This window comes from Anabas testudineus, chromosome 1 (genome assembly GCF_900324465.2).
Source record: "Anabas testudineus chromosome 1, fAnaTes1.2, whole genome shotgun sequence".
Classification (NCBI taxonomy): domain Eukaryota; kingdom Metazoa; phylum Chordata; class Actinopteri; order Anabantiformes; family Anabantidae; genus Anabas; species Anabas testudineus.
In genome coordinates, this window is record NC_046610.1 from 3330385 (window position 1) to 3454624 (window position 124240).

General features: G+C 41.3%; 2 protein-coding genes across 2 annotated transcripts; both read left to right on the plus strand.

The window, feature by feature from the left end:
* The first annotated feature begins 21194 nt into the window (after window positions 1–21194).
* Window positions 21195–21955, plus strand: LOC113161785 (voltage-dependent P/Q-type calcium channel subunit alpha-1A-like). The gene is made up of 2 exons (XM_033326794.1): window positions 21195–21527; window positions 21839–21955. The coding sequence occupies exons 1-2, from the start codon at window positions 21195–21197 to the stop codon at window positions 21953–21955; spliced, it is 450 nt and encodes a 149-aa protein (XP_033182685.1).
* Window positions 21956–44234: 22279 nt separating this feature from the next.
* Window positions 44235–119854, plus strand: cacna1ab (calcium channel, voltage-dependent, P/Q type, alpha 1A subunit, b). The gene is made up of 46 exons (XM_026360441.1): window positions 44235–44324; window positions 44523–44662; window positions 56242–56333; window positions 56836–56988; window positions 57314–57501; window positions 59866–59969; window positions 60109–60224; window positions 60349–60393; window positions 60845–60937; window positions 61178–61375; window positions 62492–62604; window positions 63096–63208; window positions 63801–63932; window positions 64052–64124; window positions 65043–65163; window positions 65428–65495; window positions 65614–65720; window positions 67803–67956; window positions 69345–69952; window positions 70313–70620; window positions 71146–71278; window positions 71405–71534; window positions 72304–72363; window positions 72636–72742; window positions 77921–77932; window positions 80293–80392; window positions 80564–80724; window positions 81384–81521; window positions 81755–81956; window positions 82041–82205; window positions 82534–82644; window positions 83000–83083; window positions 86765–86881; window positions 86978–87043; window positions 87423–87520; window positions 88079–88229; window positions 88511–88638; window positions 89298–89394; window positions 97153–97258; window positions 97598–97705; window positions 99899–100002; window positions 102828–102943; window positions 103178–103313; window positions 111985–112186; window positions 113376–113614; window positions 114258–119854. Exons 2-46 carry the CDS (start codon window positions 44637–44639, stop codon window positions 114984–114986), a joined length of 6612 nt encoding a protein of 2203 aa, XP_026216226.1. The 5' UTR covers window positions 44235–44324; window positions 44523–44636; the 3' UTR covers window positions 114987–119854.
* Window positions 119855–124240: the final 4386 nt, after the last annotated feature.

Genomic DNA, 124240 nt, shown 5'->3' on the forward strand with positions numbered 1-124240 from the left:
ACCTTAATAACTTTAAGTTAATTTTACCTTGAAACAACAATAATAGGTATTAGAAATGCTTTTTTTAAAGATAAATTAAGACTTTAATGGTTTTCCTCCAAAAAGGTCTTTAACTAGGTGTTTGTTGATCCAGTTCGTCTATGTCAAAGGTCAAAGGAAGGAGATCTGAACAAGTTGGCACATTTGTGAAGGGATCTCTACATCTCATCCATATGGTGTTAGAGCCGCTGGTGGAAAAGTGATTCAAACAACTAAGAAAATCAATAGCTGTGTGTCTTCATTGATCAAATGCCAGTAGCACAAACTGGAAAGACACCTCTCTTGAAAAAGTTCATTTGTAAAGGACAGCTGAAGAGAACATTTACTTTACCAACACAACTTATGTGTAGATTTGTTGCCAAATTGGCAGAAGAAGCAATAATGCAGCATTTTAGAAAAACGGCCTTTCTCAGCCATTTTATTTAGACTGAAATACTGAAGCACATTACTTCATATCTACTTTTTAAATAACAGTGAAATCAGCGCTTGTCAAGGATTGAACTGTTGTGATGTCCTTTATTCAAAGTAGGACTGTTAATACCACTAATTTACCATCCAGTGTTCTTTATGATCCAGGTGACATAAAAAAAAAACTGTAACTTAACTTATTGCTGGCACATAATTTTATTTCTTCTTATAGATGAAATGAGACTTGGCGCTGTAGCTTTCAGCAGTGAGTCACAGACTGTGCTGATTTTCTTGCAATCAAATGCTGGGAGATTGTTTCATGACTAACACATGTACAGAGAAGAGCAAGTAATCAGTGGAATGAAAGCGAATTCAGCTGCACCGACAACATGGAGCCCACTCACGAACGAGACGTGTGGTCGAGAATGTTACCAGAGCTGTTCCCGTTGGAAAGTGCCGTGTCCTTTTGTAACCGAGTTGGTGGGTGCTGACAGGAAGATATTGCTCTGTTATTTTGACAAACAAGCAGACAGGCAGGCAGACAGACAGACAGCTGCTGACCCAGTTGCACGTCGGACCAGGTGTGTCAGCGAAGCCTTGGAGGGGCAAGAGCTGATTTTTATTAGACGTGACAGGTTAAAACCCCACTTACCCTGTCATGCAGTAGATCCAGGGATGGAAAGACTGGCGATGGGTTAGATAGATTTTATTACCCTCCGGTCCTGTGTCTGTTTACGTCTCCCTCTTGCTGTCACTCCCACTCTTTTAGTGCCCCGTCGTCTACATGCAGAGTAGGTGATCACACCCAAACGGCTTCTACTACAACAGGACCAATGACTGCAGCAGCTCATCTGTCCTCTGCCATTATTCCCCCCTAATTATGATTGAAAGCATGTTTACTGCTTCTGCTGTATCACCTCTGCTGTCTCGCGGTCTCTGGCACCAGCTCATTTCTGAGATCTTCTTGTTTTTGTTTTTTGGCAAAACAGGTTCCATAAGTTGGCGAAATGATAAAAATCAATCAAATAGCACTAATAAGAACATATTGGTTAAAAGAGTCTTCCAAGAGGATAATTTCTATTACAATAGCAAAAACAGACAAAACAAGATGAGATTATATGAAATGATAATGAACAGAGTGAAATACTAGTAGAGTATTAGAAATGCTGCAGTTTGTGTGCATTGATGCGAACTTGTTATGAAGGGTGAAATACAACATTAAATCTATCAGAGCAGGTACAAATAAAAAGTGCCCTCAGCACAGCATTCACTATTTACAGCTTTGGAGAAGTGTGTTTAACTTAAGATGACGGCTGGAAGACTGAAGGTTGGATCCTCATCCAGAGAGGAGGAATATGTGGAAAAAGTAAAGTATTGGTTTCTTGTTGTAAAGTTTAAAATGACGTATTTGTGTCACAGACTCTTGTTGATGTCACAGCAGTGACTGTCCACTCTCTGTCTCCAAGGAAAAAGCGATTCAGTGTTTTTACAGCAGCCATACTAGCAGCCTGGTGGCTCTGGGGACGGCACAGTCACTCAGTCGTTCTGTTGGTTTGTCCACCTCTGGTCCACGTTGTCACATTTTAGTTCCCATCAGGATTAACTATAATCAGTTTGTTAACTTTTTATCCAGCTCCAAATTAGTATTGGTACATTTAGGTATCCTTCCACCTTCTTTCTGTGGTTCAGCACACATCACATCACTGTTAATATCTTCTATTTTACTCAAACTCATGAGATACACACACTGTTTCACTGTAATATAGTTTAGACTTTAGTTTGTGCCTCTGAATGACGTTTTCAATCCAGCAATAGAATAAGACCAGGCTCACGCTGCCAATGCGAATGTCCTGATGTCTGGTACTTGGCTAAACCTTATCTCATCTCTTGATGCTATTTTATTACATCTACATTCAGTCATTTGGCAGACACCTGTATCAAAGTGATTCACAGCTGCAGTTAAATACGCGGCTGCCATGAAAGCCGAACCAGACACTTTCCTAGTTGTGCTCCTGTTTCTTTGACCTCAGCTCAGTGACTGGAGCTGCTTCACACTGCTGCAAGTCGAGAACGCAAAGGGCAAAGACAGGGTTGGAGGGAAAAGTTGACGTCTGTGCATATTGACCCGCTGAGCACAGAACCATGCTAAAGCAAATGAGTTGTTATCTTTTAAATGGCAATGAGTGATCTGGAAGGAAGAGGACCACATCAACTCATGTTCTAATACATTCGCTGTATTGATCTCCCATTGTTTTAGGAGACCTGACATTTAAAAAAGCTAAAACCTGCTCATCCTCCAAAGAATTTTAACTATTGGGTTATTTTTTAACATGAGAAATCAGTTTCTTTGGTTTTGAACATCATTAAAATGTCCTTATCAGTGTCGTCATATTCAATCAACAGCAATAATAATTAACCAGTCATTTTACAGCACTGCATGTTTTTCAAGTGATGGTACAACATATAAAAAAATACCAAACAAATATTTAGTTATTGGCAAAGCTGCAGCTATAGCTGACATTAATCATAGGTTATTAAATTCACTAGTCTCATGTCCTGTGGAAATAATCAGTCCACCTACTGCTGTTGTGGTTCCTTTGGTGAGGTGGAAAGAATCCACTCTCTCTCAGAGGGAAACTGATCACAAGCCAGATGATATATGAAGACATAGCAAACCAAATAAGTTGAGATTATTAGTTTTTAATAATCAGTTCAATCACGCTCAGATTAGACTGAATACACTGAACACTAAGGGCATAAATCATTTAGTACAGTTTGATGTAGGTTCTGTGGAGTTTGTGAGGTTGAAAATGAAATTTAGAAAAGTCAAAAATAAACTAAAAAGAAATATGTAACTCCCACATCCCAACACTTCACGTCAAAGAGCAGTAACACAATTCACCCAAGACGGTATGACTTTCATAAAATGACTGTGACTAATGGTAAATTCATTTTTGGAGGTTTACATTTTGGTAAACGAACAGAAATCCTCCAATGCAGACTAATTAAAGACATTAAGGATTCTATTTGGATATAATGTGGATGTTTCCAAAATGTTGGTGAATAACACGTACGGTAGTTAAACTCCTGGTTCCTCCTGGTCATAACACACTGGGACTTTTACCAGCTTTTGATTGGATCAGAAACACGGCACAGTTTATGGAACTAAGTTATAGTTTTGTCAGGATTTCACATTATAATTAATTACAGCTACCTCCTCATCAGCTGTTAGTGATGTTACATGCTCAGACGTTTTCTCACAGGTCTCCCTGATTTCTTGGTGTACACTCGTGTAGTGTTCAAGAGCTACTGTGACCAATATAAGAGAACCTCAATAACACGACCAGCTTCGAGAAGCCTGAACTATTCCTTTATTCATCTCTCTCCCATCTGTTTTTGTCTCTTCCTCCTCAGAGGAGTGCACATTGGCAGTGTCCTCACGCCACAGTTGCTTCCTCCTTCCAAAATCTCTCTCTCATACACATTTATAAATTTGTTTGTGTGTCTTCATGGCAGAATAAGACGAAAAAGTCGACATTACAAAACATGCAGAGTGCAGAAGAATTTCACAACACGTTAGTTACAACACTGTTAAATGTTTTTGAAGACGGGACTGTGCGAGTGCCAGGTATCAGACATGTTTTAATGAATGAGGGATGAAGTAAAACGTTCCTCCTCCATCTCTGTTTCTCTGTCCATACGTTGTGTTGTTGGCGCCAGCATCCGTCCGTGGTTTCACTGGCTCGGCGATGCCGCTGACTGGAGAGTGCTCATCATTCATTTTAATATTTACTTTCGTTCTCCCTCTCTCCTTGTACTTCTCCTTCCCACTCATCCATCACCCTTTCTTCTCTGCTCCTTTCATCCCGTTTGTTTCTCTCCACTGTTTCTTTTTACCACTGGTCTTCATTTATCCCTTATCACATTCTTTCTCCCTTTTACATCCTTCCTTTTCTCTTTGCCACTTGTTTCCACACACATCACTCTCTCTTGTCCCTCCTGTCTCTTTCTCTTTTTTCAATCGGAGCATTAGTATTCTCATTAGCAGCAGCTCTTCGTTACTGTGATAAATTATTGTCACTGTATGTCTCCAAGTACATTGGTAACTTTTTATTTTTTTTATTTTTATCGCATCCAAGGTTGTTTGACTTCATGAGAAGTGATTTACGTAGCAGAGCTCAGCGACCACTTCTAATTAAAGCATGATGCGATTGTTTGTGGATCAATCGCATCATGTTTATGATCCACTGATGGCCTGTTTTAACGCAAGTTAAAATTAAGTTTATTCAGTTCAAGTTCAAAGGTAAACTCATTTCTAGATCAGTAAGAGGTCTTTCATGGTCAATGCATTTGCAACCTTATGACCGAGAAGTGCCTTCTAATAGTTAACGGGAAGTAAATTAACCTGAATTGTGTTTTATCAGTATATTAATGAAACTTGTCCAAAAGAGGTTTTGTCTTGGTTTAACAAAGCTACAAAGCTTTGCCACTCAGACGGGGCAGTTTCAGTAGTCCAGAGGTTGGTTGTGAGGAAGATGTTTAACATATAAAGAAAGATGTCGTGTCTCTGAGAACAGTCTAGTTTTTAAAAGCCATCCCCTCACTCCCCTCTTTGTGCTTCTCTTCAGCCAGCATCCAAACCTTCAGTGACTCACCCCCACTTCCTTTCCTTTATTCCTCGCCACCCCCCACTGGCCACCTGCCTGTGTTCAAACACACACTCGCCACACCCCACTGGTCAGTGAGTCGGATCAAAGGTCTGATGGTTCTTCAACTGACAGCCGCTCTCAGAGATGACTGCTGCCCTCTTGTGTTGATAATGAAGAAGAGACTTAATTGTTGTTTCATATTATGTTCAAAATAAGTGTGTGTGTGTGCGATATAAACCATGTGCGTCATACTGACACACACTGTGACGCAGGTGAGCTCTGTGCCCACACTGATTTGAGACGCATTGATTCAGTGATTTTATAAAAAATGAAAAAAGAAACCGTTGGGGTTTTGAAGCTTCATCACTGTGCTGTGAATACGGTGGCTGAGGTTCGGCTTATTCATCAAGTATTGATGACAGAATGGGGGAAAGTTGGAAACCTGTTATTCAGTTTTTACATTTCATTAATCCAACATGTTCATACTCACTGTCTTCACACCATTTTAATAGCATAAAATATCTAAAAATAGATATAAATGATGTTTACGTCCTGTGAAATTAACTCAATTCATTGATGATATAGATTTTTCTAAAGAAATAAGTCCAAGTGTCGTTGCAGCAATGTTGCCACTGCTTTGTTAACACTAACAGCTATAGTACAGTAGCAGTCAGAAATCCTGATATTTTTTCCAACTAGGAGGCTGATGTAAAACTCTTTTCTGTCTTGACTTCTTGTATTTATGGCAAAGCTGAAATGTCTTTTATCAGATTTCATTCTCTATTAGCTTTTGCACTTTTACATCTCCTAAACTATACATTTATTATGTTAAGAAGTGTTGATGCTGCAGCTGCATGTGTTGCAAACATTTAAATGTCATGTTACATTTTGCATTCACTGTAATTTGCTTCACAAACATGAACATACAGGTAAAATCTATTGTTTTTCTACTGCAAAAATGTCAGTTACTTTTCATTGGAGGCTAATGGCTATCTTTTTGATTGAAGGTAAAGAGGTGTCAAGAAAGGGCAAGTTGAAGTGGAAGATGTGTAAAAGAATAAGTAAAAAAAGAAAAAGAAATAAAAGACCAGAATCTATGATTTCAGAAAAAAAAAAAAACATTCTGTAAAAGCAATCAGCGCTTCAGAGTATCTGCAAAAGGATTAGTATTAGCACACTGTTGACTTGTTTCTGATGATCTGCACATGTAAAAAAAAAAAATAATAATAATTTTAGGTGGCAACAGATAACTGAATCACTGCAGTAGTTCATATGGCCACTTGGTGCCAGCAGACACCAGTACATTTATAGTGCGTGAACTGAAAAGCAGCAGAAAGTAGAAGACTAAATGAGGAAGGGGCTAATTTGTTCATTCAGTGTATTAAACATTACCAGAGCTTTTACTTTAGTCAATACAATAGTGACATTTTTACACGCGACAAATAAAATAAATTTATTAGATACATGAATTTTAATCACTTTATATATGTAGTAGAGGTAAAAGTAGTATATTTGCCTCTGAATTACTCTGGAGTAGAACTATAAATATGTGGAAAAAGGAAATACTCATCATGTAAACTACAACTACCTCTAAACCTGTGAGCAATGAGACAGCATTTTTCTGTAGGACCTCGTGTGACCACAGAGTGGCAGCAGAGTACTGCTCAGCTCAGTCAGTTCACCATCATCTTAATATGATGCTATAAATGGGTACTGGGTGAAACAGGAACACTTTCAGACTCCTTACATGTTGGACCTTGTTTAAAGCCAACAACATGCCATGATTCCCATGTGGTCTTCTAGTAATTTCTGAGACATTACTCCTCAACCAACATTTAATAAACGGTGCATTTGCTTCACAACTAAAACACCAAGAAACCTTCCTGTTCCTTGAATAGTTTTTGCTCTCAATTGGAGATAAACAAATTTAAATCCAAAAATCAGATTTAAAGTCGCCTATAATGAGATTTCAATTGTAAATATGCATAAGGCTGTACATGCACAGCAGACGGTATAAGGCTCGTCTGCAGAAAAAAGCATGAGTGCTCAGCAAATTCCTTTTCTGGGTAAATAGAAGGTTTAGAATCATTGATTCGTCCTTTATTTTAATGAGTAGAAATCCAGTGGGAGCATGTTTGTTTTCTCTGAGGAGTGAACTGTGCACAAAGCAGCAGTTTAAACAAATATCCTCTTGCAAGCCTCGCACAGGGAAATGTGTGTACCTCACACTGTTGTACTGTATTCAAGCACATGACAGCACCTGCCACAAACACACAGAACAGTGTGAACAGTTTGAGCCCTGCAGATACTAACATTCTGGTTGTTGTCCGTCGCCTACGTTTTTACTCATCTGCTATGAGTCCAGTGCTACGAAACAAATTTACATTTCCACTTTCTGTACTATCACAGTGGAAGGGCTGTAAATCAAGGCGCAGGCTTGAGGGGTTTGGGTTCCAGCCCAGCAGACGCTGGTGGGAGGAGGGTTTATTTGGCTGCTTCGTCAACATTTCCATTAGATCCCATTCACGTTGTTACTTGTAAGGGCAGGTTTGCATTTTCAGCAATTTTGGTCGTCTGTGCCGGTGGTTTGGAGCTACTCTCAAAATTAAAGCAACAGATAAATGTTAAAAAATTATTTTCTTTTTAGTCTTAGATTTAAAAAAAAGTTTTATTTGTCAAAGGAAAACTTCACCAACGGGATGTGTTTTGTCGTGTCAGCCTGAACGATCTGCCGCAACAGTAGCCAACACAGTCAGCCTTTCAATTAGCTAATTGTCTTAGTCACAGCTATCTTCCTGTAATGACACAGCCATTTTTCCGCTTGGAAAGGAGGCCGTGTTGGATGGTGGTGTGTTTGGATTGGGGCTGCGAGCAGACAATAATGGCAGTGGTGGAGATTTGGAAAGCATCTTCTTCTTTTTTTTAACATGTTAATCTATTGCTGCTTCGAGATGCTGGACTTCTCCAGCAGCATCATTTCACAGTGGCTGAGACGGAAAAGACAAATGATGAATCTTGAACTGTGGCAGGAAGCAGGCTCTGCTCTTCCACACTGGGGGAAATAAGTGCTCTGAAATCATCCTGCTATGCAGCTTAGTGCACAATATTTATGACCAACTGCTGTCTGAATTGTGCTAAAAATTGACACTCCTAATTGAGCTCTGGTGCATCCTGTTTCCACTGATCATCCTTGAGCTGTTTCTACAACTGTGGGGAATTCAGTTGATTGGACATGAATTGGAAAGGCATAACCCTGCCTATGTGAGGTCCCACAGTTGACAGTGCATGTCAGAGCACAAACCAAGACATGAAGTCCAAGGAATTGGCTGTAGACTACAGCACAGTGGCCTCATCATCTGTAAATGGAAGAAGTGCTTGTCTTAAAGCAGGCCGCAAGGCCAAACTGAGCAATTGAGAGAGAAGGGCTTAGTCAGGGAGGTGACCTCTGACAGAGCTCCAGCGTTTCTCTGTGGCGAGAAGAGAACGACTCTCCCCATCCAATCGAATGGCGCGTGAGGAGTACCACAGAGAAGACTGGGAGAAACGGCCCGAACATTGACTTGAGGCTGTAATTGATGCTGAAGGTGCTTCAACAAAGTACTGAGCACCACCTGTGAATAATTATGTACATTTCAATGATTTCAATTTTTTTCACTTCACCATTTTGGGCTATTTTTTGTGGATTTTTTATGGAAATCATGAATTTAATCAATTTTGGAAAAAGGCTGTAACAACTACCAATGTGTGAAGCTTTTCTGTAATGCACTTACGTGCACCACAAAATGAGTGTAGTAATAATAATAATATAATATGTAATGTGTTTTTGCCAAAGTTTAGGTCACTTGTCTTGACAAACAAATTTTAACCTTTTTACAGGAACAAACTACTGATGCTGTATTTTTTTTTCTGTGGACAATTTAAAAATGAATTGGTTCATGATAAATGGGGAAAATTACCACAACAACTGCGAAGTGAAGATGAAGAGTCCAAATCTCAGTTGACTGCACCGTAAAGAATAAACTGGGTGTTTTATGACGGGAGTAATGAATGAATGAATGAACAGAGGACAACTCCGTCCTGATTGGCCCATGGGTGACTGCATCACTTGTGGTAAATGACATTCTGTTTTACTTTAGAGCTCCCCTCTCTCCCTCCCCTTCTCCCCTCTCTCCCTCCCCTTCTCCCCCCTGTTGTCAGTCAGGGTCGCTCCGTCTTTATTATTGGCCGCCTGCCAGCCACTCCCATTTAGTGAGGGCACCGCCTTACCCTTCAGCCTCAGCTTTTCTCAATGAAACCTTTACTCTGGGGACATTAATGGCACACAAACCCATTATACGTTTTATATTTGTGTGATATATTGACTTAGTAAATTAGTTTAAACTTCCAATGGCTTTTAAACACATTAAAGCTGCACTCAGCAAGATTTTTATGTAAAAACCCACCTCTCTTCTTACTACTTATAAATCCAAACTTACAGTATGAGCAAAATCAAACGCTTTCCCAGATACTGAGCATCACAAGCGATGACTCACCCTTTTCGATATTCAGCTTTACTGGTGCTCCAATGAACACTTCCTGGACCGAAACAGAGGCCATCATCTGTTATTTGGTTTATTTGACAGGATTTTTCCTGTTTCGTCAGCATAATGCCCAAAACTTTAGTTTTTCTTTTCCCTGATATTTGTAGGCAATCTAAACAATGATTGTTCTCTTTTAGAAACAAAGTAGATGTAATTCAGAACCTCTAAGTGAAGCGATTTGGTAGAAAGGTTGAACATTCAGAGCCTGTAGACAACAGATACTGCCCAATCCAGTATGGGAATTAAACTATGAAGTCTTTTCACTATGATATTTTGATTAACTAATTTTAGACTTTAAAGTGACTATATAATTAATTTAGGGTTTATATTTCATTCCGGAGCTCTAATGACAGAAGATTAAATGACTTACATGTTATAATCCCTCTTTAGGGAACGTCACCTCTGCCCGTCTGTGTCTTTAAGGCTGCCTCCCCCATCTTGCTCTGTTCTGATTGGCCAGCTGGTGGAAGGTTTTCTGTGGGCTCAACAACGCCCTAAACAGTGGCTGTTGGCACCACCTTTATCTCTTGCCGGCTCTGGATGCTTTCTCGATAAACTATGGTAGTACTGTATTGTTGTACAGTTAATAAACATCTACTTTTGTCTGCTATATAATACAAGACATGATCTCAGATTGACACATTTTAATTCCTGATTTTTACACCTGATCAGTTACAGCTGTGTAACAGTATCAGTTGGAGATTTATGTTTTCTTAAACCATGCAGAGAAATATTCCTGGATGTGCAGTTTGCATTAAGTGACGTGAATATTGTGGTATAGATAGTGTTGTTGTTTTTTTTTTTTGTTCCATCTTGTTTTAAACTTCATCTTGTGTCTGTATTTAAATCTGTGATTTGCACAGCTTCTTACAGTTAGGGATATCACTGTGTGACATCAAATTGTGAATCTGAGACGACGGGTTGAAAAGTAGAAGAGTAACAAAGGAAAAGGGGGCACGGAGGCATGAGTAGTGAAAAGGAAAGAATGAGTGAAGGAGAAATGAGGGAGGAAGCAGTGAAACCAGGATGTAAGAAGTGAGGAGTGAAAAAAGGGAACAGAATTACCCAGTCACTTCATCACTGCCTGGTTTACCTCTGTGTCCTGATCTACTTACGTCCACATACTCACACGCAGATGTCTTTCTATAACTTTGAGGACACGTATTTACATTATGCATTCCCTGTTTATCTCCCAAACTTAATTCTAACAGCCTTTTAGAGGTATGATGGACCAGATCATATCTTCCTAATGTAGAAATGTCCTCACAATGATGGTATGAAATGCAAGTTTTGCAAAAGATCAGAGAAAGCCGGCTCCTTCCCTCCCTCCTTCCTCTCTGGGTCCTGTCACTGTCTCCCTCTCTGTTCGCGTTCTCCTCTTTTTCACCTTCCTCCATCTCCTTATCTCACCCTTTCGATCGCTCGCTCCTCTCCTTGTCTCCTTTTTGTCACATCACTATCTCTTCTCTTCTCTTCTCTTCTCTTCTCTTGTGACCTTATTTCCTGCCTCCTCCTTTTCTTCACCTTCCTGTTAACTGCTTCTCATCTCATTTTAGCTCATCACCTTTTGTTTTTGCCCTCCTTTGGTCAGTTTTCTCCTTGCCTTCCCTACATCTCTCATCTCTCCTCTCTCTTCTTCCTTTCATACTTATTTTTGCTTCTGTCCTCTGTTTGCTCTTCTACTTACTTCCTCTGATCTGGTTTTCATTTCTCTTTCTAATTCCACACTTACTTTCATTCTTATCTTACTTGTGTCTTTACTACAGAACAGTTAGTGGAAAATAGGGGAACCACCTGGAGAGATCAGGGTTCGGTCCAACACACAGCACTAAAAATAGACATCCACTCACAATAATCCTCCTAGTCCACCTGGTCAAGCTTTATTTGAACAGGCTGAAAATTTAACCTCCGTCCACCTTCCTGGTCCATGTTACTGTTATTGTTCTTTAACTGAGATAAAAGTAATGTGTAGGAGACCATTGCAAATCAGAGTAGTTCAAGTAGGTTTTGAGTGATGATCATCAGTCGTCTGAGCAAGTCTCGGTAAATTTGTGGAAAACCTTTGCCCCCAAGTGACAAAGCCGTTATATTGGGAGCATGGGAGGAATTTACCTAAACCTAACCAAGTCGCATTTTTGCAGAAAGCTAACCAAACATTTACTGTAGCTTTGTCACACCATTAAGTGCACAGACAATGTTAACTTGTGGGTAGGGTTCCAGTCAGAAAATGTATCAGTAGCTCTGATTCTAGATCTCAAAAAGGCCAAAAACAAAAACAAAACCTTTGTAATATGTTCTTTCATTTGAAGGACATTTTTACATAACTAGACTAAATTATTCTTTAAGCTTCCTATTCTACTGTTCCTCTACACTGCAAAGCAACTTCCTGGTGAACGGGGGTTTGTGGCAATATCCAGTCCAGATTGTTGAGTTGCATTCAGATGCATTTAGTTTGAATCCAGCCCCCTGCATTACAACAATGAAGGGGGCTGGTGCCAGGAATTATTGATGGTGTGTGGTTTCAGGTAGAGGAACGGAGTGTGTGTTTCAAAAGCTTAATAGATTCCAAGACACACAGTGTAATACCCCGTAATAGGCAGGACTGTACAACTCTGGCAAGGTATCCCGGCAGCAGTACACCAGGAATGTGCAGAGGTACGTACAGTATGTTACTGACCAATGCAGCACCTTGTTCCACGCCGTTGTTCTGCAGTTTCATATATAGATTTATTTTCTATATTTTAGGTATTGTTGATAAGTTAGACAGACTCTCATTTACTGGATATCAAGATAATTCACCACTTTGGAGAGAAGCTGGAGACGAGAAGTATTAAAACCTCAATCTAAATGTTGGGGTTTAATAACATTTACCTGCTGTCTCTCTCTTTTGGTTGTTGCATCTTTGGTTTCCTGTTAATGGGCCAGAGCTTAACAGACCCTGCTCTGACAGCATCTTCATAAATGTGCACAGACGACACTTCTGTTCTGGGCAAATTGGGATTCACACAGAGCTGTGGGTACACTTTTATGTCAAGAAAAGAAAAATTGCACAAAATACTACTGGGATCATCATTGCTTTGTCCTACTTTAAAGCAGGTGGAATGCTGAGTCTCTGGCCGGGGATATGCTGTTAATTGTTTAATTTGTTCAAATGAATTTATACAGATTTATAATCCACAGTTACTCAGTGAAATCACATCAGCAGGGCATCAAATGAATTGCATGTATGATTAACATGTAACTGGAGTAAGCTAGCTGTGGGTGACTGCCAGCTTCAGGTTAAAGCTTCTTATCTTCACGGTAACCTCACATAAACAGGAACAGAAAGAACTTGGATGTCATTTTTCGCTCTCCATATGTAAGACTTTGATTCCTTTATGGCATTTTAACATGGTGATGACTTTGTTTTTCTCTGTAGACAGGAACTGTATCATTTGGCCCTCCTTCGTTAAGCTCTCTTGCAGTAAAGTAGAACCTCTTTCTGTCCATCTCAACTGTATCAACATGTCTGATTAGTCTGTGTTAAGATGCTTAATTCAAGATGGACGCTGAGCTGACCCACTTAAGTTATCTAACTTCATCCATCTACCTTTTCATCATGTTTCTTCCTCCCCTCTCTTGCCCTGCCACATTGTGTTCTCAATTACAGAATGCTGTATCTCTATCATGGTGGTTCATTCACATTCATTCTCACCTTTTCTTTGCAGCCAAGCACCTTTTTTTATTTATTTATTTATTTTTTATTTACCTCCTACACATTTCTCGCCTCTACTGCCCTTGGTAATGAAATACTAAAAACTATTAAACTCTCTAACTCATCTTAAGGACAGAGCTTGTTTTAAATTAGGAAAATTGGAGCTTTTATCAGCGTGTTTGGAGTCATGATTCACTCACTCACATTGAGGAGTCAGTCAGTTACCACACTGCAGCCTCTTTGCATTCACTAATCATGTTTCCTCATCTAAAGTAACTGAGTAACTGTAATAACCATGTGAGAGATTCTAGGAAGACTCACTTACATTATAGCTGATGTAGGCGTGGTGGTTGTTTTAAGCATTGTTGAGTCATTTTAATCTTTAATTTACAAATGATTATTTTAAGATAAGGTCTCAGTGAAAAGGTTAACTAAACAAACCATATGGTATTTACCACTCTTATTTGGTTTGATTCTACAGAAGATAATAATAATAATTATTCAACTAGTTGGCTCTAACAGCCTCGTGAGTATTAGACCTGGAACATATGGGCTTGCCGTGCTTGAATTGCTTTTACGTTAGCCGTCCTAAGACTCTGGCAGGTTGCCACATAATGTGGTGCACTGATATGAGCATTGTGTTTTCTTTCCTGGAAGCTCTTGTGGGCTTTCTGTTAAGGGTTTTATATTCTATTTATTAGTGATTTAAGGCAACAATACTTTACAGGTGTGTTGCTTTGTGGTTGAATAAATGGAGTCTCTCTGCGTCTAAGAGACTTATTTCACTGGAATATATGAATCTGTGTGATTCTGGTTATTAGACTGCTGCAAGCAACAAGCAATTGCAATTATTTTGTCACAACATGTTTAGATGCCTCTGTTGTCACTTGCATGATGTGACTTGAGATCGACAGCAGAGACGTCTTCCTACCACTCTTTCTATCTCTTAAGCAGAAGGGTGAAATAAGGGCCGACAACTCTGAAACTGAGCTTTGAATTGTCACTTACTGCACCAGCTGAATTACTCACAGAAGCATCCATGTGATCCTTGTGCTTATGATAAAGAATAACGGACAGTGCACACTCACGCACACTGACATGGTGCTTACTGTTCATGTTCACATTTTAAACAGCTCTTCAGGTGACATGTCTCACCTGTTGAAATGTTGCTGCAATGTAATATGTATTATAAAATCTAAGTGTAATTCAACTGGATCTGTCAGGTTGATAAAACTCTTTGATAACACACCACCTACTTAGACCACAACATGGTCTAAGTAGTCGAACGACAACAATGATTGACCAGTACTGAGTACTGATGATCATTCGTGTTGCTGTAGGTGCTTCTGAACTATTAGTGGTGTGTGAATGTCTATGTTGGTGGATTTCGGTATAAATTCGAGAGGAATTTAGTTTTTTTTTTACGCTGTTCAATGTCATGATTCAGTTCATTATAAAATATGAACATTCTCCTTCTCGTACACCGTCGGTTCTTGCGTCTCTGATCTCTGTATTCCTTTTCTTCCGCTGCTTACCCTCCCTCCCCTGCTCTTTTTTTCTTTCTATCCATTTTATAGTGCTGATTCTTTGACTAGACTGCTTACTCCACACACCAGAGCCGGGCCCATTAGCTGAGACCAGCACACTCCATCCTCCTCCTCCTCATTCCTCTTCTCCACTTCCATTAACCAGCCAATCAATTAATACAGGTTGAGTCGGCGTGAGAACGAGCCAAAAAACGAGCAATTCTCTAATTAGCTTAGATGCTACATCAGCTTGCTATATCTCTGCCTGTCTGCATAACCACCGTAGCAGCACCAGCAGACAGACACTTCACATAATGAGCACTGAAAGCAGAGTTTCCTGAATACACTCACACACACACAGGCTCTTAATGTCAAAGAAACATGTGACCAAATGTTACATAAATGTTCCTTTCTCTCAATCGACGCACAAAGTCCAGCTCGTTAGCAGTATGAGTTGAGGCCTGTGGGTTTTTGTGTGCACGTCTTACTGTTGTGTCTAAGCAAAATTAAATTAGTTGTGTTCTCACAGGTGGATTTCCAGGAAGACACCATCCCAATGATCATTAGTCATATGACCAGAATTCGACAGTTGCTCTGTGCTGCTCACTAATTTCATCACTATCTTTTTTAATTTCATTTGTTTGGTTGTAATTAAAGCAACTAGTTCTGAAATTGTAATGAATATACTTTGATGATTTCCTGCATTGTCACATTTGGCAGTAGTTTGTTTAGGATTGGTACACATTGCATGGGCAATCAATACAGCTCCATCTACAGCAGGCTCCACCGCACAGTATGTGCTGGAACATGTCAATCCTGGCCAGCGTTACATTTTTTCAATGCTGACCTTTGTGAACCACAACATGAAAACCACCAGGTGGATTTCAGTGTAGAGAGGGGTCCCGTTTCAACAAGATAAAATTCAAAATCTAGACGTTCAGAGAGGAAATAGACTTGAACTGGACGTTAAAGTGAAATAAAGAAAAGTGGAAGAGTCAGAGCTGTCGTTTTGTTCTTCAGCGTGGAAACTTCATATTACTATAATCACATCATCAGTAGTGGTGTTAGCAGTAGTAGTAACTGGTCATTCAAATTAGCTTTGGTCAATTATTTCCATTTTTCTTATTCTCCACACTCGGTGTTTCAGGTTTTATTTACATCTTTCCACATGAAAACAGGTCATTCTCCTATTGATGAGCGCATGTGGAGGGCTGATGATCAAACTAGCTGCAGAAATGCGAAGATTAAACCATATACTATTTCAATTTCTGCTCTGTCCATTGTTTATAACAAACAGCAACAGCTACAAAACATTCAGCTTGTTTAGATGTATCACTTTGTCCCAGAAAAGCAGAAGATTGGGAATCTCATTGCTTTTAATAGTGAAATTCTACGCTGCTCAACTGTCACAAGCTGTTTGGGTAAAATAACTCTGTACATCACACTACATACCTGCTACACCAACCCCTTAGGTTACTTGGATTAACTAAGCTTAATGTAAGCACAGTCTAAGAAGCCCTTCATTTTTCAAGTCTTTTTGTATGTAGGGCAAAGATTTGCTGATCATGCAGACTGCTCACCAGCCCTCCTTTACACCTGGAAGTTTCCAGCCACAACCACTACATTCTGCTGCTTTATAAAGCTTTCGGATTAATGTTTTATCCATCAGGTTGTAGGGTCGGGGCTGAAATACATTATAGGAATTGTATTAGTGTGTTTCACTCATTTTACTCTCACAGTTGCTAACACTTTTACTCAAATAAGCCTAATTTTGGAATGAAACTCTCAGAAATCACATTGCCTGTCCGGAGTGAAATAATGTCTGTTTTCATTCTTTGAGTTTAATGTAAATTCGCTCCGACTCCGGCTCTGTTGTCTTTCTCTGTCCTCTCATTCTCTACCTCTCAGACTATCTACCGCTCTGTAGCTTTCGCCTGCTGAGTGAGATCAGAGAACAGAAAGGAAGGGGGTGGAGGAGGAGAGGAGGGGGCAGCAGGGGGGTGGGGGCAGTGAGGGGGCGTCGTTTCGATGGGAGGCGGGGGTGGGGGGGTGCAGGGCTTCCTGCGGGGGTTGCCTGTGTGAACGCTCCCTGAATGACAATGCTGAGCATCAGGGCCTCAGCACGACTCCCTCAAAAGCACACACACAGAGGGAGAGAGAGCCTGGGAAAGCTGCATGGGCATGCAGCTGCAGCTGCAGCAGCAGCAGCAGCAGCAGCAGTGATACCAGAGGCAGTGGGCAAAAACAGGGAGAGACCAAACCGTCTCCAGCCGTTCTTCCTTATTATCAATAAGTGATGGGGGCAACATATGATCGCTGGCATCTCTCAACCACCGCGTGGTTTCCGTGATCGCACAAATCACAGGCAGCCTTATTCACCAGCACCAGCAGCATCCCCACCCCATCGGCTCTCCACCACCCACCTCTTACCGACACTCACTTTCACTCTCTTTCCCGTGCTGTCAGCGGGAACTGGCTTTTATCATGACTGTTAGTAGCCACTAGTCTACGGGAATCAGATGACGAGCAAATCCAGTGATGCACAGAGATTATAACGTTGAAAAGGCATTTTGTAAATAATAGCTTAGCTCTGAAACTACTACAGTGGGTGGTTATACACACAGGGTGACCTGAGGGTAACTGGAGCCCAGACGGGGTTTTATGAGAAAGTTGCTCATAGTGAATATTTAGAAAATATATTTAGTAACATTTGAGACAACAACATGGATTTCACAGTGTCGATGGGATTTATTTGAATCATTTTAAAAATCACTGAGATCTGTTTTATCAGTGTGCTCCCAGAGGACATACATATTAACTTTTCTTTTAAACAGCCCGACACAATACAGAATCAGCTGAAAACCCCTTTTTTTCTATTTTACATGCACTTCAATAATAACAAACATATTACACATAGGAAGGAAAATAATCTGCACTGTATGCGAAAAATCCCAATTCTTGAATGAATTACAGGCACAGCGTTGCTGTGACTTTACACTTTCTTTGCTATTTCATTAAGTTATTTTGAGACTTTGCTGACTTCTTCAAAGTCTCATAGTTTGCATTCAGATCCATCCCAGAAATCCACCATATGGCCCCCTTTGAGTATTCCACGGATTCATTTTTAGAACAGAATCAGACCTCCAAATGATGGGTTGTTACCTGCCAAACAAGAGACAAGTGGTAAAGAGAACTCGCAAACACTTTACAGCTTTTAACAGATGGCTGGAAGTGGTACACCTAACCTACCCTGATGCACAGTGAAGGTAGTTTCTTCCAAATGCATGCAGGTGGTGAACAGTGCTTTAAACTCTTGTTTCAGCACGTTGGACAGCGCCAAAAGGCCTTGGAAACGTGTCAGTAGTTGTTTCAGTACCAAGGACAGCGTCAAAGTGCTAAATTGGCTAAAGTCGGTGTTTTTATTTTAACTCAATTGCCGTTCTTATTTTCCTGATATAACTATGAACAAATAGATCTCAGAGAATCTGTTTGAAAGAGATTCTCTGGCCTGTGTGTTTCTGTGAGTTTCTCTACCCCCACCCCTCCTTCCCATCTCCTCCACCACCTTCATTTTCCTGTTCTGGAGAGGTGACAGCTTGGTCGGTTTAGCCCAAGCAAACAGCTTGCTGAACTGCATCAAAGACGATTCAGATGCCAGAGCCAGGCTGACAGACGGCTTGGACGGGAAAGAGGGAGTGGAGGGAGATAAAAACCTTTTTTTTTTTTATTCTTCAACTTGAACTTAAAATAACATGTACATCTTAAGAAACACACATGCACAGAATCCAAGCTGTCCCAGCTGTCCCTTCAGACTCACAGATGAAAAACTGGTCCAACTTAGTTTATTGGCCTCATCTTTTTCAAACATTTATCAGTTGAGAATATTCTACACAAAAACAATGTCTTAGAAAACTTTCGAACATCACATGATCAAACTATGCTTTATGTCCCAAGGAATCCCATTTGATTTGGATTTCAAGGTTAGATTTGGCTCGGTACAGTGTTACATAACTGCATATACTGTCAGATGCAGGATGAAAGTAGGAACACTGGAAATATTCATCAAAAATAATCATTCGCCAACAGATACTGAAAGAGTCCAGCTCTCAGTTCCCAGGGAGGATTCCCTGAAATATTCGAGAGGCCAGAAGTGGCCTTGAACCCCGTTTTGGGGATTCGGTTCTTCTCCAGACACTACTGGACTTTCTTGGATGTACCCCTCACTCCCTCTGCTCATGGCAAAGCCTCCTGTTAGCTGACTGGTTTTGAGTTAACCATGGACGGGGAGAATTGGATTGTGCTACTGGTGCTACGTGAGCTTCTCAAACCTACCTCCTCTCACTGAAAGCACAATACGTCCAGCATCCTTGGCGACCAGTAAGCTGCTGGTAAATGGCATAGATGAACCCAGAAGACCAAAGAATCAGCTCACAGAAATCTATGTCCAATCACATTTATCATTTCTGTTTTAATCCTGTTGCATTTGGGTTTAGAACATTAGATTTAGATTCCCCAGGGGCTAAAGGTAAGGCGATTTGCTGTACCTTGCCTTACCCCACTCACGCCCATACATCTCTGTCGTGCGCTATGGGGAGTGGGTTGGAGTGGGGGAGGCTCTGGGGAGGTGCCGTGCGTCGTGCGCTGCAATGCTTGGCCACGGATCTGCGCGCGGCGCTCGGTTCCCTTCAGACTGATCAGACGCTCAGTGCGCGGCTCAACGCCGAGGTTTGACTGAACGCAAGAGAGCTCGTCGGGTTTCTTCCGTTTGCAAGTCTGATCTCCACGGGAATACAGTCTCCGGACCGTCTGCGGGTTGGCTCGAGTCCCCCCGGGGGGTCGAGGGAGGAAAGAAAAAAAAATAGAGAGGGGGGGATAGGGAGAGAGCGCTAGAGAGAGAGAGAGAGAGGAGACGCTGGACTTGCTGTGGCTCTGCGGGTCTGGCCGCCTCTCACTGGTTCAGGGAGCCCCGGGGGCGATGCTGCTGGGCGGGGATGGTGCACGGTTTCTGCCCGGTGGCGGAGGAGAAGATGCGAGCCACTGCTACAACACACCCGCACCGCCGCCGTCGTATTTTTCGACCAAGAATTGATGATGGTGATGATGCTGCCTCCCCCAGTGGTCTTTTTCTGCTCCTCCGGATCCTACTCGTGCGGGATTCTTGTTCTCCAAACCTTGGATTATAGATGATTGTTGTGGACATTATTTTTGTTTTCATTTTTATCGATTCACTTTTTCCACGGGGGAATTAGGGGAAGATATAAATTGGTAGATTGAGGACCGGTGTATTTTCGTCTCCAAGTGCGCGCAATCACGCCCAAAATCAGTGACCGACGCCTTGGTGAGGAGGAGGGGGAGGAGGGGGATGCCGCACCGTCCATCACCAAATATCAACAAATGTCACCAGGCTCGGATTTTGGGGAAGCCCCCCTCAGTTGGCGTTTGCGTGTAACCCGTGTAGCGTGGTGGCAGTAAGAGGTGGCAGCGGGGATATCTGCCGTGCCACAACAGACATTGCGGATAAATGGCACAAGAATAAATTTCACTCTTAGATATTTCTATTTTTATCTTGCAGAAAAAAGGGGGGACCTGGGGAGGGGAAAAGACAACTGCAGATCCTGTCAAGATGCACTAGGCTGTTGAGAGGGGGGTGAAAAAAGACGCAGTCTCCAGATGTGGTAGCCTATTTAGTGGAAATGGTTGCAATATTCATTTCAACATTCAGCTATGCATCCTGATTGCATGTGTTCAAGGTGATCGATTAGTGAGCTTATTGAAATGCAAGAACCGGCTCACTCTTGGAGAGGTTTTTCCCGGCCCCAAAAATAAAAAACAGAATGCCTTCCTCTTCGACGGGAAGAAAAAGGGTGATGCAGTGACAAGATAGACATTTTCCAGTCGCGTTTCCACTGTAAGAGAACTGATCTGCCAGAAATTACATAAACACAAAGCTCTTTTTCACATTCATATTCCAAACACTCGATCAGAGACACTGTGCGCTTTCCCTCTCATCTCCTCTCCCCCCTCTCTCCACCTCCTCCTCCTCCTTCTCCCCCTCCCTCCCTCCCTCCCTCCCTCTCCACACACAAATGGAGGTATCTTCTCAGCGCTGAAGATCTAGGAAGGAGACACAGCTAGACAGGGGAAAGACTCGGAGAGATAAGCCAGAGAAAGAGCCAACGCCAGCTCCATTCTGCATGTGTGTTTGTAGCCGAGGCTGATGGGGTGGTGGCATGTGGAGGTGTCACTCTGAGGTTCGCCCCCGGCTCCTTCCTAACCTCTGGCGTTTGGTGTCTGCAGAATGGCGCGTTTTGGAGACGAGCTACCCAACAGGTATGGAGGAGGAGGAGGAGGTGGTGGCGGTGGTGGCGGGGGTGCCGGCGGACAAGGGGGGCCCGGCCGCGGCGGCAGCAGGCAAGGGGGGCCCCCCGGAGCGCAGCGGATGTACAAGCAGTCGATGGCCCAGAGAGCCCGGACCATGGCCCTGTACAACCCCATACCCGTCCGGCAGAGCTGCCTAACGGTCAACCGCTCCCTCTTCCTCTTCAGCGAAGACAACGTGGTGAGGAAGTACGCCAAGAAGATCACCGAATGGCCATATCCTTTGAAAAGCACTGCCGAGCAGCTTGGGAAGGTAAAGTGGCTGTGGTGAGGTGTGGCCTAGTGCGAGGTGGAGTGGTTGGGTGTTGAATCAGCCAACACCTGCAGGGTGGAGGTTGGGCTTGGTGTGCTGGTTTGCACTGTGGTGGGAATCTCTGTTGTTTTTTACATTTGTTTCTGTTTTTCGTGATTTTATTTTCTCTAATATACATGAGATCTGTGTGTGTGTGTGTGTGTGTGTGTGTGTGTGTGTGTGTGTGTGTCAGTCATGTCTTTCTTGTTGTGTGCTGCTGTTTGAAACGTGTATATATATAATATATGATCACACTGCTGTGTCCATCCCAGCCGGCCTCAGGCTCACCTGGTAACGGTGCCATTGATGGAATGAAAGAGGATGTTGACGATTGTGCCGGTTGTCATGACACCCGCAGTCACAATCACGGTGATGCTGCAAGTGATTGAAATGCATCTTACATAGAGCATTTAACTTGAACCTGTTAGTGACCTGTGTGTGTGTGTGTGTGTGTGTGTGTGTGTGTGTGTGTGTGTGTGTGTGTGTGTGTGTGTGTGTGTGTGTGTGTGTGTGTGTGTGTGTGTGTGTGTGTGTGTGTGTTAGGGCTGTAGGCTGGTTGTAGTCATTGCTGAGTGCTGATGTCAGCATTATGAAGGCTTAAGCACCATGCAACCAGAAGGGAGAGGAAATGACTCTCCCTGCTCTCTCTCTAATTACCACTGACCATATATGGGTGGCCCGTGGCTGTTCTACAGGACAGCAGTGGAAAAATCTGTAGATTTCAGGACAGGCCGGTCCATTGCCGGCTTGGCTTTAAGTCTTGATATGATGGGAATAAGAATCAAATGTACGGGGCAGCTCTTTGTAGCTTGGTGATGCTTTTCAAGTCATTTGTGGGTTATTTTACACGTCAAATGCTGTTTTATTCATCAACTGTTTGACACAATAAGGTACTTCTGTCAAGACGTTATGTCCCACTTTAATGTATCTTGGTTAGACTGACCATGGTCACCAAATGGCAGTGGGTGAAACTCACCTGTCAACTGAGGCTATGGGGGGGGGGGGGCGCCTGAGACAGTCGCTCACTTTGTTTAATAGTTCAGTTTTATACGTTCTCCTATTCTGCATCAATGATCAATCACAACAGAAGAAATCTTTTCATTTTTCTACAACGCTTTAGCCTGGAGACATGTGGCATTTAAAACAAACTGGTGTAACGCTGTTTTCTTAATTTGAAAAGCTCTTTGATTCTATCAGTGCTGATTTCATTCACTGCTTTCTCGACATGTACCACAAAATGGGACAACTTTACATCTGTCCCCCGGTGACAGTTGCCAGGCATTCTGGGAAATGTAGGAAGCCACCATGCAGAGTGTGCATGGAGATAAAGGACTGGAGAGAAGAATAAAGGTTTTGATTGGAGCTGAAAGGATGAGTTGATTAGACGAGCGTCAGAAAAATACTAAGCAACTATTTTCATATTTTTTTTAGTTGTGAAAATATTAAAGTCTGTTTCTTTGGGTTTGGAAATAAACACAAAGAAATATGACCTCACCATAGGCTTTTTTTTTTAATAATCAGAATTTTTAAGTATTTTCTAAAATGTTCTTAAAATAAAAAATACATTCAATAATTTTAAATGAACTAATATTAGACGACACACTCGGATTTTACAAATGTTGTGGGTTTAAAACCAGAAGAGACTTCATTTTGTTCTCTCTCACTCATTATAAATTTACTGAGAGACCACAAACACCTCCATCGTCCGCTGAGCTCCCACACCTGGACTTTACTCCCTCAGGAAGCCTGATACTGTTTATTAGTAGGGATTAAGCCATGTAATGCCTTAAATCATGTGAGAGTCAGCATGGTCACACGATAAGTGTACGTGTCTGGATCAGACGCTGCATTTGTGGTGAAAGCGGCGTCTGTGAGAGAGTGATTGCTGTTACGCTGTAAAATATCTGATTGCTGATATTCAGCCACAGAAATGTTCGTCATTAGATCTTTTTATTTGTAGAATTAACCAAACCACAAACGTATTTGCATCACTTCAGTCGTCTCTCCAGTCTTTTTCCTGTCATGATTTTTGTACATGGCAGGTACCAGCTACAGTTGAGCCTTCTACACTGTGTGTTTGCATTTTAATATCACAGTAAAGATGTGTGTGCTGAAAATAAAACGATCTACAGTTCAGTCTTCACATTTAGGCATTTTATTTTGAAATGTGATATAAGAATTGCAAATGTCACCTGATAGCCACACCTGAGTCGAAACACTTTCAGAGAACAGTGTGCGTTTGGAATAGGAAATTCATTAGCTTAGATAAACGGCCAAGTGGAATCTGTTTCCGGCAGTTCTTTTCTGCTTTGTTAACATTGGTTTGAAAAGGAAAATGCTTCAGTTTTGACCTCGCACTTTAAATCTCATAGCTGGTGTAGGGGTTTTTATATTTTTACATTCACTGTCCATCTTGTGTGACTGAAGCTGTGAATCAGAATGTCATCTTTTGAAAGGCTGGATGTAATAACTCCTGTTATCAAAATGAAAACATTTACAACTTGAACCTGCAGCTACCTACTGTAGGTGGACGTGTCGTCCTTGTCCCTTGGTTTCTTTTCCCTTCTTACTTTGCTGAAACATTATTTCTGTCTGGATTATGATCATAGCCAGTTTAAATTTTTCCAATCCAGACTGTGTGATGTTCTTATACCTCGTTAAGGTGTTTGATTCTTGAATTACAAGAGCTCAAAATTTTGATGGTGGCTACAAGTGTTTGACTTCTGCTGTTTTCCAGCCTAAACTCAAACAAGGACTTTAGTTTGCTAGAACACACATGCCCTGACAGGTACATACGTACACATGGAACAGGTAACCGCCTACAAATCTCTGACGCTTGTTTGAGGATCCGTCAAGTTGTAGACGTGCAGCAGCAACATGAAGAGTTTTCATTGCAAAATATTTCAGATTTAAAGAACATGCACTTCCTGATTTGAAAGTGAACTGAGCCTTTCCCAGCAGGCCGTTGTCTGTACACAGCCGGGCTGCGCTGGCTGGCAGGAACAGTGGCTTCTTCCACCAGAGACCCAGAGGACTTCATTATACCCCCCTCCCCTCCCTCTGCCTGCACTTCCCCATTCCCTCTCTCCCTCACCCTCTCCACTCCTTTCATCTCCTCTTCTCCACTGCATTCCTCCTCCCTACAATCCTGCTTTAAATCTTCTGTCCTCCATCTTATCTTTTCCTCTCTCTTCTCTTTTCAATTTAGTTTTTACTCATCTGTCACTCTCAATTTAATTTAATTTGGATACTGTTCAAAAAAAAAAAAGAAGCCTGACGCACACTGGCGACAAAACGAGGGAAAGAACATCATTTGTAATACGCCAAGTCTCCATCCAGCAGTTGTTTCTCCTCTTCCTGATTCAGATTCTTTCTTTGTATCTAAATCTTTCTGCTGCTTTCACCATCTCTACTTTGCTCACTTTATCCTTTATTTCAAACCTGATTTAAAAAATAAGGAAATTGTCAAGGCTTCATAGTATCAAGCACGGTGATGATATCTCTTATCCTCGTTCTCTCTCTCTCTCTCTCTCTGTGACCATCTGTCCTGGGCGTTCGTTGTCTGTGTGGGTTTCACACTTTCCCAGCTGGGTGCTGGCCGCACTGCCTGGTATCATATGAGAGAAAGACAAGTGGAGAGAGGTAGACGGTGTGGGGCAGAGCGGGAGACAAAGAGATTAAAGACACCCCCTGCCCCTCCTCTTTGGGCCAATCAGATGGGAGAATGTCACCTTGTCTTAATCTGTAACCTGTACTGGACGAGTAAAATGCATCAGTTTAGCGATTTTAAAACTGCCAACCAGTCGTCCAACCTTTACCGCTAACAGGCCATTTGTCCCAACCTGTTTATACAAACCACAGTGCACCGGGCACGTCTTTTGGCAGGGTGTAATAAAAAAATTTAAATACTTAACCAAGATTTGTTGGGTTATTGTGATTCATATTCTCAATGAGACATTGAATTCTGCCAGTAGAGACGAGTTCAAGCTGTCCACAGATTCCGGTGCAAGTGGAGGCTGTTGGCAGATGGTGTTGGATGTTTTAAAAACTCAATGATTGACTCGGTTGGGAAACAAGCGTTTGACCTCGAAGGTCACAAGTCCAATCCCTGGACTGGCAGAAATAAATCTGGGTGATCTCCCACTATGGTGCCCTTGAGCAAGGCTCTTAACTCTGCATGCTCCAGTGGAGCTGTGGCTTTCAGCTATGAATGTAAGTAATTGTGTGAATAACTGTCTTCCTGAAAATTTACACTAAGTGCTTCTGTGTTACTGTAGAGGAGGAAGGGTGATTATGATTTCCTGCTAATCAGATAAGGTACTGGAAGGACTGGAGTGGGATGCACTCGTGCACTCGTGCACACAGACTCTGTCATTGACGGATCAGCTGGTGACTTGGCTTCATCCGTCTGGCATGGAACAAGCAGATCCGCTCAGATCAGTCACGGCTGACAGAGGCCCTCATAGCTGTGTGTGTGTGCGGGGGGGTGGGGGCAGGTGATACTGTAACACCTGTTCAGCAGGATCACCTACCTCAGGGGGCTGTGCTGCATCCCGGCACACGCTCACATAGCCAGTGCAGCCCAGTGGTTGGCAGGAGAAAAGCACCATTTGGGACATTCACGCTTCAGTGTGCAATCTCTGGCCTCTCTCTATTTCATGTGCCATACTACATTCCGATGACATATTGTCTGATAATGCTGACGCCGTGACATTACACCGTGACAAGATCAGTAACTGAAATGAGACAGTCAAAACACTGAAACACATTATCTCCATTATTATTTCCAAAATGTACTGATCACTTTCCCGTCTGCCATAATAAATAATGTACTATACCATGTATATTTAAAATACATTCTGTAATACAATTACTGTATAATTACAAAAATACCAGAGGCAGGTAAAGTACTGATGCATATCTGATAAAATAAGATTATGTCTTGGCCAGTTATTAGCAAGTAATTCTGTACAGATAACAAGCTGTGAACTATTCAACACACCAGATCTTAGTCATGTTTTATTTACTCAAAAACGTGTACTTGTACGAGGTGGGTTCTAATAGTAATAAACACACATGCACAAAATACAGAACCAATAGAATCCTACCAAAATTTAGATTTTAATTGTTTAAGGTATTTTTGTGAGCTTGTTTAAATTTGTGAACTAAAAATCATGCAATAAACTCCATTTTGATTCCTTATTTAATTTCTTTTAGAAATTACAGCATTTTTCCAGGTGAAGACTATTATATATGTACTTTACACAGCACGCACATACGTACTAACACACACCAGTCTTACACTCTGGCTTTCATCCGTCCATCCATACATACATATGCATACACTGTCCCCCCTTTATTGATGAATCATCCTGACAGACAAGCACAATAAGAACGGTTGTTTTGACAGAACTTTACTCCAGATATGTGATCCTCAGTCAATTCCCTCAGTGCGAGTGTGTGTGCGCATGTTTGTCTGGATCTCACTGTGGTGAAATGTGATGCCCCTGCTGTCCTCTCCTCAACTCTGTGTGTAGGCTGTCACCACTGTGGGTCTGTTGCATAGTATTTGATGCAGAGCAAATGATTCAACAATTTAACAGACGAGACAAATGTTGCTGTTTAAAAGTTTGACTTTTGGATATTTGTTTCCCTCAATCTCAAAGAGCTTTTGTGGAAGAAGCAAGCATACGGAGTAGAAACTAAAAATACTCACACATCACATCTGCTCACATCAGAATAAATGTGAAATCCACATTATTTCATCAACAACTCCAATGAATTTTCTTAAAATGGGAGTTTGAGCATAAAAAAACACAAGCAAACACAAACAAACATGTGATAAGTCCAAGTTCTAAGATTATTTGGGGGAAGCCGGTGCTCATTATTACAGACAGCAGCATTATTTACGAAGACAGCACCGATGTTAGTATTAGTAAATCTGACTGTCTACAGTTCACATTACCTTATTTACAGTGCCACAATACCGTATACTGCAATATATCAAACCTCTGTTTTATGTATTTTAATTAGCAACAGCTGATGTAATTTGCTACCAGCAAAGTCATTATAACCAGGAAAATTAATGATCAACAATAGCTGGAAAAGACATAACAGAGAAACTCGAGTACGATTCATTAAGATATAAGTTAGCTGTGCTGATTATATCACTGTGAGAGTGGATTCAAAACAGAACTGGTTACTGTCGGCTAACTCAGGAGCACAGGGTGAGGGAAGACAGATAATAAGAGTAGAAAGAAACAGGAGAAAAATAGAGAAATGATAGAGGCAGAAGAATAAAACGGAAGCAGAAGGTAAAAGAAGGCAGGAAGCAAAATAAAGACAGGTTGGAGAAAAAGCAAGAAGAGAGAGAGCAAGGAACAGAACAGGAAGAGCCGAGAGAGATGGGAGGAAACAGAAGTGTGGAGAAAAGAGGAGAATTAGAGAGCGATAGATGTGGAAAGCAGTAATGTTTTCCCCCATGTTGAGTCACATCTACATTCAATCTGCACTATGTGAATTATTGATTGGCCTTTAGCCAGCGTGTGTGTGTGTGTGTGTGTGTGTTAGTGCTGAGATGCTTTTGCTGAAAAGCACAGTGGTGGCGTTTTCTTTTTTCTCTTTTATTCTATTGATGGAGAGGTAGACGAGGGAGAATGGGACAGATTGATGCACACACACATGCTCACATGCACACAGTTTTGAATGCACACCAACACATGCAGCCTTGCAGGCGTCACTGAAACACACATATATGCATATTCTGCATTCATTCAGCCTAAAGCACATTTACATTTTTCCAACATAGAGCACTCACATGGACACACACACACACACAAAAGAAACCAACCTTTGAGGCAGTACTGATATCTAAATACCAGTGGGGAGGGCTTTAGCGCTCAAATGGGAAACTGAGCCTCTAAACCAACCCTGAGTCGCATCATTCACGACTCTCCCTTTTTTAAATGTTAAAGTGCTGCTCAGTTTGTGCATTTTTGGCGTTTTTCTGAATGCTTGGATTCAGCATTTCTTCAGTGCACCTGCGCATTGTCTGAACTTGCACAGCAGAAAATAGATGTATTAGTAGGCAGTGTGTTTCTTTATGTGGGTGGGTTTCTATATTTGTAGAGCGTCTCATCTCCTGCTCTCTAGTCTGCATCTCAAGTGTCCAAAAAACATCTTAGTCATCTGCAGAAAATGCATTAGTCATTTCATGTATATGCTCAAAACTACGCTAAAAGAGTGGGAAGTTAATGGTTTAGGGTTAGCCAGCACTGTGCTCTGCTTTGCTCCGACAACTTGGTGGACCGTGGCTCACAAAGTTAAATGTTTTATTTATATGCTGGATTTTTGTAGTGGAAAGAGACACGGTTTGACAAGATGGAGAAAAAAAGCATCTTAAAGCCGTAGACCCCCAAATATAACACTGAGTAATTAAAGTATATTTCTATGATTCTAAACCTCAGTCAGAGACAGCTGATGCTCGACGCTCTATTACTGTTAATGCTTATGTCTATTACTGTTAGTGCTTATTTTAAATCTATAAAGTGCTCTTCTGCGTCTCTCTCAAGCGATCATTTGCCGCTACTCCAGCTGCTTACTGTATCCTATGTTACAACTCATTGTAACAATATGAATACTTCTGAACCAATTCTTTAGTAATACTTCAGTATGTATGCTGCCTAAACCTATAAGACAGCCCTGACCAGATAAATGTCAATAAATCCATTACTAAAGTAATCATTAGAAGCAACCATACAGCTACAACGCTGGGTGGATGTAAGGGTGATGAATATCTGGTCATCCTCCGCTCCATCCCCACCAGCCTGCTTCTAATAGTTATTTTGCCAAAGTAATGAATGGTGGTGTCGAGAAATGATCACCTTAATGATCGTAATTATTGTAATTGAGCGGCAATAGAATATTATGCAAGGTTTCAGATAGATAAGGAGAGGAGCGGTGTGTGGTTGGACGAGAAGATGAAGAGAGTGAGAACGTTACAAAAATTAATCTCTGTGCTCTCAGCTCCTCGTCGTCCTCTCGCTTCATCTCCTCTTCTCTCCAGCTCTTCCTGCCTGAGCTGTTCTCCCCCTCCCTCCTCCGTGCCTTCTTCCTCTTACACCCCTCTCAGCTCTCTTCTGTTTTTGCACTCTTCACACCCTCCTCCAACCCACCCGCACACCACCACCCCCTCCTCTCCATTTTACTCTCTGGTTGCTGCCGACTGCAGTGTGGAAAGCAGATCGAGACACAGAGAGAGGCAGAGAGAAAGTGAGGAGTGTGCAGGGGAGGAGGAGGAATGAAGGAGTAGTGACAGGCTTAGTGTGTGTTTGATCTGAGCTGGTTTCCTCCCCCCACCCCCCATACAGCCTTGGGTGCATCTCCCCAGAAACAGACCCCAGTGCAGGCATCTGTGTGTGTGTGTGTGTGTGTGTGTGTGTGTGTGTGTGTGTGTGTGTCTTCACCACAGTCCACGTGGGCAAGTGTGTGTAGGTGTGATTGCGCCTGTCGTGCACTCTTGGAATTCTTGTGTTTGTGCGTGAGCTCGGTGAGATGGTGTCTATCAGGAGCTAATTTGATGGTTTTGTTTTGCAGTGCAGTCCTCCAGCTGCTATAGGCTATTCTTTCCATTACCCATCATTCTTTGCTGTAGCGGAGTGTCTGTTGGTCTCTTTGCTACGCCTTTCACCGTCTCTATCTCTCTGTCCATCTGCGTTGGCTGTATACTGATGGTGCAGGTGTTGCAGTGAAACATTAAATGCAAACGCTGCAGTGCATGTAGTATTTGCTGTAAGCAGCTTCCATGCAGCATCATGTTTTCTTTATGCAATAAAATGTTCGTGCCGCTTTTTGAGTGGGTGTCAGCTCATGGACATTTAGGACATATTAGGTCTGACTAGAGAATTTTGCAGTAATGATGTGAATCCACCTGTTGGTGTACTGGAAGTCCATGTTATAACAAACTAGAACTACCACTTATATTACGGCAGAAACAATTTAAAATGTCTGTTTTTTTAAAACTAAAACATATCAACCATAAATAGATCCTGAAGAATCCAGGCTCTGATCAGGTTTGTTTCAATGCTCGGCAGGTCAAAGGTCGGTTATTGAACAGCTGGTAGGGATTCAATTTCTCAAGGACATAGAAGAAGGATGGATGCTCTTTGGATCAGATGAGACAGAACCAGCATTCTGTGTCTGAAGGACATGTCTTGGTCATAACTAGAGAAAACGTATTAAAGAGATGGGTTTCGATGCACATTTTGGTTTCTGCTCCAAGTTGATCAAATGCTGCAGTAAGAGTCGTTAATTTCCACAGCAGAATATTTTATCAAATATTTTAGGTAAGTTCCGTAGTTTCTCGTCCTCTCTTTTTGAGGTGTCCTCAAAGACGTATACAAATGTTTTATATTTATATGTTGGTCACTGTAGACAGAAATGAAATGAGGTGTGAACTGGGGTCCATGGAGGTTTTAGATCTGTGATCCTGATATGACAAATGTGGGAATGTGACTGTAACTGTAACTGTAGGTTCACTTTTAAAAAGAGGAAACTGTAGCCAAACACTTTTCCTACCTTCCTACTAACTGGAGTTAATATCTTGCATCATCACATGAATGAGGTTTTACACTTGTTGTGGTGATGAGTCTCACATCAGGCTCATCACCATCATTACATCAACTGATTAGTGGACAGCAGAAGAAACTTCTGTCTTCTGTAGAAACTTCTATAATGTGTCTGAGGTCTTGCAAATAAGCAGTTAGGGTTTAAATATTGTATAACCTCAGCAGTAAGGTAACAGGACGCGGCCCTAATGTCCTACTGCTGAGAAAAAGGCCCTTCTCTCATTAACCTTTAATCCTGAGAACATGGACGAAAGACAATGTTTTTTTTTTTCCATTTGGATTTGAGCGTGCAGGCGTTTGGTCATCACTGTGCAAACTGAACCGAGCGCTGGCTGGGACACTGCAGCATCAGCAGCCTGACAATCAGCCTGACAACCAGTCTGCTGCTGTTAGTGTGTCACTCGGCCAAGTCGGGGGATTGCTCCCGTCACTCAGAGGGGGTGGGCCCTGGGGTCAGCATGACTGTCAATCAACAAGCCCTGAGGCAAAGGTGCAGAGGAGGATGAGGGTTAACTGAGAGGAGGACGGAGTGTGATGGAGGGAGGACGGGGCACTTTAATTAGGCAAAGTCTAGTGAGGGGTTTCAGGGTGGATTTTATGGAGTGTGATGGAGATAGACCAAAATAACAGTTAGCCAATACAGTGGGCTTTTAGTTAAATACTGGCAGTGTTGTTTCTCCTCAACCACAGATGTAACACCTTTATAAAACTGTGTTTCAGTAACAACACAGTACTCACTTAATTTGGGCTGAATTAACAAAAGACAATAGTTATTTGTCAGCTGCATCAGTATTATATAAAGAACATTGATTTCATTTATTGTACAATAATGCTCTGATTGATAAGTGTCGCTTTAAACATCCACATAATCATCCTTTATTACACTGTCTTCTAAAATGTGATTATTTATTTATTATTTTTACTTTTCACTAACAGTTGACATAGAGAAATATGTCGACAGTGAAGAACTGAGAGTAATTTGCTATTTGTCTGTTCAGATGTGGGAGGGAGTCTGAAAGAGAAAGGGAGGAGGGAAGAAGGATGAGAAGGGGGTGTGTGTTTATTAGCCACTCCCCGACCTCAGCTGGGGGTTGTTCAAGAAGAGACAGAGGTTAAGGACAGGTCAAACTAATGTCCGTCTGACCTCCTCCGTATTCAGCCACAGCACAAGGTTAAATTTCAGCTTGACACCGTGACATCAACAATACTACAGCGTGTTTGTCAACTAATACACAGTATTTGATAGGTTGTAGTACTACTAGTAGTAATAAATACAACAGTTTGTTCCTCTTCTGATTATCTCAGTTTCAAAGCACTGACAAATACTCAGGCTTTATTGTTTTAATATTTTCAATTAATTCAAACTGATTTTCCTGGAATTGTCTCTCAAACCTACAGTTCAGATTGCAAGTGGGACATGCCCATCAAATTAAATACAAAATACATGATATACCAAATTCAAAGGTCTAACCATAACCCTAGGTGACAGTTTTACGTCACTCCAGAGGACGCATCCATCACGGTGTCCCAGCATGAAGAAATGATGTGTGACAATTTTGTTACTGAGTCCTAATCGAAGTCCGCTGCATCGCTCTGGTGGACTGGATTGTCTCAGCAGTGTCTGCACATGCAGACTCTTATCTCAGTCTATCAGCAGGCCTGCTACATTATCTGGGGTCGCAACACGTCAATAGCAGTCTCAGATCTCAGGGTCAAAAGTCGACTGTTTGAACCCTGGAGGGCGAGACGTCGATGCCACTGGGCGTTCCAGCTCTCCTCTAGTCACACGGCTTTTGTTGCAGACATTTGTTGCTTCTGATATTTTCTCAGATTTCTTTTTTAAAAAGATAGTTTATAACACAACTGAGCAACAACAACAGTTTAGATTGCAATGAAGATTTGGATAAACTGGACCAGGAACACTGTTACTATGACAACTGTACCATATTCCTAGTGGACAATACCTTATAGAAAGCTATTTCAGAGCTTCCTCTAAACACATGGACACAACAATAAACCAGCTTTGTGCGGAACGAGAGAAACGTTTGCGAGAGCAACTCGTACAGTTTGACAGAGAGTCAGTAAATATAATAAGGATAAGGATTCTGATAACCTTGAACTTAGATTATATAGATTATATATTTCATGAAACATAAGAGAACATAATGAACAGTGGTATTGTAACTATTTAGAAATCGGCCTGAACAGTTGGAAGAAAACCAGCACTGATTTTGAACATGGTGGTCCTGAGTGGGGAGATGTGTGTGTGAATGTGCAGTAGGTGTGAAGAACAATTCTGTGTGTATGTAAAAATACCAAGAGAGGACGTGTTAGGAGAAGGTGGGGGGGGGGAGAGACAGAGAGGACAGGACATAATTATAATTACAGTCTTTAATCCTCTGGACACACACACACACACACACTCATATGCACATGCTGGGCGAGCTTTTAATTAACTATTTGGCGACAGGGGACTCTGGTATTGGGCTAATTATTTGAACCACACATCCCTGCACTCCTGTCTTTGTCTGAAACGCTTCCAGAGAGGCAGACAGGTATTCCTCACTTTGAGCTCACCTGGTAATTGAAAGGTTTTGCATGGAGATCAGTACGCTCCAAAATCCCTTGAAGCTGAAGTCAAAATCATCGGGGACAACGAGCGAGCTAAAGTTAGGCTTCTTTTCTGCTGAAGACTTATCCTCTGTGTAATACGGATTTAGTGTTAAAGGAGGACAGAGAGGTAGAAGAACTGGCTGTCGTCTCCTTATTAAAGGTTTTTAAGGCGCTCTGAATTTATCTCCGGGCACGAGTCGGCTCAGTTCTAACATGGTCCAATCTGAAAAGGGATTTTGTTTGCAGAAAGGGTTTAGAATTGAAGCACAATGAGAAAACACAGTAGAACACAATGCACCCTGTAACACTAGATAAAAAGGCAATCTACATGAAAACAGTTCAAGATAGAAATACACAACACCATAATATTTAATCAATTAATAGACTGATAGTACACAGCAGATTTTGGTGTCAGCTTAGTGTGTCATGGCCCTAAGGATGGGCAAGGTGGCAGCTTTGGCAGATTTATACATACCATTAAAAGATTCAAAGGATCCAGTGAAATCTCCAAATATAACATTGGCCAAACACCAACATTCAGTAGCCGTGATCTGTGACTTCTCAGATGGCACTGCGTTAAAAATCGATATGATTCTCTAGTGAAAAACTGAATGGGCTCAGGAACAATGAAAGTTAAAACTCTTCTATGCAAAGATAAAAAGAATTTGTGAAATGTCACCACATTTTCTCGGTCCAAACCTTTTTAAGATGGACTGAGGCGTTGTGTTAAACTGTCCTGTCGCCCGGCTGGTGTTCGGAAACCAGTATCTGTGATGGAACGATGGTGCATCAGTGCATGGCACATGCTTAGTTCATCAAGACAATGCCAAACCACATTCTCCACATATTACAGCAGCATGAGTACAGGGTAGAGGTGATGCAACACAGTGATAAACATGGCTCTGTCTCGGTTTTTTGTCCCGGTTATTTTAATATCCTGTAACTGTATGATAGATTGGCGTTTCTACATTTCCAATGAAAAACATTTCTACACCTTTAAAGCTAGTTTGATGCTGCACATTGGCTGCAGAACAACAGTGATTTCACTCTAGTACATAACAAATATTAGTCTTAATCAGTGTGGATAAGTGTCTGTGGGTGTTTTTTTTATTTTACACGTCTGATTGTAAGTGTGTGCATGTGTCCGTGTAGGTGTGTGTATATCTGAGTGTGTGTGTGTGTGTGTGGAAGCAGCAGTCAGGTGGATGCAGTCTGTTTCTAAATCAGATCTCTGTGTGATTCACTGGGTTGATGAGTCACCACAGCAGCACGAGCACAACCGGCTTTGTCTTCCAACATCCCCCAAATCGCACACATAAATATTTAGTCTCCATTAGCCATGGCTCCTCGTATCCGTTTCCAACTGTACATGCATGTTATAGTTTGGTCTGCTTTCATACATTTGCACTTGTGCATGTGTGTGTATGTGCTAAATAATGGGATCATGCTGCATTCTGCAGATGTGATTTGGTGACTAATGTAGAAGCTGCTGATGTCATGTGTTTGCTGCTCCTCGCTGCAGAACTCCTCATTTCCTGGACATTCATCATTTATCAGCCAATCACCTTACACACACACACACACACACACACACACACACACACACACACACACAGAGAGCTCTGTGTGTACACTCATTATCTATACACCAGGTCAAAGATGCAGCCAGTACAATATAACGGATATAAGCTATTGACATAATGTGACAAGTAGCTTTAATTTGCAAAAAAATGATGAAAGGCAGAAAGATGTACGGGACAAAAGAAGCAAGCGAAGAAGAAAGAAATGAAATGTGTGATTCAAGCAAGCAGCATACAAGGAAGTGACGGAGAAAGTGTGAAATCGAACTAGTAACAGTAGTACCACTGCTAACATGCATCCGCATTGTGTAACCTCCATCTGCATCAGGCAGCTGAGTGAAGCTGGATCCCAACCATCAGCTAAATGGATCTCTTCAACAACCCAAACTGAGCGTTCAGACCTGCGAACAACCCACGGTGTTTTTGTTATTTTCAGTTTATCCTTCTCATCCCTGCGATGTCTTGATTTACTAAATGCATCGTGATGTGTCTGCGTAACTTTTCACATCACAGTACTGCTGTTGACTCATACAGCCAGCTATCATGTAATAACTCAGTGTCCATAAAGTAGACATTTTACACACCATGCAGCCCAACCACACTGATATTATCCTTTAGCTTGTGTGGATATCACTACACTACCAGACGTGTGTGTGTGTCCCTGATTTGAGAGTTTTATGCACACAGTCGTGTGTTTGTTGTAACATCAGCTTCCGCAGCCTTTGTTTGAAATGTGTGAGTGCATATTTGTGTGTCTACATGTGCTGCACAAGTAACAGGAGAAGTGGGGGATGCTTGGGGATTTGTGTCTAAGGTGAACTGTGTGTGTGTGTGTGTGAGTGTGTGTGTGTGTGTGTGTGTGTGTGTGTGTGTGTGTGTGTGAGAGAGAGAAAGAGAAGACAGACTAGTCGGTCATTAGTTTTCTTGACAGTTTTACGGCTGCTGAGCTAGGAGGGATGTTAGCCCACCTCTTCACACATTAGACCTGTGAGTGTGTGTGTGCATAAGTACTGTATGTGCATGTGTGCATGCATGTGTACTGTAAGTGCATGTTTGTGTGTATGTGTGTATGTGTATGTGTGTGATCTCACCGACTGGTTGAACTGTAGGTTTAACACATACACAGCATATGTACTATGTTTAGTGTATCTCTATGTATTTCACATCTTCAGATGAACCTATTGTGAATTTGGTCAGGTGCTAATGTCTCCGTTGGGTCATACCTTTATATGTAGGATTAGTGGAAGAATATATATTTTTTTTTTTTATAAAGCACAAAAAGAAAGACGTAACGATAACAAGTGTTCGTACCTATTGGTTATAAATTGAAACGTTGGTATATATCCACATTTTTAAACCTTGTTTATAAATTACAAACTGTAAATGGGGATATTCAACACTGAATGTACCTTGAGTTCAATAATGATGCTAGTACTGATCCATTGTCTTTGGTTGGTGCATCATCAGAACCCTTTGAGGGCAGATGTGTTCTGCTCCTTTAGTTTTGCGTGCTGCAGGAACCACTCCTGCCATTTACCCAGTCTACTTGGTATTTCCAAGCTGGAACCAACAGTTTAGCTGGTGGCTCGCAGAGCATGCTCCAGGCGCTCCCGCACACAAATATATGCACATATGCCGCAGCTGGTTCAGCAGTAATAAAATGGAGCGTGTACTTATAGCTGTGTGTGTGTCTGCCGACAGTAACCCACTTTTATGTAGCCCGCTCACTCAGAATGATAAAAATACTGCAATTCTCCCACCTCTTCATCCTTTTCTCAGTCTATCTTCACTTCCATCTCGCCCTCCCTTTATTCTCCCCTTTCCACCCCACTACCTTCATCTCTTCCTCTCTGAATCTCCATTTTTCCCCTCACGTCTCTTCCTGCACCTGAGATCCTCCCCTAAATCCATCACTTCCACATTATCTGTCCAGTTACCTCCTTTTCTCCTTTCCTCTCTCTATTCTCCATCACCTTCTTGAAGTGCTCCATCTTTACTTACCAATCTCTTCTTTTGTCAGTTTTTTTTTTACTTTACACTTTCTCAGATTATTTCCTCCGTCTTCATCTTGCCTCCTCTTCTTTCCTCCTCCCTTCACTCTTCTACTTCTTTTCTCTCTCTTGTTTTATTTTTCCTGCTTTATTTCTCTTAATCCGGCTGGAAAAGAGAAACAGAGTTAGAATTATTTTTAAACTAAATCTTTGAGAGAAGGATTGATGTGATATTTAGTTCTGTACAATAATATAATAAATATAATAATTATATACTATAAAAGTTAATCAATTATTCAGACGAAAAATAATTATCTAAAACCCAGACAAATGGAGGTAGAAGTCATATCTTCCCACCTTTACAACTATACTAATTGCTTATTCATAACACTGCAACTTCGCCTTGTGATTCTAGTGAAACGACTTAAATGTCCCAAAGCGACCTTGCGTTGGAAACCCAGTGTGACCTACTGGAGAGAAATAAAAAAGTCGACTGAAAAAGTAAAACCGAGAAACTACAATCTTTCTGTCCTCTGCAGCGGGTAAATTTTACCGGCCACCACATTTAATAATTCAGATGATGACTAGATTGTTAATCGAACATAAATCCAGATGATGGTTGACCTACAAAAGAAGCTGCTCGAGTAGAGTTACCTGTCAGAGTTAAAATCAGTAGCACAGCATGTGTAAGTTGGAACGGGAGATTAGCTTTGATCACTGTAAGTGTCTGTTGACTTTAATATATTGTTAATTTCCTTATTTTTCATTCATTCATTTTTTAAATTCATGTTATAATTAAAATTTTCACTTGTTTTTTTTTTCTTCATCTTTTACAATATCCTCTACATTTCTTTGCTGTCCAAATAAATAAATTCCTGTGACAATAATTAAAACCAATTCTACTCTAATCGAATGTAACATAATGTAATTTCCTGTCCTGTCGTTAGAAACGGGCGAGAACTGATTCAGACTGACTTCAGTGTTTGTCCACTGGACTGAGAGGAAATGTCAGTTAATGCTGTTGTGGTATTTTGTCATTTTGAAGTGGGCGGTTTGAACCAGAAGTCAGAGCGGGTTCAGCAACACAAAGTGTGTGTGTGTGTGTGTGTGTGTGTGTGTGTGTGTGTGTGTGTGTGTGTGTGTGTGTGTGTGTGTGTGTGTGTGTGTGTGTGTGTGTGTGTGTGTGTGTGTGTGTGTGTGTGTACAAAGCTGTCACACCCCAGAGTTGAGACTCTTTCCTTGAGTTGCATCATAGAAGATGCTGCGAGTGTTACTATGTGTGTGTGTGTGTGTGTGTTTTCCATTTGGTTTGAAAATGGTGGAAGCAATGGTCAGCTCAGTAAGAAAGGAGAGAGTGGAGTGTGTGTATTTGTGTGTGTGTGCAAGCAATTCTCGTTACCAGTCTGCACAAAGGCGCAGCAAATATTCGGCAAAGAAAACAAGCTTCTTCCACAAATCAAAAAGAGCTGGGGTCAGGGGGAAACGGAGCTACAGAGAGACGAACCCTTTTATCTTTCACAAGTCTATAAATAGCGAATCATGGAGGAGAAGAGTGGAGCAGGGTGGGAGGTAGAGGAGGAGAAGATGGAGCAGGCAAGATGGCTGAATAAGAACGGAAGAAAGAAATATGGAAGAGGGGAGGGGATCAAGAAGAGAGGGAGAGAAATGGAAAAAAGGAGACAATGAAACTTTAAAGCATGTAGAGAAAACAGGGTTGTTGTCAAAGCTGCTAATGTTGCAGGATACAGAATGAAAATGTGAGATGAAGTGGCTGTTTCACAGCTGTGTGAGAAGTAACTTCAAATCATATTAATGCATTCTAACTTTGTCTCTTTACTCTGCTAATGCTCAGGCCGGAGCTGTTTGCCTCAGCCTCCTCCCACTGTGGCATTTCAGAGCCATGACTTAAGTTAGATTTGCATTCTTGCATATTTAAGGTTGATTTTGGCCTCAGAGCGTTGGCTAAGTAAAGTTATAAGCTTGATACATGCTGCAAACCAAACTTTTTATTATTGTGTTATAGAAGAAGAAGATATACCAATGACTCTAAGATGATTTAAAGTATTACAAGCATTAAATTGACTAAATAGCAGCAGAGAGTTTCCCAAAGTCTGTATCGTGAATCAGAAATAACACTGTACAGCATCAACCTATTGTGACTGTCATCACTATCATCTGGTGAGTTCTGAAGCTTGCAGTCAGTCTGTTTAGCATCCTTCAGTACAGAGGCAGCAGTTCACTGTGTATGGGACGTTTCGAGGTTTGCACCAACCCAGCTGAGTGGCACTAAAAGGAGTGAACACAGCTGCAGAGTGAAACCTTGATTCCAGCAGTAAATGTACTTCAAGCCAAACACAGATGTCAAGATAGTCTTTTTACACTATATAATGTTGTAATTAGCTCATTCATGTGGCTGACAAACAAGTGAGAAACTTCAATATGTGTACTAGTTATAGTAAGAACCAGTGTAAATATAATTCATATTGAACTTGCAGAAGTAATTATTCTGTCATTCATTTTGAACCTGCACTACGACAAAACAGAAAACACAGGAGACAGAAAACCCGTCCAAGCACGACACATATTCATTCATTTTTTCATGTTTACATTTTTCTTAAAAAAAAGATTTGACCCAAAAGGGACCAAAGTGTTATTAGACCAATTAGACTGTAATTAAACTAGAGAATGGAATTTGAACCAAGTCCAACTCAGATCCCAGGATGGGTCTTAAATATCAGGAACTGACTGAACCTGTGAAGTTATTCTAGTTGTTATCATTCAGCCATGTGACGTCCACATGTTCTGCTTCACACAGAGTAAGAGGAAGCTCAGGATGAATGTAGCCCCTTTGATATCTTTTCCTACAACATTACTGTGTGTTGTAAACGTTGATCAAGCAGCGACTGACCATGATTATGTACAACAGACATTTGCGAGGTTTACTCGCCCGGGGTCACATAGTATGACAAGCCTCTGCTATGACGCTGTGGGTGTGTTGAACCCCACATCACTGACTGTTTTCAGGTGTGAAGTCTTGTACTTGTGACCACATCCAGCTGTTACATAGCTCTGCACTAAGACACAATGTGTGATGTGTTGTAGAACACATGATCTTACTGAGCACTCAGCAGTTGGTACAAACTAGGCATGTTGTAGTTATTGTCATTGTCCTTGTTAACTCACACAACTGTGTCTCCCCTACACTGACCACTCATTTTCACTTTGCACTCAGATTGTGATTAAATTTGACTGTATGTACGTGTTTCCTAATACTTCTCACCTCTGCATGCTTGTGAGGGATGAGAAGGTAGTGAGAGAGAGAGAGAGTGAGGGAGGTAGAGGTAGAGAGAGAGAGAGAGAGAGAGAGAGAGATTGCTCACGTCACTCCCATAAAGGAACCGACTCTTGCTGAGTCGAGTGCTACACAGTTTCATTTATTTGATAAAGCTTCATTTGGTGTGATTTAAAATCTCCCCCTCATCAGGCTCGGCTCCCCTAAAGCACAGCCTCAGCGCCACGCCGAAATGCCTCATCAGCTGAAAACACACACAAACACACTTGGGTGAACACACACGCAGAGCCTGCAAGCCTGCATATATATATATATATATATATATATATATATATATATATATATATATATATATATATATATATATATATATATATATATATATATATATATATATATATATATACAGTATATATATATACTGTATATACACAATGAACACGCACAAGCAAACTTGTACATGAGGACATTTTTCACAGGATGACTTGGACTGAAGTAGGATCAAATAGGTTTGGATAGTTTTGTGTGCGTTGGGCTTTTAAACAGGACGCCAGTGAGGAAATCAAGGTTAAGCTGGAAACACTGGAGCAGATGTTTTGTGGGTGTAGGGATACTTGTGTACTCACACAAAACCAATCTTCTACACCAGAGCCCAGACATGCAGAGTTTTTCACTGGCTTTATTAGTTGGCCTAATACAACTTTAAAAGTAATGTGATGTTGTTTAACTTCATTTTCTGATTGTGTGGTGTATCTTTTCAAACTCACAACTTGGAAGCAGCAGATCTTCTCTCTGCACACTTAATTTTTATTATCATGGCATTATACTAAGAGTGTTAACCGTTTTTTTTTTTGTCTATATAGGTTCAGCCGTGGTGTTGAAGTATTGTATGTACAGTAGCTTGGGCTATCTGTGGTGCATTCATCAATGTGATGCTGGTGTGCATTGACACAGACGATTTTTCTGCTGTGCAGGAAGAGAAATGTGCAGCACAGCCATCCAGTGGAAGGACATTTTGATTATGTCATTGTTGAAAGTGTTTCCTCTTCTCTTCCGACAATATAGAGTTTATTTTTCATTCCATTTTAGTGTTTTTATTTTCTGGTCACTCTTATTGTGTAGAGATGTAGTCGTGGTTGTTGTGTCATGAAACGTGTGTGTGTGTGTGTGTTTGTGTACTAAAGCATTACCTGTGCATACAGTCTGAATATGTGTGAGTGTTTGCATACATGTTTCCATGAGTAACCACCTGCAGTGAGAAGAAGAGATAAAGAGCAAGAGGTGGAGGAGGCAAAGTGTCTGTGTGTGTGTGTGTGTGGTCAGTGTATTTGGCAGGGTTTGTTTGTGATCATCAGAAAGCCATTTTAATTAAGGAAAGAGGAACACACACACACACACATTTTGCAGTGCTCATCAATAATATTGTTGCCAAAAAATTCTGCTCTCTAATTGCTACCAATCCTTTTCCTAAAGAAGGAGTAGGATGAAATGGGAAATAAGAGAGGGATCAAATTTAGAGAAGAATTTAGAGGAGTCGGAAGGTTAATGAAGCAAAGTAAACAAGAAGGATGGTTAAAATAAGAAAATGCAACGAGAAAGAAACATCTCAGTAGATAAAGGGGCTGCAGAGATGTGAAGAGATGGAAGGAAACAGATGAGAAACACACACACAGGGAGTGTTACCTCCTGCTTTTAGCAGGTTGTTAGACCAGCAGAGTGTGTGTCTGCTGAATAATAGATGGTGCAGCAGGCTAGCATGTAGTCACACACACTGCTTCTGTGGGCTGTATAATATCACTGTAAATTGATTTGCAACAAAACCCAGCAAGTTGCTCATATTGTCATGACTTATATTGATTTGACTAAAAACAAACTAGAAAAAGTGAAAATTGAAAGTAAATATTTAAATTACTTTCAAGTGGTCATATTGTGCTCACTTCAGGGTTCATATTTTATTCTGGGGCTCCACTGTTATGATTTTCAAGTTAAAGAGTGTAAGTACATGTTCAGCTTCTCTCTTCTGGCCTTGCATTTAAAAAGGCTCATTTTAGCCCCGTTCTCCTTCAGGGCCCCCCTCCCCCATCCCACTCTGTCCTGATTGGCCAGTTTGTGGAGGTCTTCCTGTGGGCTGAACTACACCCAGCTGGAACAGTGCAGTCCTCTGTGAAGTGCTGTGAACACATTGCTCAAAGTCAAACCCTATGTAAATAAACCTGGTAGAGCAGTAAAATAAGTCAGTGTCAGCAACTTCCTGTAAAAACAGACACCAATAACACAAGTGGTCCAACATTTAAATTTAAATTTTAAATGTACTTTTGTTTCCAGCCCTGCATCGTGCTCAGATAGGCCTGTGTGCTGTCTGCCAGTCACCATGTGCAGTGTAGTTCAGCGTCGTCTTGTTAGTGTCTACTCCTCAGACCGACCTGTCTGATCCTCTCAAATCAACCAGCAGCCTCTTATCCACACACACACACACACACACACACACACACACACACAGAGGCCATCCTCAGGCCATAGTGTCAATGTCAACGTTGCATCTGGTAAACACGACAATAGACACGTACTCCCACCCGACACACACACAGACGGACACACACATACAGGCTAACAGGATAATGACTGGCCAATTAGGCACAGGCTTGATCTGTCTGGATGTGTCCAGTCATCTTAGCCCCTCCAGCAGCCATTACTCAGGCATGGACACACACACACCACAACACATACTGTACACACACACACACACACACACACACACTTGACTAGATGGAGCGCTGTGAAAAGCTGGCTGCTCCACCAGGCGACCTCTGTGAGTCACCCTACTCGTGTGGAGGAATTTTATCCTCATGTGCAGCTGCAATAAACTCATTGTATAATTTCACTTTAAATGTATTGGACGACAGGAGTCACTGCTGCACATCTGTCTGCTTCAGATTTTTTTTCAGCTGCAGCAGAAACATAAATTACGACATGTTTACGTCCTGCAGTTGACCAAATCTTAAATATATATTAGGAAGTTCAAATGAATATAAAGTTCAAGTGGAGTCAAGTGTATTTTGAGTCTAAAACAAACAGATGAGTCACAATGTGCTTTGCAGGAAACTGGAGATAAAAAATTAACAAACACCTGTTTTCTTTTCTGTGTGTCTCTAGAAAAAGGAACGGTTCTTTCTCTATTCAGATTCATTTTGATTTTTTCATCATTGTGTTTTGAACTTTACCACAAAAGAATCCAATGGACTTAGAGAATGTCAGAAAAGATTATTTCATTCAACTCTAAAAATGTCATCAAAGTTTTTTTTTTGTGCAGTTTTACCTTTATTAGACAATTTGACATTAGAGAACACTGGACGTGAAGGCAGAGAGACAGAGAGAAATGTCACGAGGGTCCGCAGCCCGACCTGTACAGGACACAGAGGACATGCTGATGAGGGAACATTCATTTCATAACTATGTAGAATTTAAAACAGAAGTTGATCAGCAGTGAGTGGCTGCTATGTGAGTGTGTGAGGTGTCTGTGTCCTGATGTTGGCCTTAACTCCAGCTGTACTCCGTTTGAATGGATGATCCTCACCACCATCATCGCAAACTGCATCGTCCTTGCTCTGGAACAGCATCTTCCCGATGGAGACAAGACGCCTCTGTCTGAACGACTGGTAACAACACACACACACACAGAATTACAGTGTATATACACCAACATGCATACATACCATACCATCACAGGACAAACAAATAATTAACACAAGTGAATCTATAGCATGCTTCTATGAGCAGAAATGTTCCATTTAAAGTATCTTCATGTGAAAGTCGCCATTGTTCATCCCTTCTCCTCTCCACTCTCCTCTTCGCAGGAGGACACAGAGCCCTACTTCATAGCCATCTTCTGTTTCGAGTCGGGGATAAAGATCCTCGCTCTGGGTTTTGCGTTACACAAGGGCTCCTACCTGAGGAACGGCTGGAACGTCATGGACTTTGTGGTCGTGCTCACTGGGTGAGTCTGAAATAATGTTTTGTACCACTTCACTGCTAATTTTAGGATCATTTAGTTCAGTTATTTAGTTTGTTTTCCTACTTTTTCTGTTTGAGATGATGAATACTCATGTACTGCTTAATTTATAGTGTTAGTGTGGATATGTGTATGTGTGCAGACAGATGGTAAGAGGGGTCCTGTAATTGTGTGTGTGTGTTGTGTGATCTAAAAATGTCTGCATGTGCATGAGAGGAGGATGAGTGGACGACATACAGTGTTTCTCAGATATAGATAGACAGATATACGGTCTCATCCATGAATATTAGACATTTTAAGATGAAATGAGGAATTTAATTTGATGGTATTTGAACTGAGATGACACCACATGACTTAAATTGTAGTCTTCAGTGTGTTTTATTAGCATCGATGCTAATAGCGATATTACAGAAGCGTAAAGGTAACAGTTCTCTATTTGTACTTTAAACAGCCGTGTTTGTGCAGTTACATGTGCAGCTTGACGTTCTTCCTTTTCTGATCCCAAACGCACTCTCACACAGACACAGCAGAGGTCTGGTTTGACAAGGTGTTTGTGTGTCACTCGCCCTCAGTTGCTATCCTCCTTTAATGAACACACACACACACACACACTGGATCAGAGCAGCACTGCAGGGAGCAGCAACCAGGGCAAAGTGAAATGTCACTTCTCTGAGCTATGGGGGAGTGGGTTTGTTGTTATGGCAATAGCAGATAGAGAAGTGGTTCAGTCCCTCTATCTCTCTCTATTTCTCTCATCCTTGCTCTGGTCATTTTATATGAACTTTATTAGAATAATATGCACAAGTGTCAACGCTGTAAACAAATATATCACTTTACAGAAACAGTGGATCTATAACTGAATTCCCGCTGTGCAGGAGATTGTAGAGCAGCAGTGTGTTAGAGGCCACTTATCCCCACAGTCAAAACACCAAATGAGAAAATATCTTCAAGAGGCTTCAAGAATAGATATAAATACAGAAAGACAGATGTAAGGACAGAGGGAGCCCTCAGAGTGATGGAGTAGAGTAGAGCTATAGTACTGCAGCTACATAACAGAGCCAAGATCAGGTGGGAGGAGGTGGAAGAAAAGGACACATGACCATGTCTCTGCCTTCCTCTGGGCTCTGGATAACAGGACAGAGAGAGAGAGAGAGAGAGAGAAAACAAGATGGGTTTGGCTGTTAAAGAAGGTGTGAGAGGGAATGAGAGCCGAGAGGAGGCGGAGCAAGGGAAGGAAGACGAGAGAAGGATGGAGGGAAGAATGATGGGTGGAGGGACAGGAGGACGGGGGAGGTGAGAGTGATTTATGGAGAAAGCGAGAGAGCAAGGTTTGGAGAAAGGATGGGAGGACGACGGAAGGGAAAGATGGAGATGGAAAACAGGGGGGAGGGGAGAGAGAGGGAAATGAGAGAGCAAACGTGGAGAGGAGCACACTGAGAGGGGTGTGTGTGTGGAAGAGCTGCAGTAACCTGCTTTATCCTATGATCAATTACTCAGCACAGCCTATAACACACACACACACACACACACACACACACACACACACACACACACACTGCTGTTATATGGTGGTGCCCACACACAATTAGATGTTTGTTAGATGCAGTAAGTACCTGTTCATATATGAGTATATAGTAACAAATGTAAAAATGACTGCAAGGCCTGGGGAACACATGTTTGTAGACATTTCACCTGCTCTGTTGATGTGGTGGCAGTGTTGGAGGGTCTTTTCATGTGAAACCCCCCCTAAAAGTGTGTTTCAGCACAGCACAACACAGTGCAGCTATTTTGGTCCCAACATTTGCTAACAAACTAGCCTGGTGGAGCGGGAGCGGGCATTCTCTTGTCCAAAGGGTCACTTGGGGTTAGGACAGCGTTTCAAGTCATTTTCATTATATAGGTAACACACTGTTTTAATCAAGTTCATGATTGTCTTAATTGGAGGTTTAGCAAACTTCACAACTGTCAAAGGTAAAATAGCTCTTTCTTATTTCCAGGATCATCTGCACACGATATGCAGCTTGTTGTTTATGTTCTGATGGACACTGATCCATAGTCACAGTGGTGACCCCTGTAGTTTTCATTAGGCTCCCTGAGCACACACTGTTGACTTTTCATTTCAAGCTGTTAGGCTTTTAAAAATACAGTGTTAAGGCTTTGAGAAAAAGGATTCCTGAACTCTCTGCACTTTATACTTTTGGTTATATTTCCCTCCACTTGTTGCCTCTATAGACCAACATTTATATTTTGTCTCCAAACCTGAGCAGTGGATCATGATTTCTAAGCACGTTCATGATCCTATCTCTCCCCCATCATCTTTACTAATGCCATCCTTAGCTTTGAGACAATAAACCTATGAACCAGGGGTCATAGTTTAAGTAAACAAACAAAAAAAAGTGCTGCTCATTGGTTTGTACTTTTCCCAGATGATGCCTCTACTAGGGCTTAATACGTTAGCTGGATTGTTAGTGTTAATAGTGTCAGTATCTCTCCCACTTTTTCTCTCCTCTTGGTTTCTTGGAGCGAGTGCTTGTGCTGTGTGAGTCGTGACTGAAAAGGTTTCTGCCACTATGATGTGAAGTGTGTGCATGCATGTGTGCTGACTTCATTCTTGGCAAATACACTGGAGAGAGAGAGAGAGACACTTGATAAAGACTAAAATTAATGAGAGGAAGAGAAAAGAGGAGAGGGGGCACACACACAGAGTGACTAGTGTGTTTAGTATTCAGGGATGACAGTCCATTGATTTGCAGCGCTGTGCTGTGACGTCACACAGTAATCTAATCATTTACAGTAGAGTCTGGGCAACTCAGTCAATGAGAGGACATCATAGACGTCCCTGCCATTCTCCTGAGATACAGCACACATGGGTCTTTTAAACAGCACACATGTACAGTATGTGTGCCTCCTAGTATGAGTGTTCATGGGACATTAGACCAAGAACCTAATTACTGCCATGGCATGGTGAAACTGAACATCCAAGCAGCATAAACCACATGAGGAACACTCCACCAAAAATCTACCAACCTAGCTTTTCCTGCAGACTTTGCTTATAAGCTGCCTGACAAATATGCACATATTCTGCATCTAAACTGCTTCATTAGTTTTATTTCTGTCCTACTGTTGACTACATGCTGCTCAGTTATGTAAAGAAAAACAATAAAAACATGTCAAAGGAAAATAGTGAAATAAATGAGTCGCATTAAGTAAATATCTATGAAGGAGAATGTTGAGGATCTTAAAGAGTCTGAAAGATAAATATCTGCTAATGTTTTACGCAGGTAGCTTGAGTAAAACACAAAGATACTCCAAGAAATCTGATGAGGAGCCATCAACAGGTTCACTGGTGGTGCTCCTAATTCAAACAAGTGGCCTTACTCGGGTTTATTCTACAATAAGGATAATAAGGATAATAATATTGTATAAAACAAGAGGATAGGTGTCACAAATATAAAATCAATTAACTCTAGTCAGCCACACTAATAAAATCATCGGGTGGTTTTATTGTTTATGGGGAAAATTATGGCTGATATTTAAAGCTGACTCCTGTCCCCTTCAACCAGAGTGTTGTTGCTGTAGCTGATTGGTGTATATTGTCAATTGGTCAATAGATTTTTCTCTTTTTTGGATGGTTTAAAGTCTTTAGATTCATCTAATGCTTAGCTCAGTGACTGTGATAATGCTATAATAATAATAATTGTCACAAGGTGGGGGATTGAGAGAAGTTATCTGTTCAATTTAAATAACACATTTGCAATATGATCAAAACCATAATAAGACTCTAAGGCAGTTACTGACAGAGTACGCGTTGTTGGCATTGAACTAAAACATTAAACTATTTGTCTTGTCTGGGTACTAACATACAGAAGTAGTCCTGCTGATAATATCACGGCTGCAGCCACTCAAACTTTGATTTAGTTGATGTATGTGAATCACATTGAAACTGTCTTGCTTTGTCTCCTAAAGGAGAAAAGGAACAAACTGTTCAGGTGAGACAGACAGCCCCAAGGCACATAGAAAAGCATTTCTCCCCGTCTGAGGGAAAAAATGGCATACTGAGTCACTGGTGTATCTGACACAGATACCAAATGACATCAGAACTCAAAACAGGAGGGGACAAGAACCTCTGACTCACTGCAGGAACGACTCAGCTGAGTTTTGCGTCAGAAACCGGACAGATTAAATGAAACAGGCCTTCATAAAGATGTTTATTCAGCAGGGCTCACAAAGGCCGTCTGGGTTAAAGAAATAGATCCAGATAAAACAAATTAAGGCTGAGAAATGAAACAACAGCTGCCCTTTCACGTGAGGAAAGGGCAGCTTTTTGATTCTTCAACACAGAATCAAAATGTAGTGAAGCGTTAAGACTTTGTGCACACAGGTGAAGAAAGGTGAAGTCCAGAAGGGGGATCAAGATAGAGCAGCTGGCTAAAAGTTGTCCCATCATTATCATTAGGGCTCTGCTGTCATTTACAGGCTGTGTCCATGTTTGATATAGGAGCATTATAGGCAAGTTGAGATGAACATGAATGTGGAGTAGTGGCAATCCATAGAATTCAGGATAGGGCAGCTGAGTCCCGTCATTTTTTTGATTTATACTGTTTTGTATATTGACAGACATGAGGATGAAGTGTGTCCGTGGGTGTGTGTATAATCTGATACATCGCTGTATTAGAGCTAATGTTGAGGTCTGAAGAGAAATCTTTTTACTGTCTTACATTATTTCCCAACCAGCCATTTTAAACCAACAATTGGAAAACAAAGTAGTTGACATGTCCCTTTAAATAAAACCATTTTTGTTAAAAGCTGGCTTCAGTGTGTGGTGCTTTGTGTACACCCACACACCCTTGTGAACAGAAATAGCCACAGACAGAAACACACACCTACAGATACACAATATGAAGACCACAGGGTGATAAAGTTGGGCATGTTCTTCATCACACCCACAGTGGTGAAAAACATTTGTGCAACTGAAGTGTGCTTTAGCAAGAAACCTGATCTCTATGATTCTCTCTGCCTGATTCTGACCTCTTTGTTTAGTGGGATTTTTCCATCAGATGGTCAAATCACTTTCAGGTGACATAACATTTGACTAAAAGAAACTTTGATAAGTTTCTCTTCTTGCTGGTTTATGTTGGCAGCTGGGTCGTCAGAGTGTTATTGGAAACCGTTCTACATCCTCAGCATGTCCTATACATTACTATCAGACCAGTTAATGCTATGATAGAGGTTTGCAGTCAACCACGTAAATCCTCCTTAAGATTTTCTCTATACGAAAATAATTGTATTAATTTAATCTAATGATTTAGCTTCTCAGAGCGTAGTAAACATGTATATACAGTTACAAAATACAGTTATAACAAATACAGTTACCATATTGATTAGATAGATTCTAAATGCTTGGACGATATGTGATAATAAAATTCAGGACAAAATGGAGGCTAAAATGTCCCAGATGGAAACTAGAATAAGACAAATAAAGGTATAACTAAATCTAAAATAAAAGCCAAAAATAAACGCAGGTTCACAATTACAGATGTCAGAGTATTTATACCCTCGAACAAGTGCAAATCTATTATCAAACAGAAAACACACACACCATGCTGTACACACGAACCTTCAACCACATGACATGTTGCATGCATGCCAACACACCGAGAGAAAAGACTTTCACAAACAAGGATGCAGGAGTCCAGACGCCGTGCCCCTGTGAGGTCCAGCAGTCGTGCTGGCAGGAGATGGAGGGACAGGTGGAGCCAATCAGCCATCACGACAGTGACAGAATGAAGGATAACGATGAAGAGAAGATGAATGGAAAAACTGGAAGAAGATCATAGATACAGGAAAGAGTGACGTGGGTAAAAGAAAAAGCCGGTGCCTGTATAATTAAGAGCAGAGAGACAGATGGAAGGATGGAGCAGGAACGACAGATGAAGAAGTAAATCATAGGTAACTGGTTTGAACATAAATACAGGTGGGGAAATATCTATGATATAGTATAGTAATAGTATAGAATATAAATATAATACAAGGTGCTTTTGAGCCAAAGACTTGAAAAGCATGCACACTCAGCAAAGTCTCCCTAGATAAATAAAGGTTAATTAAACATATATGTGATTAAAAGACGAGAGACTATTGCTCGTTATCGGCCACCTTCGTTTCTCCTCAGCTTTCCTCTACATACATGAAGTCAAATGAGATAAGGGATCAGAAGTGCTGAGAGTGGGATAGAGGAGGTGGTGAGAGAAGTAAGGAATGAAGGGAGAATGAGGGAGTTTGTTGGGGGTGGACGTCGTGAGAGTGTCCATCAGCTGAGTGTTAGCTCGCTGCTGAGATCAGCAATTATGCGAAAGCGAGAAAATGAAGTGAGGGAAAGCAAGAGGAAGGGGTGGATGAGGATGGAGAATGTGGTCAAAATGAGAGTGCTTCCATCCTGCCTCTGCCAGTGAAAGCTTCAACAGCCAGGGGACGGAAAGACGGCAGGAAAAAAACGAGAGACGACTGAATGAGATAAGAGATGTTTGGATGGAAAGAGGATGTGAGAGATAAGAGTGTGAGCTGGTGGAAAAGATTCTCATGACTAGAGCCACGACTTTAACCCATTACAGTATGACCCTTCACCTCCAACACTGCACCTAGAAGACGAACTCTCCTATCTAATAACTAACAGAATAGTAATAATGTTCCTTATATGTTCAACGTCCACTGTGCCATTTATATGTCCTACACTATCCTCAAGCATATGGTTCAAATTCCTCAGCTGAGCTCCGTACTTCGTCCGTCACGTGTGTGCATGTGTGTGTGTGAGGGGCACAAGGGCTCAGTGGGAGACACTAAGGGGACAGGAGCTCACACTGTGATGACACATGGCACTCCCACACTACTTCCACACAATATACACATGAATACTGTGCACATGCACCCGTACTCACAAACACAGCACATACAGCTCATGCACATGCTGGCTGGAGCTGGTCCTGGTTATTTGCATGTTGTTGTTTTTTTGGCACACTGTGATAGCACATATTACACACAACACACTCATCAACGCACACATGGTCTCTGGGACACAGGTTATGCACCAGCACGTGACAACATATATGAATCATTCTCATGTTATATACTTTATGCCACAACATTCATATTTACAGTCTTGTATGTAATCTGGCACCACAGGCCTCAGGTTTCTAGCTCTACTTCCTTCTGTTATAGTTTTGCCCAAAAGGCTGGTCTGCCCTGGCTTGGTTCTAAATGATATAAATGCATACTGTAGATTAAAAGGTCAACAAATGGAAGTAGTTATATTTGATTTTGTATTTAAAATAAGACTGATTTGAGTCCCTGATAAAATAGCAGTCTCAAGGACTACCCAGATAGTATCAGACACTTCTGTCTGTACGCAATTAGGTCTGTGTACATGCTGTAAAAGACAATTTTAATGTTGCAGCAGAGAAAGTGGGTCATGTGAACCACCTGAGCTACGCTGCATTCGTCATAGTTGTCGTAGAGAAAGCACATAAACATGTATATGAAGTGTGTGCATTTGTATGCAGTTAAATGATGTATTTGCATTTATTAGGTCATGCAAGGTAAGTTTCACTTGTGTGTGCTGTGTGCTTGGAGCATGCACAGAAGCAGCTTTTAGAACAGAGGGGTAGGTGAAGGGGTAGTTAAAGATACTGTGCGTGGGGGTGGGTGGATACACGGGGATGCAGGGTTTTGGAGGGATCGAAAATCAATGACTAGGAGACCCGCTTCCCATCCCTGTTGCTGCGGCAATGCCGAGATTCCATCAATGAGACAGGGCTGCGTTGCCCTGGTAACGCTTATGAATGAGAGCAGGTCGGTAACCGTGGATACTCGGCGGAATCGCCGGTTGCCATGGCAAAGCCATGAACGGGGAGAGACCAGGCAAAGTGAAGGTGGCGAGTGAAGTCCGAGATCTTCATCACCAGGGCTATCCATCATCATCATCCTCACCTTCTTCATCAAATGAGCATCCTCCAGTAGACACAGCGACAACAGGAGTCACATACCTCAGTGGTTCTAGGTCTTAGAGGGGATTTCTGTGTTTAACGTTTACATCTGCTTTATCAGGACATTATCTGTGCACTGGGAGGAAGTATTTGGATTTAAAGAAGCTACTGGATGTAAGAAAATCAATGATGAAAAACCTACGAATAAAACAACCGTAATATTGGGAAAAGATTATAGTCGTACAATTACTCATTATATACAGTCAACATTGACTGGTTAACTGGAAAGTGATCAAATCTGAAATGTAGGAGTTGGATATGAAAAGTGTGGACTAGCTTTTAAAATAAAAAACAAATGAAGAAATATATATATTTATATTTACTATATGTTCATAGTCATCTGTACAAACTGTTATATTTCCACATACTGTAGCACACATGTAAGTAGGAAGATAGAGGAGAGTTAATGCATCTTAATTGATATACAACATACAACACCTGAAGGAGAGTTCTGATCTGTTAAAATATTACAGCACAGTCTGTGTGTGCATGTGCGTGCGTGCGTGTGCGTGCGTGTGTGTGTGTGTGTGTGTGTGTGTGTGTGTGTGTGTGTTACAGGTTGATTGTTAGGTGTTTCCCAGCAGTGAGAGCTTCTGTCATCACTGTCCAAACACCTTCTCTCTCCACAGATAAAACCCTCCCTCACTTTCTCTCTGGAGTCTCTCTGTCACTCTCTCCGTCTGTCTGCCTCTTCCTCTTTGGGGGCTTCTCCCTCCGTCTCTCTCAGCAGTTGAATCACAGGCTTTTGACACTTAAGACTATCACTCTCTTTCAGTCTGCTCACTCTTTTTCTCACTCCCTGTCTCTCAAGGGATGTAGCATCTCTTTGCTCCCACTTTGTATTTCATTGAGGACTCTTTTCTCTAGTTTCTTCTCCAACCTAGACTCTAATCTCCCACACGATCTCCTGAGTTCTTACAATTCTTGTTATTTAAAGGTATAATTTGAAAAACTTTGATAGTGTACTGGTAACATCACTGCCCTCCATGTGGGAGACCGCCATTCGAATCCTAAATGTATGTGGTGACAGGGAGGAGTGGAAGTTGTTTGAGATATTGTTTTGCATTTAAACTGAACATTACTGTGTTTATTACTCACAAATACTAATATTTTGTATATTTTAGTTTCTTAGACCAAGGTTCACATGCCTCCCCTATTCCCAAAACACCATCTGTGTATTTTCTCCCTCCACCCCATCTCTATCTTTGAATCATACCCATTTTCTTGGTTTCTCTTCTACACTAAGTAGATAATTATTATATATATGTGTTATTAGAGAGATCATTTGTTGATTTTATGTTACCTTACTCTCCTCATTTCATCTTGTCCTCTTCCTCTTTTATAGTCATATTATTCAACTGATTCTGTCCCCTCCACTGCTCCATGGCCCTCCTCCTCCCTCCCTATCAAGTGTTAAACACAGTTGCTGCTCCCTCTACTGGCTACCTCAGTGCACTGTGGGCAGGTTCATCCATTGGCAGGGGTGACTGCATCCTGGAGGTTTGGGTTGTCTGGTAGAAGGGGGTGGTTGTCGTCTCGCACGGATGATTTTTGGAGCTTTGGATTCGAATGAGAAAGAAAGAAGCAGTGAAATGAGACAAAAATAAACAAAGAGCAAAAGGAGGATGAGAATGACTGACAGACGGAGAAACAGGCAGAAAAAGTCAATTTAGATTCAAGATATCAAAATCAACCTCCTGCTCTTTTTCTATATATATCTCCTCATCCCTGTGCATGTTTTTGTATGTCTTTGGAACTGAGATTCTATCAGAAGCTTTAATGTTCCCAATAGAAAAAGTAGAATTTGGAGCATGGAGCATCAAAGATATTAAAAATAGAGTTGAGCACCAACAGTTCAAACTAAAGCAGTAAATCACATACAGACAGGTGCATACCTCTTTGTGTGCTCTCATTTACACAGAGACTGTTCCGGACTATAATTTATCTGAGTGTCCATTTGTTCTTTACAGGACCTCACGGCTGTTTGCTTATTTTGCTGAGGTCCAGTGTTTTCAGGTCTGCAGCATGGCCTTTAGCTGTGGCAGTTAAAAAGCCATTGAGTGAATGAGGGGCTTGGCTGCCAGTACCGTGGCTGTTAATAAATGACCTCTTACTGGAATTAGCAACCAACCTGGAAAGAGGAGGGTGATAAAGAAGGAGGAGGATAGAACAGGAGGAAGGATGGAGGGAGAGGCCTTACACAAATTTGGAAAAAACATATAATGTGAGCTCAATAAGGTTCCAAGATTTGAATGGATAAAATTATGTGAAATGAAAACACATAAACTCAAATGCAAACATGAAAAGAGAGGTTGTAGTGAAGGAGAAAAAGGAATTACAACCATTGCATAGTGTGTACTTTAGTCCTAAAAGCTTCCAGTTCTCTTGGAGGGTATTCCAAAGTGCTGACTGTGCACTGAGCTGCTGCCTTAAGTTTTAAATGTATTGCAATCACAAATTTAGGGGAAGCAAGGACTGAAATTTGCCTTGCTTTGTCATGTTATTAAAGCCTGGATGACTTCTACAGATTCACTTTGTTAACACTGTGTACATGCAAATCACATTGGAGGCTGCATTCTGACCATCACATGAAAATTGTAAGTGAATGTTGTTCTGTGCAGGCATGATAAAAGTGTGGTGTTCATTCAATGTTAGAAAATCTTTTTCAAGCTCACACCAATCGAAACCACTTATTAAACACATGAAATTGGTAAAGACACAGGAACTGTCTGCAGTAAATGCAGTGAACAGACTTTCTGGTTCCTTCGGGTAAAAGATCAGTCAACAAATAAAGGAGGAAATAATGAAATGAAAATAGTAACAAATATTTCCTAAATGTTCTTTATTATCAATATTTTTTTGCGTTCTAATGATCTCCAACCTAAGATCTGTTGCCCACGTATCGTGCCACCCTCCTGTCCTCTCTTCCTCCTCAGAGCATCCCCTCTCTACGCCCCCACACTCCCTCCTCCCTCTCCTTTTGGACAGACCCTGCCTTCCGCCCCCATACTAGACAGAGCATGGAATTTTCCAACCTGTCTCTCTTGGTCTCTGGCGGACTCTACACCAGAGCCACACACACACACACACACACACACACACTGAGCCATCAGAACATGTTGCGTTGTGCCAGAGATGGTGGATGGAGCCACAGTGGTTGAGCTTTTCATCACGTGGTGCTCATTAACAAGAACCATTTGACTTAGATTTCCTGGAACTAGAAGCTGAAAAGTTGAAACACCTAAACAGGCTACTTGTTCTAGGTCACAAACTAGTTTGACAGAGATATAAATGCTGTTGATGAGCATGTCACTAATTTCTCCCTGTACTTTCTTAAAAGTGAATTTTGATGTGGACACGTTCATGGCTTTGCTCAGCACAGTAGACACGACAGTCACAGTTCAGTATCATGTGCTGCAGTAGAGCGTTAGACAATAATATTTTAGTAATTTTTAACATTTTTAAAGGCTGTTGCTCGTCAAACTGATGGTGGTGCTTGGTTTTCTGTCTTTCTTTTTATTTCTGCAGAATTTTGTCATCGGTGGGATCTCAGCTTGACCTGAGGACACTACGAGCAGTGAGAGTGCTGCGACCTCTCAAACTGGTGTCTGGGATTCCCAGTAAGTGCACTGCTTTGTAGTTACTTATCTATACTCTTAATAGTGCTTGCAAGGGGGGACATGCAACTCTGACTTTGTGCAGCCAGCACGTTAGTGACATGAGCGCAGGCACTAATTTCCATTAGCATTGTAATGATAAATCCCATTATGTGTTGTTATTAAGCTAACTAGTGGTCTAGTGAATAGCAAATGTTTGCTTGTTTTTACTATAAATGACAGTTTTATCTTCTAACAGATGCTTATTACAGTTATACAGTTGCTTTTAATATGAGACATTTTTCTTAAAACAGCTTAATTGAAAACTAATTTATTTGCCTTTTGTCACTGTGCAAAACTTTAAAGTTTAAATCCTTTTCAACTAAAGTGCAACTGCGGTTACGTAGCAAACATAACTATAGAATAATTATTTTGTGATGCAACATATTTTTGAATGAATGAAGTACTTTGGATAAAAACATTTTCCAAATGTAAATAAGAAAGACCTTGTCACTGTGTCCTCCAGGCCTGCAGGTGGTGCTCAAGTCCATTATGAAGGCTATGATTCCCCTGCTGCAGATTGGCCTGCTGTTGTTCGTGGCCATCCTTATGTTCGCCATCATCGGCCTGGAGTTCTACATGGGAAAGTTCCACACTACCTGCTACGATGAAATCACAGGTAACAAAAAGAGACAGACTGTCGTCTTGGTGCTCTGCACTCAGATGTGTTTTTAAAATTTAAGACTATTGATTTGTTTTTGTCATATATCTTCAAGTTCATTATGCCAGAGTGGTTTGCTAGATGCTGAAGTTCAAACAGCTGATAACATTAATATGGCACCATCCCATTTTGGTGTAATTAATGACACGAGTCCATTCCTGTTCTAGTGTTTTTCTCTCTCTTTTAAAGACATTTTGGTCACAAGTGTTGTTCTCAAATATGCCTGAAATCACTTGACTACTACTGGATGTCAAACTCATTCTTTTTCTTTCTCTCTTATCAGGAGAGCTAGCAGATGAGTTGCCGTGTGGCCAAAAGTTGCCGTCCCGGTTGTGTCCTAATGGCACAGTGTGTAGAGGAGGCTGGCTTGGACCCAACTACGGCATCACCCAATTTGACAACATTCTGTTCGCCGTGCTCACAGTCTTCCAGTGCATCACTATGGAGGGATGGACAGACATGCTCTACTTCGTAAGTTATATTTTTACATAGAATGTCACATAGTTTAGTCTAACTTCAAAACTTCTGGTTCAAAGTATCTGCTGATTGTTACAAATAACCAGAAAATACTGTGATCATTTTGAGTAAGACATGCCTGCTGCACAGTTTCACACTCTAAGACTGATTTTGATCAGTTAACTTTGATCTCACTGAGTTTGCATGATGCTAAAGTGCATATTGCCAGTGATCACTGTGAATTAGCATTAGCAAAGACACAGATGGGAGAATGGCCAAAGTAGAAAGTGTTCAAGTCAGATATGGACCATAATAGTCATTTTACACTACATTAATCCACAAAGAGACAAGGAACCGAAAATAAAGGAAAAATCTGAAGGAATATTCATTCAGACTCATTCCTTGACATGACACTGTGGCCGTCCTTTTTGTGATGTAAGTTCATGTGTTATTGAAAGAAAAGCCACATTCAAATCTCCCTTTTGTCCTTCAAGTTCACGTGTACACTTGCTGCAATCGCCTTTTAAAATAACTTTGACACCTCACATGACTTGCTGTCTGACAGTTCTTGCTAGAGAGAGTCAAATTGCCAGCTGATGTTGCTGATTGTGTGTCTGCTTGCCAGTTTGAGCCAGAATCCACTTTTCGAGCCTCTGCAACAGGGCCCCAAAATGCCAGAGCCTTGAAATGACTAAGCAGGCTTTTATTGGTGGTGCTAATGTTGGTCTCCAGACAGTCTTATACACAGTTCAGGTTTCTACATGTACACTTACTGTAGTTCAAGTGTATTTTAGAAAATGGTTCTTAGTTATGCTGTCCATGCAGCCAAATAGTCTCCCATCATAAACCATAAAACCTCTCACTGCTAAAGGCCTTATCTAGTCACCAAAGTTAAAATGTTGTCTGTGCTGTGCATTTGTTTACTGTACGAGTTTCAGTGGACTGAAGGTGTCATCGGGGTTGGGTGGGTGTGGGGATTGGCTTGAATTTCATTCAGCTAAATGAGGCATAAAGTAGTTTGAGATTTGATTCAAAACACAGTTTATTCACCCAACTGCCATTTTCCATCCCTGTCTCTCTCTCTCTCTCTGTATCATTGTCCGTTTGACTTCCGTTATCCGTCCTCTCATCTGTCCTGTTCCTGCCTTCAGAGTTGCTCTGCTTCTCTCTCCGCCTCTTTCTCTCCCATTCTCTATTCTGGTCCATCTTGCTCTATATTTAACATCTTTTCTGATGGATGGAGGCTGACGTCCACACTCACACAGGCAGTCAGGAGGAAACCAATGAAAGTTTAATAGAGAATGAGCTACTTGCACTGTACCATGCAGTGTAAAACACATGCACACAGCACTCCACCAGTAGATAATAATCAGCTGATAGTTCCATTAAAGTATTACACGGGTCACAGAAACGAGATATCCTCCAGTAACCTGATTTCTCTGATTGTCAGGTGGATTTCTTTAGTGAAAGGAGGAAGACATAGTGTCAGGCAGTTGTGGTTCTGCTTGTGTGCCTTCAGTGTGTGTGAAACTGTAACATAACACTGCTCATGCCGTGTCTACATGTTGTTGTTTCTGCACGCAAACACAATGTCACTGCATCCAGGTCAGGCTTTAAGCTAGAAAATGGGTCACTTCTGCGACAGAATAACATATAGTTCTGCTTTTTTTTTGGATCTCCTTGGAGCAGTACAGAAAAAAGTATCTTTGTGTCTTCAGTAAGTTTATTAAAGCCCCAGTATTTTACTTGTTTTAACATTTTCTCAGTATGTGCTGTCGATGCCTCTCCCAAAGTTAAACTCACAGAACACGGGAAAGCCTGGCAGCAGTGCAAAAATATTTGCTTCTAAAAGTTTGTGGGCGTGACTTATCCTTCAATGATTTCTGCCTGATTAGTTCATTTTGCACCATCCCTTTTTGTTGTAATTTGATAATGACAAATAGCTGAAGTGATGTGCAGAGCATAGCAGAGCAGAGTGGACTGACTTCAAGGCTAGTGGTGCACTGCAGCTTTGAGCTTGAGGTTTGTTTTACAATACACATAGCTAAGATAAAAATGACATCAAAACAACAATGACTTGTAGAACGTGATACAGGAAACCTTTAACAAGAACTTTTTGTGCCAACTGTGAATAGTACGAGTGGGTACTAGTCATGAATATTTAGAGCTAAACATACAGTGGATTCAATGTTGTCAGTACCTACGAGGAATTAAGTAGAATAGACACAGTTACTGTATGAAACTGTTCACAGGAAGATCGACGGTGCATTTAAAGTGCTAAATGTCTGACCTGCCGGGTCATTATCAGTCCTCAAAGGGGAGCAGAACATTTTGATATATTAACTGATTAGTTACAACTTGTCTGTCTTTCTTTTGCAGAGTAATGACGTGGAGGGCAGTGCCTGGAACTGGATGTACTACATTCCCCTCATCATCATCGGCTCCTTCTTCATGCTCAACCTGGTGCTGGGTGTACTCTCAGGGTATGGTCGCGTGTGTGTAAACACATGCAAATTTATCATGGTTCAAATGTCCTTCCTTTAGAAAAGTATATATTACAGTATATATTATTTTCAAAACAGGCATTTACAGTGGCAAATAAAATGTCAAATGTTCCCACAGTGAATTTGCCAAAGAGAGAGAGCGAGTAGAGAACAGGAGCGAGTTCCTCAAGCTGAGGCGGCAGCAGCAGATTGAGCGAGAGCTCAACGGATACCTGGAGTGGATCTGCAAAGCAGGTCAGTGCACACCAAGAAACACGCCCGCTCTGACGCACGCTGCTGAAGCCCCTGCACAGACATTTTGAATGTGGGAAAACACTGACACAATGTGCTAACATCTTATTTTGTTTAATTCATGCAGAGGAGGTGATTCTGGCAGAGGAAGATGCCACAGGGAACTTTGATGGTAACTGACCTTATCGCTTCTTTTAGTTTGTGTTTGTACAGCAGAGAAAGAAGATTCACTAATGACATGCAGTGAAATACTCAGTTTAAGGAAGGGGAAATTGAATATTTACTGCTCAATGCTATCATGCATGACTATTTTTTGCTTTGGTACTCTGAGAATAATCGAGACCAAAATACCAGCACAACAGTGCAGAAGACTGTTCGTTCACTATGCAACAAACCATCTGAAAACACAGTGCTAGTGAGCTGGTTTAATACGAGATGTGGCAGTGTCTTTACCTAACGATGCTAAACATCCTCACAATTGTTCTGTTAAATATGCAAATGTGGAGTTTAGCACAAAACACCTTCAAGTGACAGACAAGTGGGAAGGGGCAGACGGTGAAATTCAAGAGGCAGAGAAAGAGATGCAGAAACACTCCCTTTTTTTTCTGTTTTCTTAATGTTAGGTTCGAGGCGAAGGCCAACCATCAAAACCAAAAACAACAAGACAGAGCTGTTGAACCCTGAGGAAGGAGAGGACAATACGGGAGATGCTGTAGGTAAGAAACACAGGAGTGGATGGATGAAGTGTGTTTGCTCTTTTCAAATGGTTCCAGGTAAGAAACTGAAATTTCTTAAAACACGCCATTAGTTCAGCTAATTTAAGAGCTTTAGAACTAAAATCAAAAATTTCAAAGAGAGGTACATCCGTTTAACAAAACCAAGTTCAAAGTTTAAGTCAAGTCAAAGTCTACTTTATGATCTTGAAGTTCCTAACCATATCCCCTTCCTCCTCCCAGGTTTTGCCCGCTCCAGTATAAAGAGTGGTAAAGATGGCTCCAATTACAGCAAGAAGGAACGACGGCTGCGATTCTTCATCCGCAAGATAGTGAAGACGCAGGCTTTCTATTGGACCGTGCTCTGCCTGGTGGGACTCAACACCATCTGTGTGGCTGTGGTGCACTACGACCAGCCTGAGGTCCTCTCAGATTTCCTCTGTAAGTGATATACTGTGCACTAAATGAATAGACTACACCCTACATTTGACCACAGGAACCTCCATGTTTGGTCCTAGAACATAGTGACCTGTGCTGTAAGTCGGACACGTGGCATCACTTCTCTTTTTGGGTTTAAACGCAGGACAATGTTACTGGACTTATTAGAAATATGACTGTAGCTGAAAGGTGCCAAATTTATTAATAACTCGCTCATCTGAGGCAGCATGTACCTAAATGCACTGGCTTTACACATTAGTCACCACTACTGTCTCACACACCTCGCACAAACCTGAATCATCTTCTTACACTTCAAACCTACAGTTTCCTCCTACACATGCAAACAAGTAAATTACAATTTTAGTTCCTTTAAATACCAGTGTAGCAGTATTAACCAAACACTGTGTAGTCTATCATCAACTTCTAGAACAAACTGTTGTTGTTTTTACATTTAATTCCACATATTGTGTCCTGTGTAAAATAAAAAGGCTCCATTTTATTATACAGTCTTATGATAGATGGTGGCAGCAGCTTTAATACGATCGCTGCGAAGAAACACACTTTCAACTAAGAGACATCGATATTATGCCTGCTGTACATTTATTGTGAGGCTTGACTGCAAATAACTTGACGTGAAATTTCAGTGGGAGCAGCAAACAGTTTACTAAATAATCACAGGAAGGCTCAGAGAGCGGGAGCCGTGCTCTCGTGTCACTGATATATTTTATATTCTCAAGTCAACCCACGTTATTTCAATCTTTAGTTCTAGATGCAGACTTGTAGCCGCTGATGTGACCAAACACACACAGACTCACAGGGACCTTGGCTGGAGTCCAGTGTCATTAGCATATGAAACTGTAGCTGCTGATGGAGTCCATTCATCACCAGACTGTCATACACTGCCGGGCTCTGACCACTATTGACTTCCACTCATTTCACTCTCTTTCTCACTCTTTTCTATTCCTTCGTTTTTCTTTTTCCTTTCCCTTTTCTCCACCACTCCCCACAATTATTCCCCTCTCTGTTCCGATCTCTTCATTCCCTCCCCCTTCACATATCCCACTTCTCGCCTTCATCCTCGCCTTCCTGTTCCCTCTGATTCCTTCCTCCTCCCTCCAGTCTATGCAGAGTTTATCTTCCTCGGTTTGTTCATGTCTGAGATGCTGATCAAGATGTATGGTCTGGGCATCCAGCCCTACTTCCACTCCTCGTTCAACTGCTTCGACTGCGTGGTAAGTGTGCACACACACACACACACACACACACTCCACCAATCCAACACTGCATTTAATTAACAGATTTATCTCATGTTTCCTCTGACAAATGAACAATGAAATAGAAGAGATTCAGCATAACGCAGGTTACATGTTACAAACACCATCTCCAGATAGATCAGTTAGTTACTAAGAAAGCAAGAATTCAGATTCCACATAGTACAAGAACATTTGAAAACTGCCTAAAAGGTCAAATCTGTGCAGAAATTTGATAAACACAGAAATCTCCCTGTAAATGAATGGATCTTCTTCACCACTGCTACCTTTACCATGTGGATAAGTTGGTTGACACGTCCAACAGAAACCAAAGTAACAGTGGGACTGTTTAAGTGATCTTTACCCATATTTTACCAATTAGTAAATAACACCGTCTTCATCCTTTAAGTAAAATTAGAGTAATTTACTCAACATGACATGACTGTGTTGCACCTGCTTGTGTGTGTGTATAGGTAATTGTGGGCAGTATCTTCGAGGTGGTGTGGGCTACCATCAAACCTGGCACATCGTTTGGGATCAGCGTGTTACGAGCTCTGCGACTGCTTCGCATCTTCAAAGTCACCAAGTAAACGCTCGCCCTCGTTGTCTCGCACACTCAGACGCGCTGTACATCATGTACAGTGTGCTTGTGTTTCCATCAGCTGAAGCAGGTTCAGAGGTTTTGGTACTTTGACTCTCGTGGCTCGTTCTTCAGGAGGGATTTTATTTAGAACTGGCTCATGCACATTGTTCTGTTTCCTTTTTTTTGAGTGTAACTTCCCTGCTCGTCCCGACTCTGCTCATTTGGACAGATCTCACTTGTTATCAAGACTTTATCTTCTCAGTGGGGGGTACCTGGTAAAATAGTGCCAAAATAAACAACAGTTTTTACGGTTTAGAGTCCTGAATAGCTAAAACTGGGCAATGAGTTCTGCTTTGTTTTAGTTTGAATAAAAAAAGTTAAAGAAAGTTTGTGAGGCTGTTTCATTCAATTTACTTTACTTCAGATGGTTTTGTGCTGCAATGACATAATGAAATAATGAAGAAAACTAAGAGACAGAATATTATTAGGTATTATTGTATAATTAAGTCCAATTATTCCAGATGTTGTATCAGTGTATAGCAGATTAAATGGTTTCTCATTTCATCTCTGTCCTTCCTACCTTCCTACTCCTCAGATACTGGGCTCCTCTTCGTAACCTTGTGGTTTCTCTGCTCAACTCCATGAAGTCCATCGTCAGTTTGTTGTTCCTCCTCTTCCTCTTCATCGTGGTTTTTGCCTTGTTGGGGATGCAGCTGTTTGGAGGACAGTGCGTACCAGGACACATTTTAAAAACAAGCTCCTTTCATTGTATTAAATTTTGACATCTGCATCACTTTAGCTGTGTTGTCAAAGGTATATTGCTTGTTTCTTTTTTTTTATTTCCAGATTCAACTTTGAAACAGGAACTCCGCCAACTAACTTCGACACTTTTGCAGCAGCGATCATGACAGTGTTTCAGGTAAGACGGACAGAGATGGTCACAAGGCCATGAACTGACCCATGTGTTTATTACTCAGTACTTATATCAAGCTATAATCTGATTATTACGTTAATGAGTACCATGAGGTTTCTTTTATTATCAGCATAATAATGCTGTTACATTAATATTACCAACATTTCTGTCCGTTACCTTCTTATTAATGAGTTATTATACCTGTATTATCTTATTATTACCTATGTATTAACCTGTGTTGACCTTCTTGTTTCCACTCTGTTCCTCTGTCTTTTCCAAGTAAAGTAAAGTGCTACCAAGAAAACAAATATTGTCATTTTGATTATATTAACTTTTTTAGACATCAGTATTTTCCAAACATGACTATAAGCACTCTTCAGAGCAGCTGCAGCTCTTTCCCAGGGTGATATTTAACGGAGCCCATTGCTGTCATGTCATCAGTTTGTCAGAGGACTTGTTGGATTCTGACTGCAGTCTCCATGTTTCTGTGTTCTCTGTACTCAGATGGACAGCTTTTGTTAAGAGCCATTTGTTGTTGCGTTATTGTCTCTGTGTGACTCAGAGACCAGCTGTGTGTGTCTATTTGTATTAAATGACATCATGGGCACCCACAGTATTGGAAATTTCGGAAATGCGGTTCGGAAATGTTTTTTTCTTTCACACAGTTTCTCTAGATAAATAAGTGAAACTTTTTTGCACTTTTTATTTTTAAAATTAACTCCAATTTTATCTCCAAAGCTGCTGTTCAGTGGCCACTGGGCTGGTTTTTAAGTTCTAGAAGACGTTTCACCTTCCAGTTCTGGAACTGATCACACCTTCTTAAAACAAGTCCACTGAACAGCAGCTTTGGGATAAATATGATCAGAATAACTGAGAATCTTTGCAGACAAACCTGTATTCTTCACATCATTTCTCCCTCTGTAGATCCTGACAGGAGAGGACTGGAACGTGGTGATGTATGATGGCATACAGTCCCAGGGGGGAGTGAAAGACAAGGGGATGGTCTTCTCCATCTTCTTCATCGTCCTAACACTCTTTGGCAACTGTATCCTGCTTTCATATTTATCTAAACTTACTAAACAGTACACAGAGATTGTCTCATTCTCATATGTATAAGCTCAGTCTGAAAGCATTGGATTTACCTTTAAGAAAAACACAGAATACAGTGCTACTTTCTGTGTGTCATATCACTTTCCAATTAGCTGCAACCTATCTATCTTCTTTCCTCTTCTCATCTTTCATTTATTTCTTGTCCACTTCTTCGTTCCTTCCTTCCATGGATTTTTCCCCTTAACTTCTGCCACCACAGACACTCTGCTTAACGTCTTCTTGGCCATCGCTGTTGACAATCTTGCTAATGCCCAGGAGCTCACCAAGGTACAGGATCCCAAGTCTTTGGTTTTATTCTTGTTTTTTGTCATTATTATTATTTAATGTGCTAGTATATCGAAATTTGAATCAAGATCAAGCGGGTAATTCTTTCATTACCCAATAGGATGAGGAAGAACAAGAGGAGGCAGCCAATCAGAAGACAGCACTGCAGAAAGCTAAGGAGGTGGCTGAAGTCAGTCCGCTTTCGGCAGCTAACCTTTCTATTGCTGCGTGAGTAGAAACACACACTCACTCACGTGGATTTCTTAGGTCTTTACCTTAACCTTAACCACCATGACGAAATGCCAAACCCTTAAACTTATGATTAACACTAAAACCAACTCTTAACCCTCGAACAAACTCTTGAAGTTATGACGACTGTCCAACACGTCCTCACAGTGATTGTGTTCACAAACACAAAGAAATACACACCCACACACCGATCCACTCTCAACTCTGTGTCTTTCCTCACATTTATGATTGGCAGACATTCATGTACATGTGATGCACGCTCACATAAAGACGCGCAAACTATCGCACTCTCCCTGCATCGCTTCCCCTACAACATGATCAAATGATTGTTCTGCGAGTGAAAGGAACACATTCTTCGCTTTGCAAAGTGAAGCAGAGCGAGAGGCGGACAGTCTGTAAAATCTGCTCCTGGCAGAAGAAACGCTGACAATAAGACACATCAAAATGATTCTCAAAAAAAAAAAAAAAGAAAAAGAAAAGCCCTGCTGCTCCTTTAGAAGTCACCGGCCTCCTCTTTCGCTGTAGTGAGTGTTTGACAGCTAGAGTAGGAGCTGGAAGGTTTTGTTCTGCTGATGCTTAACAATTAGACAGTGACTTGTCAACAGGGGTGTGGATACTGTAATTTCTATATGTTATAGTCTCTAAATACTGTTTTTAAGCCTCAAAAATTAGCTTATACGCTTATAAATAGGAACCATGACTGTGTAATAAGAGCTGGATGCAACAAGAGATTTTTGTGGTTCGGTACCACAGCGGGACACTGGGAAAAATTGACAGCAAGGCTGAGTGGTGCCATCTCCACCTGTCAGAACAGCAAATCAGTGACAGGCTCTTCCTTTTGATTTATTTTCTTTGAAAAAGCATAGGAAGGCATTCAAATTCTTTAATTTACCGAGGTTTCAGAGAATAGTCTTGCCTGCTAAAGATACTAATATAAATATATAGTTTCCCAACACAATAGCTACAACAGCTAGCAGCAATAGGAGACCTCTGTCACTTTTAGTAAAACTTAAATTATCTTAAATTACAGAATTTTCATATCAGTCCTTAATAAATATGATGGAATATGACATAATTTTATTTATAAAGAGAGAACAATATCCATAGGCTCCTTGATAAAACTGAACTTGTTTTATGAGAAACAACTGTCCTACCCACCGCTGATTACCTGGATGAAGTGTGTTCAGCCAATCGGAAGGTGTGGTCCTCAGTGGTTAGTTAGATCAGTGGTATCCAGGGTTGGATACCACTGATCTAACTACTAAACTGTGATACAGAAGGTTAGCACAATATCTCCAACAGATGTGTGCACGTTGAAGCCAGCTGTGGCTTATATAGTCAATGTACATTGCTCATAAAGATGATGAGTCCCATGCTCATTTTATAGGTTATAAACACTTGGTGTACTAGAAAAGTGTAATTCATATTCAGAGTGAAAACACTGAATGTTTTTGCACTGAAAGTGAGACTGGAGCTCTGCGGATGTAATTGTTCAAATGCTCGGACACTTCCAAGTCAGTCTTGCTCTTCTTTGTTGCAGCCATTTCCTCCCTCGTTGATATTGATTACATCCTATTTCCCTTATTTGATCATTGCTCCCCCCTCACTGAAATTCAAAATCGTTCTGTTTCCTCATCTTGGCGGCTGTGGATTAATTTAAGGGAATTGAGATGTACTCATTATTCACACATCATATTTCCTTCAATCACACTTTTCACTTGATGTTACATGGTCTAATATTCAAAGATTATTTATACTGTAACACATTTGTGTTATAGTTATTTGTAGTAAAGGGATTTTTTACTATTCCTACAAATAAGTGCTATTGCTAATTTCTTGAGTCTCTTAAAGTTTCAACCTTGAAATCTCTAATCCTTCATTTCCATTTTCTGTCTCACCCTCTTTCTCCTGCCTGTTCTCTACCCTTTTATATCTCACAATCCTTTCCTCCTTCCTCAACTTCACTACCTGTTTTCCTTACATTTATCTGCGTAACTCTGCCTTTCAAACCTCCTCACTCCTCTTTTCCTAATCACCCCCATTGCAACCTTCCCCCAACAGTAAGGAGCAGCAGAAGAACCACAACAAGGGCAACAAGTCAGTGTGGGAGCAGAGAACGAGTGAGATCCGCAGACAGAACCTGATGACGAGCCGCGAGGCGCTCTACAATGAACTAGAGCAGGATGATTGGAAGGTGGGAGGGGAAGGAGAGGAGGTGAGGATCCCGCCCCCTAAAAAACACATATATACACATATATATGCAGTCTACTCCTGATATATATATGGTGAATATTTGTTGTAATGTGTATAGAGTGCTATGAATGCTTACTTAAAGGGACGCTCACCCATGATGAGTAGCTTAGGCCATTCAAACCATATTCCAACATTATTGAATGTCAATTAGTTGCCAATAAACATCCATTGATGTCTGGTGACATTGTCATATCTTCAACATAGGGCCCTGAAAATTGTATCATCATGATACTGCAACCAATCAATATTTTAAGGACAAAATAATTTCAAGTGTTGGCAAGTAGGCGCTTTTCAGTCTGATGTCACTTTTTAAATTGCGTTTCATTTTGGGCTGTTTCTATGTAATGTGTAGCAACACATGGGCTTGCCCTCCTTTTTAAACACTGTGTAATCTGGGTCATGGTGCACTTTAAAGATGTTTTGATTCTAGGGTGTAATGTCCCTTTAAGCCAGTGAAAAAGCATTTTTATTGCACTAGCTGCTGCTATATGGGACGGCTTGAAGCTGCGTGCTTGTGAGCGATGCATTATTAAAGTGGGCCATGCAGAGAAATCCAGAGCTGTACCCAAAGATGGCAGTGGACTCACAACTGGAGCGGGGCAAAGTGTAACAAACTTCAAAGAAGAATTTGAAAAGAAGATCATCAGGAGTCGACTGGATATGGCTCGGCAAACTGTATAGTCACAGCTGGAGCTGTTTTACCATTTTGTGGTTCTGGAAACATTCATGGCAATTTTATTTTTAAATTGTCCAGAGGAGTCAGAAATGGTGGACTGTTTGCCGAACTGTGTATATCTGTGGCTCAGGGGAGGGACCCGGGTGGGGGAATTGTGCTAAAGCTGCAAATTTCTGGTTTATACTGAGTAAACTGAGCTTTAAGACAGGTATAGTAATAATATCTGCCCTAATGTAGATAAGGCAAGTTGGCATGGACTGCATCTGATGTGCCAGCTCTTAAGAAAATGGCTGTTACAGCCAGAAAACCATGTAAATGCAACTGTGACACATTTGGCCAGGTTTGATGAGAATGTCAGTGAGGAAACAATAATTATTTCCTTTATTGTTGCATATACATGGTTTAGACTAGTAGCAATATGCAAATAGCTAAATGCTTTGCTTTTGTGTTGCTTGGGCTGTTACTACATAATCAATGCAACTGTCAATCATCAAAAAAGTAAATATGTTACATTCATTTCAGCTGATATTTCAGAAACCATTCCTACCAAATGATCAGCATGGTTTCATACCATATTACCATAAATCATTCTAGATGATCTGGCCTTCCTCACCTTCTGACCATAGTTGTACACTATTTAAGCTTTGTTTGGACACCCTATTATCTCAACCTAGGTGTCCTACCCACGGAAAGGCCGTGGTGATATGAAGACCCACTTGGATCGGCCACTGGTAGTCAACCCACAGGACAACCGCAACAACAACACCAACAAGACCCAACCTGGAGAGCTGCCCCTGGACCAGGAGTACCGACGCCAGGACATTGACCACTACCGCCGATCTGCACACTACTATAACTACTATCAACATCACCATCAGAAAGCTAACGGGACAGACAGTGGAGAGACAGGCCTGCCCATGGAGACCCGCATGGAGCACGGCTTTAGCTGCTCATCTCTAGGCAATGTAGAGGGAATTGTAGAGGGTCAGCCAGGCCCGGACAGGCACAGCCACAGGAGCCATCGAGGCCACCGGCATAGGAACAGAGAAGGCAGGGAGGCTTACAGCATGTCTCTACATCATAGCGAGGGTGGAGAGGGGAACAGTGAGCATAGGAGGTCCAGGCAGCATCGGAGGGCAGCCAGGGAGGGAGAGGAGGGCAGGAGACACAGATCCAGGGGGACGCAGGGAGAAGGGGAGAAAGGCGAGGAAGGGGAGGGACGGAAGACCAGACGGCATCGCCATGACAATCAGGAGAGGAGTAGAGGGCATCGTACCAGAAAGTGAGTGAAGGAAGGGTTTATTTTCTCCTTGTGTGAGTCTCAAATTACAACCTGACAAGGATTAAACGCGGTTAAATGTGTCTTAGAAATGAGGAAGACACCTAACTTTTTCAGATAATGACCAGTGGTGTCTTGATAGCTTAACACAAAGTGGTAGGATCTAAACTCATTCTGGAATTAGACACTTGACATTGACATGAACATTTTGTGGCATATTGTGTTTTTAATAAAACGTCCATCACCTGATCCTTTCTATTCCTACTTTTGCTTCGTCCTTGTTCTTCTCTCTCACCCCTCATTCCTCCTTTCTCTTTCTGACCCTTCCACCTTTCGGCCCCCCTTCTCCTCCTCCTGCTTTAGGGAGCACCACAGCACTGGCCCGAGTCTTTCCACAACACGACCCATACAGCAGCACAATGAGGACCTGGACAACTTCCGCAACAACAGCAAGCTGGCCAATGCCCACGAGCACCCTTATGCCCTCCCACCAGATCATCCCGATCACCCAGACCACGTCAATAATCTGCTCAACTGCCGTGACTCTGACACCCACACCCTACTCCACAGCATGGACAGCCTGATCCTGACTAGCATGGCCAAACCTGATTACACAACAATAGACATGCCTCCAGTTTACCCCTACCCCTCCACCAATGCCATCCTACAAGGTAATCATCCATGGGGCATCAGCTGGGGGAGTAAAATGGGTAAAGAGTACATAGTCTATCAATGTTATGGAAGACATTATGGAAGGTCTGGTACAAAAAGTCACTTTCACATAGAGTTTGATGGTCCATTTGGATATTTTGAATTATATTCTGGTTACTTTTCATTGCTGTCTATTAATAGTGTATAGGTGGAATGTCAACCATCATTTTATATTATTATTCACATTAAATTATTTTTTTCTCACTTAACAAAGCTGCTATTCAGGGGGTGACATAATACAGTACATTACACTGTTTTCACACCTTAAGGAGTGATCCTTAACATGCCAAAGCTAACTGTAAATTGGCTTTGGCATGTTTTAAAAACTCTGCCTTACTCACTTACACTGGTGTCTCACTTGATTTTGCTCTTGAAAAACAGTGCTGTCAGATGTGTTTCAGGTTTACTGTCTTGCTCTGGTGAAACTGACCTCTTTGTGTCTGTCTGTCCTTTCTCTCTTCTTTTTCTGCCTTTGTTCTGCTCAGTGAACAAGAACGCAAACACTGACCAGAAAAAGAGCGAGGAGAAAAAGGAGGAGGAGGAGGAGGGAGGAGATGAAGATGGGCCCAAACCAATGCCTCCATACAGCTCCTGCTTCATCATGTCAACCACAAACCCGTGAGTATTTCTTAATGAAGACATAGAAAAATGAGTTAGTTCAAAAATACATTTACAGAAAAAAGTTTATATTGTGCCAGTTCCTGTGTCAATATATGCCTGTATATGTCTGTGTATATTTACCAGGTTTCGAAAGTGCTGTCACTACATCCTGACTCTGAAGTATTTTGAGTTCAGCATCCTGTCTGTCATCGCGATGAGCAGCATTGCCCTTGCTGCCGAGGACCCTGTCTGGCCTGACTCACCCCAAAACAATGTAAGACGTTACTGGATTATATTGTGAATGTGTGAACATGTACATCCTTTTTTGGAAATAAAATGTCTCTAAGTGATATAAAGATCAAATCATCCAAATTAGGGCCCTTTTTGGATTCTGATATTGGTAAGGATTATATTAGCAGTAACATGTATATTAAGAAGAACATGCCTCTTAGTAATTTTCACCGTAGCTTTTATTAGCAGCATTTTAGTTTGATGAGGATGATATCTGAATATCAGCTATTTAAGGTCATGCAAGAAAAATGTACAGTGCAAAAGATTTAATCACAGCAATTGACTGCTTGAGATGAATTCCAGGATGCTTTTAACTGTTCCAAATAAGAATATGACATAGCATTAGTGATTATGGCCTAATTAGTTCTAACTAGTGAGGTTATTTAATGTAAAATTAGAGTTACAATATGCAATATGCTGGAAATGAAGCTAGCACAAGCATGAGATTTGAAAGCAAAGCACTCTGCTTCTCCCTCCCTTTCCTAAAATGATTCATCTGAAAATCTAAATCAATGTTCTATAGAAAAGGGACATTGAAAAGGGAAATTAGATCCAACAGATATTTTCAAATGGCATAAAGTGGGGAAATAAAAGATTAAGATTAGCATTAGGATTAAGCTCTGGTTGGTGTGTGTCCTTCTCTCTTTGTTAATCTTTCCTGCTCCGTTTTTTCTTTCTTTTTCTCACAGATTCTTTTTCAGCTTCTCTGTCTGCTTTACAAATTATATCTTACTGTGTGTTTTGCTCTGCAGGTGCTGCGGTATTTTGACTACGTTTTCACAGGCGTCTTCACTTTTGAAATGTTGATCAAGGTAACAGTATCATAGTGTGTAGGTGTGTGCATGGATCTATGCATTAACCAATTGTTTTACATCTCTTGTTTCTGCATGATTGTAACATTGTGGTTTTGATTTTTGTATAAATCTGTTAATGTCATAATGTGTTTGTGTGTATTATGTATGTGTATTTTTTATATTTGGGCTGTGACTGTGTCCTTGTAAGTATGGCTTTGTGTTCTATGTAATACATGTGTATATACAGTATTAAACAGTATGTTGTACTGAGCGTGCTCCGTGTTTTCCAGATGGTCGTGCTGGGCTTGTTTCTCCATCAGGGCTCCTACTTTCGTGACTTGTGGAACATTCTGGACTTTATAGTGGTTAGTGGTGCTCTGGTGGCCTTCGCCTTCACGTAAGTGCCCTCCCACCCTCCTCCTTATCATCGTCATCATTCTCACCTACAAACACAAACATTCCACCATTCACAGAAAGACCCTCGTTGCTCAGCCTTGTGCGTCCAATACAACTGGCAATGCTGATTTCTCTCTCTCTCTCTCTCTCTCTCTCTCTCTCCTGCTGTACTTAAGAAATCATTACCTCCTGTTTCTGTCCTTGGATCTATTCACTCTGTCTTCCTCTAACACTGTCCGTGTTCTTTCAGGCTTTTCCTCAACATCCTTTTTACTCTAACACTCTCCTTGTTTCTTATATTGCTCTTTTCCTTTTTTCTTTGCTACTTTCTCTGTCTCTGCTCTAGTCTCCCCTCGTTATTTTCTTTTCTGTTTGCTACCTCTCTTGGTTGTTTTTTTTATCACTCTCGTCATTGCATTTGTTATGTCCCTCCTTCCTGCATTCGACCCTTTCTCCATTTACATTTCTATTACCTCACTGGTCATCATCACCTTTGGCATCATATCAGCAGGTCTTTCTCTATGTTTCATCACCACCTTCATCTGGCCACCCACTCGTGATCCGGATGTCTAACCCTGATCTTCCTCATCTAAAAGATCCTTAACATCTCTGGCCTACACTCTAAAAAGGACAAACTTATAATGTCTTATTTTTTCTGACGGTCTGCAATTTTTGTAGACCCTCAGAGGGTACCCTGAGGAACTCCACTGGAGTAACTATGTTGATGATTGCCAAACTTATTGGATAGTTCTTCTGTAGTGAGGAACCCCAAAGTGGTGAAAGTTGAAATAGTTTTTAGAGTGTGGTTACCCGATCTCTACCTCACCACTCACAAACTTCAAACCTTGCCCAAAACATTCACCTGAACAACTACCCCAAACATCTTTCCCTTCAACTGTCTGATCTAAACTACAAAGTATCGCCTGCTCCTTATCAACATGTTCTCCTTCCAATCTTCCTTGCCCCTGTTCCCTTCTGTCCCTTGTATTTGACAATCCACGTCGCTCTGATATTTCCACCAACCAGGCCGTGAGTCATCCCTTCCTCTTTTCTTGCATCAAAAACTTGACTATTATCCCCCAAAACCTTTGCTTATCAACACACCCCAGCCCCATAAGAGCTTCCTCTCCAACCTATACCATTACATTTTGCACAGATTTCCCTACCTATTCCTAATATACAGCAAAGAGAATAAGATAACAATAGAACTCACTTTCAGTGCTTTCAATTTGTATTACATTGCACTGCATTATTTAAATTTTGGACACTTGCTTCACCTCCAAGTGACTATTCAAACAAAACAGAATTCTAAGTTGGTTCAGTTCTTCTTACCAGGGCACGTGTTTATCTTCTTAAAACTAGGGAAAAACAAGACTAGAGTGCTAGAAGCTCTCTGAGACTGATTGTGCTGTGTGTGATAGCTGTCTTTTCAGCTTAATGCTAATGCTCATATGTTCGTGTGTTGTCATGTTATCATGACACTACAGTAGAAGTTAAAGACACTAAAGTTGCAGTTATTCCAGTTATTACAATTCATCTTCAGGGCAACATAAATGCTTTCATGGCAGTCCATCTAATAGTTATGGAGGTATTTTATTCTGGACCACAGTTTTGTGGACTGTTGCCCTTGTTGCCAGCAGCAAAACTTTAAAATATGCTACACAGCAATCTGCTTCTTGGCTGTATTGTAGGAATAAGTGTCAACTTCTCCTCACTTGCTTGCCATTATCCCATAGATATACTGTAGTGCTCCAGACTCCACCATACACACCAATCAATCCCACCCTTCAATGCCAACATCCTGCTTCCAACCTAAACACACCCCTGTGTCCCGTCTCCTCATTCTCCCCTTGTCCTCTTGGCTGGAGGTCCCAGTCAGTCAGTCTGTGGGGGTGAGGGCGCCCCAGACACCTTTAACCCTTTAAGTGCCCAGACTATGTCTTCGCCACAGGGAGGAACACCGCCAGTGCTCATCGTCTCGCCCCCCCCCCCCTCTCTTTTACCAACACTCACTCAAACACACATTCATTGTTCTGACCATGTGAACGTACACGGAGGCTCAGGTATTTTACTCTGCTTCCTTTGCATGATCTGGGGAATCAAGTCTGAACATGGGAGGAGGGAGGCATGCTGGGGAGGCTGTGGTGGGTGGAATGATTGGTTATAATGATGAGATAGTATATAGATAAATACATATGAAGTAAATACTGTATGTACTGTGTGGTACTTTAGCTGGAGGAAGTCAGAGTGTTTGTGTTTGATTTAAAAAAAAATGTGTGAATGAGAAAGAAAGAAGACGTTTGTCTGTGCATCCTCTTCAACTCTGTGGTTGATCAGTGCATGTCTGCCTTCGTGGCTGCATGAACCTGAACACAAACTGTGATGCATTAGATGGCATCTCTCAAGACTATGTTATGATGTTCAGGCAAATGATGTGCTGTAGTTACATGTGTTCTGTGAATCTTAGTGGTAATAGCTGTTGTTAGGATGTATTCAGACTGAATGCAAAGCACATTTTAGGTGCTTAGAGGTTAGGGTTTGTTATTAACTCATCTACCTGCAGACAAAGTTCAGAGACTGTCAACAAGATATTTAACTTTTAAATGCTTCTCGGTCTTACTGACCACTGGCCTTTCCTAACCCTAACCAGTCAAAGTTGTTGCCCAGCCCTATGTAACTAGCTAGGTGACAATTTAACCATAGTGCCGAACACATCTAACCAGTGACTTTACTTTGCACTCAGTCTGAGCACAATGATTCTTTCAATAGCAAATAAAGGTTATCATGATGGTCAGAATAGAACAGTGTGTATGTTCACACTGCCAGCAACTACATCAGTATTGGATGAATTATTATATATTATGTGGCTGCTTTAAGTAGCTAATGTAGAATAACATTATATAAATTGAGGTACGAACTGAATGAGGAAGGTGCACATATAAGTGTCTGGCAGCACCAGCACAGCTGGAGACAGGTGGTATACTTTTGAATTGCTATGTTACTTCGGTTTGACTCTTCACGCCTGTGTTGAAGTATGGGAGTAATGTGCCAACTGTACATATCAGATCTACTTTAAATTTAGATGCATACATCAGATTGCAGATTGCAGATTGCAGATTGTAATCATCTCAATACCCACCAGCCTCCACCCTCCCTTGGGAGAGTCTACAGTGGCCATCAGGTTCTATGTCATCTACGATCAGATTGCGTAGTGACTAGTGAAGTGATGGGTTTAATTCCAGATACTTCGGAATTAATTCTTCCCATTTTGATGAGTAACTGCAAACAAGAAGACACTGAAAGTATTATCAAGCTCACACACAAAAATGACTGAACCTGAATATGATTTTCATTTCTAAATACAGGCACTGCCTTTTTGATATATGTGTGATGTTTTACTTCCATTTCAGTGTCAATCACGTTTCCAGTACTGAAACAGTAAAAATGCACCAAAGTGAAATATTACTTTAGTAAGAAAGACAAGTAGCAAGAGAGAGCTTAGCAAATTCCATTACACCATCTGGCTGATAGGTTTGTTTCAGCAAGTTAAAAATCGCTCCACTGCTGCACCCTCCACAGCATGACTCCCCAACAACAAAAAAAAGAAAAGGATGTGTCCTCCCCTCTTTTACTGGTCCCCTTCCTTCCTCCTCTTACCTCCTTTATGCTCATTCCCACTGGCTTCCAACTTGTTTAATCGCCCTTTCCATGTAGTTTTAAGATGCTCTCATTGGTCCCCTCACCTTCGCCTCTTATCTCCACCATTTCTACCCTCTTCACAATCTCTCTTCTTTTGCCTCCTTGCTCCCACCATCTGCTCCAGGGCTGAGCTACAGGACAGTTTCGCTTTAAGGGCGAGACTTCACGCACCTTTCAAATTTCACTTTGACGCATGACATTGTTTAAAAGCAGGTACATCACAGAACCATTGTACGGAGGATTTTTAGCATGGTCGGAGTGCAATGGCTTCAGATTTTTCTGGGTTTTAAACACTATAACTATGCTTCTGGCATCCTTCATCCTCCAAATCAATGCTGAATGAAACTGCATGCTGTCGCAGTACCCTGTGAAAGTGTGTGTGTGTGTATGGGGCAATACACACAAATCCAGGTTTCTTGAGTTGATGGATGACGAGTGTATGCCTCTGTGTTGCCACGTCAAGAAAACCTGGAATCAGCTGCTTGTAAAGATTTAATTGCTTTTTCTTCCCGTGTGCTGATGTGTATGCAAAAGAGCTTTGATAAAATCCCACTAGATGATTGCAGATCTAATGAGGGCAATTTGTGCTGGTCTAATTGATCATTATGGTGTGATAAGATACGAATCGGTGTAAATGGATGCACCGATCGAGTTTCCTCCTCTAACCGTGAAGGTAATTCTTCATAGCTGGTAGCACATCAGGCCACAGAGGTTTTGGTGTGTTTTGTTTTTTTAATAGTCGTTAAATTCAGATCTAATAAAATAAAATATACTTCATTAAATGTAGTAATGCAATATGACTTTTGATATTGATACTATATGATTCATTTACTACATTTAGTAAATTGGGCTACTGTCCTATTTTGTGACCACATTAAGTGTGAATCAGGTCTGGTACTCTCCTAATCCAAAGTCATTCATCTTTTGTCATTTTTCAATCATGCAAAATTTCCCAAATATCTTCTTTACCTGCATCAAATATTTAAAAACTGAAAAACGTTTCTGTAGTTGTCCTCATGGTTTGGATTTATATAATATTTGATAACAATGTGTACTGGATGTATAAGCCAGTAACATTTTACACAGGTTATGTTAATTGTTAAATTAGAAAGTACTGTATGTCACTGGAAATCTGGGAGGTTTGTGGATAAGGGGAGGTGGACTGTGTGGATCTGAGTGTGTATTACCTGGCTGAGTGGGGGTTGCTAAGCAGCTACTGTATGTCCATCTTGCTGTCCTTCCTTCCTTGTCTGTCTCTCATATGGATGTATTTTTCTGTTTCTACCAAACCTCCTCTCTCTTGTCTTGTGTTTGTCTTTCTCTGTCAATGTGTGTTTATGTGTGTGTCTGTCTTTCTACATGTTTTTCCTATCCTTTCCTTCCTTCTTCTCCTCCTCCTCCTCCTCTTCTTCTGTCTTTTTCTGTCTTTCTGTCGCTGTCACTGACTCTCGCTGTCTCCACCTTCGCTGAAACTCGACAGGAGCAGCACCCGGTAAAGTTCCTCCTCTGTCCTCCCCCTCCTTCTCCTCCGCTCTGTCCCTTGTTCTCCACCACCGGATAAAATTGGCTTCTCTCTCTTTCTTTCTTTGTTCTTCTAACCGTTCGTGCTCATTCTCGCCGTATCGTACTTTGTCTTAATTTTCACCATCTTGACGTCATGCCATAGAAAACCATCAAAACGCCACAGTGGCTTCACTGATAAGTTTAACTTCAAAGGTTTCAACAGGTTTTTCATAATTTCATGATGCATACATTTTTCTCAAAACTAGAGCAGCATCAGACTGATATCACCAAACACTTGAAGGTTTGAAAGATGGCTGTAAAAACATTTAGACTTTTGAGACATAGAGGTTAAATTCATAAAGTAAACATCAGTGGATTACAAAAGTGGAAGTAACTTTGCATAATACTGTCAAGCTCCTAAGCTGGTGGGTCTGTGTGCATTTCAATATTTAATTATTTCTTTACTATGTTTACTCTATGAAATTCATGTGATAATAAGAGCTATTATTCACTTTTCAGACTTCCCCAGTGTGAAGGTCACAGTTCATAATGTTATTAAAACTATAATTATTGGATTCAAAACATGGATCATTAATAAAGTTTATAAGGTGTTAAAATAAGTTTCAGATCAGTGTATTTTGGTTTATCAGTGTATTGAGACTATAGTGACATACTGTTCTATATTGGGACATGCTGATCATATGGATGGACAGCAGAATGTATTACGAAGCAGTTTGATGTAGGAACAGTTTGAGAACTTGCTGTGCACTTTTTTTCCTAACATAAGATCTTGCGCCTTTTACAGCCAACTTTTAATCCTACATGTGTTGAGGTTCTTATTCAGTATTTCAAATCAGATTCTGAAGAAACGTTGCTTTTCAGTCACCATCTTTTGAGTAATGGCAACAGAGTGTTAAACCAGTACTCTGTACAACTGTGAGACTCAAAGTTATCATTACGTTACTGTGTGTGTGCGTGTGTGTGTGTTCCTGTGTGTGTGTGTGTGTGTGTGTGTGTGAATGAATGGTGTTAATTCCTAACATCCGTGGCCTTACTGGGCTTTACTCTAATACTCTCAAGCTGTCTGATAGAGAGACCTCAGTCCTACTCAGCTTCAAAGAAGGAAGGCCTATTGATTATCGATTGAGTCTCACTCTCACGTAAACCCCCACACCCTCACACACATAGGAGTGCAGAGGCTCAGACTCAATCAATCAGCCTTGAATTGAATTGTCTTATGTTTTCTGCCATGGGAACTGGGTTCATAGATAAAGAGCGAGCTTTGATGGACAGCTTCTCGTCTGCTTAGGCTTGGCAGGCATCCAGGCACCCTCTGCACTGTTTCTTTTTTTTTATTATTTTTGGAAAATGGCCCATCCACTTACAGTAAAGATCAACTCTGCTGTTTACCCCAGTTTTTCTGCACTGGTATATGTTCATGAGCTCCACAATCACTAATGAGCTCCGGGGTCAAAACCATCAAGTTAAAACACACGACTGAAGGAGCTTGTCTCTCGGCTCTAAATCGTTTTCTCCGGTCACTCTCATGGCTTGTTTGACGCTATTGGTGAAGTGTGTTTGTTTGTGTTGTGACATGTCATGTCATGTTCTGCGAGTGACATCACATGTCCAAACAGTCTCGCATAGCCTCTGTTTCCTGTCATCGTCTGCTTCAATTCAGGCTGCAGCCCTGGCAGAAGGAAAAATGCACAAACATTTTCAGAAATCTGGATTTCAATGAAGGGAAGCTATGTGAAACGTATCCGAATAAGTCCATCTAGTGTTAACAAATTCAGGATTATCATAATGTAATCCTAACCGTGGAAAACTGACAAGCCCGCGCTTCGTGTTTCCACATCTAAAACTCCCATTTCTCCTGAAGAAACAGACAGCGTGTCACTGAAAAAGAAAGAAAGAGGTTTGGCTGGGCACTCTACCGGGAGTTGCCTGACGATGTGAACGTCTAATGTATTTTGGTGAAGATTTTAAATAATGATGATGGAACTGCTTCTTGTTGTCCATGAAACCAAATGGTCAGGCAACTGACCACCTTTCCTCCCACTGGTTTCATGTTTGACGTGCACTCGAAAGTTTCTTCTTTCTGCAGAAGAAGAGACTGTAAATGTAAATGCAATGTACTGTTTTATAGATTTTACTTAGATTTTAACTACAGTGTTTATATTAAAGAGAAATTGAACTATGAAAACATTACACCTCAACCCCCTGTTTAAAAGCAGTTTATCATATTAATAGAGGGTTTGGTAAGAGCCCTGTGTGATTCCCATTTCTTCACCTCGCTCTTCACATTCAAGCCTCCCTTGACGCTGTTGTTTCCATGCTGAATTCTAGGGGGAGCAGCAAGGGCAAAGACATCAGTACAATCAAGTCCCTACGTGTGCTGAGGGTGCTGCGTCCTCTAAAGACCATCAAACGACTTCCCAAGTTAAAGGTAGGTCTCAGGAGTTCCTTAAGGTTTAGTTTTGTGCAATTCTTTAAAACTCTCCTAACAGGGAACTGTACAATAGAAAGAAAAGCATGATGTGTAATGTTACTCAGCTGTTTCTCTCAGTGTGTTTTAATTAGACTGACTGCTAAAGAGTGGTTCACCTGTTCCCTACAGGCAGTGTTTGACTGTGTGGTCAACTCTCTGAAAAATGTGCTGAACATCTTGATCGTCTACATGCTCTTCATGTTCATCTTCGCTGTGGTGGCTGTGCAGCTCTTCAAAGGTCGCTTCTTCTACTGCACAGATGAATCCAAAGAGTTTGAGCGCGACTGCAGGTTGGTTCAGAAACGTCAAACACACAGCACAGTTTTTTAAAAGGAAGTCATTTTTCCTATTTGGACTTTGGTTGAACAAAACAAGACATTTGAAAATGTCACAAATGTGGTGGGCATTAATTATTGTTCACAGAATCAGACAATGAGGGATGATTCATGAGGAAAAGAAGTATTAGTTGCAGCCTTACAAACATGTTGAACCTTCAGTGGATCCTGGTACAATTTTCTGTATAGGAAAATATTTTATTTAGTATTGATGACAAGAGAAAGTAGCACAAATCATTTTAATAGTTTCACATAATTTTTTTACTTTAATTAATTTCTTTGCAATGTGTATAATTTGTACCATATATTTAAAATAAATGTATTTTTACTTCTTCTCATAATTCTTTACTATCAGTATGTTATTTCTTGTTCATTCAGGGTGTTTTGCCACAGATGGCACAGAATGATACTGTGATGATACTGCTCTTTTAGGCACCAATATTTTTATTCTATTTATTTTGAATACTTAAATACTAATCCAACGCGTGCCGTGTGGAAGATGGATCTGTGAATTTCTACTTTTTAAGTCCCATGTCGAGTTGTATCAGTTGTGTAGATTGTGCCACCTAGAGGCGTAAAGGAGAACCGGTCTATTTTCTTTTGTGTTTCTCCAGGGGCGAATACCTGGTATATGATAAAGATGAAGTAAAAGCTCAGAAGCGGGAGTGGAAGAAGTACGAGTTTCACTACGACAATGTGGCTTGGGCTCTACTCACCCTCTTCACTGTGTCCACTGGAGAGGGGTGGCCGCAGTAAGTGGACTGAACACACACTTTTAAAAAAACTCACCCATTAGATATCCCACATACTGTCATATTGTCATTGCTGTATAATAAATACATAACTCTAACTCATTGTCTTTACTTAGATTTGCTGGAATACTATTATTAGCAGGGTTACGTTAATTTGTATTTAAACCAACCAATTTCCCTAAACCCACCACACCTATTCATTTTATTTCAAATCGCTCTGTCCCCTCTCACAGGGTGTTAAAGCACTCAGTGGACTCCACCTATGAGAATCAGGGCCCGAGCCCAGGATACAGGATGGAAATGTCCATTTTTTATGTGGTGTACTTCGTTGTCTTCCCCTTCTTCTTCGTAAACATCTTTGTGGCTCTCATCATCATCACCTTCCAAGAGCAGGGAGACAAGATGATGGAGGATTACAGCTTAGAAAAGAATGAGGTGAGGAGAGATTCGAAGGCCTCTGTAAATTTAAAACCTTCTTACAGGATTAAGAGTTACGTTGACACTCGTCTCCATTTACAGAGAGCTTGTATAGATTTCGCCATCAACGCCAAACCTCTGACTCGCCACATGCCGAAAAATAAACTGAGCTTTCAGTATCGCATGTGGCAGTTTGTGGTGTCTCCTCCCTTCGAGTACAGCATCATGGCTCTGATCGCCCTCAACACCATCGTCCTCATGATGAAGGTACAAGTCTGAGTGTGCACTTTGTTTTCTTCATACATTTCTCTTATTGTTATTTTTCAGCCATAGATTTATTTATGTGCAGTGATTACAGGAAAAAACACTAAATTGAGCTGCAAGTTCCACCTAAATTTGTTCACTAAACAATAAACATTGTGTATTCTCAAAACTGCAGATCAATATGTGGTTCTGAAGCTCCCCTCAGCACATATGAATCAAAACAAATTAAGGAAAAGGAAAAGTTGTGCTACAGTACACAACCAGAACTCAACAACTGGGACACATTTGACTTTTTATTCTACTTTCTCTTTCTTAATTTCTGTGTCAATAGTTTCATGGTGCATCACTAGTCTATGATGAAGTCCTGAAGAACCTCAACATTGTGTTTACCACCTTCTTCTTCATGGAATCTATTCTCAAGATCATTGCTTTTGGCCCTCTGGTAAGACAAACAAGCAGCACCTCCACACATGCTCCTTATCTAGGTTGGCCCGGTCTATATGCTTCAGTGTTTCATCCTATTATTCATTCATGAAGCGGTTTATTTTGGTAGACAGTTCTAGAGCATGTTCTTCCTGTCCCTGAAAAACCCAGCGCGTACCGTTTCACACAGCAGTCACGCTATCAGCCTCCCTGCTGTCCGCCTCCATGGTAACAGCACCGCTATTGGCCAGGGGTGTACCCCTTAACACAACCTGGCTTCGATTCAGAAAGGCTGTTTGGTCACCTTTAACATCTCTGCGTCATCTCATTGGCCATGTCCTTCACTTCTCTTTCTTGTGTGTCTTCTCCAACAGAATTACTTCAGAGACGCCTGGAACATTTTTGATTTTGTCTCCGTTCTTGGAAGCATCACTGACATATTAGTAACAGAATTTTGGGTAAGTGCTGTTTGTGGGTTTGGACCAAATGACACTAGTTTAAGTTTTGTCCTGATTTTTCCTTTTACGTCAGTTGACACCAAATTGTTCATCACACCATGAAGACACACAGAGCTTGTCTAGACTGGTTCTGTCCAAACGTAGCAAAATCTGCCAACGCTGCACAGTAACTTCCTGAAGACTGCTCCTGGCAAACAAACCAGCAAACAGGGGAACCCAAGTATAGGAACAAGAGGAGACAAACGTGGACCCAAAACATGATTTGATTATTAACAAACATATATACAACTCAAAACCACAGCACAAGCTGGCAAAAATCTAAATGAAACTAAAAGGGAAAACTTAAAACGCTCACTAGGAGGATAAATACGATAAAAATCAGTGCAAAGCAAAGAGTAAACTATTGATGCTAAATCTAACTAGGAACAAAAAAGAAAGCGAAAACAGAATCACTGCAAAAGCAGGAAGCTATACATTTGGAAAGGCTACATACAAAAAACACTGCAGAGCAGGGAGCTAACAATTATCTATGAAAAGTACAAGTGAACAAAGTGAACACTAACACGTTAAGGAAGCAAACGAGATCCCTAACTAACTTTACTAACTGTAAAAAACAAAGCTGGTGGTCGAGGAGGAGACGAACAAGAGATAAAGGCAAAAACTCACAGGAGACAAACCAGAGTTGAAGTAAAAAGTAGGTGATCGCCTGTGGGAGGTGAACCAGCTGGGGCAGAAACCCAGAAGCAAAACAAACAGGTGAGTAAACCCAGGAAGTGATGCTGCCCCAACTGTGCTGAGGGTGGAACACAACTCTTGTAAATCACTGCTGCTGGTCTCCACAGTGTGTTTTTATTCTTTAACTCTTTGCATTAAACATACAAGTCATAACATCAATGAGTTTTAGATCTGCTGGTTGGCACAACAGAGGCATCCATATAGTTCAACAACAACAAAATGTGGAATAAGATGTAAAGATTTGTGCCTTCACTGTGCGTTGTGGGTTTATTTCACCATTAACCGTGATTGATCTGTAATCTGCACATCAGTGTATCTGTGTTTAATATTATGGGTTTTATATGATTTTAGGTGGAAGACTAAACAGCTGTGCAGTTCAGCCCCTCTTTGTTTCCCAGCTTTTCTATTATCTTCTTACACAAAACTGATTTTGAATTGTGCATCCAGGCTTCGGTTGTGAATTTACCAGGTGTCTATCACCACTGGAGTCTTCCTCTCATTCACATTGACCAGATTAGCATGAACTGTGCTAATTACTTCAAAAACAACTGTGTTATCAGATGAATTAGGACACCCTCTGGACATAGTGGAGGTGCTAAATGTATGTATTAACTGTGTGACATTAATTAACATCAGTGCTGTTGTCAACTCTGTGCTGATCATTTCAGACATCCAATTGATTGTTGGTCTACTAAGTGTCAGACAGATATTTGCTCTGGCTAGTTAATCAAGTAAAATCTACTCTAGTATTGGATAGTAATCACAGGAAACCTCTGCCATGTTTGGTCCAAAGTTTAGTAATAAAGCCAAGTAATTAGTCTCTACACATCTATCAGAGCAAAGGAAATGCCACAACTCATATTCCCATATAGAGCAGAGTTGGAAGTGCAGCATCAGTTCACGTCTCACTATTCAGCGCTAATGTTAACAGAATAAAAAAGCACATTACAAAGATGGGCTGAACCGACTGTGTCTCACATCACTAACTACTGTTTTTGACTTGAAGTTGTTTCACAGCCTTTTTAACGGTACCCATAATGATTCCGTCTTCCTCTCCTATCTCTTTACATGCTTTCTTTAAACCTCTCTACTTTGTTGGTGCCCTACGCCCCTCCTACTTCTTCCTCCTCTGATAAAATCCATCCAATCAAAATGCACTATGAAATCCTTCATCGTGTTCTCCATCCGTGCTGCGCCATGACATGTGGTGGTGGTGCTGTGATGATGATGATGATGATGATGATGGTGGTGGTGATGTGTGCCCCATGCCCTTGTCCAATAAAACACACAACCAACTCCACCCCCCCTTCAAAAAAATGCCTCTCACCCACTCACAATGTACAACTTACCAAAACAAATTCTAAACTCCCTCCACATTCATCCTTCTACATCCTCGCACATGTAGAATCTGGTTGGTTTGTAATTTATCTCTCAAAGCTTTTTGATGCATCCTCATTGGCCATGTGTGTACCCCCTGGACCCATTCCTAACCCCCACCCCCCTCCTCCACATGACCAGTCTTAACCCTTGACCCCAGTGCATGCGCTTTTGGATGATATCTTCTTGCATAACAGTACTGAAGTATTGAAGTATCACAATATTTAATTAATACCAAAATTATATATATTGTCACTCATATCCATCCAGCTGATAAGGAGCACTCCCCTTATATAGAAACTTTCATAATTAACTCCTGGTAACAGGATTGTTCTCCAGATTAGATCCACTAGCATCTGGTTCAAGATTTAGTCCCAGTTTGATGCTATCGCCTTCTTTCAGCTGATTTGTCTAACTCACAGCATCCCTCTAGAGAAATGCTTTTAATCTCAAATATCACTTTGAATTAAAGTTAATAGTATTTAATATTAAATACATCCTCTTTGCAGTAATATAAAGCAGTAACATCATAGCAAAACTAGCAGCCGGTGTTTAACAGCACTTGGTTTTAAGTAAAGGTTCTAATACAGTCTGATGCTAACTCTTAGAAAGGAATGTGTGAATCCGAGTTTATAATGTCCTCTGCCCCAGTGGTCCCTGCTGGTCTGCATGTAGGCCACTTGTTTCCTCAAAATGTATGCTGCCAAGCCATGACATGCCTGCACTGAGGCTGCTCGCTAGTCCCTCCTTTCCCAACTCCCCCTCCTTCCTTATGCTCCTCTTCCTGCCTTGCCTGTCAACCACAAAATGCCAGCACATTACGAGAGAGTTTGGCTTTTGGAGATTAGATATTTGTCTTTGTGACACTGTAAGGTGCCAGAATATGGTCATGGAAGATTTACAACGCTACCACAGTAAACTGGATTCCTGCCCTGTTATGGAACCTTTTTGTGGATTTTTTCTATAGGAAATTAAACAAAAACACACAAATATACTGACAGTTTGAATGAAGTCGAAGTTCATCCTGAGTACATGTTAATCATGCTTCAGTCTGTCCAATATAGTTACACATTGGCTGCAGTTCAGTGTCACAGACAACCCCAAGCCATACTCTTGTTGCCAAAAGTACATGAATGGGTGGGTGTATGTGTGTGTGTCTGTGTGAATGTCTGTGGTTGACAGGCACAGTGCCCTGCGCTCCATCTTGTGTGGCCTGCTTGCCCTCCCAGAGATCAGTGCATTTGGTTCTTTAAAAAAATGCCTTCTGATGTACCAGATTGGATGATGACCTTTAGATTCTTTGAATTATGATTTTCTTTATTTCCTCTTTTTCCTTCTTTGTTTTCTTTGTCTACTTTGACCTTTTCTCCTTCTCTCATTTAACCTGTATCTCCTCAGTGCCATTATGTTTGCAGTTGTTTACGTTGAGTTGTTTTTGACTCCACTCTCTCTCCCTCTTTTCCCTCTCTCTATTCCGCTATTCGTTTTGGTTTTTGTGTTCAGTAGAGGGAGGTTATGCCGTTGTCATGTGCTGGGTGAAACTGACTCTGTTCCTCTTATCCGCTATAGAATAACTTCATCAACTTGAGCTTCCTGAGGCTGTTCAGGGCAGCTCGCCTCATCAAGCTGCTGAGACAAGGAGAGACCATCCGCATCCTGTTGTGGACCTTCGTTCAGTCCTTTAAGGTATTCAGTTACACACAATTACAAAGACTTACACACAATACCAACACTCTTCATGGCTCTTACAGCTAATTTATGTCTCTTTATCTACTCTATTAGGCTCTGCCGTATGTGTGTCTGCTCATTGCCATGCTGTTTTTCATCTATGCCATCATCGGCATGCAGGTGAGTATGGTCTACTGGCTTATCAGACTTGTGATTTTAATTTGATTTTGCGTTCGTTCCTGGTATGCAGGACAGAATGCAAATACAGTATTTGTTTTAGTTAAACTATACGTTAGATGATGTAAAAATGCATTTCAACCATTACACCAGGTTCATATGTGTAAAATCTAAATCTGCAAAATAACTCAAGCTAAATAAATAAATAAAGTAAAACTTGCAATATCACCTTAAAAATATTATTATAGGTAGAAGGAGTCTACATTTAAAGCGTGCAAGTACAGTGCACAATGTGGTACTTACAAGTACAGCATTTAAGGAAAAACAAGGTAAGCTCTTCTTGTTTTCATTGTTTGATTTTTCCCACTACTTCGATGTGCAGCTATTTGGAAACCTGGCACTAGATGAGGAGGAAGAGAGTGCCATTAACGAACACAATAACTTCAGAACCTTCATCATGGCTCTAATGCTGCTGTTCAGGTAACTCTCTTTCTACCCATCTTTTACTTTATGATATTAAGTACTACATTCTTTGTTTTTGTTTCTAGTATCATTTTCTTCACTCAAACATCTAGAATTTTATGTAAATAAAATAATGAAATATGCTTATGTGCTATTCATAAATATGAATTATGATTATGACAATGGTGTAAATAATGATTATGAGAGGGGAGGAAGAGATTACAGAGGGGGAGGAGTTGTACAGTTTAATCTGCACTGGGAGAAAGAATCTCCCGTGACGCTCTCAGGAGTGTGGTGTTTGCATCAATGTGTGATTATGTGCGTTCTTTCTAACATGTTAATATTTAAGCCTGAAGTCAAAGTGAACTCCTGTACATATAGTGCTGAAATTCAAATTGCTCCATGATAGCACATTGCGATATTCATGACTCCTTAAGTGCCTAACTTTCTGATTTCTGCTCGTCTTTGTAAAGCTGTACTCCAGTATTTTATCATGAAAGTGTTGTTTTGTGTTGATGATGGCATTAATAGCCTCTGTCTTTGTCATGTTTTTACTGTTTATCTCCCGTCATGCAGGAGTGCTACTGGAGAGGCATGGCATGACATTATGCTGTCTTGTCTGGGCGGTAAAAAATGTGACCCTGCCTCAGGGAACACAGAGAAGGAGTGTGGCAGCACCTTTGCCTACACGTACTTTGTGTCCTTCATTTTCCTCTGCTCTTTCCTGGTGAGAAAACCCACAATATGTCCATTTAATCCGCTGATAAAGTCAAAATATTTGTATTGCAAATTAAAATGCATAACATTAGACAGTTTTACTGTGTAAAACAGGGATATTTAATCCTGAATATGATATTCCAAGATAGCAAAGCTCAGATCATTAACTTTATATAAACACACAAGTAGAAACAGGTGTGTTCTAGTCCAGTCTTACATGTGATCCTGATATTCATGTTCAACCAAGGAAAAACATTCACTCTGCTTTTGTTTGTTTGTGTTCTAACCCAGATGCTGAATCTGTTTGTGGCTGTCATCATGGACAACTTTGAGTACCTGACCAGAGACTCTTCTATCCTGGGGCCGCATCACTTGGACGAGTATGTAAGGATATGGGCTGAGTACGACCCTGCTGCTTGGTGAGTGGCAAAGAATTTCACACATGCGCGCACACATGACTTATAAAGTATGTACACTCCCTCATACACAGCTATAAACAGAAATATTAAAAGACGAACGCACACTTGGTGCTGGTAACACACAACTCAGTGAGCAAATGATACATTTATCTGCATGTTTGGAAAGTCTCATGCTGAATGTTAAGTAACTGTTAACCTTTGACTTTCTCTCCCATCCCAAAACGGGGCAAAGACACTGCTGTCATTATCTCTTCCAAGAAGTGTTATGATGAAACGGGATCCACATCATGTGATTCTAAGAATCAGAAGTTGGAAACTTGTCTGATGAAAGATGTGTCTAACAGTCTCCCTATCTGTATCTGTCTTTCTCTTTAAACTTTTCTTCTTTCTCAATTGCAAAACTTGTTGTGACAGAGATGAATGTAACCCTCTCCACCTACTTTCTCTCTCCTCTGTAATGAGTGTGTGTGTGTGTGTGTGAACATGCATGTGAAGGTGTCTTACACCTCTGTTCTCAGTGTTAATAAATGCTCTCTCCTTCTCTACCTTTATCTTCTTCTTTATCATTTCTTTTATTCTTCCTCTCTTTACTTCTTTGCTTCTCTCTGTGACCAGTGTGTTCCCTCACCTAACCTCCCCTCCTTCTATTTTTCTTGCAGTGGGCGCATACATTATAAGGATATGTACAGTTTATTGAGAGTTATCTCCCCTCCCCTGGGCCTTGGCAAGAAATGCCCACATAGGGTGGCCTGCAAGGTTTGGACCAAACCCCTAAAGCACAAACTTAAACGCAACCTGCTCGCCTTTAAGAAACTGGAATGAATGTCGCTCTTTATCATGTTTAAAACACATTTTTTCCTATTTCGATTTATTTATTTTGGTTGGATTTTTCTGTTGAGGTTTGCATTATTCAGTTGTTTTAGTCTCATTTCACCATTGAGTCATTTGGGGGGAGTTCTGTTGTATATGCATTCTGACATGACAATGAGAATGTTTGAGACAATGCAGAAATGCGCACACACACACACTCGTGTACACACTCACACACACGCACACCGGTAGTGGTGTGTGAAGCATGAGGTGGTGCACTGCACTCGCTATTGTCCTCTGACTGAACGCTGGGGAAAGTACACTGATATGTTCACTTTTACTTCAGTCTGATGTAAACACCAGAGTCTAGACTCTCATTTATTTCTGCTTGCTGTCTAATTTTGCCTGGGCAGAAGATGGTTGAGCAATGTGCATTGTTCTTGTTTGAGTTGGGGTTTGGGTGCGGGAGGTGGGGTTACTTCGGTGCAGAGACATATGCTGAGAGGGCTTGGTCTGAATACCGCCACTGTGCTAACCTGTGTAGCTGTTAGCAAGGCCAGTGATTTTCAGCCATGTGCAATTGAGACTCCAGAGTCTGCAGGCTTTGATTACAGTCACTCACACAGCAGATTCTGCTGATATCAGTGTGTTTGATTAGAAAAATAACTGCAGATTCTTGTTTCTCCATGGCACATGTGTGTGAACCACTGTACAAAACTCTGTGACTCAATCTTAAATTTTGAAGCCACTTTGTGTACATCTGTCATATGGTTATATCAATGTATTTTTATGGCTGGGCCATAGAAAAATTAAACAGTAAAACAGTTTTCTTTTTAAGACCTTTGAACTCCTACACGTAGTGGCTTTAAGAATTCAAGGAAACCAAGCGATTATTAGGCCTGTTACAAGCTCTTCATAAAGAATGCACACAACGGGCGCAGGGTGATGTTCAATACAACTAATCAGCACAGTAACTTTCATCCTCAGCCCGAATCCTTTATCTTCTTTTCTAGGTAGTCTTTAATGGTGTAAATGCTCTAGTTCCAGATTGCAATAACTTATAGAGTGTGTGCATTTGTTATGTGAACAGAGAGCTTATGTAGCCCACGTGCTTGTGTTGCCACACCTTGAATGGGGAATGTAACAGGCCTTACGGTAACAGTCTCTATTCACTGCTACCTGAGATACTGGAACAATATGGCCAAACCTGCTCTGTTTGTGGCTCTGGTGTATGGGGAAAGAAGGAAAGGGGCAGGGTGTGTGTGTGTGGTTTGGGGCAGGGACTCTGGACATAAAGAGGTATTGTGTCCACCAGGTACCTCTTAATAACTACCTGTACTGACAGGTGCATGTGGGAAGGATCCTTGTTCATGCTATCAGTATGTTCTTTAAGGCTGAATAAGAATAGGAAATAGTTCAAATGTATGACCACCTAAAAAAAAAAAAAAACCCTGATGATATCTAATCATGCTGACATGCTTTTGATTATATAAATATTATTTCTTATGTACCAAACCCACCCTACCCGTTTCTGGCAACAGACTTGTTCACATCACAACTCTCTGCACTGTCCAGATTAAAGCAGGATTTTCCGAATAAGCTTCTTTCTATTTCTTGAACCATCCATGATAAGAATATGTTACATCCTACTTGTGCAATGAGGAAGGCTGAGCTTTAGCGCTGGGCGGGTTACTGCACAGCTACTGGAAGAACCACAAGTGATAAGTGATTAAACATTGTTGGTGATGTGGTTGAAGTTAGCTGTTGGTGCCTGTTGAGGTATCACAACCCTTCCTGCCATCATCAGGAAGAATTCCCATGAACATCTGAAGGTGCGGCTGTGAGCAGAGGTTCCTGGTGGACGCTCGGCCTCAGTATAGGACTGCATTGACTTATCATTGTGACTCACTCAGATGTCTGCAGCGGTGCTTTTCTTTGCCTGCTAGAAGCCCCGCTGCCAGTTCTATCCGAGCGGCGAAAGAGGGCAAAGACCAAAAACAATCCCGTATCCCCTTTTCACCTCGCATAGAACGGTATCTCAACAACAACTAACTAAACTAAATAACCCCTCCTCCTCCAACCCTCCCTTTCTTCCCCAGCCTTTCTCCCTCCCTCCCTTCCTTCCTCTCCTCACCTGTACTTTATGATATACCAGAGTAGAAGCCACGTTAACACACCCCCTCGTTCTCTCTCGTTCTCTTTCTCTCTCTCTTTCTCTCACCACAGCAACCACATATTCACAGCGATCAAAACAATAACCTCTGTGTATTTGTTTCCCCTTCTTCTTTTCCTATGTCGGTTTCTTTCTTCTTTTTTTTTTCCCTCCTCGTGTTTCCTCCCCAAAACACACCTCTGTGCATCTGCGTCCTCCTCCCTTCATCCTCCCTTTTCCCCATTCCCCTTCATGATTTTTCTTTCCTTTTGTTTTCACGTCGTCCGTCTTCGTTTGTTCTGTCTGTCGTGTGCGTGCTGGCGTGTGGGTGTTGGAATGCATGTGCGCATGTGATGTGTGTGTGTGTGTGTGTGTGTGTGTGTGTGTGTGTGTGTTTGTGGCCACTCCAGCGGCCGGATCAGTTACGCAGACATGTATCAGATGCTAAGACACATGTGTCCGCCGCTAGGCCTTGGGAAGAGGTGTCCCGCCCGGGTCGCCTATAAGGTAGACTCGCTCCCCACCTTACCCCTACACCCCCCTCAACCACCACCCCACCACCCTTTCTCCTTCCTATTCTTCTTTTCTTCACTCTTTCTCTCTCCTGTTTCTTTAAACCTTCCCATCGCTGGGGAAGCAAACCTCTCCTTTCATCTGTTGAGACCTCCTCGTTCTCTTCTTTCTCCTTTTCTGCCTCTCTCCTCCACCCGTCCCCTGCCTTCCTCCCTCCTACCAGCGGTGTTCTCCTCATTGTCTGTCCGTGGTGGTTGTGGTGGTGGTGAGCGCTGTCCTCTCCTCTCTCTCTCTCTCCGACCGCGGGGATTGAGTGATGGGGTTTTGTCGTGAAGTGAAGTGATAGTGGAGTGGTAGTCAATCCTCTTTCTTTTATTTCCTCTTGTCAGGCCGCAGGAGTAAGAGAACAGAGGAGGCTTTGCCAGTCCTTCTGCAACCTGCACGGACGCATGCACACGCGCAATCATGTTAAAAGAGTATTGATTGATACATAGATCTGACCAAGTATCTCTCCGTTTCCATAACAAATTAAGGACCTTAGAAAGTAAGAAGCTTCCCTTTGATAGTTTAGATATTTTTCTCAGCGCATGTTAAACAGTTTACAAGATTTAGGGCAATGCAAATGCAAAATGTATAAATAAAATATAGTATCTGGCCACTTTTCTCATGATGAGCAGTGCAGAAAATGACACCACAAGACAACCAAACTTCTTACAATCTTCACTGATAATCTCATGACATATGAAGTGATATATACTAAAATATGTGACCTTGTTCCATTACAAGAATGTTAAATAAAATGTTCAAGTGGAAGTCTCTAGTGTAGAGGCAAACATACAGAAATCAACATGTAAAGTTATTAAAGTTATTATTCTAACCACGGTTATATTCACAAAGTGCAATGATTTGCTTACGATGCTGGTACAGAAGGATTGGCAAGGGTGTCTGTCTTCAGTCCTCTGCGTCTCTCATTCCTGTGGATGGCACTGTAGTGCACACATACACATGCACACATTACCACATACACACACACTATTTGCATTTGCAGTACAAATATTTAAAAATTGAACAATTAAATAAAGTCCTGGCCCTTTTAGTTTTTGTCTTTTTTTGAAAGAAACTTTTTTGAAACTGAAAGTAACTTCTGCATCTTTGTCTCTTTGTGCATTAGATCACCAGGGTAGAGATCTGGTAGAGCATTTCAGCATTTACTGTCTCTTTGTCTTGCTGTCCACTCTGTCCATCTGAATACAATCTGACTCTGTCTGTCCTCTGTCATTCCTTTTCTGACATCCAGATTCACTAAAAAGTATAAAAAAGATTACTTTAATTTTTCTGATTAAGTTGTGGTGCAGCTGTAAACGTCAACTATCTGAAAATAATTGCATCTTTTTCCTTTTTCAATTTTAGAATGAAGATAGAAATTGTGTCAAATCAAATATCTTTCTTTTGGAAAAGTAAGCATGTACAATGCTTCTCTAACTAAATATTAGGTAAATTAGATTAAATAGTCTAAAATATGCTATATTTTTAATTTTAAGCTACAGTCCCCTCCAAAACATTTGGTATGTCAAGGATAAATCAGTAAATTTTGCTTTACACTACAGACAAAAGACAAAAAACTCCTTTTGACAGCATAAACAAAAAACTTCATGATGAAAAGTAACTTATTAAGAAGTCTATGCGACACTGTAGGTTTCTGTTTTAGTCAGATTTTGGGTGCAACTGATTTAAACATGAGATGGCATCACCCAATGTCTTAAACCAACATTTACATTTAATTATTTATCAGACGCTTTTGTCCAAAGCAAAGCAAAATATTCAAGCCAAGGAGAAGAACTATAAAGTAAAGAGCTCTAGGAAGAGCTTCTTCAGTTACATGGCGTATACGTGCAGTATAAGTACCGAGAAAGATTTAAGTGTAGTGAGCACTTACCTGTTCAGTCTTACTCATGTCCTAAAGAGATGCTTCTCCTTTATGAAACTGAAAAAATGAAAATGAAATTATGAATATACATGACAGAGAAGTTCTTCTGAGTTCGTCTACCTTGGGCAGTGGGTTTCCCCAATCCCTTAAAAATTGCTTGACTTTAACTTTATTTGCATAGATTAATTATCTTTACCAACCATTACAGTCTTGATAGGTACATCTGAAGAGCTATTTATTGTGTGAACAATGAGTCTCACAGGACACCCATCGTAGTGCTAAAAGCTGCAATTCTGAACTTTTATCTTATATCTATCATGATCTTAAACTCAAATGTCTTTAGTTTAAAGCAAAAAACGAAAGAAAGCCCATTGTGCTAATCTTTCACTGAATCTGGGTGTTGCTACTTTATTTACTGTCTTGTTTTTCTTACTTTCCTTCTTCCTCCTCCTCTTCTCCTGATGCACTCTCCCCTTCACTGGATTTTCTTCAGCTTCTCAATCTATTGCTCACGTTTGCCTTCCTGTGATCTTTCTCTTTCTCTTTCATTCTCCTGTCTTTCAACTTATACGTCCACTTGTCTGTTAGCATTAAGCAGCCATCTTCATCCCTTCATCCATACAAGTCCATTCTGTCTCTGCTGTAGCTCTTCTTTCAGTTCTTTCCTCTTATTTCTCTCGAGAATGTCTTGACAGTGCCCCCATTACATACTTCAGCCATCAAAGCCTTCCAGTATTCATTGATGCAATTTCATCAATACGAGATCAGAAAGTCCTCATGTCAGAATAGTGATGGGAAGGTTAGACATCCTAAAGATCTTTGATATTGATCACACCTAATGTCTTTGGCTGAGTTCTCTTCCCTTTAGTGGACAGACACTTAAATAAATAAATATGGTGTTAAATAGTTGAACCAAAGATGTCTGTACGCTTACTGGAAAAAACACATTTGTTGTTTTCAATATTTTAGAGCTATGCAACTTGTAAGTGTTGTTTTTAGTCCTCGTCTGTATCTCTTGTCTTGTTCTGTAATATTCAGCCTTTCTCTTCTCTTTCCTTGTTTTCTAAACACACACACACACACACACACACACACACAGTTCACAGCTCACGTTCTCTCGATTCGTCTTTAACTCTTTCAGTGTTTTCACCATCTCCCTTTCCTTCTTCATTCACCCTTCCCTTTTTATCTGTAATTACATCTCATGACCAAGCTTAGTCTAGCCTTCACCTAGTTTAAGTCAACAGAGTACTGTCCCCACCATGTGTCCCCTTTGATAGACCCCCTTCCCTTTACCCTACAGCCCTACTACTACTACTACTACTACTACTACTACTACTACTACTACTAAGTCCGGTTGGTCCAAAACAACAGGAACATCGGTCATCTCTTTTTGATCTTCTCTATGTTTTTTCTTCTTTCAGGGAATTGCACAACTCTAATCCTCTCTAACTCTGACACCCCTTAAGATACTGCACCCGTTTGGCATTGAGAGAGATCTTGACTTGATATAAAATACTGGCATCGCTGTCCAATTGGACTTTGATTAAGGAAACCATGAAAATAAATATGTAGAGAGCAAAACATTGATAAGAAATGAATCTCTCAATCGGTATGATCAATCTAGTTGGATCGAGGATACTCTCTTTGCGCGGCTGCACGGCTGCTTGTTTTGTGAAAGTTGGTTTTGAGGGAAATCGGGGTAGTGGTGTGGGTAGTTGGGAAGAGTTGCGGCTTAGATGATGGGAGCGAACCAAAGGCATGTTGCATGTTCTGTGTGACCAGGTTTTGGGGATTTTGCTAAGGGTGTGTTGTGTGTTGTTGTTGCATGCAATCCTCGCACTCTCTGTCGCATGGCTATGGGCGACATGGAGCCTGCCTGCCTGCTGCCTGCCGAGTGCTGTGGATGTTGGCTGATGCCCTCTGCCTTCTTCACACTTGGCTTTGGGCATGCCCAACACTTGCGCACACTCAGGAACACACAAGCATGTACACCCCCACCGTCATTGTACTACCGTGCTTGCCATTGTGAGTGCCCAACGCTCATGTTCATAGGTAAATCCAATTGATGCCATCTGGTCCGGATAGGAACAGCAAGCAGCCCGAGCTGGCCCTGCTTGTTTCGTTCTATCCACAGGTTTCTCCATTGGTTTTACCTGGTGTAGACATGTAAAGACAGGGAACCTCCTAACAGGTAGGGGGAGCTCTATAGCAGATGCCTCAGTTAAATACGACAACAGCAGTCTCCTAAAAAAAAAAGCTGAATTTTACCAGTGATACTGTTATTGTGCTCTAGTCAACCTATTTTGTCTCCAAAGGACTCCAATTAAGCACCCTTAATTGCAGTCTGTGCAAATAATTGTGTGTAAGTGGGCAGGGAGGTATGTTGGGATTGGAGGGGGTACGGTTTGGTGTATGTGTACTGTTATATACACTATGTGTACTGTATATATACATATATACATTATCTATGTGTGTAACAAGAGATGTGTAAATGTGTCAGTGCATTCACACATTTAGGGAACATGGGCACAGGTTGGGTCGGAGGCGATTCTGGCTCCGATTGTTCTTCCTTGTGTTTCTCAGCTCTCACAGTTGCTTAGCACCAGATAGCTTTCATTGGATAGCTGTGCTGTCTCATAGAGTATCACTGGGAAAAGTAGGAGACATGGGAACTCACCTGTCTGTACTCAAGCAAATGCTCTTACAGTTGCAATGAAATACAGGCCCATATACAGTTATGAGAAAAGTATGTAGCAGGCTTAACACAAAAATTCACAGCAGTCACCTGAGTAGCCCTTATTTGCTATTGGACTTTTAAAATCTAACTGCATTGAGATGAAAATCACTTACTAAGCTAAATTGATCAAATCTCCATCTGAATGACTTATCACAGCACGTTGATCATCTTTGCCCTTAGACACTCTAATCTATCTCAAGAAATATTAAATTAAGTCGGGACAAATCTATCTCTATTTGGCTGTTGTCTATGGAGCTCTCTCAACCCAGCCCCCAGTCCCTCACCTCTCCCCTTCCTGGAGGTTCAGGCACACCATTCTTTAGCAAGGACGCGTCCCTTTCTCATCCTCTCATCCTGACTGGCTCTCCACAGAGGCTGCTACGCATGGATCTGCCGGTTGCCGATGACAACACAGTGCATTTTAACTCTACTCTCATGGCTCTGATCAGGACAGCACTGGATATAAAGATTGCTAAGGGTATGGCCCTAAAGTACTATCATCCTTTTACTCTAAGCTTTCATCTTGGTGACTTTTCTGTCTAACATTCTTGTTGGAGGCTTACTGACGTATCACTTCTCAACTTGTCTTTTTCTTTTCAACTAGAATACTTTTCTAGCAAATGCAACAAAACACATTCTGACACTAACAAATTGCTTTTTTTTTTTGTGCTGTTGCACCTCTCTTTTGGTCTGTTCCTTCTTTGCTCTGTGTTCATGTGGGTGGGGTGTTTGTGAATGGACGTATGCTTGTGTGCTGTCTGTGTGTATAAATGTTTATTGCATGTATGTTGGTGCCCTGGGTCGTGGGACTACCCAGGCGGTGCAGACAAACACCAGATGGATGCAGAGCTGAGAAAGGAGATGATGGCCATTTGGCCAAACTTGTCACAGAAGACTCTAGACCTGCTGGTTACACCGCACAAGGGTAAGTTGCAGAAAAAAGGCGCATAGTGGTGTATATGTGTCCGATCACCAACTCACCAAGAGGACAGCTTACACCAGCCAGTGTCATTCACTGCTTTGCATCTCCTGATCAGGCTACAACAGCAAAGACACATATACTGTATGTAGATATACTGTACACAAACACATGCTGTACATACTTACATACAGCCACCACTGCAATACATCTAAACAGAATTCCCCTTTTCTCACTTGATCAGTGACAAGATATGTAAAGAAATAGGCCAAGATATTGGAGATTAAAGAGTATTTCTATAGGGTTAGTGTCAAGTCATACCTCAAGTATCTTTGATAAATGCATGAGACTCAAAATAAATAATTTAAACTGCAGCAATGGTTCATCTGACGTTAGTAAAACGTTTTGATTATATGATAACATATTGAGCTAACTTGAAGTATTACCGCCTTGTTGCTGCTGACTACAGTGACATGGAAAGTAACAATCCATGGATCAACATTAGGGAGCTAGCTGGTATTAGATGGAAAATCTCAACAGGCATGTGATGCACCTCAATGGAGTGAGCAGTGTCACACACATCAGGCTATTGAAAACAATTAATTGAGCCCAATAAAAGTGAATGGTGACACGTGGGAATATGATTCCTACTCCACCTATGAACTCTGCAGGCACAATTTTACTACATCTAGGAAGGGGTTAGACATTAAATGCTAGATTCCTATATATAATTATATATATATATATATATATATATATATATATATATATAATTTCCACCAATGGCCAGGCAGTGGTTTCAAATGGAGATGGCCAATGATTCAGAATAATCAGCATTATAGATAAACATCCCACACACAAGTACATGTGTAAACTAGGTATAGCAGCACACACATGTACAGACACATGCAGATCACATCAGTAAGCAGAAACAAGCACACACGCCCACACTACTGATCTGTCCACCCATACGGTCAGTCCTGGTATCAGGGGGTGCATCCTATAGAAGATCCTCTATAGAAGTCTTTTCACTACAGGAATAATTTAGAAAATAGAAAAATATATGAAATGATTGTGATGAGTGACAATTATCAGGTAAATCTCTTTAGAACACATGAGATTATTTAAATTAGAATTGGTATGCATGTTTAGCTTTGTTTGGCTAAGTGCACGGCAGCTAATAAGGTATAGGTTCTGCACTGTCATGTATTATTGCCTAGTAATATAGTGAGCAAATAAGATATGTGGGGTCATATCTTATGAAATGCTATAATCAGTTGTAATGCTAAAAGACTTGTAGCCACGCCACTTTGAAAAGGGCACCACTCATTCAGTAAGAAAATGATTTGACAACCAAAACGAAGCTCAGTGTTTTTCTGATTTTAATGTTTATGTGTTCCATCCAAACTCTGGGGATACATGTCTGGAGTTTTTAGAAAAACACTGACCTCCTGTTTTCCACGAATCACTTGTGCTGTATTTCTTAGTGAGGTGGCTACTGAGTCATCAGCATTAATTCGATTAAGATTAAAAGTTTAATATGCTCAGATTTTGACACAGCGAATGAGAAGTGAAGCAACGAAAGAATGATATAGATATACAATCTGCCTGTGAAAAGACTATTGGCTTTGTTGTGTTAAATTGTACAGTGAAATGTTTTATTTGTCTGTCGTACACCAGCATGTGAGATCAACTCTGTTCCAATTGAAGCTCACGAGAAATGTCTGCCTTGTATGTTTTTAAGAATTGGGCCAATCAGAGTCACTGTGTGTGAGGTGGAACCTCACCTATAGGACTTAATTATGTTTGTCCCTTTAAATATGTTTCATTAATTAGTGAGTATGAAGTCTCCCCATTGCAAGCACTTATATATTATATGGTGATTACTGTCCAGATATTCTATAACTGCACTTACCTTTGTCAGCTTAAAGCAGGTACACCTGAGCCTCCTAAACCAATAACTAGTGGTTTACATCTTGATTTTAAAGCTCTGTTCTGTGCATCTGAGAGCTGAAATTGAAACAGAAATGTTCCAGCTGCTGGTGTATTCTGCATGCTATGGTGAATTATTGTGAATCTGTCAGTGGTTTGTGTTTTAATCTGTGTGTGTCCCTCGTCCCCCACTCCCATACCCCCCCAAGGCTCAGGGTCCCATCTCACTCGGGTCTAATCTTCCAGGGTAACTTGTCATTTTCTCAGCAGCCACAGACTTGACGGTGGGCAAAATCTACGCCGCCATGATGATCATGGAATACTACCGTCAGAGCAAGACGAAAAAGCTGCAGGCCCTGCGAGAGGAACAGGTAGACTCAATCCCCGAGAAAGCCAAGAATGCAAAAAAAAAAAAAATTATTTTTTTTCTTATTCTGATTCATATATATTTGTACTTATGGAAAGATCCTGAGATTAAAAGCATAAGACCAGCTTAACATTATTATTAACTCTTACAGGTACTAGAAAAACCTACTTAAGATCAGAGTGCCTCTCAGATTGCATGAATGCATACCACATGTGCCTTGACCAGTTCCGCATTGTCCCTGCTAACAGTCTTTTAGCTTTAGCAACTTCCCACTCTCTTGCAATTTTTCTTTTTCATCCAAGCAGATGGTGAATGGTTCCTTTGCAATTTTTGTTTGACTGGATGCGACCACATGGCCTTACCTTGTCCCGCGTCTTTTCCCTCCCCCATGTGCCTTTGAGATGCACTCGCCCCCACTGTCTCTGTATTTCGGGCCCATGAAAACATCTCTCCACTCATATAATACGTCCTGTTCACTCCTATTGATTTGATACTTGATCTTAAATCACAGTCCACAATTTGGGACAAACTGAGATGTGAATGGAGAGTATGTTGGGTTTTTTTTTCTTTCCCACAGTGTGACCATGCAAATTTGGCATTTGTTGGCGTGTTCCTGAATGCAGTTATCCCATTGGACTGAATGAACAGATTCACTCTCAACATCAGCAGTGCACAACGACTTTAACCAGTCTGTGTATCTGTCAGTTTGTCCAACCATAGTTACACTGTCACTTCGTTCCTTTTCTCGTTTAACGTCGTCTTTGTGTTTGTAGTGCTGTGCCACTTAACGGAAAACTCCACCTCCTACTAGTTGTGATTTAAGAATTCATGATAACTAATGTTAATTAATAAATATAACACATTATACTATAGTTTTAGTTGTTATTATAAAGTCTCTGTTAAAGAAGTTGTCAGTAACTATTTGTGCAGGCAGAAGATTATTCCAAATCTGCTGAAAATACTATAAATAAGTGGCAGTTAAAGGCTGCAAATGTATGTAAGCAAGTACATTGTTCAGTGAAAATGTTAAGACTGGCACCTCCCAATCGAAAAAAAAAAAGCAAAAGTCAATACACAATTAAAGTACTGCTTTAATACATAAACTCATAAAGTAATTGAGTAAGCAGTCTCATGTGGCAGTGCATAAGCAAGGGGTGGATTTTTCTTCAAGTTCCCGTTAATGTGCTTGTTTCTCTTCACCTCCATTCGTCCCCCTGTTTAAGTCTTGTGCATCTCAACTGTCTTGTTCAGTGTTTGTTGAGCTGTTGTTGTTTCCAGTATTTTATTTTACTGTCTGTCATTTCTCTTCTTCGCTCTGTTTTCAGAGTCTGTTGTCCTTTGTGACTGTGTTCCATGACGCCTCTGCCTTTCTGATCCGATCCCTTTACCCTTACAGGAAGAGATGAGACCTTGACTTATCCAAGTTCTCTCTGTTTGGTCAATCCAGGTTGATTGTCACCAAGTTGCTTTAACCAAGATCCATTCTCTCCAGTCTGTGTTTTCATGAATCTGTCTGTCTGCCTGTCTGACTATGGTTGGTGGGATGTTGAGTGGAGGTTCCTGTGACCAGTTGCTCCGTATGTAGTCAGTCTTGGAACCATTCATTGAATCATATGTCACTGCTGAAACATACTCCATTGAAGTCAGTGTTAGCTGTTAGTGTTCATGTTTCACCATAATCCATCTAAATGTTGTACCATGAATCTTCTCAGGATGCTGGAGCTAGCAGTACCGAGACAGACTGTCCAGAGATGAACTTGAGCCATTTTCCTCTCTACACAGAAAGTCGTGACTGGACAGGACTAGATAAACTAATGACAGGCTACAGAAGGCAGCATTTTTAAAGGATACATCCTTATGGGAGGGATGTGATGAGGAATTATACTCATAACAGCCACCAAACTGTAAATGAGCTTAGCTAATGTCAGCTTATCCAAAACCATTATACATGTTTAAATCTTTGCCATAGTAGATCTTCCCCAATAACCTGTGCAGATACCTAATGTTACTGCATATGTCAGAGCCTCCATTACTCCCTTCACCAGCCAAATTAGCTGTCTTTATATAAGAAGGTGTGGCTGGTAAATCTGAAACGTTTTTTTTATATATGCTGCAGCCAGAGATGCTTCCTGTCCAGCAGATCAGCCCTGTGTATGAGGAGGTTTGGACATGCACCTGATCTGGACAGGCTTCTATCCATCCACACTCATTGAGCCTTTAGCTTCCAGGCTGTGGAGGGACATGACGCAGGCTGCAGCAGTCATGAACCGTTGCCTTTAAGCCAGTCCTGACAGGACTCCATCACCCAGGATCCCCTTGGAGCAAAGCTGCCTGTCTTCTGACCTGTCTTATGGAAGTTGCTTTTCAATACAAATGGTTTGGGATCAGATGTCACACAACACGACATATTACTCAAAAAAAATTGTACAGATGGTGAAACAATCGTTTTTGAGTAAAATGTATTTTTCTTTACTGATATCTGGTCCATGACCTGTGATTTAAGAGCAATTTTACCTCAAATGCCTAAGGTAGAAGTTCCCTCTGTGAAACAGATCTGAAATCTGCTTTCACTCCCTGAACGTTAGGAGGAATAGAGGAAGGTTAAACATCTGACGTTCAAACAGGTCTTTTTCATACTTCAGTGTGTTTAACAGATGTCAGATCTAAAGTCTAGCAGGGAACTTTACCTTGGAAAACCACAGCCATGTGCTTGCTGATGGCGCCCCCGTGTGGGTGCATGCTGCGAGTGCATCCTGTGTTTGTGTCCTGTGTCTGCCCCCTGAGTGTGCCTGATGCCAGCCTGTAGGCCATGTCGTGTATCTCACACAGAACCGAACGCCATTAATGTTTCAGCGCATGGAGCCGCCTTCCGAGGGGACGGACGGCCAGGGGGGGCAGGGCGTCAATGGCCTCCCCAGCACCCAGCCAGACAACATCAACAGCATGTGAGTGGATATGCAAGAGACAGGAACCTGACACACTTGATCGAACCACATGAAGCAGCAGAACATATACAGTAAACACCCATTGTCGTAGTTAGTCGTGCATGTGCAGTGAGCAGTATAAGCACAAGTTGCAGATGTAGTAAACCATGGTTAGGTGTTATACATAAACTTATTCTTTTAAGTATCTTAGTTCCTATTAGTTACTAAGAACACATTTGTGTATGTGGGTGTCAGACCTCCCGAGGGTGGCATGACTGAGAGCCAGTCGTGGATGACCGCCAAGGCCCAGGAAATGTTTCAAAAGACGGGTAACTGGAGCCCTGACAGACCTTACCCAGACGATCTCCACGACAACCGACACAACCCCCAGGTATGGAGACAAACACACACGTGGGCACCATGGTAACACACCAGTTCAAGGTCGTGTCTCCAAACACGTTGGGTATGTGCTGGTCTGGTTAATTAATAATGATGTAGGACGTGTGTTCTGAGGGTGTTTGGTTTGAAAGAAATATTAGATTAAGATGCTTGTGAAAATCTCTCTCTCTGTACTGAGCTTATCGACACTACTTATTATAATATTTCATACTAATTCATCATTGGAATACTCTTTTTTTTTTTCCTAAACTGAATTTTGATGACTTTTACCCACCTCAGTGCACAGTCTTCAATAAAAACTATGTTATTCTAGTCAAAATGACTAAGATGTAAACAGTATGAAGGTGAAAGTGCTCAACTTTCTATGATTCACGTACACGTTTTATTGTAAATAACTTGGTTTCAATCCCTAAAAGTGGTTGGATGGGTGTGTAGATAAAGATGAGCTGTTTGAATCTTCGAGGACCTGGACAAAGTTGTCAGAGTCGGATCAGAGTTCAGATTGTGTCATGAAGTTTGAAGTACTGGATGTTGTTGGGATTACTTAAGTGGACTGCAGCATCCTCTGAGATCTTTCCTTCATTCAAACTGTATCTGTCTCTTTTTATTTCATCATCTTCATGTTTGGAAGTCTACATCTCCTGTTTTCTCTCAGCAGTATCATCTTTCTATTCTTGATTTATTGCTGTTTCCTGTCCCATTTTCCACTCTTCAGCCTTGTCTTGAGTCAGTGTGGACTTCTCAGATGTGTTTTGTGATCTTCACCTTTTCCTCCTCACTGTTGCTAACGTTCACTTGTCTGTCGGGATGTTATCTCATATCAGCGACTCATCTCTTTCTTCGGTCCTATTCTGATGTACGGTAAAGATTGAAATCTTTTTGCCTTGGTATTTGGATCCTTTGGTTGCAAGATTAGTTCCCACTGTTTCACCTAGACGTCTATAGAACTATATTCTTCTGAATGTTTTTGTTCACGGAAATTTGCTGAACTTAGCTTAGTGAGTGTCTACTTAAACTGCTTTAAGGATGAAATGTGGAGTTGCTAGCAGACAGGGATGCAAAGACGTCACATTTTTGCAACCTTATGTTCTTTGTTCTTCAATCGTTTGACAATTTGCTCGTCGCCATCATTGGTGGTTTTTTTTCCTGCATAAGCATTGTGGTTTACTCAAGTACAACTAAACCTCCTCTCTGCTCCTCTATGCTTTGAGTGTCTGTTAGAAACTCGCCCCCCAGGCTAATAACTGCAATAGAAGAGAGAACCATAGAATATAGAGATCAGAGTTTGATCTGCTTCATTTTGACTGATCCCAATGTGTGAAGTATGCCGACTGGCCCCATTACTTATCCTTATGATGGCTTTGGGACATTTCTTGGCTTTGCATAAATGAAAACTTGATTTATTTCTGAAAATGAAAAGAAATACAAACAAAAGACAAGAAACATAATAAACAGTCTTGATACCTCATTTAGTTTATTTCCAGTCCCCCACCACAGCATGTCAGTTACTCCATCCCTCATTAGTCAGTGGCACCTCCCTCAGCAGACGGTGGTCACGCCCCCTCTTGTTGTGTTTTTACAGACGGTAGAGATGAGGGAAATGGGGCGGGACGGGTACTCCGACACTGAGCCCTATCACCCAATGGATGGGCACGGGCGGACCCTCTCCATGCCCCGCCTCTCTGCAGACAACCAAGTGAGCACCTTCATCCCACCCATCACCCATCACACCATCAATATACGTGTTGACAGTGAGGGCAGATGAAGTGAAATAAAAAAAGTCTCTCCTTGCTTCCTAAAAAGAGAACAGAGCATGATGCAGACTAAACAAAAGTAATAGTTTTATCTCTTATAGGATTCTATATTCTATAACATGGTTCAGGATGTGATATTAAGCAGGGAGATTCTTACAGAATCACTTCCTTCTGTCTGATTACCTTGTTTGTCTTCCCTCGCTCTTTTCCCTCAGCCCTCATTCCCTCACTATCACACTCCACTCCTCCAGCAGCTCACTTTAGAGCGACACGTGTGCCAGCGCTGGATGAGTGTCCTAGATATATATATATATATATATATACAAATATATATCTAGAAAACCTACAGTTGAGAATATTTTATTCCCTCCAACCATATCCCGTTCCCTACTGCATTTCCATTAAATCCTTCTATCCTGTGGAAACTGTGGCCAGAGGTGGCGTCTCCTTCAGCAATGATCATACAGGACTCATTACACGGACATAGACATAAATGCAAATGCACATGGTGTTTAAACAAAAGGCATCTAAGCTGTAGGTTGACTAAAGCCTGTGTATGTGAGAGAGTGAGAGAGAAGCAAACAGGGACTGGAGTGAAGTTAACTGCAGATGATGTGTAGACATGTATCAACTGTCAAAGTATAAGGGACATTATTAGAAAACAAATTCCTAATTGAATTATTCTGCAAATCTATTGCAGCAAACTCTTATAAGCACAAAATTCAGATTTTTTTTTTGCACACTGCTATTTTCACACATCTTTCCATCTTTAGCAGATTCTCAGTACTTGAGAATAGGAGGTGTGATTCCCAACAATATTCACAGCTCTTAACAGGACATGCTCACATCACAGTGGTAAAGCTATTTTAAATATAAAATATAAACGTGAAATGTCATCTGATTCTTGTTGCTATGCTTTAATTTTAAGCTTGTAAGAAAGAGATACACATTTTAAAAAGTGCTGTTTGATATTTCATCCACTTGCTTACGGTTCTCTTTAGGGAAAATAAACAATAAGATGCCAAAAGGAAAACTTCCTTTTAACTCTATTTCAACCCATTAAAAACATTCGATTTTACTAAGGAAGCCTCTGGCTGCAGTTGCACACACACTCGCATACACTTTTACTTTATAAACACATGCATGACCCCCCACCCCCCCCAACATGTCACTGCATTAAGTCATGTTGATCTCACTTTGGTATGTTGGTTACTCTATTAAGTGTTTCTGTGTGAGCAGTAAAAAATAGTAGGAGAGTACATACGTACGAGGACTGTGGCTGTGGACACACAGTTTGCAGCATATGATGAGAGAAGAGAAGGTGTTAGTTTGATTTCTAGTATATTTTAGTGCCAGTCAATGATGATCTAACGCCTGAAACTAAAATCTATTAGATGTTATAACACATTTAGGTTTATAGTAACTTGTTCTCAAATTAAAGATGATAATTTTGTGCTGTGTTTATTATGGTGGACAAACTTGTGTCCCGCTCTTTATGTTGGGCCTGTTCCATCCATTTGATCTTCCATGTCCATTAGAATAAACATAACACTGCAGAGTTTGGTGCCTGTAGTTTGAAACACTTCTTTTCCTCTAATAGTAGCCTGGGAACACACACTGTTCTTATGATATAACTAGAGAGAAACGTAGCCGATCGTGGAAGAGTAGACAATGTCCCGTGTGCGTCTGTATGCGTGTTGCATATATAGTATATGTGTGTGTGTCTGTACACTGTTACTTACTGTCTTCTAACACTGCTCTGCCTTACAGAGAGTTCATGCTGTTTCGGTAAGTGTGTGTATGTTTGTGTGTGTGTGTATGTTTGTGTGTGTGTGTGTGTGTGTGTGTGTGTGTGTGTGTGTGTGTGTGCGCGCAGACCTAAATTAACTGGGTTTTCTCTCTTTCTCCTGTCTCCTCTCTCTGTCCCTCTATATCACTTCCTTTCATATGGTTTACATGTATCTGTACTCACTTTTTCATCTTCCCCTTCCTTTTACTTTTTCAATGTCATGTGTTTCTTCTCTATTTTTTTCTCTTCTCTTTCCCAAATTATAACTCGTCTCCTCAAACTAATCTCATAATCCATCTTCTCCTTCTTGTTTCTCAATGCATCTGCTCATTTATTAATTTCTATCTCTTTCTCTATCTCTGCCTCTGTTCTTCTTTGGTCCTGGTGGCTATGTTACGTCTGGTGTATGCTGTGTGTGTGTGTGTTTGTGTGTGTGTATGCTCTGTTGTGTGTGTGTGTGTGTGTGTGTGTGTGTGTGTGTGTGTGTGTGTGTGTGTGTGTGTGTGTGTGTGTGTGTGTGTGTGTATGCACACCACTCTGCTCTGCTCTACGTATCATCTCTGTGTTTGCCTGCTCTGCAGCGGAGGAGACACAGGCCTCGCGGAAATAACCTCAGTGTATGTACCTCTCTCTCTCTCTCTCTCTCTCTCTCTCTCTCTCTCTCTCTCTCTCTCTCTCTCTCTCTCTCTCTCTCTCTCGTCTTCTGTCTTTCTGTAGTTATTTTTGAACTGGATCGGCACCAGACTGCAGTTTGCTGGTTGTTGTTGGGTTGGTTTTAACTGCAGTAGGACGGTTCAGGTGGTCTTAGCTGGTCTGTCAGTCGCTAATTGAGTGTCTGGCAGCCTTTCTAAAATACCATCCAATATTGGAGCATCTTAAAGTTACAATACTCTGGGTTTTCATTATATTAAACCCAAATTTTCATACTAATGAACAGCAATTCAGTGTGAACTCTTGCTCACTGGAGAAAGAGAACAGAAAGAACTCTTACTTCACCTCAAAAGATCCCAGGCTAAACTTTTCAGCTTTGTGTTTCCACTTCTGCACACTCAGCAGTCTCACTCCCGATTTTCCAAAACCTGTAAGAAATCGACTGACATGTATGACATTAAAAAGAGGAGTGAACACTGCAGGTGGTGGGATTTAAGTCCACCAGAGAACAAATGCAGATTTTAGGAAAATGCCAAACAAAATAATTTTTTTCCCTTTGTATTCATTGATTTACTCAATACGTAGTTTAGTAGCCTAGTGTGACCGTGATGAAACGGCTTGAAAGCTGATTTAATGTGCGATGTTCTGTGTTTTCTTCAACCCAAACAAGACACCATCTGAGTTGTGTTGCTGCAGAGAATCCCACCCACTTAGGCTGTAGTCGATTTTAAAATCAACCACAGCCTAATTGTTATTATTCAGATCTCCTCAGATTAGCTCTTTCTTTTTTAACCTTCCAATCCTATCCAGCTCTTCCTTGAGCCGTCTTTCCTTCTCTTTCTCCTCGTTCTTGCTTTCCTTCTCTCCCATGTCTGTTTGTGTTGAGGTTGCTCTGCCCTCCATTGTTTGTTTTCTGTAATCAGTTTCCCAAGAGTTTGCTTGTATGCCGCTGTGTGTGTGTGTGTGTGTGTGTGTGTCTGTCTGTGTTTGTATGGCTGTTTGTACTGTATGTGAGGACCAGCGTGAATTTTTAACCATTGGAGAGAGGACATTTTTACAAAATGAAGACATTTTAGCTGGTCCTCACAATGAGAAGGGTGTTTAAAGAGCAATTTTGGGGTTAAGAGTTAAGTTTTGGTTAGGGTTAGGGTAACGTTTAGGGTGAGGCAGTTAGTTGTGATGGTTAGGGTTAGGCAGTACATGTGATAAATACAAAATTGAAACAGAGTAGATTAGCATGGCCTACGTAAGGGGCTAGGAAATGCATTATGTCAATGAGTGTCCTCACACTGACTGCCATACAAAAGTGTGTGTGGGTGTGTGTGGGTGTGTGTGTGTGTGTGTGTGTGTGTGTGTGTGTGTGTGTGTGTGTGTGTGTGTGTGTGTGTGTGTGGTACATGTATCTTTGCATCTGTTGCATTGCTGCAGAACTGGGGCCGAACAGTGAATGACAAAAGCATGGACTGGCCTGATGTGCTACTGTTGGCCTGTGCAGGGCATTGGCAACGCACCGGCATGTCGTTAGTCATGCATGATGCGGCAGAGCTGAGTCTGACCATGGATGTGATGGAGAGGAAGTGCTGTATAAATATAAGAGTGTTGCTGTCATTGAGTAGTCTGAAAGGTGAAAAAGCAGAATGGAGCCACTTATAGCAGCTGTGTCATCTTCAATATTTGGACATTGTTTGTAACTTGTCAATGCACAATTTCTTTGAAAAACTTCTAATTGTCTGGAAATGTATGCAAAGAAACAGAAACAGTATTAGTAATATGAGTGTGAGCATTCATGAGAAGTAGTATTTCTTTTCATTTGGGATAAATAAACGACTCTATTTAGTGTAATTAACAGTAGTTTTATAACTTCTGTTTTGTAGATGTAGTCTGTTTAGTATTCATACAAACCCAAATAAGGCAAATGGAGATTCCTAAAATCCTCTCATTAACTTTAACTTGAGATCACAACCCAAGTAGTCATTTCTAGTTTTCACAAAAAGCTGTGTAAAGTCCTTAGTTACAACACATAAAATAGGGGTCGGGGTGGAGGGCTTGTAGTCAACATAAATGTTGAAAAGAAACATACATGTGTCAAAATAGACACCCAGAAAAAGTGGAAGGTAACACATGCTTTCATTCTGTGTGTGTGTGTTTGTGGAAACATATTAATAGTACACATGTAGTATTGTGGTACCTGCGATACACAGGGCGTGCATGGCTTGTGTCAGGCTGCTCCGAGTATGTGTGTGTGTGTGTGTGTGTTAGTGTGTGTGTGTAGGCCAGGAAGTTGAATCTTCCCGTGCTCATCTGAGACTTTGTCCGGGCTGCTGCTTGCAGACTGACATGTGCTTGATCATCAGGCTGATGTGAAACTTACTCTAGGGTTCGAAGTATCAGCAGGGTTCTGTCCTGGTCACAACAATCTGATCCAAACCCAGCAGGAAACACATGCCAGACAGGTTCCAGGAAACATTATGTTCTTATTACGTCGTTGAGCTAAACTGGAGCGAGTTTGATGTCCAGCTTGCTCTGAATCACTGTTGTACCTGATGTTGTTTGAATTGTCTTAATGCAAAAGCATAGTTACATGTATGTGATATATAAGCAAAACAGATACCTGTGCATATTAATTAGGAAGGTGTGAAAATATTTCTATTTAATATACAGAACAGAAGTAAATATTTAACTTGCTCCCCATTGTTTTTCAATTCAATTTCAGTTAAATTTTATTCGTATAGCGCCAAATCACAACAATTTCATCTCAAGGCACTTTACAGTGTTTAAGGTTTAGGACCTTACAAAATATAACTGTGAACAGAGAAAACCCAACAATCCAACTAGAGCAGCACTAGGAGACAGTAGAGAAGAAAGACTCCCTTCAGAGGAAGAAACCTCCAGCAGATCCAGGCTCAGGGTGGGCGGCCATCTGCCCCGACTGATTGGGGTGAGTGGAAAGAGGAGAGAGAGAAAAGAACAGCAGCAAAAACACTGGACAGGTTGGTAGAACCAGTAACTGGACTCTGGAGATATACAGCTCCAAGGCTGAGGAGAACAGAGAGGAGGAAACACAACTACAAGAGAGAAAAAAGACAAAATTATTGACATACAATGTTGGCATTTGAATGGACAGAGGACAGGAGCTCGTGTATCAGTAGAGGTCCCCCAGCAGACTAACCTATAGCAGCAGAACTAACTTACATTTGTGAAATCCAAGAAGGCCCAGAGTGAACACCTTGCTGCACTGATGTGACCATCACAAATCAACAAATTTAAACATTATTATCAACATGCAAACCTTTGTCCCATGACAGATTTCGACATAGAATAATCAACCTGTAGGATTTTCCTGTTGGGTTCTTGCAGAGCATTTTGACCAGACCATTTGAAGCTGATGGAATGTCAGTTTACCATAACTATGTACATGGCTGCCATGTTTCCTTTATGCCATACTCAGTGTTGAGAAATACTTAAAACAGACCAACTAAATGTTTTGGGACAAACAATGAAGTAACATTGTATAAATTTGACATTTGTATGATGCCTGCAATAAGAAATAAAATGGTAATGTACAAAGATTATGTTAATCCAAGGGTTAGAATAGCAACAAACTGCCAGTGATTACCTCCAAGATACAATTCTTTAACTACTTCTACTACAATTAGTTTTTGTAACTAAGTAATGTGCATTTTTTAATATATCAGGTTTGAAAAGGATATTCCAACCTGAGTATGACTTTAATTAAATATGGACGCCATGTAGAAGGGTTTAAAAGGCTCCTGTGCACTGTGCATGTGAGGCATGGTTTCTATAGTGCTCCTTGATGCTTGCTCTCTGCCTCTCTGGCCCTTTCATCTCTTCCTGTCAAATTACCTCTCTGTGTTTCATTCCTCCATGTTTTGGTGGAGAAGCATGGTATCACATGTGCTTGTCTAAGTTAGGGATTCTAGGTGCTATGTGTTAAAATCAAGCTACATGAATACAAACACTGTTAGACGACTAACCAGTACTCATAAATCATTAGTTTCAGATTAGATGTGCAGAACAGCATAGCAGCCAAAATGTTCATATTACAACCAAATGCAATCTGTGAAAACCTGGATTGACCCAGTGCAGTTACCCACGGCCCGCTAAACCCAGGAATTATCAGTATTATTGTTTGACCAGAGTCAGATATTGAACATACAGGAAAACACAGTGATTAACCTTAAACCACATGTAGTAGTGTCATACACTCAGTAAAAGTCAGCTACGTCACTGTGGTCCTTCTAGCAGCTGAGGATGGACTCCACCAGTTAGGATGCATTCAGTCTCACCTATTTTCTCCTCTCTTTCTTTCTCTTTCCCCCACTATTTTTTTCCTCTTTTCTCCCTCACTTATTATCTTGTCACTTTCTCTCCTACTGCATGTTCTCCCAATCTATCTGTCCTTCTCCCCTTTTCTGTTTATTTCTCCGCTCTCTCCTTAATCCTCACAGACCATCACCGACACGAGTCCAATGCGTCGCTCCACCTCCAGCCTGGTCCATGGCCGTACAGGTCGGGGTGTAAGGTTGGACGATTACTCCCTGGAGAGGGTGGTGTCTGAGGAGGGGAGACATGGAGGAGGACGCAGACATAGGGACAGGAGTCATCGTACGTCACAGCGCTCCCTGACCAGATACACCGACGCAGACACAGGTGTGCCACTCACAGTGGTCAAACACTGTATATTTTACATTTAATTTTTCAAAGTGTTAATTGTTAGGAGGCTCAACTCTGCTAGGATTAACACTAAGCCTGCACACTCACATTCTAAATTGTAGAAGTCTAAAAATACCCTGGAAAGTTGAGTGTGACATGCATAAAAACAACGAATAGCTTGTCCTTTAGCACATTAGCATCATGCATCACTAAAATGTTAGGTGATGCTACCAGTGGGATTGTAAAGTTCTCCGGTTATTCAGGTCCTGCAGCGTGGCATTAAGCTTTTATTAGCAAAGACATTTTCAGTTGGATTCAGGAATTGGTTCATCTTTCTAATGCTGAGCAACAGCACTGTCAGCACAAGTAGCTGTTATATGATTTTCTAAGTTACTGGGCATCAACTGATAAGGAAAACATATCCTTAACAGAATCAGCAGCAATATTTCTGTAGAGAATTGATGAAGTATGACACATGTTGCATATTTACATATCTCTAAATTTACAAGAAACACACCAGGATTAGAAATGTAATAAAGGTAAAACATTGCCATAGTGTCCTTAATGCAGTAGTAAAATGAAATACTGAATGCAGTGTTGGCTGTGCAATATGGTAAAGGGTGATTTAGTATCAGAAGTTGAGGCAGTTAAGAGTAATATGTGCATTTATTGAGCTGCTGTAAGAGTAGAGAGTTGTCATCATAATCACTAGATTTTATGCAAGTCAAGTCTTGGTACAAAGAAGTCCTTAAAAAGAACATTGCACAAGCAGATAGCCCACTTCATCACTAATTGCAAGTGCAAATTGCATGCTTCAGCTGTAAAACTAATCCAACAAGGCTAGCACAGTTAAACTCTAAATCCTCTTTATAATTGGAGTGCTCTCTAATCTGATTGAGAATCCTTAACTCTGCTTCTCAGACTCTAAAGTTATGATGCTGCGATGATGTAATGGTGATTTAAATTACTTTGCTCCACATGTGACTGCCCAGGTGTGGTGGATTTTTTTTTTTTTTTTATTATTTCCTTTTTACTCTGTTATTTTAATTGTTTTAGCTCGTTTCCATGTAAATTACTTTTCACTTGCCTTTCCCATGAGAATTTATTTTCCTGGGTAGCTTATCTCTTGGCTCAGTAATGAATGTTTTATAATTTGCAAATGTAAAGTGAGACATGTCCTTGCTAGGCCTAGGTACAGATCTCAGCACCACCACGCAGTCAGGTGACTTGCCGCCTAAGGAGCGTGAGCGAGATCGCGGCCGAACTAAGGACCGTCGTCACCACCATCACCATCATCACCACCACAGCTCCATGGACAAGGAGCGTTATGGTCCTGAGCGCCACGACTACCCCCACAGACATCCACATGATCGCCACTGGTCCCGGTCACCCAGTGAGGGACCAGATGGACGAGGTCACAGACAGGTGGGCTCCAAAAACACCAAAGTAAATGCCAAAAGTCATAGAATATGAGGGATCATTTCCCAATACTAACTCCCTATTGTTTTTCCTGTTTCATCTTCTTAATTTCCATATGTGTAGACCCCTTTATGAAAACCTTTTTACTCAGTACAGGATGGATAAAACCCTTACAGCAATATGGATGTTTCAGTGCTTACAAATAGTAATTCTCAGTCTGGTTGACACAGCAGGGTTGATTTTTGCATTTCATTAGGAATGGTTGGTTTAATATTGATTATTCCTAACCGCTGCCTTTTGCACCCAAGACAACAAACAACTGCTCTTTTATCCAATAAGAGTTCACACAGTTATTTCACATACACCTACTTATGGATATCAATCTCTCTTTTTTGTGTTATGCTTTTTTCTTTGTCACTGTTTCTCTCTCTGTCCATTTTCTTCAATGTGATGTGTGGCTTCTTGTTGTCAATTTTTTGCCTCATCACTGTTTTTGAATGATTTTTCAACAATCTATCTATCTATCTATCTATCTATCTATCTATCTATCTATCTATCTATCTATCTATCAATTTACCACCTCTCTGCTCTATTCTGGTCTCTGTTGTTGTGGTGCGTTTTGATTTTCCTTGTTTACATTTTGCTGTAGGGCAGTAGTTCGGTGAGCGGCAGCCCGGTCCCTTCCACCTCGGGGACCAGCACTCCACGGAGAGGCCGTCGGCAGCTGCCCCAGACCCCTGCCGTCCCCCGTCCGCATGTCACCTACTCCCCCACTGTCCGCAAACCTAGCTATGGCCCTCCAGGGCCAGGGCGCCTGCGCTCACCCTCCCCTCGACACTTCTCCCCACCAGACCATGAAAGAGGCTACCACCACCGGCCCCCATCACGCCAAGCCTCTCCCCACCACGGTGGCTCCTCTTCACGGCACGGTTCGCCGCGTTCCCCTAGACACCAGTCCCCACGGTCACCTCTCCATGGCTCACCTAGATCCCCTCACCGAGGCCGCTGGAGTGGGCCTCCGCCTAGGGACAGCCTGGAGGGTGATGGGCCCTTCTACGAGCGTGACTACGAGTACGAAAGGCACCATGAGCCCCCTGCCTATGAGCAGAGCCTCTCCCATGGCAACCCACATCCACATGCGGGAAATCCTCACCCACACCCGCGCTCACCTAGGACTGCCCGCCATGGGCCCCCTCCTCCCCCTCACCCACATCCACGTAGGGTGCCCAATGGCTACCGCTCATCCTCACCTTCCCCGCATCGGAGGGGACCACCTGGGGCACCCCCTCATCCCCACCACCGCCCCCCTCATGCCAGAGGGCCTCGCAAGGGCCTGCATGAACCTTATAGTGAAACGGATGAGGATGACTGGTGCTAGCAACCACAGGGAGCGAAAGGGGTAAGGGCAGGAGAGGAGAAGAAGAACAGCAGCAGCCAGTGCTCTGGCCTTGGATACATAGACTTTTAATAAAGCAGGTTTGGTGTAAATGTTTGGGGGGTTGGATGACCTCCACACCCCCTACCTTCACCCCTTGGACTCAGAAGTCAGAGAAAGGGGCGGAGGGGAGGGGGTGATGGTGCTGCAAATAGATTTTTACACATTTTGTGTAAGACTCAAATTGGTGACAGAGCAGCCTACGGATAAATGAAAAAGAGACCGCTAAGGCAACAAGGGCGAGACCTGGGCACAGTTTACCTCCACCTCTCTGTCTCAGAACTACACTTCCCAGTATTCTCTGCTTGACCAGCAAGGCCAGGCCACAGAAGGAAGAAAGAAATGTGGGAACAAGGGAGGGAGGAGCATGCCGTTGTATAAACAGCGAATGGTGACTGCAGTTTACAACGCACTTATCTCAGACTGGCACGCAATTGGTTGGTTTTGTCCGATGTCCGCTGCCTGTCACTGGCCAGTTTGCTAATTTAAAAAGCCTGGAAATGAGCAAGAACATGGAGTCTACTGCTTTGACTCAGCTCCTTGATATGTTTAAAGAAAAATAAATCAACAAAAAGCCAGGACCCCCTAACCCTCACATGCCAAGCTATGCCTCCAGAAAATCTAACTTGAACAATGAAGAATAAGATGAAACTTTACATGACAAACAATGAAAAGAAAAAAAGGGAGAACAACCACTTTATCTTTAACCTTTTTCCTTTCCGAGGGACAGAACCAGGAAGCTCCGCCTATACTGCAAAAACCAGCCAATCTCAGCGCTGGCTGATATTTGATGAGTTTTATCATCTCTGTTTACTGTTAAAGACTCACCTAATGCTGACAGAACTGGTGTGACATCACTTCCTGTCCGGTGTTGGCGTTAACGGGGGGACGGGGCAGAGTGTGGGCTCACTTCCTGTTTGAGTGCACTATGGCGGGGTGGGCTCAGATACCTAGAGAAGGCAGTCGGACACTAGTCTAGCCCTTTCCTCCTTGGTTGCTTGTCCCAACACACAGCGAAAGATGACCTGACAGGAAATTATATCACGCGGTTGAATGGGGCGGAGGAGAGGAAAGGAGGGATGGGGAAAAAGACTAATTTCTTCAGTATTTCTTCTATCGATTACTTCTCCTTCTTGTTCTTCTTCGGACATTGGAGCTTGGTTCTTCTGTTGCATTCGCTCAGCCTCCTTTGATCTTTTTCGGAGTCCAAAATTTGATGGAAACCTGCATGATTGATTAAATACATACTAGAGAGGAAATCTAACTGGTGTGGGTGGGACCTGGGGGCTTTATAGGAAACTTTGCATTTAGGTTTACAAAAGAAGTTCTCTTCTTTCAGACTCCTCTCTCTCTCTCATGTCTTCTTTTTTTTACCCAAAACAGGCTTTAACAGTTGGCTCTTTTGTTTCAGTTTTCTGCCGATATGGTTCAAAAGCTCTGTTTCTACAACCTGCTGAAAGACAGGGAATACTGCAGGCTCACATTAAAAAGTTCCTGTCCTTGAGAAACAAGAGGGAGAAAGAGTGGAGAGAAGCGGACTTCTACCACACTTGATTTATTATTGTTAATGATGATAGTCTTATGAATAATGATATCAATGTCAATGCAAAATGATGATGATGATGATGATGATGATGACAATACTGATGATGATGGATTGATTGATTGATTGATAGAACTGTTGCTGTAGATTTGTTGTCATGTTATTTGGAGTTCAAGTATGCTATGTCCATCTTGTTTACATACGTTATGTTTTTATTCCCCCATTCAATGACGTTTACCGGGTTCCTGATGCCTTCCTGCAACATTTTGGGGCAATGACGGCTTGGGAACATTCACCTAACAGTGTTGCGTGTTGTAACGCAACGCTTTAAGATACACTCTCTCTTCAAAATAGTGGAGGTCAGGGGAGTCTCAGTACCTGATTTGCAGCGATTCATGGGCTAAGTAATCTTGTCAAGCCAACCCAAAGATCAAGAATTCATGTTCAGACTGAGCGTTAGACTAGTTTATTGAGATTGAAGAAGACTTTTTCTGCATTTTAAACTGCAGATGACGAGTTCTACCAAGGTTGAATTCTTCCACTTTTCCCTCCATTTGGCATTTTTTAATAACAGTTTTTTAGATCGATTGCCTACCGTGACAGCACAGTGTTGGTGGTACAGTGTTGTTGTTAGTCAGTATTAGGTGGTGTTTTTCTCTCTTTTTTGCCACCACTGGACACTTATCAGAACACATTGTCCGTCCTGCCTATCCCCTCTAAAGGACAGCCTCCAGGCTTCATCCTGGTTTCTAGACCTTGAGTGGAACCTCCTCTTAGACCTGTTTGTTGTATCTTTGTCAGATATATAGCTGAAGTTTGGTCCTAATCAGGAAATGTAGGATGTAGCCTGGGGAATGCCATATTTTATCGGTCCATTCTTCTGTCTGCCTGTCTGTGCCAATGCTGACTCCCCCAACCCCTTCTCTCAGGTCTAGATAACCAGAGAACAGTCACTAAAACACCAATACAAACGTGAGGTTGTAGCAAAGCTGAATCCTCCTCTGCCAAAACACACTTCAGTATCCATCAACTTCTCTTTCCTCATCTAGCTCTCTTTCTTTTTCTATACATTTGCTTTAACGTCTGTCCTTTCAGCTTGCCAGAGTGTAAGGCTGAAGACACGAAAGGCATTACAAGACAGAAACACTCTACACTAATAATTTCATCCTTATTGTTTATGAGGGACGACAATTATTGAATAATCAATAACTCTAGGACAAAATGACAAAGTATAGATTAATATAGATGATAACCTACGGATAAATCTAGCTATAATATAGTAGATGTAGTTATAGATAAGAGAGTATAATTAGAATACCAGATATTTATTTATTTTGCATACCGTTTATGCTCACGACACGGTCGATGATCTAGCTACTCTTGAAACCTTGCACTGTTTTCTTCGCAGTCGCAGAAGCCAGAAAGCAAACCCCAGTCCACGTCTTTTGACTCTATGCAGATCTCATAAGCATCCTCATCGTATTTTTCCGGAGGAGAAACTGCAATGCTGTGGTACTGTAAAACAGATTAATGAAACAGGAATGCACGGAGAAAATGTGAAGCTCGACACCACTTTTGCACACGTCACTTGACACATACCCAGAGTGAAACCCCTTTCTTCCATGTACCTCTGTCGCTGTCTTTCCCCCCCCACTGCACTAGCTGATCGCTTTTCCCTCTCCATCTTTCTCTCCTCTCCTGAGGTGTGTTGCCTCTAGGCCTAGTAGTTGAGCATAGCGTAGTGAAAATGGGGATGGGGGGGGTTGTTTTTGTTGATTGTTTGGCGGGAGTCGAGGGGTGCAAACCCATACCCCTCTGCCTTCACTTCCCTTCTTGAGAAGTTACAGCAGGCGGGGACACTTCCCCAACCCCTACAGAGCCACAGTGCCTTCTGTATCAGACTCACATTCATCACCCTCCAGTCTCCTCACCCTTAGCCGCTCCCAGCCATCCCCCCCTTACCCTCTGTAGTAGACAAGATGAAACACACTGCGCCTTAAAAGTCGAGTCCGGTCGGCTCCCATGCTAGCATAGAAACAAAACAGGAAGAGCAGTGATTTTGAGACTGGGCCAGGCTGAGGAAATAGCCAAGAGGCTAGACTTGAATTGAGTATAAGTAATTGAGTATCGCACCCGATATGGTCTTAATCTCTTAGAAGTCCCATTCTCACTTACACAATTTTTTGTAAACGTTACCAAAAACCAAAAGACATCCACAGAGATGGAGAGTGGTTTTATCTCGAAAGGACTCCTATTATCAGATGTTTTGAACAAGCTAGCCCTCTTGGCTTCACCGCCCTGTTAGGTGTGGCACAATGGCGCCATTTTGTGTCCATCCCAAGATGTCCTGGGTCCAGTTTCAGGCGGTGTACTGAGAGGTTTACAGAGGTGCAAAGCAGTTTGCTTACTTCTCAGGTCCCTCTAGAGTTAGGTAGCTAGGTAGTTAGAAATCAAAAGGAAGAGTCGGCTACAAAACAAGCAGGCATCCGATTGGGTTTTATGGTTTTACCTGGCATGGCATCAGGCATTGTAGTGTCTGACACACACACCTTCCTTTCATTAACCTACATTACATTATATACCCCTCACCTGCCCATTAACATCCTGCCAATGCACACTCAACACCAAGCGTGTTGATGGAAAGGCAGGACAATCGCGCCTCCATCTTGGCTCCACAACACCACTCGCTTGTCCAAAATTGTAACAGCAGATCCAAAATGGCCAACACACAACACTGCCCGTGTGTGGAGGCATGTTGTGTGTGTTTCCTGAGGAAAAAAATACCATTCTTGGAAACAAAAGGGAGCATCTGATTTTTATTTGTTTCTGTTGTGTCACAGGTTTTATTTTTGAACAGTAATGAGGGGATTGTAAAGTTTTTTGCAAGTCAGTCATCACTTCTCTCCACATCAACTCTCTGTGTCTTCACCTCCGGCTTCTGTCATCCATCAGTCCTTATCTTCTAACTAATGTTGTTTTTTTCGTTTATGCTTCGTTCTGGGACGAAGGGAAAACTAACAAACGCACCGATCCATCCTCTCAGTCGGCTGTGAAATTGTGTCAGTGGGTCAATTGTGAGGCAACGTGTCAACAAAAACACGATAAGGGCTCTCTTTAAAAAAAAAAAAAAAAAAAAAACTACACAGTGGGTTTTTATGTACAGTAGTGCTGCCAAAAGTTGTGCTTATGTAGCTGAAGCCACGCCGTGGTCTCCCCTTTGTATAGCACTAGCTGTGTGCATGCGTGTGTGTAGGGGGGTCAAGAGCAAGGTGGGCAGGGAGGGGTGGGAGGGTCTAAAGGCGATAAGAGAGGTATTTTAATGATGTAGGGGTTCTGTTCAGGGTAACAGGTGGGAGTTCGGGGCGGGCGGGGCAGCAGCAGAGGTCATAGTGATGTTAACACACAATTTCACAATGGCACTGGACCACTTTTCGGACTCATCCTCATGCTCAGAAGCCATTTTGTCACCCTCACCCAGCCCACATTCGGACGCAGTGTGAGGGGGCCAGGGCTGCTGCTGCAACCGGGAAACATTTATTGTGTGTGTGTGTGTGTGTGTGTGTGTGTGGATGTCTGCAAGAGTGTTTTAGGAGTGTGTACAGGTGTGTGCAAGTGCTTTCCATTATGTGTGGGAATGAGGTTTGGGCTGAAACTAATCATTGTATGATTGAGTAATTTATTTTTATTGATTCGTTTTGTAGTCCATAAAATGCTTCATATCTTTTGTCGTTATATTATCTGTTGAGCTAAATCAGCATAATTACATGAATGTGTTTGAAATATTAAGATAATAACATAAATTTAACTTAAGTAGAACTTAATTTTTCTTGAAGGATTTTGTGTGTTTACTAATAGAATCAATTACTAATGAAGTATAATGAAGCATAAAAATGAAATAGCTTGGAAAGAAGAGTACAAATGCAGGATAGTAGTCGGTGTTAAATAAGATTATATAATGCAAAAAATGTTTAACAATGACAGCTTACTTTAAACTTGTTTCCCCAAAAACAAACTGATTTTCTATTTACAGTCATATTAAACAAAGAAAAGTAGTAAATTCTCACATCTGAGAAGCTCCAACCACAGAATGATTTTATTCTTTACGTTACATTTATTATTATGAAATGATTTTCTCTCATTTGACTCTCACTTAATCAGCCTTTTTTCTGAGTGTATGGGTGTGTGTGCATCTAAGAGGACCATGTGTGAGTGAGTGAACATGCCTATGTATGTCACTATACAGCGTGTGCGTGTGTGTGTGTGTGTGTGTGTGTGTGCGTGTGTGTGTGCACGTGTCCTGACACCATCAGCTACAGTAGGTAACCCTCAGTGCCTTACACTGTACAGGACACGATGATTTCTCCACCTGAGACATCACAGCGCACGCATTTAAGATTTTAATGTCCTCGTCGCCATCTTCACCTCCCCTCCCTCACCCACTCCTCACCCTTGCTTAGTTCCAGCCTGAATCAGTGAGGATGGTGGTGAAGGGTGTGACCCAGACTATTACGTTCTCACCTGTTCCCTCTCTGTCTCCCATGCCATCTGTTGTATATTTTGGCTCTGTAATTTTTGTGTATATAATCCATAAAGTTTCTGAAAAACTCATTGTGTTCATGTGATGTGCTTTAATTCTCGCTGTGTTTCATTCTTCTTTCCTCTCATCTTCACCTTGAGTTTTCCGTCTCATCGTTCTGGTCACTTTCACTACATTGCAGATGTAATACCATCTATAAACACAAGGTAGTGGTATTGAGCTTTCACTATCATCACTCATTATGAAACATGAATGTGTGTGTGTGTGTGTGTGTGTGTGTGTGTGTGTGTGTGTGTGTGTGTGTGCTACATAGGTTGAATGAGTTCATATGCTTGCGTGTGAGAGAGTGTTTTGTCAGTTTCTACAGCGTGGGCGGGTGGTTGTGCATGTCTGTGGGGCCTGGCAGGTATCAGAAATCAGAGTTTATTCTGCACAATAAATAATAATAATACGTCTGTATTCATTTTAAAGCTGCACTAAGTAATTTTGGCCACTGGGTGCAGGTAAGAGCTCCATTACAACTTAGAGTAACCAACCAGTTACCAACATACAGGGTGCAACATTAGCTCTGATTTTCAGGTTCGTGTTCACCTAAAAAAAACTTTGAAAAAAAAAAAAAAGATTTGTGGTTCTTCAGCTTCTAGATGTTCACCTAGCTACTGTCTCTGTGATTGGTGCTGGGCCAAAAGACATATTAGACAGAATTTCTTAGTGTGAACAAATGACTTTCTTTTGCACAAATGATCCAAACTTTTTCTCCGTGACACCTGCCAGGCTCCGTTCTTTTCTTGGCTCTGTACAGTAAATTGGTTTCTGAGAAACATGGCTGAAGTGTCTCCTGCTGTCGCCATAGCAACCCTCAAGGCCCCTCACTTTGTTTCCATCTACCTCTCTTTATTTTTCTTTCTTGCCTTCATTTTTTTTCCGCCACCATCGACCCAGTGGAGACAAGTTGCTTCCAGACGAGATCTGTCCTCAGCATTCAGCTGCTCTCGTCAACGTCTTTCAACGTCAGCGTAGGCTGATGGCTCAGAAAGCATCTTAAGCTGCCATGGGATTAAGAAATCAGCTGGATGTATGGTTACCTCTTTGTTGCTCAGATTAAATCTTGGATTAGTTGTAACTTTGTGTTTAGAGAGAATATTTAGGGTCCAATTGTTGCAACAAAAATGGAAACTATCCATGTATTTGGATTTTGGCTTGATTGGTGCACAGACCAATAAGAACAACAAGCTGCTTTACTGGGCAGAGATTTTGGAACATAATTTGACTGAAGTAAACATTGAGATGTTGGATATTTTAGCCAAACATTACAACTAGTTTTCCATTAAATACACATTTCATGATATAACTTTTATATCTGCTATGTTATGTTTAGGAAGCTCTGAGTAAAAGTCAAGTAAAAGGAGCAAACAACATTTAAATCTAACATGAAAAGTGAACGCAAAATTAGCTACGGTGGGTTAAATAAATGAAATAATTCAAATACCAGAGTGTTGTGGGTGCAGAGATGCAATGGGCAAACCCTCTGAACCAACTGCCTTCCATCCATCCATCCATCCATCCATTTTATCACCACGCGAACCATTCGACACTTGACCCAGTAGAAACCGAACCAGTGCCACAGTAGAAAATCATACAGGATTCACTCAGCAAGTTGGGGAAAAAAGAGAAAAAATAAACATACATGGCAATTTAAGATAAAAGAGAAGTATTTAATTACAGATTTGCATGTGCAATGTGCATGCCACTATGTGGGGTAACAAGTCAACTTCAGGAATTAAAAAAAATAAATATAAAGAAAAAAGTATATATATATGTAAAAATATATATAGATAGATGTTTTTAAGAGCAATGTGTTTCTTTTTCTTCTATTTTTAAAAACAAAAAACATAAAAAACTTTATTTAAAAAAAAAGAAACAAAAATGGGGAAAAAAAACATCATCCTGAGAAAAAATGGAAATGACTTTGGTGATGAAATCAAAGAATGTTTGTTTGTTATATTTGCCAGTTATTTCACGGGGAGAAACCCGCGGGGGAACAAAGATAGATAACACTTTAACTAACATTACAAAAAAAAAAGGAGAAATCATTATTTTAAAAAGGGGGAGAAAGGATACAAAACATGTCCCGACTTAAAAACAATCCCTATGAGAGTAAAGAGCTGCCTGAACCTGAATCTGGTGATGTTATTCCCATTTATTCTGGCTATGAAATCCCTTTCTTTCTTTCTCCCTCTCTCTTTCTCTCTTTCACTGACCATCTATTCCTCTCCCTCTGTTTCTTTCTCTATCTATCTCTGCTGTTTCTACCAGTGCATTTTGTAATTTCAAACAGAACTCTTCCTAAAGAACCTGAATAAACCAGAGAGAATGCATTCTACCCATCCTTCTGTCTGCTTTATTGATCCCACACTCACATGAACACTTATTTCTGAATGAATGAAGCGTTACATTAATTATACAGGACACACCGCAGACCTGAGTTTGAGTCGGTTTGGTTTAGGAAAGTAAATCTTAAAAATAGGAAACCATTTGTTGAGTCTGTTTTTAAAATCAGCCAGAACTTTACTTCTTATCAAATCTCACAATATTTTTGCTCTATAGAGTTTTCCCGAGCAGTACACGTGGTAGTGATGGATAGTACATTTACTCGAGTAATGTATTCAAGCACTTAAGACAGATGAAGTCGCCCATCAGCAGACAAAGAAATTACAAATAGCCCCATCCAGCTGTAACAGTAGTGATGTTTATACATCAGTGCATCAATAACTAATTGATAAATATCACTCTGAAATGGTTGATGCTAATATTTTTGTATTTTTACATAATGGTAATGTTAATACCAGAGCTGAGTACTGGTGTGTAAGACCTGATTGATTCAAAGTTGTTTAGGGATTTCCACAACTAAAGAGCAACATCCACAAAGATGAGTCATGTCTTCCTACCTCATCTTGTGACCAGTGTATTGTTGTTTGTACTGTGCTCACATGGCGAGTGTGGTGTTCACAACCAAACTTCTGTTAAATCCCACTTCGCAAAACTAAATAAGAAAACGTGGCGATGATGTTTTCCTGGCCCTGAAGCACGGCGCTCTTATTTAGACTCTGTCAGCTC

What these genes read in the sequence shown, in the direction of transcription:
- LOC113161785 (XM_033326794.1), top strand. Translation starts at nt 21,195, where the DNA reads ATGGCGCGTTTTGGAGACGAGCTACCCAACAGGTATGGAGGAGGAGGA. An exon ending in CTGCCGAGCAGCTTGGGAAG is followed by an intron (nt 21,528 to 21,838) that starts GTAAAGTGGCTG and finishes TGTCCATCCCAG; the next exon opens with CCGGCCTCAGGCTCACCTGG.
- cacna1ab (XM_026360441.1), top strand. Translation starts at nt 44,637, where the DNA reads ATGGACTTTGTGGTCGTGCTCACTGG. An exon ending in TCATTGCTTTTGGCCCTCTG is followed by an intron (nt 82,645 to 82,999) that starts GTAAGACAAACA and finishes CTTCTCCAACAG; the next exon opens with AATTACTTCAGAGACGCCTG. An exon ending in ATGGACGAGGTCACAGACAG is followed by an intron (nt 113,615 to 114,257) that starts GTGGGCTCCAAA and finishes ATTTTGCTGTAG; the next exon opens with GGCAGTAGTTCGGTGAGCGG.